At 39.0% G+C, this 144,179-nt stretch overlaps 1 protein-coding gene across 1 annotated transcript; it reads left to right on the top strand.

The window, feature by feature from the left end:
- Positions 1-54,170: 54,170 nt before the first annotated feature.
- CHST9 (carbohydrate sulfotransferase 9) lies at positions 54,171-140,835 on the top strand. Its single transcript, XM_066562646.1, has 6 exons — positions 54,171-54,221; positions 54,322-54,422; positions 58,551-58,609; positions 60,629-60,841; positions 123,260-123,297; positions 139,408-140,835. The coding sequence occupies exons 4-6, from the start codon at positions 60,742-60,744 to the stop codon at positions 140,494-140,496; spliced, it is 1,227 nt and encodes a 408-aa protein (XP_066418743.1). The 5' UTR covers positions 54,171-54,221; positions 54,322-54,422; positions 58,551-58,609; positions 60,629-60,741; the 3' UTR covers positions 140,497-140,835.
- The last annotated feature ends 3,344 nt before the right edge of the window (positions 140,836-144,179 follow it).

Genomic DNA, 144,179 nt, shown 5'->3' with positions numbered 1-144,179 from the left:
AAACAAAAAAAGAACTACAAAATATGAATTTAAAAAGCTGCTCCTTCTTGATATCTATACTAGTAAAATAATCCTCAATAAAAGGAAAAAATCTCACAGAAAATCTACCTATTTCTAAGCAATTATTTTTCAAATCTTTAAAGACCCAGAGCCTCAGGTGAAGTGAATGGACTCTTCCAAAGTAAATTAGGCAGAATAAATGTATACCAACCAAAGAACTGGCCCTACGTAGCATTCCAGTTTCTTTCTGCTATGATTTGCCATTGTAATAATATGTGAAGTTGTCATCTACCTCTGCTTTTTTCTGCTCCCACACAAAAAATGGGGAGTTTCTCCCAGTTCTTAGAAGGTATTAGTCGTCAGGCATGGCTTTCTGATAAAGCAGCAGGAGCAGGTAGCAGCAGTGCTCCCACCCACACAAGCTCCCTTCAGTGACTGGAGAGCAAAAGTAATTACACCATAGCTAGGACAGGAGTAGCATGTACAGGAGTAAGGCTGGATGCAGGAGTGAATTGCAAGTGTTCCTTTAATCACTGTATCATAAATGGTGAACCCTGGTTATGCTTTGCAAACAAACAGCAGTGAGGTAACCAGAATAGCTGCACCTCAGAATGGTTTACTGAGATCAATAGATGAGACCATGCACTTTACAGAAGAGGTTTTAATTGCTTGAAGTCCTGGCATTAGGTTCATATTTAGAAAAAGGTTTCTCTCCTAATAATTGTGAGCTGTTTTTTTTTAATAGAGCTTAAAGTAATCAGGCCAACAGAAAGACTAATTCAATGCACTATCAAGCACTGGCTTAATCCTGCCCTGGCACACACGTTGATCCTCAAAGATTTTTCTGATTTAACTGCAGAAAATGTTGAAATATTTCTGTGAATATGAGGTAAGCAGTCACTGAACTTTGTAGCATATGAAAACTCCAGATAAAGGTATGGGGACTTAGCTGACAGCACTGAAACAAGCTTATCTTCTTTTTAACAGTGATTTTAAATACTGCCATTTGAGTGTCAGGGAACATAGAACCATATTTTAAAACCTGGATAAGAAATTCAGTAGGCAAACATGCTTGCAGAAGAGAGCTTTTTAAATTTGTCATGTGTCCTGAATGACTTTCAAATATTGTATTTTTTCATATGCATGTTTATATACCCATGACAAAGAAAAATGAAAGCCAAAATTTCTCAAGCATTTAAAAGTATGTATGAAAATATAAACCCCGTCTGGAAAAAAATACATGGTATTTTTTTGCCTCCTAGTTGCTTGTTTATAATGTTTGTCCTACATTTCCTATTCTAAACTGCAGGACAGATAATGTACATCCAGGATTTGGCACATTTCACCTTACAAGTACTTACCTTTATTCACGTGGCATTATTCCTTTAAATCACGTATGGATCAAGGTGAGGAATTAAACTTGCAGCTTATTTTAAGTCTGCTCCTCCTTCATGTTGGTCATCCAATCAAAGGGAAGTGCTGGCAGAAAAAAAGGGTGGCCATGACTGATTTGTGTGTTTCCTTCAGGGTAAGATGGTTAGAAGACAACTGACCACTGGCTGGAGGATTTAATTCAGCTAGTAGGGATTTGGAGCTGAAGAGGGAGGATTTCATCCTGACAAAGACTGAGGTGTATCACTCTTTTAACCACCATTTTGTGAAGAGAGAGGAATCTTAAACAAAGGAATCCTTTTACTTTCTCTGCAACAGAGAACACATTTGGTTTCTGTGAAGAAACAAAGGCACTCTTACACTTGCTTAAATGTATTTATAATTATCTTGATATTTTTAAATTTGTTACCAGTATTGTTTGAAGTAGAAAAAATGTTTTATATACCTCTCTTCAAAATCCATGCTAGTTTTACCATAAATACACAGATATTTTGAGTCAGAGTGAAAGATGATCTAGCCCAACATCCTGCTTTGACAGATGACAATACTGGATGCCCAGGAAAAAGTTTTAGAGCACACAGTAACACTTACTTTGCCAATATCCAGTGGTCTGCAACTCAGTGATTTCACCTAATGTCTTCTACTTGTTTTTAACATGTGTTGGAGGGACTGGCTATTCTTTGGGGTTTGAGGGGACTTTATTGATAGGCATTGCAGTTCTGTTTGGTATCCAGGCCACACCATGGCAAGAATTTCCACATTTTTACTCATTTTGTTTCTTTTGAACCTGATGTGGATTTGTTTCATGTGATGCCTCTGTTATGCTTCCACACTCACCCCTTCCTGGGCACCCCAAAGAGTCATATATTTGGGAGGGATGGTGAATGAACTCACAAAAAATCACAAAAAAAAAAAAAAGCAGAAAATTTGAGTACTGAATCAAGGGGGTGTCATAGGGTAGGGTATTTCCACAAAATAAGGTTTGAGGTTGAAGACCAAGGAGCCTGTGCAGAATAAAGGGCAGCCAAAACACAAATTCAGAGTCTGCACCAAAAATTTAAGTGTAAAGAATGCTGGGGAGGGAGGAGTTTGAAAATGGTGACAGCAATTTGGAAGAGAGACAAAGGAAATGCAAGTTCAGGATTAATATATACTTATATAAGACATACTCCCAGGTCAGGTTTTGGGTAAAACTCTTTTTGCTGCAGGTGCACAGCTAGTGATCAGAAAGTTAATGCAGCAAAGCACCTCTTATTAGTGCTGGCTCTCTTATTCTAACTGGCTGTCATTCAGAGAATAGGAAGCTCAACACTGCGTGGTAAATTGTCCTCTCCACCTGTCAGTGATTAATTTCACACATTCAGCCATCAGGGACTCTGTAGCAGATTCTGGCTATATTTCTTTCTTGTCTCAAAGCAGAATTTACTGTCTGTACTTTGTATTCAGTTCTAAATGAATTTTCATAATCTGGGGGAGAAAAGGTCTCATAATTCTTTTGATTGCTTTGGAATTAAAAATTGCATTTGTTGCATTTGAACCAAACTATTTATGGACTGAATTTTTCAAACCTGTTATTAAGCATATTAACAAATAATTTTCAAGCATGATAAGGAGTTGGGTTTTTTTCTCTAAATGAAAAATAACAAACAGATTTTTTTTCTCCTCTCTCCTCCGTGCTGCAAATGTGGATTCCTTATTATTTTGACTGGTCAAGCAAACCCAGGCCTAAGGCTGAAATTGATGATGTTTCTCTTTCTGCTTACAGTACAAGATGCCCAGAAAAATCTCAGATAGGCAAGGCACTGAGGAGAAAAGCTGCTGACTTTGATGCAACCCCTAACACACACAAATTCTAAGAAACCATAAGGCCTCCAAACCACTTTTTGTTGCAGGCAAGCAAATCTTTCAGCTACTTCAGCCCCTTCAAAGTTGCTGTTGTTGGCCAGAAGCTTTAGCTAAATTCATTTTCTGAGAGATTGTGCTTCTAACAGGATTAATAAAAGATTAAGTTGTAGGGGAATAACAGAAAGGGGTAATAAGGCAAAAGTGGCTAACAACCAGATGAAAAGGACAATGTTGCTGGTGAGAAAGCAGCTGAAGGGGCAGGGCAGGATATAACTCATTCTAAATGAGAGCTTGAGCAGGAGGAGGGGAGAATAGGAATTTGGATGAGGAAATTGATGAGAAAACTGGCATCTAAACAGTGTTTCTGTCCAGCTTGGGGGATGTCCATATTAAGTTTCATCTTGAAACACAAACAGGAATAGATTGTTGGACCAAGTTCTGTGTTAACTGCATAGTAAAGTGATCTGTAACTAGTTAACATTTGTTATGGACGAACAGAATAAAACTCATGCTGGTAATAAATAAAAGCTTTTAATAAAAGATAAAATTTAAATTGAAACTCACAAAACATTCAGAAAAAACACCTGTGATTATTCTCTGGGAACATTTGAGTTCATTCTACCACTTATAGAAAACACATGGACCTGTTAACATGGAAGTCAAATATGATGTTTAGAGGGAAGACAAGAAAGTAAAACAATACAACATTGTTCAATTTCCATTTATGTAGTATTATGGACACATCAGAAAAGGGGTATTGAGGAAAACAGGTCAAGTCCAATGGCAAAATCATAGCAATGGAATGAAGAGGAAATTCCTCTGTGTAATTCTTCAGAATCTTTGTGACAATGGCATGATTTCTTTACTAGAAGAATTTGATAAAATTTGAACAGTGTGGAAAAGACTAAAAATAATTACATTTTTCCTCATTTGGGAAACCATTCTAATGAAATGGCCATGCAAGAAATTTGATTTGACCCATGAGACTGGTAAAGAAGTAATTGTCTGGCTGGAAAGTAGTTTTGATTAGCTGATGGTTTGTCAATGGGACCTCCACTGGTTCCAGTGGTCGCTTCCACTAATCCAGAGTTTGGAATTCCTTATGAACCAGCAAAAAAATCATGCACATCTCAAAGGAGAGCCTAGATTTGTGACATGTTAACCAATGCTTTCAGAACTATTCAGGTGAGGAGGAAATTAAGTAAGGAAATAATTTCAAGGGCTTTGTGAATTTCTGCATTCCAAGGGAGAAATTATGTAGAAATTTATTAGAAACCCCATTTTGAAACGTGTTTTTTTGCTTCTGTCCACAGGAACAGGGCTCTTGGAAAGTTTATCTTTCTAATACTTGAAGGCCTTGGGATCCTGGTACTTATATTGAAGTACAAGTGATGCGGATAAAGTGAATGGGAAAAGTTTTGTTATTTGACACAGCACAACCTACGGTAGAAAATTGTATCGGTGTCCAACCAATTGAGCTTTCCACTACTGAAGAATGTAGAAGGCTCTGAGGGCTATTGAAGCCCACAAAAACATGACTCATACCTTAGGGTTCTCAGCTGATTTATTCTAAGGAAAGAGGAACACAGGAAGTGTTCCACTTGAAGGACAGAAGGCTCTTTGCTCTCCAGCAAAAAGAAAAACAAGGTCAAATGGATGAAAGCTGGAAGTGAAACTCTCTCCAAGTTGCAGTGAACCAGTTTACCAGTGTTTGTGGATTCTGTATCAATAGAAAGAATAAAAAAGTTAACTTGGAGCTTTTTCTAAAGGATCTGCTCTGAAATAGAAGCATATTTCATTTTTCTCTGATGTAACAGAGGTCACCTTAGTTTTCTGTGGTGGTCCCTTTATTCTTGCATTTGGTGAAATCAGTTGCTCAGTAATGGGGGTGCTGTGACTGAAGAAGCAGAAGAGGGAGACATCACCCCTCATTTTCAGAGAATGAATTTTACTCAGCCAAAGGGGTTGGTTGGAAGAATGGAAAAGAGTGGGTTTTTCAGTCTAAAGAAGAAGAAACATGATTTGAAGATGGCAGACAAGAATAGGAGGTAAGTGCAGGGAGAAGTAACACTAACTTTTGGGGCTCACATGTTTGGTAGCAGTGTGAAGTGTTTAACCGAACACAGAAAAGGAAATCTTGGTAAATCAAATTCTTGTTATTGAACCCTAAAACCCAAGTAGTAGATGTGACATTCTGACTGCTCAGAACAGGATGCCAAGCAGTGATCTATGGGCTGAAAGGTAAGGCAAAAGTTTGGCAGTTTCCATGTTGGAAGTCCAGGATAGTTTTTATATGGTTGTGAGTAGAGCTGACCACCTGGAAGAAGCAGGAGAAGAACTCACTGTCCTGTGAGGTCAAGGAGAGCCAGCAGAGCTGACCCTTTTGTGGAGCCCTGGGACCACCTCTAGAGCAGGGAAGCCCCAGAGAAGAGGAATTTTGGACACAATGTTACTCTCTCTGCACCGGATTAAAGGTTCTAAAATGCCAGAGAGGAAGGCGAGAGGAAAGATGGATTTATTTACAGTTTGAAAAGATTGTTATTTTTAGAGCAAGTAATGTGAAACCTTGTCTGAGGCTGAGTGGAAACTGGTGGATCACAAAGAGGAGTTGAGAACAAGTGAAAGTGAGGAAATATGACAAAAAGCAGGGAATCTCAGCTCTCTGAAGGAACATGGGTCATGAATGTATTTCTCCTAGGTGGAAGGTAATGATGAAATGATGACTTTGAGTTAGAGTTTAAAACTATTACAACAAGTGACTAAGAAACAACCAAGTTAAGACTTTGAGAGAAATTTGTGTCTCAGGCAGGCAAGTTGCTAGCACATTTTACAAATGACATCTGCTCTGAGCAGGAATGTTCCAGGGAGGGTTACATTTCAGCTCAATCAATTTTTTTATACATAATTTATTTCTATAAAGGGGACACATTGATCTGATTTAATTAGGCTAATTAGAGGTCTGTGTCAAATACAGGAGTGAAGTATATGGAGGTGGGTAGAAGGCGTAGGAGTGGAAAGATAGGGGGAAAAGTCCTTGTAGGGAGAATTAGTTTTCACTTAGAAGAAAGTGACAGGAATCCAGGCAGTATAAAATCTGGAAATCTGGATGCTACAGAAATCCTGCATGGCTGAGTGCTATGGTGCTCCATATTGAAGCCTGAGGTAGATTGAACAATGGAAAAGAAATGGTTTGGTTTTTTTTGCTGAGCTGCAATAACTGCAGGTATACATGGGAAAGAATAGATTTTCAAACAGGTGGATTTGAATAAAGGAAGTGTAGGAATAAAGACCAAAAGACTGAAAGCCATCTGGATATGTTAAAGCAGAAATTACTGATTTATCTGTTGAGTCTAAAGGATCAGACCAGTGCTAGGAAGAAGAAGACTGATGGAAGGAGAGCTGTCAGGAAGGCAGCAAAGCAGAGTTTCTTAGTCTCAGTGGCCCCATGCAGGAACACTGCCCTTCATTTCAGAAGGAGCAGGATATAGTGGAACAAGCTGAGTGTCTCAAGTACATGACAGACGTGATTTAAGCCAAGTTTCTACCACAACTGAAAATAACAATTGAACTAAATCCAAGATACTGACCTCTGCAAAGGTATTTACTGCATCCTGATGAAGACTGATAATGTAGCCATAAATATAGCAAGTAGCTGGAAATTCACAGTTGTGAAATACCAAGAGCCCTTGAGGCTTTTTTCCCCTTCACAGCAAGTAATGTATTTCAGTGAAATGTGAGAACAAAAAGATGATATCCCAGAAAGATTTATCTCCTTGCTCTGCATTGAATATTGAGCCTGGATTCACTTCAGCCAACATTTTTGTGATCTAGTGTTGCTTTACCAAGGAGCTTCAAATAGAAAGGAGCTGTACCAAGGAGACTCAAATAGAAAATTATGCAATCAATAGATCTGACTTTAAAAAGCAATAAAATAGTTAACTTGCTTGTAACAAATGTTAATTTGTGGCTGTCCTGGAGCATGAAGGGACAGAAAAATCTTTACCATTTGCATTACATAATTTCCAAACTAAAGCAGCAGACGCTGATAGCCAACATGAGCACTTTACTGTTCTGAGAAAGAAACATTTTGTCACATTTAATAAATAGGGAAGCTCAGTTACCAAGTCCTGAGAGGCACTGAAAATGGAAAGGGAGTTTGAAGTACAAGACATTTCATGCGAAGAAAATACTGTTTGTGTTGCAGATATTGAAGCTGGGATACAGTAGAACTGGGGAAAGGTGTGAGTCCCTCCCTTTTGTTTCTTTGAAGAATAAACAGTTTAAGAAATGTGCCCCAGATTCTATTGCACCAAAACCTCTTTTTCACTTGCTTGTCAAGAGCCTTTAAGCACTTGGAATTTCCTTGAGAAAACAGTCATCTGAAACAGATTCTTAGCATTAAAAAAAAAAAAATTAAATCTTAGCAAAAGTATATTTGAATTATATTCTTGCGCTGAAAGGTGTTAATGACCACAGTCAAGTGGGACTTTGATCTGCGGATTATCAACAGATTTGAAGCAGATGGGTGTGTTAATCACACAGGCTGGTGAATCTGACAGATGGGTCTGCTAATAACCCAGGCTTGTAAGGGAGGATGAAAAAAGTTTTGCAGTTTGAAAATAAAAGGCTGTGTCTAATAGCTTACGTGGTACGTGGCTAAATCATCTAAGATCTTTATAAATGCCAAGGCTACAGGATTCACTGTGCAGAAGGTGATGGGAAGGACAAAAGAAGCTGCAGCATATTCCAGAGAAGCAGCATAGCCCTAAGCGTGGAAGCAAACAGGCACTGCAGGAGTTGGGGCACACGGGGCCAGGAGGGTAGGAGCACAACGGGGAGAAGAAGGTGGCACCCCACCTTTTGCATCCCCATCAGAGCTGCAGCACTCTGCAGATGGTGCTGAGTGATTGATTGTCACAAACACACTACAGATTGCTCTCTGAATTCCTCAGAGCATTCTGAATAGCTGGTATTGGTATTGGATACAGGGTTGGAGCTGTCCAGTGCCAAAAGAGCAAGTATTTATTTGCCTGTTAGGTCTGTAGATTAGTTACTTTGTGAATAACATGTTTGGGGTAGGCTTCTCTCTCGAAGAAATCAATGAAAAAGATTGATTACTGAAATTTATTAAAAGAGTAACATCGTCCTCAGTCCACAGAGAGACAGAGACAAAATGATGGCTTTGTTCAAATTAATTGTAGAGTTCCTAGTGATTTCAGTGTCATCAACGTTTCATGGATAATGTTGAAATACATCAAACAAAGGAAAGGTTGGTTGTTTTTCATAATCTGTCATGTTAACTTTCTGAGCAAGTAGATTAAGTTTATATGCAACAGCACTTCAGCAGAGATTTAAAAGTTGAAGAATTTGGGAAAAAAAAATAAGTCTGTGTTTACTGGAGTTAATACAATTACAATGATAATAGCTTTTTTATGATTTTGCTATTAGTGAAACTGAACACTTGAAAGTTGTTGAAATAAATATAGCACAATGTGGAGAGATGGATTAGGAAGGATACTCACACTTTGAAAATTCTTTGCCATTAGGGTTTTAGTGAAAATTTTCTTGAGTAAGACAGGAGGACATCAATGTCCCTTTGTGTGGCACTGTGCCATGAGGATCAGATATGCTCTTCAAGACAGGTAAACAAGTGATCTTCTGAAGTATGTGCACATGAACATTAACATCCTTGAAAGCTGAATTAGATTTTCAAATGTGTGACTTTTTACCTATATCAGCATTTGAGAGTCAAAAAAGTCATTAATGAGAATCTCCACATTAGGAAGGGGGAACAAAAAGATTGGAAAAATTTTGAATATTTGTGTATTCCCTTTTTGATCAGAATAACAGGTTAGTTTTGGAAAAAAATCAAAGCTCTGTTTGCTTTCTAAATGTAACATATTTAAAGATTTATTGAATTTGTAAAAGAAAATTCTATACTAATCTACTATATAAATTTGTAATGTATTTTAAATATGCATTTTTACTTGGTTGATTTCCACGTAAATCATGCTTTTTGTATGGAATCTTTGCACAATGAATGGGTAAAGGAAGAGTGAACAATTCAGAAATAAAGGTGTATTACAGATTTCATCCCTCAGTGGCTTTTTCTTAAAGAGCATCATTTGTTTTCTACTCATTTTCATTTCTTGCCTAGCCAGAATAAGAGAGCTTGGGCTCTGCCTTTTTTGCTTTTACTTCAACATAAAGAGACCTCTATAGGAATAACCATTGTTTATTGGTGCCAGAGGTGATGGCTCTTTAAAGCACAGTAAAAAACCAATCCCTTATCCAACATTTGAAGTGTGGGAAAGGAAGTGGAGCTGAAGGAAACAGGGTGTTTGGGTCTATTTTCATTTTTGGAAGGGAACAATTCCTGAGTTTGTAATGGTTGCAATTCTGCTCCATGTGGCTGATATCTGATGAGACTCTATATTTGCTCCTTAAGATAAGGGAATTGATGTAATATAAAATTATTTCTTTCCTGCCTTGCCTCAGGTGCCCCAAATTATCCTGCATGATGAGGACCACTCCAATGACCAACTTGTGTCAGAATGGAGAGAAGCTTCAGGACCTCCTTTCTGGGTCGATGGAACTTTCAGAGATGGACACAGGATGTGTCCTGAATAAAAGCTGGGTGTGATCACCTCTGTATAGGCACAAAGAGCACCTCAGCTCTAACCCTAGAATTTATAATTGTTTTCAGACTCTCTGAGGTCATTAAACAATTTCATTCTTAGCACAGCATATGATACCTAGCTCACAGTTGGTCAGCTGCCTGAGCTCAGATGTTTCCATACCTGTTTTTACGCTTTGAAAAACTGGGGACAATTCTCCACCTCTCTGGGGGAGAAAAAAAGGAAAAACAAACCCACAAAACCCCCAAACAAAATAGGCAGGGAAAGTCTTCTGCCAGTTCTTAGATACATGCCAGATCACTTTCAGATCTCCTTGACTTTTGCACCGAGGGACAGCTGCTGTCCTGCCTGTTGCCAGCCTGCACTTCAGTCTGCACATTTCCCAGTGTCTGGCAGTAGGTCCTGAGAAGAGGATGCCTCAGTTCTTTCCAAAGGCTATCATACAAGCTGAAATGTACCTTCTAGTTTGCCACTGGGCACTGCTTTTGTTTACCTCGGCCGTGCCAGGGTTCCAGGCTGCTGTGACCAGTCGCAGACTTACTGGAGAGAGAGGAAAAGCCTGCACAGGGTTTGAACCTGCATCATGACTCAGGAGTGTGTTGCATAAGCCCTGTTACAAAGAAGTTGTTAAAATGTGCCCAAAGGATAGAAAAATAACCAAGATGATTTATTCAGATCTTATTTCATGATCAAGGTAATTTTCTAAAACAAAGCCTCTGGCAATATTTGAATTTGATTACACTGGAGTTAAAGTGCTGCTCTTGTTTATAGCTTTTCTAAAGAAAATCTGCTTTTTTGCTATTCACAGCATGGGTAAACAGGTATGACCTTATTGCTGTGCTGGACAACCATTCTCCTTCAGAGAAGGGACAGAACCCTGTGGATTAGTTTTTTTCCTTAATGGCAGGATAACAGGGTAATAAATTCTGTTCTTTCTGGGTAACTTGTACTTTTTTCCTGTACTAACGTGTTTGTCTGAGACCAATGAGAATACACAAATGCAGCAAAACCCACTGTTCTGAAAACACTTACACTTGCTGCTTCCCAAGCAAGCACGTTGTTTGGGCAGTGAGGGCACTGAAAACACCTCCACACCTGACCTGAGGAGGATTTTGGGGGGGGGGGGGGGAGTGTCTCTGCCAGTGAGGCATAGGCACCAAAAAAGCTTCTGCATTTGGGTGAGGGGCTGAGCAAGCACTGTACAGTCAATTCCAACAAACTGTGTTAAGAGTATGCCAGTGACATCTAGTGTTTAATATAAAATTCCTATAAAACCCGCTAGGTTTGCGTTGTAAAACCTTTGCTGCAGCTGGAGTGGTGGGTGCTGTCAGGGTGCCTGATGCAAGGGACAAGGCAGAGCAGCCATGGCACCCTTGGCAGGGGTCAAGGAGACCTGGGCTGTCATCCTGCAGCCAGGTGATCTCACAGCAAGCAGCATGTTTGAGAGTTAATCACCCTCAGCAGAAAGCAAGTAGCATTGCAGAGGTGTTCACAGGGTGATGGAAACACTGTGGTCTGCCCTTTGTGTCCTCCACACTTTTCTGTGTAATGCACACCTTCTTATGTAATAAACTGGCAGAATAGTCTGTCTTGGTACTGTTTTATAAGTGTTGGAATGAAGTCTGGCCACCGATAAGCTGTCCATGTACATAAACATACAAAAATTGCAGTGGGTGCAGTATGGGAGGTAGTATACCATAGTCTAATTTTAACAAGAAAAGACAGTCTCTCAGAACTCAGAGCAGGATTGCAATTAATTCTGAAATAAAATTCCAGCACAGTAGGGAGCTCAAAACTCTGGGTGACACATCACCCAGATTCAAGGCAAAAGAGAAGAATATTCCAAGGACAATTTATTTCACATTCATCACATATAGGTTTATCAATTCAATGTTCCTACAATTAATACTGATGGTCAAGCAGCTCTTGCAGCTTTTTTTTTTTGTTAAAACTCCTGGTTCTAAAAATAAGGATAAAATGGACTGTGTGATCATAAACTGTATAAAAATAAATGTATGCCTAATGTTGTGAAACACAGTTAAAGAAGTTAGCATATGAATGACTAATCATCATTGCAAGTATCTCAAGACATCATTAATGCAAAAATACTATAACATTGTCAGTAGAAATAGAATATCAGCTTGAACTATATACAGATTTATGACATTTTTATCCCTTTTGATATTTACTGAATCATAGAATAGTTTGTGTTGAAAGGGACCTTTAAAGGTCATCTAGTCCAGCATCCCCCACAAGGAGCAGGGACATCTTCTATCTCAGCAAGCCCTAATAAAAAGTCTATCCCCATCTTTCTTATATGCTCCCTTTAAATATTTAAAGGCCACAATAACATCTCACTGCAGCTTTCTCTCCTCCAGGCTTGAAAACCCCAAGTCTCTCAGCCTTTCCTCACAGGAGAGGTGCTCCATCCCTCTGATCAGCTTTGTGACCTTCCTCTGGATCCACTCCAGGATCCACATCTTTCCTGTACTGTGGACCCTGAACTGAGCACAGCACTTCAGGTGGGATCTCACCAGTGCAGAGTAGAGGGGCAGAATCACCTCCCTCTCTCTGCTGGCCACACTGCTTTAGATGCAGCTCAGGACATGGCTGGCTTTCTCTACTGCAAGTGCACATTACTGGCTCATAAAAAAAAAAATTACTGTAAAAGTAAAGAAATGGACAAACTCACAGGCTGATTCTCTATGAAGAATCCAGACCAAAGTTAAAGATTGTTTTGGCTGCTGCAGACTTGCACACACCCATACATCCGTACATGATTAGATTACTTCAAGGCTTCAAAGATGCAAAGTACATCTGAATCAGAGGCAAGCTGTAGGTCTGGTGTCTTACATTAGATGAAGCTAATATGTTTAGTGCTTTGAAAGCCATGCAAAGTCACTAGAGACGTCTCAAATTACCTTTTGAAATAAATTCAGCATCTGTGTTGTTTGATAAAAAAGTGACACAGATGTCTGAAGCTTCTGAAGGCAGGGAGTATCAGTGGAGGTCATTTGGAGAAGATTGTGGGACACAACAGGAAAGGACAAAAGTGATCCTAAAAATTATCCTGGGACCAGAGGAGAACTTTGTTGCAGGGCCATAACTTTCACTGTTCTGTTCCTGAAGTAGATTAATGCTGCTGTGTAAGTGTGATATTTTAGTTTAGACTGCTGCTGAGAGAGTTAAAAAAGAATTCACGTATATGGAGACAGCAGTAAGCCAACATTGTCTGTACTGAATGGGTGAAGGCACTTGGTGGGACTGAGTGCTACACATTGAACTTCAGCCTTAGCACAAGCAAAACTAAAATATATCTTTAAATATAGGTCATAAACCCAAGTAATAATTAAAAAAACCCTTATTTTTAATGACTCTTTTTTCTGTGGATAAGGTTAGGTACTCCCAGGTGAGTAGAACAAGTGAAAGCCTCACACAGACTGCACTGTGCTTGATAGTTGTAGTGAATTCTTATTCAGTACTCCCTTCTTGGGGTTCAACCAGAGCAGGAGGAAAAAAATGTTGACAGCTCTATACTCATTTTATCTCAGTAGGGTTCATTCATTTTGATTACTGCTGTTACCATGATGATTTTCTTGGTATCAGAAACAAAACTGCAGTTCTCTACAGTTCAGCTCCCTTTAAGACACCATCAAATTGGTATGACTCTCACAAGCTTTTGTTAAAGTCATGGTGACAGATATTGAGCTTTAACTAGCACTGTTGTTATGCTTGCTATAAATAATTACTTTCATCAGCCCTTTTTCTTGACCGTAGATCACTGGAGAATGATGAAGCACATTCCAGGTCTCCACACATATTAGCACTGACTTATAGCCTCACCTTCTTCATCTGAATGTAAGAATAGTAGAGGGAGAGTCATCCATCCAGGCTTTGATCTCCTTTTATTTTCTGTCTAGTTTTAGAGTTTGACTCTAGTGACTTTGGGGATGGCTTTTGTGTTGTCTTCACGTGAGCAACATTTTAGCAAGGGTCTGTTGGATAGATTCCCTTGTGCAGCACAGCTTTTTGCACTGCTAAGGCAGCAATAAGAAGCTCTAACACAGACACAAAGTGCTAGCAGAGTCCCCCAGGACAGGAAAATCTGCACAGCTTGACTCTACCATTGCATATCTGCCTGCCTCCACATGAGTAGGGGGCAGAATAGACTTCAATGGCAAGAGAGGACATGCTGGAAATGTGGCAGAGGAGGCTGCTATTCTTGAGGAACTTCACTGGGGCTGATGAAGTGGAACAATTTTCCAGTCAAAGAAATACTATAGTTTTTAAGAGTTAGATGAGTGAGAAGGCTTACACTACATCATGTTGGAGGCCTCCTTGTCCTTGCAGTTACATTGTGGATCCAAATCCTTAGCTGAGGTTGCAATTCTAGGTATAGATACTGTCTTCATTTTCTATACAGTAGGATTGATGGTCATCTGACCAGACTCAGGAAAAGAGAAAAATCCAGTAAGTATAGTTTCTTCACGTTACAGGAAGATCAAATACATACTTAGGCCAGTGTAACAAAAATGTGGGACAAAGCTGAAGCTGGGATGGGAAGAGAGAGAAAGACAAGGAAAGCAGAGTACCTCCACTGCTGCTGGGAAACTGCCCCATTGAAGAAGCAGCTTTATCCTGATTATTTGAGACAGAGTGTAGAGCCAGTATGGGACAGGGTCCCCTTATGTACCAATGTGCCATAATGGCACCATTATGCCTTTTTGTGCCATATAAAAAATAGGCATACAGAACTAGGCCAAGTTGCCTGCTCTTGTGGGAGGACTGGAAAACAACCAAAGCAAAGTATAATGAACGAATTTTATTAAATTCACTTGCAAATTCAGTTGTGATTTATTGTATACAGATGGGTTTTTTTGTTTGGTGTTTTTTTTGGTTTCTGAATTTATGAAATAGCTTCTGTCTTTACTTTTTTCTGCAAAACATGAATGTAAATAGGATTATTGCAAATTAAAAATAGTTGGGGGATTTATTTTTTGTGAAGCAGGTAAGAAATTAATTTCTAACATATGCTTTTCTTGACAGTGTCACTTTAATTTTCTCTTAATCAGTTGGTGGAATGGCTGTTTCCATGACAGCACAGCAAATATACAGTAGGGGCACTGATAAACAGTGATGAATAACAGATCATTAGACTTCAGGGAGAATTCTTCACAATTCTGTTGCTGCTTTTTACATTTGTCAGATAGAGACAACACATTTCACCACAGTCCATGACACCAAGATAAAAGTTGTGCAACTTCCAAAGGCCCTGTGTGCTAAAAGACAACAGTTACTGCCTTTGAAGGTAGGTCAAATGCTGGCTTTAAACTATGTTAAAGTACCTCTTCTAAGAGTTAACTTGCTAACTACAGTGATGTACAATACTGAATGTCTGATCTAGCCTTGTCAAACTAGTCACAAGCCCCTACCAAGCAACAGAGCTTTAAAGATGGAAGCAGCTTCTCCTGACCCACTGTCTCAGTCACGCTCTCCAACAAAAGCAAACTCTTACAGAAAGCAAATTTACCCTCTGGTTCACTGCTCTGGGGTTCGCTGTGCAATCTGTGTGAAAAGGTGTTGGGATAAGTCATTCTACTGAAGGCATCAAAGGGGCTGCTCTCAGGGGGAGATGAAAGCAGAGGTGAGGGCTGTCACACGCAAGGTAACCCCACTGCCACAAATGGTGTTTAACCAAGCCTCACTCTAGCTCAGCCTTGAAACATTCACACAGATGTCAGAGGCAAATCTGTAATTGCCTTTGTATGGAGAAATAGCAGCTGAGACATTGCTGTTTGAAAGAGGCTTGGCAGTTCTAGATGTATCCTAGCACAAAATTTAAATAAACTTATGTTTTGCAAGGATGTAGATAAGCACCGGGGGGAAAAAACACATCTCCTTCCTCTTTAAATCAATGATAATTTTGTGAAGAACTTCAGGGGAATCAGAGTTTTATCCTTGTTCTCTTGCTTTTTATGATAATTCCCTGTTCTGATGAAACCAGAAAAGGCACTATTGAATTAAACATTAAAATAATAACAATTATCTGCTTGTTTAGAAAATCTGAAATGCAGAATAAAACAGGAAGGTCATCTGCATGCTTACAAATTTTGTGAAAAGTTTTTCTGAAGTCCCTCATATTCTAACTATACATGACACATTTAAATTTGCTAAGGAGTCAGTTCTCACTGTCAAGACAAATTAGTAACCAACCTGAGGCAGCTGAAGCTTTGCTATTCTCATAACAAAACAACTGGTCTTAAATGGGTCCTCTGGTTTACCTAGATTGCTATCTATCAGATTTTAAGGGTATAATTTGCCAAACATTTATTCTGGTAACAGTCCAGCCTTCACAGCTTTGCACCAGCGACCAACCCCCACTCCTCTTTCTTCTACCTATTCCCCAAAGCACATATTCTGCTAATTCATAAGACTACACAATTGACCAAATCAGAGATTTAAACAGAGTGATTTTTGGCCTCACTTCCATTTAAATACATATAAGTTCTCCTCTCATTAATTGCTAGCATGTGCAATATTTCAGAAAATGTCCAGCTATTTTTTTAAAATTCTTGCATCCTTCAAAGATAAACAAAGTTGGGCTAAAGGTTACAGAAAGCACTCAAATACTATTCCCTTTTTAAGCTTAGACTACTGCCCAGCCCATCAGCTTTAGAGCTCATTGTCAATTTCCCCCCCACCCCAGAAAGAAATATTTTATTAGCAGTAATGATCCATAGGAACTTCTGTTTTGTTTCATATGGCTTCAGGCCACAGTGTGACTCTCAGAGAATAAAGATTGTTTCTGTTGTTCTAAGACACTCAGCAGTTGTTATAAATCACAAGGCTTTTCCTCTGCACTTGAAACAAAAGTGATAACTTTCATGCTTTGGCATAAGAACTTCTGCAATGGAACACTGTGCAGGCACCCAGGATAATACAGTGTAATAGAAATGTGTGGCATTTCTCAACCATTCCCATTATACCCACAGACAGAGTGAAGAACCAGCATGGTGAGCCATCTGTGCTAATGCCAATGATGTCATTAAATCATTCATTAAATTTCACCATTTCATATTAGATAATTTAAATTCTTATTTTGGCATAGTGCATAGAATTCTTTCTCTAGAAATATTAAATCAGTATGCAAATGTGTTTTCTCTGCTTTCTAATAAATTTATGTCTGTATTGAACATCCTTACAAGTGCTGTGGCTCATGTAATTATGCCTTCAGATCTTGATAGTAGAAATAGAGTCTTCCTTTATGCCCGACAAATTGATCAGTTTTTAGCACAATTACATTTGTGTTAAATGATGCATCCACTTCTGCCAGCTTCTTCTGCCTACAAAACACGTTGCCATCCAGAGGTCTACCCTAACCCCATTCCTGCCTCTCTTTGCCAGCAAGGAAAGGTGTTTTCCTCTCACATTTTAAATCGCTTAAGAGCAGGAATATTTCCCTAGGATGGTATTATAGCAGCAAAGTAACACTGTCATTTCACTGGTCACCATCCTGGTATGCACCTATCATACTGGTTGACCTATTTCTTCTAAGTGAGAGCTGAAGATATTGGAAAGTGGACATCCCTCTAGGCACTATGCACACACACAGCCTGCCCTGGAGACCTCACAGCTCAGGTGAGATGGCAGCTTAACAGGCAGGGCTGTTAAACAGGAAAGGAAAATCACAAACTCAGAAAATTATTTCACTGAAAATTTTCGTTGACTACCTGTTTACACATTTGAGAATTGCCATGGAGACACCAGTGACCTCTGTATAGCTGTGTTATGATTTTCATTTAAAGAAGAACAAAAAATCCTTTTCCATGTAATTTAGTGATAGTACAGTAAATCACCACAGGATAATCACAATTTTCTTGTTTATTTTTCAAGATGGAATAACCTTGCAAATGAGACAGAAAAGCATGCATGTGTCTGTAACTCCCTTATGAATGTATAAAATATTTAACATGAGGTTGTCATGAGGGAGCTAATGAAGAAAAGTACCTCATTTCACTGTCACAGACAATTCACCAGAAGAAATCCTAACTGTAGGTGCTTTACACAACTGCACATTTCATGAAACAACTGTATATGAGCTGCAAGTGCAAAAGCCCTTATTCTGTTTGGCTGTTGTGCAATCCCCTTCAGCCTTTTGACTGAAATAAATAACAAATACAGCCATGAAGTGGGAGACAATCATCACAGGGTAGATTTTATACTTGCTTTCCAAAACATGTATATGTTTAAGGACAACAGCCTGTAAGATGTCTTAAGTCCTTGGTAATGTTTCACAAATGTTTGCCCATGGTCCAGGCTCAGGGAAACAATTGCCTTCCCCAGCAGAGTGGCTTTAAGACACTTTTTGTGCATCTCTAGTGGCACAAAGGAATTTCTGTAGGGTCCAAGGTCTGTGTATGGCTCTAGCCTAAGTTTCTGAAGCATATATAGTACTAGAAGAACAGCTCACAAGCACTGTGTTTTTTGTACTTGAAAGGGCTGCAGGATGCAGTGAAATCCTAAGAGAATAATGTTTTCTTCCTCAGTAGGCTGCACTTCAAAACCCGAGTGTGCAGCGTCTTCTCCCTCTGCAGAGGCTCCCTGGCATGGCAGGGGCTGGTTTGTGAATGAAGCCTTTCAGAACTGGCTGAGAACATAGTGCAGCACAAAAGGCACGATGGGTCATGGCTTAAAGTTGCTGCAGTTATTCCAGAAACTCAAGGTAAGCATGAAAATAAAGCAGAGGATAAAAACATATTCTTATTTAAGCTGAGTCTCTGGTAGCTTCCTGATGGATAATAGGTGACAGTCACATTGGAGCAAATATTCAGACATTTTTATATCCGTCCAGAGGACATTTTTTTTCCAACTAGTCCATCTTTACATTTTTTACTCTTATTTTATAAATGATTGCCTTATGTGTCAGAACTGCAGCCGTCTCACAGAAGGTCCAGTTTCAGGCTGAGTGCTTTCTGCTGGGGAAAAGGGGAAGAAAGACAGAATGGATGCCAGAAAGGCAGAACAAGACCATCGCTGAGATTTGACACAGTGAATTTGTATGTGGTTGTTCTCCAAGTCATGAACTAAACAATGCCAGCTCATGGGGTTTGCCTCTCACTCCTCAGTGAGAGCAGTAGCACAGCTCTGGCTGACTTCACTTGCTGAGATGAATTCAGCTCTTACATGGTAGCATTTTCTGTGCTAGGATATCCTCATGAATCTTCTGGGGTTCTCTTCTCTTTTAAACACCTCCATTCTGAGAGGATCCTGCTGTGCATGCTTGGAGATACAGAAAAGATAGAGAACCATCTGTGAGCATACAATACAGCTAAGGCAATGCTGTATGAAAAGCCTTGTTCTTTTGACCCATTTTCATCCCTATTTTACCAAGTTCAGAAAATTCTTCATTCTTGCTTTGTCCACTATCATTAACAATGCTTCATGATGTTAATTAATACTGCAAGTTGCTAAACCTCAGGCTGTCTCACGTGTGGGTATTAGTTCTGTGGATTTGTAGAGCAACATCTGCCTGTGAATAGATTTTTTTAAATAATAATTAAATTAAACAAAAGAGAAGCTCTAAGCTGAATTTGTGGCTAAATGATTAATATCAATCCATGTTTAAAAATTTTTTCCAGCCTATTTTGTTTAATGATTTTTAAGTATGAATATTACATGTCATTCTGCAGTTAATTATTTATGCTGATGAAACATGGTATTCTCTGTACCCTTTTTGGATTATAAATGGAAAGGAACATATTTTCTAGACAGTTCCTTCTGAATAGTGATGGCTCACAAAGGCTTCTTTCATCAGAGACTGAATCATCCTCAAGTCAGTTTAAGAAGGATTGGAGTTCACTGGGAAAAACTGGTGAGAATAGTTCATTCACTGCTGGCCACCAGTGGTGCATGTCAGGCTGCCAGCTCTGGGTGGGCTTCAAAGAGCCTGACCTCAGAAATCCTGTCCTTCCTGGTGGCAAAACCTTTCACATGAAAGATTAATTAATCATCAAGGTCTGTATTTCAGAATTTTTGGGGCTTTAGGAACAGTTTTCATCTGCTCAGATGGATTTTTAACTGGTCTTGGAATCCGACTAAGCAGAACTTTGACATTTTGAGCTTTCCTTTTAAATCTACACAAAAGCAATCATTAAATATTGAGATACTCCAAGAGTTGGTATTAACTTTTTCCACCCAGCTCCAATGATTACTGTTTATGGATCTCTTTGCAGCCAGATATCCCTTATTCTGTGAATTCTTCAAGGCAGGCATTTTGGCTGAAAAAAATCTGCAGATATTATCTCTCTTATTGTGTCGTTTCAGTCACAGAAAGGTATGGCTCTCCTGCACCATAAATCCCAATTAATCACCAAATCCCTGGAATCAGGTCTTGAGAATTAGACTTCATAGTAATATGATGGCACTTAAAGAGCCTGAACCATGAGAAATTGAATGAGATACAGGTCCCAGAAAAAAATAAGATTGTTTTAACTGGGAAGACTACAGAGTCTTGTGGCAACCAGTCCCATTCATAAACTCAATGTACCTCACCATTCAAGCAAGCAGAGCAAAGTGTTACAAGCTGCTAACTACACATGTACTGCTATTAAGTTAAGGAGGCTTCTTCTCTGGGGACAACAAAGCACTAATACAAGGAATTAAAGAACACATCTTTTACTGAAATAAGCAGTGGGATATAAAAACAACAGTTGGTGAGACTTCTCTAATTTAGTATGGCAGGTGCATCACCTGAGATTAGTCCTTTCTGGAGATGAATTTGGAGATACTCTTGAGCAGCCACAGACACCAGGTCATGCAAAAACTGTGCTGCTGCTGCAGCTGCTGTGGCTGCTGCTGCTGCTGTTAGGCAAAGACAAAGACAGAAGCAGACCTGGAAGAGATCCAGGCTTGGAAGCAGACCTGAATTAGCACCTGGATCTCAAATACGCCCCTGCCCCCCAGACACAGAGGCACTAGAGATGGTTCAGTCATGGCAGGGCTCTATCCCAATGGTGACCCAAGGCTCTTCCACTGCTGTCCTGGGAAGGACCTCACTGCCATGCCTGGCTCTCTATCTCCTTGCTTTACTCATCCCACCCATCTCTCATCAAGAGAATAATGACATTGGGCTAATATTTTTTCTGGGAAGTACAGGCTCTCAGCGCTTATGCCCATTGCTGTAAGGTAGGGAATAGTCTTGGCTGCCAGGGCAGGGTGAAGGTATTCCCAGCTCTGTTTATGTGGCAACTGGGTTTTCAGGTGCTTGCTCCCCAAACCACTAATTCAGCTCTAAATGGTGTAAGCACAGCCTGTTGGCAAGAGGATCTCAGATTTCCATATGGGCTGGGCAGAGAACAGCAAGAGACCGGGATATTTCTCAGGGCCTGGCACTCTACCTGTAGTTCCTTGCATGTATTCAGTCTTGGACTCCCTGGAAGTCAGTCCAAATTATGCCTATAAAACAAACTCCAAAACCTGCGCTGCCTGTATGAGCTATTCATACGGAAGTCTGCTGATGTTCCCGATGACGTTCTGAGATTTTTTTTTATTCCATACAAAAATTTTCATTATTAAATAATTGAAAAGAACAAAGCAATAAAAAATCACAATGGTGTATCCTTTCATCCTCAGATGAGACTTTCAAAGGAAAAAAAAAAGAGAGAGATTTGAAAGAGTATTTTCAGATACTTTTTAACTCCCCATATTTTAACAGGACTGCTTAGGCTCTGTGAAAGTCAGTGCTAACACAAACTGTACCATTGCCAGTACACCAAGCTAGGCCATCCTCAGCTAACTCCAGCAGCTGCTGGTGCCATGTAAACATATTGTCAGCTGTTTTCTGAATTTCCCTGAAGTCCCTTTTGCCTTGAAACCTTCCTCTTCTCAGGATCGTCTATGTTTAAACAAAAATATGTTTTCTGACTCCTAACAATGACATCTTAAATAAAATAACTTCCCGTTATTCTGATAGCAGCTACCACCCTTATTTCCATAGCTTTCATCATTCACCTTTAATCCTTTCTTTCTTGCTTGTCATTTTTTGTCTTTGCCTTTATTCTTTCTGATCACTATTGTTATCCAATTTCCTTTCTTCTTTCATCTTTCCCTAGCTCCCACTGCATTTATGTCCTGTCATTCAATGATTTTGTTTTTACTCCCCACGTAGCTTTCTATCAAATATAGAACTTTGTAACTGACTTTACCTTCATCCTCCTACCTTTTCCCCCTTTTTTTTAAGTCATGCTCTGAGGATCAGACAAAGACCAGCAGTGCAGGCAGTTGCAGATTTTTCTCACACAAAATCCACAGGGCACAACTGCTCAGTCTCTTTTTCCGATGAATGGAATAACAGCCTTTGGCTTTGTTTGTTATTCATATTAGGCTGTTATCCTTGGGGGAGAACAAATTTCTCTTACACTGGAGCAGGCTCCCCTGGGAAGTGGCCACAGCACCAAGCCTGCCAGAGTTCAAGAAATATTTGGGTAATGCTCTCAGGCACTCTTGATGTGATTCGTGGAGTGTCCTGTGCAGGGCCAGGAGCTGGACTTTGGTGATCCTTGTGGATCCCTTCCAACTGAGATTACTCTATGATTCTGTGATTATCTGCAGTGTGCAGTGCCTGGAATGTAGGAGCTCTGTTTGTAAATGGAGTAGATGCCATTGTAGTAATAATAACCAGAATTGGGTTCTGGCCTCACTGTCAGGCTTTGGCTCACTTGAGTGATATGGGAAGAGCTCAGAGGAGGCATCTGTGCTACATGGGCTTATCAAGCATTTAATTTATTCTTTTACTTAGGCTATTAAAAGTAAGGGGGAAAGTGAGGTAAGAAAATATCCATAACTCTTAAAAATCTTTGCCATGCATTTGAATAGCAGCAAAGTAATGATCAGAAGTGAAAACTTCCACCACCAGACTAATAAAAACAGAACCAAGGAAACCCAAAATCTCTTCAGAGATTACTCCATTCCAAGAATCGTTTAGATCTCTAACATGAGGTCCATCACACGACCTCATGATATGTAAGAAAGAAGATGTCAGAGGTGAATAAGGGGTTTTTTTCAGTTTCTCCCACAAAATTTCTGTATCTGGGATGTATCTGTCTTATTTCATTGAATTTGGTATTTTAGACCACTTGGCAGTATATGACATGCAGCTATTTCTGAGGGGAAGGATTGCTCCCATGCCAGCAATTACACAAAACAGAATAAATCTTCTTCTGAATAAATGAGGGAGTTCCCCTTTCTCCTTTTTCTGTTCCCTAAGGGGAATGGCCTTCCAAGTTGAGAGGTACACTCTGAAACAGATCTGAAATGAATATTTAATACACCTTATTTGGGATTCAAGATAATGGAAAATGGGTCATCAGCTTTAACTGAAATTCTAAAAATTTCCATGATACCAAGTTACTTAGCTGAAGTTCTGGAATACAGCTGTATTTCTCTTAGTTGTCAAACATAGCCATACTGAATGATGTCTTATGCAGTTCCAAGAAAAAGAGATCGTGTCCTTCTCTTGAGAGAAACTTGTCCTGACAGAGGTGTCAGGGACAATCTAGTTCACTCAATTCAGGATTCAGCTCTTTGTCCCTGAAGCCATTTGCTCAGTGGAGACAGACAACTCCAAGATGTTTCTCGAGAAAATTGAGCTCACAGACTGTGAGATTGGAAACAGACCTGTCCTAAAATACTCACATTTGGCATGAAATCCCACTCGCCTGTACATTAATCATTCTTTGGACTTAAATGGCTAATGTCAGCAAGGCTCAGACCTAGAAGGTATTGCCCAAACAAAGGGGCTGTGCACCCACTGACTAAGTTTGCTATCCAAACACACAGGACCACAGGCTCCCCGGTACTTGCAATCCTCACTCACTCTTCTCTGCCATTTTTGTTCTTGTTCTTGCTAAACTCTCTTTCCTCTGTGCCACTGTCTCAAACAAGGAGTGTTTGATTACAGACAGGTGAGGTTTCAGGGCCTCAGGTTGCAGAATTGTTCACAGACTGAAGAAACTCCCTCTTTGTGCTAGTAAGCAGCAACTCTGTAACCCTCACTGATGTATTTTCAGGAGCTGTAGAAGAACAGAATGACTGTATGGTTCTGCACATATGGTTGTTTGGGTGTAGAAATCCACCACCCAAATACAGGAATTTATGTACCTCCTGGCTGAGCAGGCAAGCTCTTAAAACTTACGGTTTGATTCTGATCCAATAGCTGTCCTAAAATATTTGTAAGAGTTTTAGGGTACCAACTTCAAGCACATGAATTAATCAACTGAGTTAGCCAGGCGGTCTCCCTTTGCAGCCAATGAAAATGAGAAGGTAGCCCCTTGAGAGACCATCCCAGACCTAAAAGCACTGTTTGCAATAGTTGGTGAGAGCTGTCCTTAGAATGCAGTCATGGAGATCAGCTCTGCGGACTTGTGTTGAAGCACTGCAGTGATTAACCAACCCCTGCAGTGGGGAGAAGCAGCCAGTGCAACACACCCAAGGGCTAAGAACAAGCACACCATGGTCCCCAGAGTCTGTGGGTCAGAGATGGTGAGCTCTTGTCGTGGAAGAGGGCAGGTTGCAGGCATGGTGGGGATGGGTAGAATGTGAAGTTAATCAGATGCTCGCCTGTCTTTTGACCTGGAGAGCACAGTTCACTTTAGAGTGCTCATTAGGAGGAACAACAATATCCTCCCTCAGCTTGGTAAATCTGCTTTCACTCAGACTGCATGCTCGATAAAATTATTTGTCCTGTAATGAATACCAATTTAAACTTCTCGTGCAAAATTTTGTAGTGTAAAGTCGTCCTACTGCATGGGGTGTAAGCATGGAAAGCGTCTCTTTGCATTTGTGTTTGTGCAGCACCAAGTGCCAGTGTTTTCAGGCTGGAAGTAGGGTTCTTGGCCCTGCAATAATGAAAACAAAATTGACATTATTTGTTTTGTGGTACTGCCTCTAGGCCTCAATCAAAAATGACACAAGACAACAGATGGAGGCAAGTACACGGGGGAAACACAAGACAAAACATTTATTCATTTAGTAAGCATCGGCCGCAGTGCACCAGCTGCTTAGGTATTGAATATTTTGTAGGCATCATTGTATAGATATAAAAATCATAATAATTGTTGTTATAACCCAGCCTATATGAAATACAGAAAGGTTTTTTTTAGACTATTGTATCATGGGAATGGAAAATGTGGCCATTAAAAGCAAACATTTCTGTAAGTGTAAGCATTCAGTCATTCTTCAGCTGTAAACATTACATTATCCTAGACTGTGTTGAAGCTGATAGTCATGTTCTCATTTAAAAGCTGATAAATGTCATATCAGAATTTTTTTACAAGTTTGTCTGCAGTACACAACTGGTTATACTGTCAATGTTGGCTAATTTTACATCTGTTCAGATATTTAAACTGTTTTGAAAAGAAAACTTACCCCTTCCAAAAACACCCCAAAGTATATTAAAGTGTCACTGGTATATGAAACACATAAGAGGGAAAAGTGGATAACAAATTTCATTGAAGACATTAGAACAATATTTTAAAGATGAACTTATGAAAATGTAGAGCATGTGATTTTAGATTTTATGATTTCAATCAGTATTTTATTGGCTGTTTTTGAAGCCTGGCTCAAACAGAAAAATATTAGGTCCCAAACCTATTGCTCATCAACCCCTTGAATGGCGTGGCTGTTTTGCTGAGTCCATGGAACCACAGGGAAATTTCCAATGAATCTTCTTTTTTCACTTGGAAAAATCAAAAGTGCCATTTTTCAGGCCAATGTTCCAAGATTGATTAAATTCTGTACAGGGTTATTTTCTCAGACATTTAATTTTATTTCTGTTGCAATAACAGGAGAAGAGTTAGAAGTGTCTGATTTCCACATTTCTTTTCATGTCAGAGGTCCATGCTCATGCTGTGGGTGGCCCATCAGATATGACTATCGTGTACTATTCCCATTTCCAAAAGTTAAGCTGAAAGATGCTTCCCTAATATGGAAAGACAAGGATATTTAGCTTAAGCCCAACTCATTTATGTCTAAAGCAAATATATTTTCCCAGGTGATTTTGCTGCCCACTTACTTTGTTTGAAGCTTAAAAGCTCCATTTACTTGCTCTCAGATTTTATAACTAACAGTTTTCATCTAAGGTGGTTTTTGTCACCTTCTTTTTCTTTTTTAAGGGACAGAAAACATTAAGGGAAATTATTCCCCCTACCTTTTCATGGACAACCTAAGGCAATTTTACAGGAGGCACATGAAGCAAGTGAAAACATGTGGAGTGAGGAGTTTACGTATATAGTACATGGTATGCTTCACCAACATACATAACATTTATTCATTGTTCCAGCTACTTCCTAATTTTTTTTTATTATTTTTTCCTTAAGAAGGGGAAGAATGACAGCAATACTGAATTCATTGAATTGGTTCCATGTGTGTCAAATAGTCTTGAACATATTTCCAACTAATACAACAAACCACCAACTCCAGAGAAGGCCTGTCACATAAGGTAGCAGACTTTTAATCTTTGCAAACACTAGGGAAACATGACATGAAATTTGGAACTGCTTATAGTTACTTTCTCTCATCAATAAACAATAACAATCTTTCAAGTGCTAATAATGTGTTATGGCAGCTGACAAAATCTGTAAAGCACAATTCCCAGGTATATGGATCATGTGAGATTCAGATGTACTTTTTCTATATAAAAATCAAACTGTAAAATTTGCTACTCCCTCCTTAATATTTTCCTTAGATATGTTTTTCCTCTGAAAGTGATTCTCTTTTTAGGACAAATGGAAGTAGCAAGAACCTTGGCTTGTTCCCAAGTGATAGAATGTTTGCATATTGAGTATGCAAGTATAAAGCATTTACATGTTCTTGAAAGTGAACATACATTACAGTAATTTTAATATTTTTTTTCCAAATAGATATTTTTAAAATTGTTATCTTTCATCGAATTTAATATGTACTTTGGAAAGGCTGAATGTTGGAATATCTCTAACCATCCCTCTTACAGCTTGTCCCATCTCTTATTCTGGCTGACATCTAGACTAAATTACCCAACAGAGGGGAAATTCCCATCTTTGAATAAATTCTCATCTTAGTGTTGAATTTAGGCTTTGGAAAGACATTTATATAGACAATGGCATTCCCCAGTAGTGCAAAATAAAAGTTGCATACATTTGCCTCTAATTAAGTGCTGGGATTTTGGTGGATGGAGTTGATTACTTAAATTTCAGTCTCATGTTTACATTGTCAGTACCTGTCCTTTGGAATTGCAGCCTTGTTACACACACCAAGCAGTCCAAAAGCTTCCCCTCATTGACTAAGAAAATTTTTTTAATTTTGGCCATCTGGATCCTTGACAACCTAAGAGTTTTTTGCTCTTAAGAGACCATTGAGATGGTCAGAATCAGCTCCTAAGACTCTTCCTGCCCATGGTAAACGCTTCCTACCGTGAGGAACCCAAAGTCTCGTTCATCAGGATACGATAAGCAGTTTAGGTTACCACAAGGGGTCAGTAGAAATCAGTGAGAAATATTCCCTCCTTCTCCACCCCAGAAACTATGAAACGCTCACAGCCACTATGTCATTCCCTGTTAATTTCAGGAATCCAGTGAGGGAAAACCAGACGTGATTGTTTTTTCCTTTATAACCAGACAGCCTTTCCCACTAAAATATATGAGTGGTTTTCTAACATTATATAGAAGTTTGCTTTTGATCAAAGCTAGCTGGGGTTCAAAAGCTGGGCTTCAACAATTTTTCCAGGACAATGTTTCTCTGTATTTGTTCATTACATTTGTTAAAATGAGTGCTTCAAACATAGCACAGATTCGTGATCAGGGAGCAAAATTTTTGTTTCTTCCAAACTAGGTTTTGAAGAATTATTCTTTCTTTCTAAGAAAGTTAATAAGATTGAATTTAAAATAAATTTAAAATTAAATTAAATCACATGTTCTAAACAAGTAGTTGAGAGCAGTTGCATATATTTTCTCTCCAAATGTTTATGCAACTCTTCTCTATTTCATTCATGACTGCCCCATGAAAAGTATTCATCAGACTTGCACTCTTCTCTCTGTATCACACTTCTTTCATTCCAAAGGATGCTGGGGGAAAGTGGGGGAAAAAAAGATCACCAATTTGAAGTTTGATTCTCTGTCATTTCTGTGACAAAGCTGTACGCCTAGGGAGCATTACAGTCATAAATGACAGCAAATTAAAGACCTGCCTACCCCACAGTGGGAACCTGCATTTACCAAGTACCATCAGACCATTTTCCTTCAGGCAAGTAGCAGGTCAAGCTGATGTCAGTTAATCTTATACTGCAGTGATACACTAAGCAATGTTCATGGAGCCCTTGAAATTCTTCTCACCTTTTCTTGCTGTAGCCATTCATCCTGAACAATCCAGACATAATGCAGGGAAATAGATTTGGAAATATTCAGATTTTAATTTATTGCAGACATGTACAAAAAGGCTCAAAATACTGTTTAAAAATAAGTCCAGTGGTTGAAGCTGTCAGGGAATTATGGGTTTGTGGAGTCATTTGCTGGAAGTATTATTGTATTTCATTTATATGATACAGACAGAGACAGAGACTGCTTCTAACTAATAGAAAATTAAGCTAGATGGGGAATTTTGCCTCCAACAAATCAGAGTTTGGCCAGTCCAGTTGATGCTTCAGAAAAAAATTTCCATTGGTATCGCTGTGCTTTCTGCAGAGCTGGTGTATAATGAATGTTCAGTGTGTTGTGCAGAAAGTGTATGCAGAGTGAAAAAGGTTGATTTTTTATGCATATTGCAAAACCAAAGCAACATTACTCTTTTAACCCAGGCAGTGACGTTCCCTAAGCCTCTTATGGCTAATATGTGCAGCAAGCAGAGGCTCTGAAACACCATTTTTCTTTTGCAACACTTGCAATTCATTATGACTATAAAATGCATGCTCATCAAAAACAGTTAAAAAAACCTAATTGCAGTTGAAGACAAAAGAAGCAGTAGATTTAGAGTTGCATTCTGTTTTGTGCATTGAATGTTGTAGCAAATCCTGCTGAAAATGTTGAAGAAACTGGTCCCAATCTACATTGGAGGGCAAAAAGTGCAAGTTCCTGCCACATGCACTGTGAGAGGCTCATCAGCCCATGGCAGATGGAAGGTGGGATTGTGCCATTGGGATGCTGGTTGCACACACTGTGTTCAGCAGAAGCCCGTAAGAAATTGCTTCCTTCCCTGCTCCCAAGAGGACCTGGAGAGTCACCTCTATGGATGGTAGTAAAGAAAAAGTGAAAATAAAATCAGGAGGCCCAGAGCTGTTGGTGGGGAAGAAGTGCTGTGTCTGCTCCTTGTCATCAGGAGAGGTGTACAGACAAAGGAAATTGTGTCTTGGATTCAGAAGGTAATAAAATAGTTTTTATTTATAAAAGAAAATATGATTTCTTCTTTTTTTTTTTTAGTATGATATCCTGGAAAAAGATTTTTTGGGCATTAGAACTCATTTCCTCCATTGTGCAAAATGTCGTTCTTACTTGTGAAGATCTGTTCAGAGTCATAGGGTTCAAAAAGCTTTTTGAGGAACGGTTGTGTCTGGAGGCCCAAAATGAGACTGGACCCTTGATGTGCTGCCTGGTGTAAGTGAATATTGCAAGTGATAGCTCATCCACTGCAGACTGAGCAACCATGGTGGAGGTAAACTACAACTATTACTATGCAGACTTGGAGAGCTGAGATACAGGTAATGACTACATGACTTGCCTCAAATCACATCAGAGCTCAAAACTGAACTTCAACATCCTGAACCTCCTTTCTGCCTCTTAAACATCCTGTCTTTCTCTACTGACTCCTGCAGTCATGATCCCAAGTGACACATGTGGCCTGACAGATGCACCTGACTGAGGACAGACATTGTGCCAGTGTCCTCAGGAGGGAACGTGGAAGGGACCTCTGGGTGGGAGCTCCAGTGTGCCAGGTGCTCAGAAAAGAGCTCAGGTTGAAAGCTTCAGAGGAGCTGTGAGGTGAGGGAAAAAAAGGAGAAGTTTATACTCAGTAGGGGGGGAAAAGGAAACTTGCTTGATAAATACAAACTCAAGACATATTTAGAAGCTGGGTATGCAAGCTGAACTTTCCCTGGGGCTAATTGCTGTAATGGCATGTTAAATAAATCCTTTCTAAACTTGGCTGTACCACATGAACTGTTGAAGCTGTTTAAATAATGAAGTGCTCATGGACAAATTATCAAAAGTATTAAGCAGAAACAGGTTTTAATTTAACTGGAATTGAAATACATGGTGGCTTTTTTTCCATCTAGTTATTGTGACCATTACAAATCAGTTTGGTTTGGGTTTTTTTTCTGTTAATCTTGGGGCTTCCTCTCCTTTTGCTGTCCTGGTTAACCACAAACACAACTCATGCTTTTCTTCTTTGCTGTTTTGTACTGTTCCATGGCAGACAGAGGAATGTTCTTCCTCCTTTATTGAGTAGGTGGTAACTCCTGGGCCTTTCCTTCTCCATTGTGCACGTTCAAGACAAGGCAAAGCTGCTGGGAAATGGAAGATATTTATGAAATGGTAGTGCCCATGGCCAAGCTTCTTGAAGAAGGGTACTTCAGCTAATGAGTTAGAGCAGCCTATGCCCCAATTAAATCTGAATGATGGTGGTCCATTCTGAGGAAAATATAAAAGAAAAATACAGAGGAGTAGAGGATATTCTTGCAATCTAAAATTCTTAAATCTGGAAAGTTTCTCTCATTCTGAGTATATGGAAATAACTATATTTCTATATACAAATCTATATGTATAAATTTATAAATAAGCATTAGCTCATAATTTTAGATATAATACATAAGCAATACATAAATTTATATTATTTCATCTATTACATATGCATGCATATTTATATATTTTATAAAAATATAGATTATAAGTCACAGATTTCCTGTCATGCTTATTGTAGTGGACAAATGACTCTAAAAAAACAGCGTAGAGGCTCAAATGGCTGACTGCTCCTTCATACTAACAGACTGCTAGTGGAATTCTATATCTTTTTAAAGGTTTCCCTAGTCAATGAAATTATAGGAATGACCACCCTACTTGGAGAACCCTAAGTGTCAGTTGCAAAACCACCTAGTAAAAGGAGGTGCTTTGTACTGGTTCACCCCTATTTCTTACCTGTTTGGTGGTCACTTATGTTGCTATAAAACAGTGGAATCACCATTTAAAACATGCACAGGAGGGTTCTTTGCAAGTGGTAAGAACGAGAATCTCTTCTGATATTCACCCTCATGATCAGACATGGTGTAATCACAGAATATCTCAAGTTGGAAGTGACCCATAAGGATCATCAAGTCCAAATCCCTACTCCTCATAGGACTACCTCACACTAAAACATGAGACTGTCTCCTCCAGAAAGCCTTGGTGCTACTTCACACAGAAGAAATCTTGCAGATTCATGTCTTTTAGTGTTCAGAGATGCCTTTCATTTAAGTAAAGATAAGGTAAAATTAGGAATGTATACATACACAATGTGAAAATGTAAGTTATATTTTTGGTGGGTTTTTTTTGTCTGGGAACATACAGAACACCTTTAATTCTTTTGATAAAATATTTCCTTCAAGTATTTTCAGAAGACAGGAGAAATAAAAGCATATGATTCCTCTAAGCCTTAGAATAATGTGTTTACATATCAAGGAATATCTTTCACAGAAATCAATATCTTTTCATTTCATCTGGGGAAAAATAATATTAGACACTTGTTGGTTCTTGGCATTCGTAACACTCATTTGCAAAGAGAAACAAAAAATTTTACAGCAGCTTCCAAGAAAGCATATTATTAGACCTTAATACTTAACAGCATTTCCTCACAAACATTGATTTACTGTTGTTATTGTTGTGACTGCATCCAGGTGGTCATTTGGTTTGGAAGGAAATATGCAATTAAATTGATATCACTAAATTGTACTTGGTAAATTTGCACCTGGCTAGGTCTCAGAGTGAAAAGCAAATCATTTGATTTTTCTTCAGAAATGGGAAACTCAATTCCCTCTTATGAACTTCTTGGCAGTTAACCATCAGGAGTGATAGAGAGGGAGACTGCTTCTAACTAATTGGCTGCTGAGAGGTACCGTGGGGCCAGCACAATGGTAGACATCCTCATTTAGATTCCCAGGCACATTCCAGAAAACGGTCATTATCCCAGGCATGGTTTGGGCTGGATTGGGGGCAAGAAGGCAGTGTGAGGCAGAGGAGCTGGGCAAGACATTGTACAACTCTGAATGTGCCCCTCACAGCGCTTCCCACTTCCCACTTCCACCAGGAGTCTGGGAACTCTGAACCGGAGGGCCAGGCCCCTTGACAAAATGAGCTATAGAAATTACTTTCTATTCCTTCTCCCCAGAGGCAGCTGCAGTCAGTGGATAATTGGTTGTACATGTACTTTCACCAGGAATTCTTTCCACACAGAAACTGTATATAAAGTATTGATGAAAGCTTTCCTTCACAAACCATTTTTTTCTGTCGGAAAAATTACTTCCTCTAAACATGCCCAGCCAACTCCATTGTGTATTTGATAAGATGTGAATGCATATGCATTTTTGTTTTATTATTATTAGACTTTTCTCTCTGTTGACCTTTTTTCTGTGTCTGTTCTAATATCAGACTTGCAAAGACCATGTGATGTGAATATTTAAGTACCCTACCTAGAATGCATTAAAAGAGCCCGAATTTCAGAAATCTGGGGCTATGGTTTCCCAACATGAGCCTCATTTAGAAGTTTGGCAGTCCATTTGAGCTTTCGGGCAACGAGTCGCTCCATCCATTTTTACACAGGTTGCAGCAAGGACATGAATTTTAATTTTCTCTAAACATCCTCGTGGATTTTAATTGCAGGGTAATATGATGTGATATTCTTTCTTCTAAAAGATATTCTTTCTTCTTACACATCAACACTGATCACAGTCATCAGAAGCCCTGTCCAAGAAACAATCATTTAAGCCAGGCCTTAGCTCTGTAGTCTCTGGATGAAAACCTGCTCAGGTGCACGGTTATGGCACCTTGTCTTTCATCCACTGCTGCAGGGAATCTCTGCCCACACCGAAGGGCAGTGGGAGAGGATCAGCTTTGGCAGAACAAAGCTCATTGAAAATTCATGTATTTGTTCTTCTTGTGGGACCCTGACCCTGCTGATAGGACACGTTCAGCGGGGCCGCAGCCGGACACTGAGCAGTCCGAGGGCAGGGATGGGTTACACCGCACAGCTGCCCTGGTACTACCCTCAGCCATCCACCCTGGCTGCAGCTGCACTTTGCCACCTGGGCCATGCACAGAAATGAGGCTCCTAGCGCAGGGGCAGGCGGCATGGGATGAGGTGTCACTGGGCAGAAAGGTCAGTCGCTCCTGCCCGTGGGTCCAGGCACACAGAGCCCACGTGTGCAGCGAGCCGGAGCATGTCGCGCTTCCTGGCAGGGCTTCAGCTCACAGAGTTAACTTTACTTTTTTAAGAGAATGCTATGCCAGATTCTGGCCTTTGAAGATTTCGGTAAGCTCCTTTTTCAGGGAAAAAGGGCTGCCAAGCAGGATTTTTCATGAGTTGACTGCTTTTCAAAGATCTTTGTGAAGGGGCTTGGTTAAGGGCATTGCTGGGGGAAACCAATTATAATTTTTAAATATGTTAGACTTAAATAAACATTTAATTAAAATAAGACCAGCTTTTTCAGCCATTGCCTGTCTTTTCCAGTTTGTAGAGTTGGGGATTTCTGGGGAATTCCTGATACTACATATTTTTTGAGAGTATCAGCAAACTTCTCAAACTAACCTTCAATACTTCCCTCCCTTTCTCTTCCCTCCCTCCCAACCTTTTTCTTTAGACACTTTAACCTACTTTTTAGTCTTTCATTTTTCTATTTTCCCCTATTTCTTGCAATATCAAATTTTCTTCTAACCTTTTCCTTCTTGACCATTTCTCCCTGGTCCCTTTTCCATGCATTTTGTCCTCCAGTTCAACCGAACCTCACCACAACCCATGTTGTCTCCATAATAGCCCCTTCCTAATGATGGAGGGAAATACCCTGGAATATCTGCTTTCAGCAGCTGGGAACCATTAGGGTATATGTGACATGACTTTTCATTTCCACCTCAACCCATAAAATACTTCTTCTAAAGTCTGCCTACCTTTGGTGGCACCAAGAGATGTAGCTGGGCTAGCAAGGGGAAGAATGAAAAAAGATGATTTCATCACTTGAGCAGCTCCAAACCACTGTATTTATTTATGGCATTATCAGCATTGTTACCACAACAGAGAATGCTGCATTAGATGCTGAATGTGAGTCTTTGCACTTATTAAAACCTATAAATATCTTTGACAAAAGCAAAGAGAAAATATTTGCCACAGGAGGATTTTCTTTCCAAATCATTCAATTGATATTAGTTTGATCCAGGTTGAAAGTTCCCTCACCTGCCAAAAGGATTAATTCCAAATTGTCCCACTTTTTTTTTTTCCTTTTTTCCCCCACTCTTCTTCAGTGATTTCCAGTGCTTGCATGGCTGCTTGATAGGACACTATTAATGAGCACCATACCGCATTGAGATAGACTCTAAACAGTATTTTCACCCCTGTTTTGCTGAGAGACAAACATGGTTTTGTGCAGCAGTTTTACCCTGGACTGTCCTGGTTTTGTCTGGAATAGAGTTAGCTTTCCTCCTAGCGATGTGTTTTGGATTCAGTATGAGAATAACATTGACCAAACACCGGTGGTTTAGTTGTTGCTAAGCAGTGCTTACCCTAAGTCAAGGACATAGGGTAGTTTCCCAACCTCTGCCAGTGAGCAGGTGTGCAAGACGATGGGAGGAGCATGGGCAGAACAGGTGACCTCAACTGGCCAAGGGAATATTTCACACTGCAGGATATTTTGCTCGGTACCTAAATGGGAGTAGGGGGTGGCAGTGGGGCTATTGCTGCTGGGGACATCAGTCAGTGGGTGGGGAGCAACTGTAGTGTGGGTCACTTGTTTCTCTCTCCTCACTACAATTGCTGGTTTTGTCCTATTTTAATTTATATCAAACTGCTCTTTCTAAGCCTGTGGGTTTTACCTTTTTCTGAATCTCCTCCTCACCTCACCAGGGTAGGGGGGAGTAAATGAGTGGCTGCATGATGTTTCACTGTCAAGGGAATTAAACCACAACAAAGACAGGCACAAATTAACACAATGAGCCATTCTAATTTTTTACATGGCTTCAACAACACACAAAAATACAGCTTAGCAAACATGGGAAGCAAATACATATGATTACCGACTGCAAACAAATAATCAAAGCATAGCTTTAGCCTTTCCCACAATATAGAGTTATGGTATTATTTGCAAATAAAAATTAATATCTAAAACAGCCCAATGAAAAGTTCCAATTCTATTGAAAAGAATGAGACTGAATTCTTATACACAACTGCCATGCACATTTCTACTCAAATTTGCCTTTCTTTTCTCCACGCTAAGCATAAAACATGCTATTTCCCCCCCCATTTTGCAGTATGCAAAGCATACCGAAAAATCCTGTGTACTTTGCCTGTTGACCTTAACTTCTAGACTTTCCAACTTTTAAATGTTTGCTCTTATAAATGTAGATTACCACCAATCTCAGCATTCTTATCTTTGTACTGTAATTAAGGTTTTGGAGACATTTTGCTTTACATCTGTGAGTATTCTGTGAACTATCACTTTTTAACTTGTCAATTCATTCTTAAAAGCAGAAGTTCTTTTTAAATTTTCCTAATGTACAAAAGTTACTCCAGGGAGATTCAGCAGACTGAGGATTCAGTGGCAGTCTAAATTAATCTGGATCAGGTGAGAAAGTGTCACACCATGAATGCCAGCCTGCTTACAAATTCTGTTTCAGCTGTGAGCAGACTGCTCAGACTAGAGGCATTTCAAAAGTGAAGAAAACATTTAGGCCCTACTAAAGATAAACAATTTCTAGGCATCAAGAAAAAATGTAAAATCACATTCAAAGTGACAGGTTCCTCTGCCAGTTAAAATTCTTGAATAGAGCCGGCAAGATAAGCCTGGGTGGAGATCACATACAATGTTGTTTGTGAAATGGATTTGATAATGGTGCTCTGAATTTTGGAAAGCTAATAGATCCTAGATTGGAGATCTGGCTGCAAGCATTGTTTTCTTCATTTTCACACCAACAGAAAAATTCTGTAAAAAACCCAATTTGATGATAATTTTTTAGGAGACCTATATTTACCTGTAATAAAAAGCCCAAAATATTATACTTACAATTAATCTCCTCCATACCATGAGACAAACATTACCAGTTTCTACATAAATCCTGTCCCTCTGATAAGGATTAAATTGTACCATCTGTTAAAATACAAAATGTAGCATAATTTAAAAACTCATGTAGAAAAAGACATGAAGCATAACTCCTGTTTTCCAGTTTCAAAGGTAAATTGATCTGTAATCAATGTGGGAATTTTTAGTCCCATTCAGTCTTTCAATCACTTCAATTTTCTCTGCTTTTCAGACACCATTAAAATACAGATTCATTGTTCTATAAATGGAATGAAATTATTCATTATACCTATTAATATGCATATGCACTACCTTGAATTGCACACATTGGTTATTACATAGTACAGACAAATCACTAAATACTTAGTATATTGTATTACTTTTTTTCACCTATGAAAAATAATCCAATGCATGGCATTTACCAAACTACAGAAATTTGGTACACTAAGCATGTCTGAAAGAGTCTGCCCTGTCTGATCAAATCATCAAACTAATGATGCAGCCATGTAAAATGTCTTCTTCTAGTTAAAATTTTCAGCATATCTTAATAGGAATTTTATATGTCATGTCCATCATTTAGAGGAGATAATTTCCATACAGGCTATGAAAAAAAAAAATACCCCAAACCATTTCTTTTGTACTTAGTTATACAGGTCTTCATCTCCTATCTACTTCTCGCTACAAAGAATTCATGCATGTGAATAAAGAATAGCATCCTTATGCTATTTGTAAGACTCTAAACATTTTCCCCAATGTAAGGAATTAATAGCCAGTGGGATTTGATATATCTTAAAATATGAATAAAGACACAGAGTTTTATATGAGAAATTAGACCTTATATGCCATATGTTTTTCAGATTTTTTTATATCTTTTCATTTTGTTATAAAAGTTTAGAGAATATAATACCCATCTCTGAGGACGTGTTTTATTTAGCTCTAAAGTGTCTGCATTCATATTTCACTTACAACACTTTCCAAAAATACTGCCTTCAGCAACCTGAGAGCCAAAGCAGAGGGGTGGCTTCAAAAATGGGAGCTATGGGAGTTTTCTTTTACTACCAAATAACTGCATTTCAGCTTTCAGCAGTCAGGGGATACCCCTCTACCCCACCCCCAAAAATTTAGATGTGTCTTGCAAAGTTGTAAGTGACAGTACTGTTTGTGAAACCAGGCTTTAAGATGGTGAACTATGTGTTGTGAACTACAGAACTGCCCTTATCTATTAGAAGGTCCACTTGGTTACCACTAAATTTCTGCTAAATTCTGACTACTGGCAGAAATGCATGTCAGTCAATGCTCATGCGACTCTAAGATTTTGTCCTTAAAAGAAAAGGTGATGTTGGCTAAGTTTTGTCTTAGGCATATGCAGTAGTGGCAGATGTTCTTGGCAATTGTTAAATGAGCACCAGATGGTAGCTTAGAAGCTTGACCTTAAACATTTTCTCTCCTTCAACCATAATTTTTAAATGAAGAGATGTGTAGAGCTTGTTAAGTTTTCTCCAGGATTCAGACTGAAGATAAAATGATGAGGCTCATCAAGAAGATGGATGATGATATTATCTTGTCTTGAATTCATCGCAAGTGAAGTTTGACAGAATCATCTGTTCACCATTATCTATAAAAAGATTTTAAGGGAAAAGAAGTAGCCCGGTAATTTTGTTCTTTTTACACCTCTTAGAAACAAAAGAAAATAAATTTTCTGTCTGAATCTCTTATTCATTGTTTGATAAAATTTCATCTATTTATGCAGATTATTTTCTGCTAGGCTGCTCAGGGTAAACCCTAACATGATGTGTTTATCCTAACAGAGAACAAACAGCTCTGCTGTGAGATTTAAAGAACTCCTGTAAAACTTCCTTTTTGCTTCAAAAGACAATGTACATATTTTTAGATCATTTACTACTCTTATCACAGTAATCACCAGATAGTTTGTCAGAGATTGTAAGAAAATTCAACTCCACAGGAAGCTTTATAATTTAGAAAATAACGCCTTAAATCATCAAACTCTCCTGCCCGCTGGACTTATTTTCTACATGCAAGGTTAAAGGAGGATAACTCATTGTTCATTTCCTCATTAGGAAAGAAAACAGCATGTCATTGCAGTAAAACTTCTGTATGCTACTCCTAGAATGGGTACATGTAGTGAAGTGGGTGATTTTTGAATGCACAATGGATGTGTGCTGTAAAATCATCATCTGATTTTATTTTCTCCATTAATTTCTTTTTGCTCTAATGCACCCACAATTCTACCATTTACACTGAAAATTGTACTCCAGAGTCACATTTCTTCCAGCAGAGAGCAGGTAAGACTCCATCTCAGAAGGGCAGCAGGCTCAGGGCAGGAGTTGAATCCTTTTGGGACACAGGCACAAGATCAGAGCTGTGGGGGCACAACTTGGCTGGGCTCTGCATACCCTGCTTCCCTCCCATGGGTATGATGGTGGTGCAAGCAGACAGGGCCATATCCAAGTGAGCTTGGAAGCATAGTGGAAATGCATGCATGGACAGGACTCGACATTAATAGTGCATCTAGTAGTTTATATATCAAAATAAAAGCATCAGATATAGTCTGAACTTGCAGACTATGGCTAACTTTGTCCCCTTGTAGGACAGTGTGACCCACTTAGTGGACAAGAGGAACACTGCAGATGTTGTCTATCTACAACTTTGGTGAAGACTCGACACCATTCTCCACAGTATTCTTCTGGAAAAACTGGTTGTTCATGGCTTGGATGAGGAATGCTTCAGTGAGTAAAAAAGGCACCTGGATGGCCAGGCCAGAGTGATGATGAACAGAGTTAAATCCAGTTGGTGGCCATTCACAAGTGGTGATCCCCAGGGCTCAGTATTGGAGCCAGGGGTGTTTAATAACCATCAGTGAGCTCACAGAAAGCACCAAGCTGGGCAGGAGTGCTGGTGTGCTGCAGGGCAGGAAGGCTCTACAGAGGGATCTGAACAGGCTGGATTGATGGGCTGAGGCCAATTGTATGAGATATTGAAAAGGCAAAATATTGGGTCCTGCACTTGGGTCACAACAACCCCATGCAGAGCTGTAGGCTGGGGGAAGAGTGGCTGGAAAATTATCTGAAGTAAAAAGCCATGGGGGTGCTGATTGACGTCCAGCTGAACATGAGCCAGTGTTGTTTTGGCCATGAAATGCACTGGCTTCTATCAGAAATAATGTGTCCAGCAGGACCAAGACAGTGATTGTCCCCCTGTATTCAGCACTGGTGAGACCACATGTTGAATTTTGTTCAATCCTCTTTACAAGAAAGACATTGAGAGACATTTCCCTTGACCCAGAAAAGGTCAAGGGAACTGGTAAAGGCTCTGGAGCCCCAGCCTTACAAGGCATGGCTGAAGGAGCTGGGTTGTATAGCCTGGAGAAAAAGAGGATGGGGAAGATCTTACTGTTCTCTACAACAACCAGAAAGAAGGTTGTAGTTAAGTGGGGGTAGGCTCTTCTCCCAAGTAACAGGAAGTAGGACAAGAGGAAATGGCCTCCAGTCACATCAAGGAAGTTTTAGATTGTATATTAGGAAAATTTTTTCAATGGAAGATTTACCAAGCACTGGAACAGGTTGCTAAGGGACTGAGATCTCTGAAGGTATTTAGAAGTCTTATAAATAAGGTGCTTAGGATAGGATTTAATGGTGGACTTGGCAGTGGTGGGTTAAGTGTTTGACTTGATGATTTTTCTAACTTAAATGATTCTATTATTCTATATCCTACTGCTTCAACCATTTTTGGCACCACAACTTCAGGACCCAAATTAATGAACTTTAGAAGAAAGAAAGTGAAGGCTAAATAAAGCTGGTGAGTAGAATCTGAACCTTCAATTGTAAAACACTTCTAGGCCCTTCTGAATGAATAAATCTCTGGAAATATTGACTTGGAAATATTTAAAGGCTGCCATTGATCATATATTTGATCTATAGATAATTCAAGATCTAATAACATGTCCTATTACAGCTGATTAATGTAATCAGTAGCTTTCAACCTGACTGAATATTGAATATTCCTTTATATAGCAATAACTCAAAAGAGTAGGGAGTCATTGCCCAAGGTAAGTGGAAATAAAACCATGAGGCCAAAAAGGATTCCTTAAACTTAATTACAAAACAGTCAGGCTGGAGTATCAATTTATGCAAATGCCCATTCCTGTATGTGCATCAGCCAGGCAGGGGTACATTTCACTGAGGGAGGGACCCTGGGAGCAGGGAGAGAAGTCTGGGACAATCCCACGTGGCTGAAATAAACACCTTGGTGCCCATCATCCATGCCTCATGACTTCAGGGAGTAAAGGTGGGCCCACAACACCCAAGTAGAATCTGGATGTAATCTGCAGGTAGAAGATTTTCTGGTCTTTGATGAAATATATGAAAAGTACAGTTAATTTAATCACCATTCACTATAGACATACTCATCATTGGGTTCAGACAAACAAAATTAACTGTTCTTTTCTGCCTTTTCACCCCAGAGTTGTCATGAGATACAGGCTGAGGCGAGCTGACTGCTACAGTATAAGTGAGTGTGACACAAGTTTGGCCTGTGCAGAAGGGAGAAAAAGCAGTTTGTTTCTTTTTCAAGTTGCTGGAGAAGGGAAGTTTGTATATCAATAGTCATGACGAATTCATCTTGTGTAATTTGAAACCAACCTGGTCCAAAATTGTCCAGAAGACTGTTAAAATCAATGTAACTATGGAGTGAATAATTAGAATTCAATCAACAGGGAAAGGTGCTGATTCTTAAGATAGAGAAATCAATATATAGTATGGCAGAAATCATAAATTGTAATGGCTACACTCAGAAGGCAACCTGCTCTGTACTTTTAAGATTACCAAATAAATACATCTTTTGCTCCCTCTGTGGGTATCTACCCAGTACACACAAAGCTCTCTCTAGCTGCACTTAATTTTTATTTCTTTAATCGCAGAAATTTGGCTCATGATAAGCAATTTTAATGTTCTGGTCAACTTTGGGAAAATTTTAATTTAAAACAAAAAAACAAATAGACACAAAGACAACTTTCTTCGTGCAAATGAAAAATTCACTCATGCAGATCACAGATAAAATTATCATGTGATAATTTTATTAACCATTAAGGTAAATACAAAGATTTAGTCTGAACGTGTCATGCCAGAAAAGTTGTTCTATTGGTATTTCAGGGATTTAGGGCCCTGCCTAGAGGTTCAAACAGATCTATATCTAATGGGCCTAGAGGTGTGGAGATGGTAACTAAAATGGTTACCACCTCACGGTAGCAACTTGAGTGTACAAAGTCATTTGAATTTAAATACAAAGTGTGCAATAGCTGAAACTGTTAAAATACCCTTCTTAGATTTCAGGAAGAACGTATTGAGAAGCAGATGTTTGCATCAAAGCTTCACAGTAAAGCTTTGACACAGGCCTCTGTGGTTTATTTTTAGGTTTTTGATACAAATCCCTCTTACAATAAAAGCACAGGAAAACCATGTGAAATTATAAGCAAATATATTGTACTATCTCTCTTAAGCTGTCTCATTAAAGATGAGCAATAGTAAATTTGGGAGGCTTTCTGAGCAAGCCCCACCAACTCCAGTTGCTAAAATTAAGTTCTGGAGTGCAGCAGAAAAGCAAGCAAACAAGTTACTGGAATAAAATAAGCAGAAAAGAGATGAGAGAACAGAGTGACATGTAGTATGTTGACCTAAAAAATTGCTAAGTAATAGATTTTATTTCTGTGATCTGTAGGTGATCCTCAGTTCATCTGCACATGGTTTTGCTCATAAAAGAAAAAATCCATTTCTCAATCCTGCAAGCTAAGCTTAGCAGCTCCTCCATCTGCTGAGCTACAGTAGCAGGCAAGGCTGTATTGTGTTGCTGGGTGTTATTTGTATCCAGGGTACAGTGTAAGGTTGCAGTTGCAAGCAGTGACCTCCTTTTTAGCTCTCTGCATGGGAATTTGTACCAAGGACCTCCAGACAGAGGCAACATTTTGTAGGTGCACACTGCCATAATTCCTTTTTTTCCCCTGGAGACAAGGAAAAAAAGATCAGTGGGTTGAAAGTGGGTGCTGAATTTCTGTCCTGGGTTGGTCAAGCGATGCTTTTCTTTAGTCCAGGGTACAAAGCCTTGCTTCTCTGCAACTCATCAGACTCCAATTCAGGTCATGACTATAGGCTGTTCTGAGCAATCATGGGAAGTTATTGCCAATCCCAGGACACCCTGGTTTGGCATTAAGAGTAACCATTTTAGTAATCTAATATAAATCTCAGTTTTATGCGTGTGTTCAGCTCTGTCCTGCAGAGAAGCATTTAAACTCTTTAAGAGTCTCTGCCATTTAATATTATACTATATAGGATCAGCTTGCAAAAAGGAAAGTACATTGGCAACAAGTTTCTTTTGTATCACTGCTAAATATCGCACTGACAAGACAGATAATCTTCCCTGATTACTTCCTTCATGTTTTATTAGAACATGCTCCTGCATTCATTCAGATATTTAATTTCACTATTGATGGCTGCTTCCGAAAACATAAACAATTCTGTCTTTGTTTGAAAAAAGGTTTATATGATATCCAATAATTGCCTAAAGTGGCAGCAACCACTAGCTCAATGCATTCTCCAAGGTTACTGGACTCAAGAACATTTTCAACTACTAATTGTTTTTCTTCATGCTTCTTCATTTTTCCTTTAGTCTGGTAATTAATTTCATCATTCCTTCCTCAGGTTTTCATGTTCACACACTAATTTTCTTCCTCAAGCTCCTGAAATCTTTTTGTATACCTTAACCTTTAGATAGAGACACCATCCTCCTGAGCATGCACCCCATTTCTTATGTGGGGCTCTGCTAAATGAGGTAATTCTAGGGCTGTCCTGTCAGACTCAGAAGGGATCCTGGAGATTTACACAGGGATGATTAAATGTGGGGTTAGTTATTCACGGTTAAAATATTTTTTCCCTTGCAATTCCATTAAACACTTAGCATTTGATAGTTAGGTGTAATGGTAAACTCTTAAACTTTTTATACTGGCTTCCTGGCTGGCTGCTATCTCATGGGAGAGAGCCTGAGGATCTCTTCCTTCACTGCTTGAGAAAGGGATTGACAACAGCTAAAGGGAAATTCTGAATAGTCATAGCATCAGCTGGGCTTACACTCCCTCTGAGAAACAGATAAAGATCTAGGTGCTCTCAAAGAGGATGCAGCAAGGAATTGCAGTGGCTGCCAGTCTCTGTGGAAATAGTGACTTGGTCTCTATGAATGTGGAGGAGGGCACTGGGCTGGGTGACGGCAGTGAGACACAGCCACCTCTGGCCTCAGGACTCTTATCCCAAAGGTTTTGGCAGCATTAACCTGACAGCTACTCATGCTCATGCAGGAGAGCACAGACATGTCAGAACAAAATGCCCTACCTGTAACCATTAGAAGCTCTTAGTTGGCAACAGGTTCTCATTCTCCTAGCACCATAAACTGCTACTTTTGCCATGACATGTGTTCCCCATAGCTTTTGCAATAGCTGTGTGTAAACATTTAAAAATACTTGTGCTGATTTACAAGATTACTGTATGCAGTAAAAAATCAGAAATGTGAAATTCGTTGACATGCTCTGATCAGGGCTTTATATAACCTCAAATGCAAAAGTGTGTATTTTTGGAATACAAGATATTTCATTATCACATTTAGAGGGAAAACATTTGTTATAAAGCATCAGTCTTTGTGGTCCTGGTGACTAGAAGAAAGCCATTTGGTCTGAATATTGAACCTATCCATACACTGTATACTACCATACAGGATGGAGAATACACTTTATCTGTTCACTTCAGGATACTAAATTGCATGTACTTGATACAGCAGCTTTTGCTGTCAAATTATCCCATCTTGTGGTGGTGGTGGTGGTGGTGGTGACAAAGGTAATGGTGGCAGTTCTGGCTTTCTAACACTAAGCTAGGGGAAGAATAGACCTTAGTGAAGCAGAAAGTGTGAACATAACAATGCAGAAATGAAAAAGGATGTTCAGGGGCAAGTATAATACCTGAAAGGTGTTGTAATTCAGCTATTGAAAATGACCAGGTTTCGTGCTCTCATCATCTTCTTAAAGGATTGAATTCAGTCCTCTTTGATGGCTTAGAAGTCTCTTTTTCTATACAATGTAATCTTTACAGGCAGCTGCTACAGAATGCACCATAATGAAGGCAGGCGCTGAATACAAGAAACACTTATGTTATAAGGTGAATTTCCCACATTTTATTTGAAGTTGATCTATAAATTGCAAACCATGATCTAATGTAGATAAATGAGAGGCCTCATTTTGCTGGAAGGGTGGCAGAATGGAAATTGTAACTTCAGACTGCAGACCCAGAATAGTATTACAGCATTATGCATACACTTACTGGGGACAAGGAGGCCTGAGCAAACTCTGTCAACTCATTTATTCTGACTGCCTATAGAGGATAAATTACCCCTATATTAAAAACATACTCTAAAAGCATGTATGCAGATACTTTGAAAGGAAAGATTATCTGAAGGAAAAAAACTTCCCCCTATCTCATTTGCTAAATATAATTTATTTCCTTTACTAAACCCTCTCTTCTCTCCCCTGTCCCAATGTAAATTGGCAGCTGGTGATAGTAAGACTGGTCATTCAGTGAGAGCCTGAATTTTTCCATCGTCTTTGTTCCTTTTGATGCTTTGGGGGCTGTCCACTGTATAAAACTGGTTGTTTCACAGCTGGCTACCAGCAGCTGGCAAGTTAGTCCACCTGGAAAAAGGGAGGTGGCAGTAATTTTGTGTTGGTTCTGGACTGGGAGAAGAGGAATCACAGGTGAAAAATCTGGCTGCAGACACAACAGGAATTTCATGTTGTGGAGCTCTGAACTTCTAGGTTAATAAATCCAAACTGTAGTGATAGAATGTATTTGGTTCTGTGCCATGTATGGACCACTGACAGCAGGGTGTCTGTGGGATTTGCTAATAATGGCTTCCCTGTAAACTACCTAACATATGGAGTTTTTTTAACTGTAGATTAGCCTGAAAATCCTGACTACTTCAATCTATTTGCTTTTGAAAACATAACTTTGCAGTCAGTGTTATTACACTGACACAAGCAGCAACGGTGCACCTCACACCAATTTGAGATTAAGGAAAACAAACAAAAATTCCTGCTATTTTAATTCACTGCTGGAATTTTCAATTGTTTTTATAAGCTAAGCTCTTTGTAGATGACTTGCAAATCTTGACAAACAAAGGAACACATAGATGCAAAAAGACTTGGATATAAATGCATCATGTATACATATAGACTTGCACATGTGTTGACTTTAATATATACAATCAAAAAATAGTTTGATGGCAACGAACAAATGTTTGGTCAAGGATGCTCCTATGTGTGTACAGGGCCCACATTTCTTGCTCCTGTCGAATATTAAAATAAAAAGACTTCCAGCTCTACTGATCAAAACTTCACCGTTTATAAACAAAATAAATAGTGGTATCTGTGCTTTAGTTCTACAAGTACTGTCAAATATTTGCAACCATGACTGTAAAGTTTTCCTAAGCAATATATTTTGTACCTAAGCATTTAGCTTTAAAGGAGTAATTACAAAGCAGAGCATTTATTTGTAAAGCAAACAAGAGAATAACAGGCTGCCTTGTTTATTCTTTCGCTGTTTTCCTATAGTAATTAGATAATCCCAAAAATTACAAAACAGAAACATTAATGCCTTTCTATTTCCAAAATCAGATTAAATTCCCAAGCACACATTTTTTAAAAAAATACTTACAACAAGTATAAACAACCCCTCCATTTGTGCAGCCCAGATCAGGTGTGTGCTGGGAAAGGCACCTGAGAATATGTCCCTCAGGGTCACAAGTCCTGCCAGCAAACCTGCTCCAGTGTGGGCTTCTCTCCATGTTTCCACAGGTCCTGCCAGGAGGCTGCTCCAGCACAGGCTTCCCATGGGGTCACAGTCTCCTCCAGGCATCCACCTGCTCTGGTGACCCCATGGGAAGCCTGTGCTGGAGACTGTGTCCCCATGGGGGTCCTGCACAGGCTCTGGGTGGGTTTCTGCTCCACCATGGGTCTCCATGGGCTGCAGGGACACAGCTGCCTCACCATGATCTGCACCACGGGCTGCAGGGGAACCTCAGCTCTGGTGCCTGGAGCACCTCCCGCTTCTTCTGCACTGACCTGGAAGTCTGAAGAGTTGTTCCTCTCACATATTCTCCCTTCTCTGTTTTCCAGCTACAACCTACTTCTGTGAAGTAACTTTTTTTTCCCCTTCTTAACTCTGTTACCCCAGAAGTGCTGCCACTGTCACTGATGGTCTCAGCCTTGGGCAGTGGTGGGTCTGTCCTGGAGTCAGCAAGCATCAGCCCTGTCAGACATAGGGGAAGCTTCTAGCAGCTTCTCACAGAAGCCATCCCTGTAGCCTGCCTGCCCCTGCCTCCAAATATTGTCATGCAAGCCCCTCACATTCCCCTCTCCAGATGTGGAGTAGCAGTCTCTAGCAATGAAAGCACTGCATGGATGTATTTGTGGAAGTTCATGATCTGTCCCAAGTTACTTATTAAGTGTTCTTACATTCATTCCAAAGATGGAAGGGTAGGAAATTATGATACCATCCGGAAAAGATGAGTTTAGTAGTGTAAAGCCTAAAGAAAATCCTGGAGAATGAGTTATTTAAAACATCCTTGAGAAAGTCACCTTTGTTCAGCAGGTTACAATGAGACAGAGACAGAAACAAGGTGGCTTGCACTGGATTAATGAGTGAGATAAATTCATTGCAGAATTCAAACATAGGATGAAGGATGATTGCTTCCTATTAAAGGAACAATGTGCTGTGAGCAGTAGTTTCCTTGGTAGGAATTTACCATGTAACATTCTCACAAAAAAGGTAGTGAACTATCCTGTGTCCTTTGGGAAAAGAGAAAGAAGAAAAGCACATGAAATAAACTATATTGGTTATGAGGAAAAGTTTCCCAAAAATAAAGAAAAACTTTCCTGTGAAACCTAATTACTGAGAGAAAGTAAGCCAAATCCTGGAGAGCATGGTTTATATACAGTTGAGCTGAGCCGAGCCAAGGGAAATTAGCAGGAATCCTGTGAGATGTGTTAGGATTTTATGATCCTGAGGCTCCATCATGGCATTCACTTGCTTTTTTTTTTACAGCATTTTGCAGCAGTGGGGCCTGAGGGCAGGAGAAATGGCTGTGGGTATGCAACAGGAGGGAAATGCCGCTGGCTAGAGAATTTTCTGCCATTACCCACGTTTCCAGAATTGCTCCAAGCCTAGTTCCCAGCCTGAGGTGACACAGCTTTTCCAGATCTCTTTCTCTTTGAACAGTCCAACATTAGAGGCATGTTAGTTTTCCCAGGCTACTTTTCCATTTACTGTGTGAAGTTATACACTTTAGTGTTTGGAAAGCTTGATCATGCTGTAATGAAGATGCAGAGTTTTATTGCCCATGCATGCTGCTGACTCCCAAATCCATCTCAAATCCCAATCTTAATGAAGAGTTTCAAATTCATGAAGACATTCCCGGAATGAGGAGCACAATTCTAAACAATGACATGGCTAGGAAAAGGGTTAAGAGAACAAGATGTGCAGCTTTATCTACCCTGCTAGATCTTATGTTTAACAGCACCACTTGATGGTCAATTCCATCAAATACTGCCAGCAGATTTACCTACATTAGCACAGTTAGACAAAAATTTTGTATCTAAAAGAAGACGACCCACCAGAGCAATCACCGCTGTGTCAGTAAAATATCTTCATCTAAAAACCCAGCTGTGAGAATATTTTTTTGTATAAAATAGGCAATAATAGGTTAAGCATCTCAGTTGTGCCCCCAAAAACTGTCTTTTTTTTATATGTACCTCAGCTTCTAGCTAAAGGGAGGTGTGTGATAAGCAGTGAAATTTCTTGCAAATCTTAGGCTGGCCAGCATGTGTCCTATATCCAGTATAGAATATTTGACCTCATTTTCCTTCGACTGACACTGTAATAATACCTTGTGGAGGTGCAAAAGCATGGGACAGTACTAAGCCATATGTGAACAATTACACAACAACCAAACACTTGGAACTAATGTTCACATTAGATTTTGGATAATGTTTTAATCTCTAGTTCTTTTTCTGTCTCTTAAATACTATGTTTGTCAGTCTGCCTAGTATTTATTCTGCTTTCCATCTTCACTTGTCCCAGAATTTCTGAGGAACTTTTTTTTTTCCTGGCACATATGAATATCATAATGTCATAATTTGCTCAGTGTTTGATTCCAAGCTGTCAGAATGGGTTCAAGATATGTCCATTGGTCTTAATAAGCATTGCAAACATTCAACACAATGCTGATACTGGTGAAGAAAAAAACCATCCTGTTTTATTTCATTCAGTCCTCCTTTAGCTTCAGGACAGCTGCCAGACTGTCATGTCACTATATTTCTACTTTTTATTCCAGATATTTTAGGGTGCAAGGGGAACCAGAACATTGGAATTACATATTTACTGGTATGGTGTCTTATTTAAACAGATTGTGAATTTCTTTGGAGGTACCCCCAGTTTCATTAATCAGTTTGTTTCTCTGTCGATTTATATAGACAGCTTGTCAACAGATGTTGAATTAGTGCAGAACTCTGTACTGTCAAGCGTGGTGTTGGGAATAAGGGAATTTTGTTTGTCTCACATTCAGGGGATGTGTAGAGACCAAAGGGCAACATGTAGAATCTACTTCTCTGACATTTAGTAGTCATGTGAAAGATGGTAAAATTGGTCTAAAAGAGGTTTTTGTAAGGTTTGTTTTTCAGTCTTTGTAATATCTAAGAGCAGCCAGTTGTAGCTGAGAAATCTAGATGCCACAGTGAGGATGGAGAAGATCAGCAGTAACCCTTAGTGAAAATTGGAAGACAAGAACATCACCTTCAAGATCTTTATTGATGCTTTTAAAGCATTTAAACCACACAGTTAAGGGTTTTTTTCAACTCATTTTGTGTGACCACTTTGATACCAAGAACTGATAGACCAAAGAAACTGTCTCCCAGCTTAGCACTCTGGTACAATAGGCTATTCTCTTCCAGGAGGCACCATAATCAAGTATTATTTGGTGGAACAAAGATGAACGTTTCCTCTTCTCTAGAATAAGACAAACTAGAAATTACAATGTTACACAGCTTTTACAAACATATTGCAAAAGGCCTGGAAGAACAGGCTTCCTTTTTTTTTCAGAGGAACTTCCTCCTTTACAAACCACATTTCAACAGAGTTAAGGACCTCATTAATGCATTTGCACTCTGTGATTCTGTAGAAGGCATTCAAACCCTGTTTCTGTAGTGAGATGAGACCACTTTGGGGAAAGTGTGACCTCCTGATTTTTAGATGGGCTATCCAGGAAGACAGCACAGGAGAACTCACACAGGACAGGATCACAGGAAACCTGCGGTCCCACCTGCAGCACATGAGTGAGTCAGCCATGGGGTCAGGCCAGGATGCTCAGGGGTCTGTCCAGTCTTGTCTTGAAAAGGCTCTATGCATGGAGCCTGTAAAACTGGATACCTCCTCTAAGATATAAATGCATCATATAACAGCATGAATACTCACATAAACCTGTTCACCCAGAGCTAGGGCAGAGGGGGTAAGAGAAGGGGAGCTAATCTCCACCTTTCCATTCACACCTGTTAATGGAATTCCTCACCAGTCACTCAAATACAGAATTAATTCACTTTTCTTTCAGAAATAAATTTTTCAGGATATCCTAAGGCATCTTGTAGCCCTGCAGCACTTGACAGAGAAGCATCTGCTATTTGAAGAACATTTTGGAATTGGAGTAAGATAATGTATCGACCTTTGGAAAAAAAAAATTTGCTGCTACTGTTTACTTTTGGCTGTCTTCTGAGAACAGGAGCCCATTAGGATAAAATAGCTTCACAGTCAACTCATTGAAGTGTTTAAGTCAAGTTTTTGGAGACTACTTAAAAACAAAACTTTGTAACAGCTGAAGAACCACAGACATTTTGAATTGCCTAATATTTTTGAATGAGCACACAGCTTGGCTAGAAAGGCTTTGATAATTACTCCGGCACACCAGTTACTGAGCAAATGAATTTTATACCAAGTTGCTAGTAGTTTTTTTAAAGAACAAAGCAAATGCCCTATAGCAATGCTTGGTAGAGGCAAATTTCAGCCTCCTAACTGAGGAAAGGGGAATATTTTAGGTGGTGTATTTCTAGCTAATTAGCTGAAAATGAAAAAAGCTCAAGGAAATAAAATGAAACTACTTGCTGAATAGTTTTTACCCTGGAGCAAAAGACACCTTCATAATGATAAAACGTTTTTAATCACCAAAGGCTTGTTTAATGGGCTCTATATTTATATATAACACGCTGAAACTATGCCAGTGTGGCCCGTCCTAAAAGTCAGTGCAGCAAATGATAACAACACTTGGAATGAATTTGGCTAATCTAAAAATGTCTCTGAAGGTCTATTCCTTCCCCTTTGGAAAAAGATCAGGCCAAACAGGCCCTGCTACGTGAGCCAGGGCCTTTATATTACATTTTTCTTTAAACATAAGAATCTCAAATTCTGACGCCTTGAAATGTGTGTATCTGTGCAGATGGCTGCTCTAGCTTTGCAGAAAATTTTGAAAAATGAAAAATGGAAACCCAGGCTGGGTGGAAAGCTCAGCAAGTGAGAGGGGTTTCTTGACAAATTACAGCAATGATATATATGGTTTCTGCCCCATGGTTTGAGCACCCACAAATTTAGGGACCATACACAGTGCACAGTCCATGGAGAAGCAGCTCTGAGTGTGGGTTACTGTGACCTACCTACCCTCCACACCATACTTTCCTCAATGGCTGTTCTTGAAAATCTACACAGGAAGTGTGTAAAGAGCCTAAGTTGGTCTTATTGCGGAGTAAAGGCGGTTTTATTTCAGCAAATTGACCTCTAATTTTTGGCAGGTTGCAGTTTGGATTCACAACCTGTTACCTTTCTTCTCTAAGTGCACTGACCGCTCCTGTTCCTGTGAGAAGGCATCACCACCTGGCTGCTGTCTCACTGCTTTCAGAGGATGATGCTGCTTCTTTAACTCTTGAGCTACTTGTCTACCAGAATTCATGGGAAACATGCAGAAACCTGCCAAGAACAGAGTTTCTGATGTAGGCGCTGGCTCCACACCAGCCCTGCTGCCACAGACAGAGTGCCGCCACCCTTTTGTAATTTGCTTCTTTTTTGCTACGTGTCAGGCTTCAGAAGGTGCTGATTACAATTACGTAGTTGATGAGCTTCCTAATCCAGTGTCTAATTTCACCTGCATGTTGAATTTTTAATCTTTAATCCGGTAAAGATTCTTATATCAATAGCTGGACTATACCCTCTGCACCAGGACAATCTGTATGGAACAAGTATTATCAAAACTAAGTGCACTAGTCTGGAGTTCTTTGTGGTTTGGGGGTTTTCTTGTTTGGTTGTTTTTTTTTAACTAAGTTGTAAAACAAGACTTGGCTTTATCCCAAAGCAATTAATTTATTCCACTAACTGAAGAAAAATAAAAATAAAGACATCTGATCTATTCAGTGTTATATATAAGTTTATTTAGTTGATGGATACAGCCTGAGTAGATCAATCTGAAGAAATATGTTTGCTGCATGCACTTACTGAGTGAAATTAAATCTACAACACCTGGAAGGTTAATCTGTATATCCTTACTAGAAGCTTCAGTGACCTTCATTACAATCTTCTGAGTGTATTACATCAGGAAACTAAAATTCAGTTGGCATGTTGTTTTTCTCTAAAATCTCACTGGCCATCAGGGACTAATAGATCTGTAATTTAAATATGAGGTTGCATTTTTTGTTGTTAAGGCATATGGTTAACATGGGATCACATCCCTGCCAGGTCATCTAAAAGGGGAAATATGCTCAACTCTCCTGAAATAGCAAAAAAATGTCATATTTTACTTCACACTCTCCCTCCTCCCCTTTTAAATCTTACTAGGCAGCCAGACAAGCTACGGGTGTGAGGGATGGTCATTACTCACTAGAACTTTAAAATGGATCCATGATTGGGTTTAAGGGAAAAATCTTCTCTCCCTAGGATTTCTCTGAGCTGCTAGCTCCTATAATGAACTGTGTGGCTAGGGAAACCCTTAAGTGAGATAAACTAGAGAAAATGTATAGCACCACGGTGAGGTTATATGTATTCACACAACCCAAACTAAGCAGGGACAGGACAGTTTAGCACCTGGATTGAAAATCCAAGGGAATGCTCCTGCACGCAGGTCTTGGCTGCCTATGCCTGTTACAGATCCTGGAGCACTTTTCAACGAACATCTAAGCTTTGGACAGGGTAATTACGCTCTCTGCCTAGTTAACCCTCCTTGGAAATCTGAGCAGCACCCCGCTCTCTACCCTTTGCTCTGAAGCACTAGATTTCGGCTGGTGGGCGTTGCTCAGCTTCCTGCCGAAGGCGGTGCTGCTGGCTGGGGAAGAGATCCCTGCGTGTGTCTCAACAGTGCGTGAGAAGATTTGAAACCTGTTGGAGTAAAAGATGTTGCAAAAACATGAATGGTTACATTACTGTTACTCCGGGAGAGGCCTCGATGCCGTAAGTGAGCAATGGGGCAGTGAATCAGGAAGCCTTTTAGAAGTATCCGTCTGCTGGGGTAGTTCTAGGAACACAGCCCTGCAGCGAAATGCCCAAAGGAAGACGGACAGAAGTCGTTTGAGCGCGGCTTTGGGAAGTCAGAACTCCTCCGTGCTTACCTCACCGTAGTAACGGCTAAGGGCTATTTCTTCAAGGACTCCCCTGAAGAAATGTAAGCCAAGCGATATTCCCGTTAAAGAGAGATAATGCCATTTATCTACATGGTTGGTCTATTGTCACAATAAGCACATAAGGTTTGCAAGGCACACGTGAAGCTCCAATAAGCACTAATTAAACATTTTTCTCTGTCATCCTGTTTCCCATAGACGACAATAAAGTTTCTACACTACCTGTTTTAGTAGCTAATTAAAGCTATGAGCTGCCTCTCCCTGGCAGCTTAGACATATTTATTCGCTAGCACGGGGAGAGCTACCCCTGGATATGTAACAGCAAACAAAACCTTTGAGCAAAGCTCTTCCTCTGCGGGCGGCGGGGAGGGAGCGCGATGCCACGGGCGGAGCGGGCGCACACGGGGGTGGCCGGGGGGACTCACCTGCCCCGCGGGGACCCGCCCGCTGCGCCCGGGGGTGTCCCTGCCCGCGGGGCCCCTCCCCAGCCCGCCCGGCCCCAAAGTTTGGCCAGGAAAGTTTGTGTGTAGGCGCCGCGGCGGCAGCGCCTCCCGGGAGCGGCGGGAGCGGCGGGCAGGTGAGGGGCTGCCGCCGGGCACCCACCTGGGACGGGCGGGAGGGTGGGCGAGCTTGCGGCCGACCTCTCTCTCCCGCGGCCCCGGCAGCAGCCGCTCCCCCCGGCACCGCCCAGCCTCGCGGCGCCGGGACGCGGAGCGGCGGAGCCGGAGGCGGCGGCGCGGCCGTCCCGGTGCCTTCAGCGCGGACCGGCCCTGCGGGATGAGGGTCAGCCCCGGCGTGTCCCTGGAGAGGGGATTAGCGCCGGGAGCTGCCCCCAGGGGCTGCGGGGTCCTCAGAAGTTGAGGGGATCGCAGAGCCCTCGCTGCGGCGCACCGAGCAACTTTTCTGCTGACTCCCTACAGCCACACACACCCCCCTCCTTCGTCACACACCAGGAATCGGGAATTCGTGGCACGTCTCCAAAATAAAAAAAAATGGACTGGTATTTTGCCTGTGCGTTTTCTAGCAGTAGAGTGAATGACTGGGGCAGGCTGCGGGTCTTGTAGGCATGCTGATAGCCCCTCGGTTCACTGCAGCCCGTAAACAAGACCATGTCGTTTCAACAGTTCAAAAAAGGGAAGATCTGGCTTTGACACTGTGCTTTTGCTGATGTTCCTTATCCTGACAGTGGGAAGAAATCCCACCTATAATCCTGTTAGAAGACTGAGAGCCATCAAGTTGCTGTCTTGTGAGCAGTGTTTTTGTTTAACTTCCCAAAATCCAGGTGACTTCCATGGGACTGCTCGCTGACTCCCAGGAGTGCTACAGACAGGTAAGAGCTAAGCATGCCATACTTGCCTTTTTCTGCTGAGGTCCCTCAGTCCTGACTGGCAAATGTTACTGAGAATAATAATGATTTTTCCTTTTTGAAGCAAGATGTCCAGCAGCTGTAGGATGAAACCCTTGAAACTGAATATCCTGGTGAACTGGTGAAGTTCCAGACCTGATGCATTCAGTGTCTTCTCTGCTGCCTGTAAGTAGCCAAAACTTTCCATGATGCTGATGTGTCAGCCTGCATACACATGGGATTTATCTGTTCTTAACACAAGCATAACTTTTGTTTGTCTAAAACTGCAGCTTTAAATCAATCTGCAGGTGTCTGAGGCAAGTTGCTATGTGCATTAAACCAACTCGTCTGAAGTTTAGCAGGATTTATGGTGGAGGGGTAGGACCAGGTAAATGGTGTGCGTGTTCTCAGAAGCAGAGTCTAACTTATGCCCATTGTTTCATTTAAATGGATTTTTTCCTTTGGAAATATATCAAAAGGATAATGAGGAACTAGTGATGTTAATGGATTAAAATGGCAAAATCAAATGCAAACCATATTTTCTTTGCCGTGTTATTAATTTTGTATAGTATGTTGTGTGCTATGAAGTACATTTAAAACAAAATGTAATTGCTATAACAACATTGTGGTCTGCTATATAATGAGGGAGAGTGAGGTTGAAAAATGTTAAATATGTACAAGTTGACTGGGTGGGAAGTTACTTTGGTGATGTTGATGTTTGGAATTTCCTGACTGCAATTAAAATTTCAAAATTTTAAGCTCTATTTTTTAAAGGGGCTTTATTGTTTAATAATTGGTGGTGGGTGAGTAAGAATACTCACTTTGATGAAAACAGGTCTCTCCTTTGAAGAGAAATCCCTATATATTTCATAAAAAAATATTTCATTATTTGTGTCTTATGGACTCTCTCAACTTGATTTGCAGTGTTGGTAGGTAGTAATCTTCTGTTATTGCCAGTAATAAAAGTTGTGCAGGCCAGATGGTGTCTTCAATTATACTTTTACACAGCCTTCTTATAAGCAACTCTTCAGATGAAGAAGTTGCTGAGGTGTCAGCAGGACTGATGTAACAGTGGGCCCGTATGCTGTCTATATACCCCTATTAAATTTCTATGGACAGGAAAAACTCCCTTATGGGAATTTTGGTTTGGTTTGGGCTTTGCTGTTTGTTTTTGTTTTGTTTATCTGGGGGGTGTTTGGTGAGGGGTTGGTTGTCTCAGTGTTTTTTTAATTTTTACAAAAGACAGCCAAGACAGTCAAACAGTTTCTCAGCACCACTGTTTGACTGTCTTGATCTGCTTACTCAGTTAATTCAAATTTCTGTAAGGCCTTTGACTTCACCCAGCCATAACACTCAGCTTAATTTGCTTGGAGATAGGAAAAGGCAAATACTGTATGTTTGTTTCTAGCAACCTCTGTAATAAACCAGAACAAAAAGTAGTACTGCCTGATATGAGGAACTGTGCAAGCATTGTTTGGAGCTGGAGCTCTGCCTTGTGCCAGTCGTTGTGAAGCCAGAAAGTTGAGATGTGGGCAGTGGAAAGGTGATCCTGGAGGATCATCTGTGTGTGAAGTAGGACATGAGCTAACAGATGAGAAATGAGGGAGGAGGGGGAGCATTGAAGTGAGAAGATATCCTTTCTTCCTTCTACTGACTGAGCTGAAAGTAAGCTGGGCCAGTGTCCAGCAGAACATTCCTCACTGCAAAATTTTCTTGCCATGATCACTCCACTGGAGGTATCCGAAAATGTAGTGCTTCTTGAGGTAAGGATGGAGGGAAGAAAATGAAAAACACCAAAAAAAAACCAAAATTGTGCAGTTGCAGTAGCTTTCTGTGTTTTTTTTTTTTCATTTTGTTTTCATTAATTCAGTTGTGTCTAAGGAGATACTGAGTGGGTGGGAATTTGTAGTATCCCACAGTAATATGAATGTTTTGACCATTATAAACATTGTCTGGGTTTTTTCATCTGAATTTTGCTGGTTAACCCTGCATCTTGATATTCTTTACTTCCAAGTGAAGGAAAAAAAGCTGAAATTAAAAGGAAAGGTTTCTAAATAGGCAGCAACCTAATGTTTTGCATTTGTATGTCCTTGATTTTGAAACTAGATGATGGTGAGGGTAACAGTGGCAAGGAAATCTAAAGTTAGCCAAACATACTGACCAGATGCCATTGGTTTTGTGTGGTCTAGAATAGGAAGGAGCTAGGAATGGTACCTGAGTGCTGAGGTGCCTCTCCTCAGCTGCAGGTATATTTGATTGAAAGGAAGACAAATTGGATGATGTACTGAAAGGAGGAATCATGCCAAAAGCAGGAGGTACACTCTTCCCCATTTTTGGGTGACTGTGTTATTTCAATTGTTCTTGTTGGCTCTCTACAGGAATGAACCTATTTGATCCCAAAATACAATGGGGAAAATGCAAGGCTTTTATATCAGTAAAATGAGGATTCTTGAAATTCTTAATATTTAACAAATGTTAAACAATTTGGACTCAGAAGTGAATGACTATAGACCTGTAAAATTTCTAAATTTTTGCTGTGTTTGTCATCTAAGGCACATAGTGCTATTGTCTGCCAGATTTAGCTGCTTCCCCATGATGGATAAGGATATGCAGTAGTCTCTCTCCAGTACTCAAAAGAACTTGAAATTTTGGGGTGCATAGCTTGAGTTCAAACAGGTGGGGACGTTGGGGTCCATAAATCCCAAAGAGATGGGGATGATGTTGGCCAAAAGCAAGAATCTAGTTCAGCATAGGTGGAAGGCACAGAGCAGTTTCTCAGGCTACATTAGTTCCCTCATAGCAAGAACCATCCAGCAAGGATGGTCAAGGTAAAACCCAGGAAAGCCATGTCCCCCAGAACTAGAAGCAAAAAAAAAAGGATTCACAGCTTAAGTAGGGATGCTGAACCTATGTCTGGATATGGCTGATCTCTTTTGAAAATACTTGGGTTGAAAGTAACAGCTTCTTGGCTTTTCACAGCTACGAGAAAGCATTTATCTTGATTAAAGAATATTTGCAGGTATTTCCTCTTGCCCAGGTTGCCTGAGAGTGTAATCCACGACCATTGCTTTTTAATACGAAAGAAGAAAATTTGTCAGTGTTGTGCAGCCATTTTTCAAGTTCTTCTAGAAGACTCATAGATGCAGACTTTTTTAAATGTCACTGTAATTTTTTCATATGAGGTTTACAAATCACTGTGTTAAATAAATTAAACTACTCATTCAAGCTGAAAAGTCTTTAAAATCTTATAAGGTAGCAGAATAGTTGGATCTTATGTATTTAGTTTCTAACCTGAGCTAAAATCAGTCTTCTTAATTTAAAGTAATGTTACTCTTGTTTAAAACTAATCTTAAAACTTAGTGAACATATAAATGAAGAACACAGTTTCATATAAATTAAATTTAAATAAATTAAACTAATTGCAAGCAGCGTGTAAACTCTTGATACAAAGATAATTACAGTGACTGTGATGGTGGAGTGAATCTGCCTTAGGGTGTGTTTGGTGGTTCAAAACAAAAAAAAAGAAAAACACCTTGAACTGCTGTTTCCTTTTACAAACTTCTTTCCACTCAAAACCAAAACTAACCTAGTAGAAAAACATCTGTTTTCTTATTAACAGATTAAATTGCTTTTAAAAAAGGAGCTTGAAAGTGCTCCTTATTTTACTGTGCATTTTCATCATCATGTTTCAGGGCTTGTAGGTGGTACTGCATGCAACCACGATGGTGTTTGGGCAAGATCAGCTTTATATCCTATGCTGTCATGGGTCACAGATGTATGTGATAACAGCTACTGCTAAGGGAAAAACCACTGGCACCATTCCTTGGGTAAATTCTTTGTGGGCTGTAATTTGGTTAAACTTGGTCAGAAAGTGCTCCTGGTCGTGGCAAGAGCTGGGCAAACCAGGAGAATGAGAGCAAGTGGCTGGAGAGAGCAGCAGTGCCAGCCTATAAGTGTCAGAAATGTTCATGGAGATGTGGTGTGAGATACTTTCCTTTCAGCATCGTCCATGTGGCCTGAGAAGGTTTTCCTTGCCCACTCAAGAATGCTGTTTTTCAGAAAGAAGGGCTGAATATATGGGAGCTTTGTGTAGTCAGAGATAGAAGAAAGCAACATTACAGAAGTGGGCTTATTTGGGAGCATGCACTGTCATTGTGTGTGTCTGGATTCCTCACTTTTTATTATGAGAGAAAATTGCAAATCCCAAACAGCAAGAATCTGATTCCTGCTTTCTAGTACCCCTAATTTATTTCAAAAATATATTCAGACCCTCATATCTTTTTATTTGCTGCTTTTTTTTTCCTCCTAATCCAGATGCTGTCAATGTCCTGTTACATGAACAACACAGCTTTTGTTTGTGGGAAACAGAAGAGGTTTGTATTCGTCGATTCTATGACTGGTGGTTCTTGAAGCATTGCTTAGGCTGGGAAGCTTCTGTCTCATCAGCAGAGTGACTTCTAAAGACATGCAAACAGTGCATTTGCTGCAGCACTGAAGTTAGGTGGAAAGCCCTAAGTAACTTTGTAGCATAGATAAAGAGCACTGCAAGTCTGAGAGTGCTGAGAGCACTCTAAGAAAAAAAAGGTGCCAGTGATAACAGCTAATGAAGATCTGGGTGAAAGGAGGCTCCACTACCCACACCTATACAAAAAGCATTTCACAGCATTCCCCAAGCATTTTCTTGGTTTTTGTCCAATTTTCACTGCTTCCTTCCAATCCTACGCATCATCACATTAGCTGCAAACAGGTATTTGTATATAACATATAAGAAATTCCCTCTCTGTAGAATCAAAGTAGAAAGAGCAAGGTTAAGAATAAAGCCTCTGTCACCTTCCTTTCATGTGCATGGTTTGAACCAGTTGCTTCATGACCCTTAGAAAAAAACTTGAGACAGAACATTTACATTCTGTTAATGTCTAGCTATCTGTCTTCTACAGAACAATTACACATAAAATGATTAATATTTAAACCGTGGCTTACATTTTCTGCAGGCAAGTTGGCGCTTAAGAGAAGTGTATAGTTTAATGGCACAGAATTGGAAAAACATATGAAAAGTCCTGAACGGTTTTGTTGTTCTTGAAATCTTTTGCATCTCTCTAACATAATTACTTCGTTCATTCAACTGCTGTTTCTAATGGGAGTTCCTGCTAAGTTTTATGTGTACTGTATTTTTAGAAACTCAGCAATTATAGATGTAACAGTGCTGAGTTATTAAAAAATACAAACTTGGGGAACATGGAGTACTTGTCTGATTCAGAAAAACTGTTAAGGGGATGCATTTTCTTTTCTGTGTATTTAACAGATTTATCCTTCAAATATTGTCCAGTTGGCTGTATTCCTTTAAAAGCTTGAGTCTTTCCTAGAATTCTATGTGTTAGTTAATCATACACTTCTGTCATATGTACTGAGAACAGTGTCCATTGTGTTGAATTTTAAGGCATTTTCTTTTGCTGTGCAGGCCAGTTTCAACAACAGCTCTTCAGCTTCTAATAATGCACTTTCAAAGTAAGCACATTCTTATTCAGGTTAAGGAGCTGTCCTCTAGTGATCCATGTTCTGATTTTATAAAATGAATTTTATGACCCCTTTGTGGCACATGCAGGGTATCAGGTAAATCACTTTCTCTGGGCCCACTGCTGTTCAATAAAGAAATCTTTTTGGTAAGCTTTTACAGTTGAGCTCATTTCCATTAAACTTTGTGGCAAGAATTGAGTTCCTGACAAGTCCCTCTCCATATTGCAAATCAGAGCTGAATAAAAAGATGAGCCATTAATTAATTTTTTTGCTCTTTTACTGATACCATCTTATGCTGACATTTCCTAATCCTGCAAAACTCAACTTGGGCTCATATTATCGGGTGGGCATCATTGTATGACTCCTCGATGCACAGGTTGAACCGATGCCAGGGCTCTGTGAGCCGAGTGGTTGTGTTGTGGGGTGACCCATCCTTAAGGACACATGATTATACAGTCCAGAAGCAGAGATGCTGAGTTGCCCGTCACAGGGGGCTGGCAGCCTCTTGGAGTGTGACCCAGCCACCTGGAAGGCTCCAGCTGCTTGCTGTAGCTTCCCAGCTGTGGTGGTCGGTAGGCAGAGTGGGGCATTGGTCTGACACCCAGTGACCTCATTTGGGTCATCACTTCCCTCTGTTATGACAGCAGGTGATGTTTGCACTGCTGGAGGTGGAAGGGTCTTTTCAGCCACTTTGAGAAACACATCTGCTTGGAACTCATCTGGGGGTAGAAAGAACATTGAGACTGTGAGCAGAAATATAAGCATTGAAAGCAATAGCTTGTAAGAGTTCCAGCTTGTATATAGTGTGCTGTTAACACGGTCTCTGGTGAAGAATAAAAGTGTGACACGAGAACAACCTCCCTCTCTTGTTATTCCAGGTTGGTGTCTCTGGGGAAGATGTCTCAGCAAGAAGATGCAGGCATGCTGAAGACTTCAGAAAAGTGAGCAATGAGTCCTTCTGAAAGCTGAAGAGAAGCCCCCTTGTAGGGTCATGAACCTAAGACAAGTCTTCGTGTCTGTACTGCTGTTTGGAGTAGCTGGTCTACTCCTCTTCATGTATCTGCAAGCTTGGATTGAAGAACAACATACAGGTACACTAGGCTTTCTCTCTTGTTTTTTTTTAATATAGTTGCATCTGTTATTTTAAGATGACCATAAAACCTATTGAGGACAGTTGCGGGTTGAGTCCCCATTCCCCCACCCTCACTTTGGAAGTAAAATTGCATTGAAAATAGACTTGTTTTAATTGCTACACTTCATTAAGAAATTTCTTCAGTCACATGGAAAGATGCCCCCAGCTACCTAATTGTATTGTATCAGCTCCATTTGCAAAAGCAAGTGTTGCAAAAGCATTCTGCATGTCCAGTTTAGAAATTATTCACAATGATGATTTGTTGTGGGATTTGTACAATACATTTTTTGTAGTAAAGTAATTTTTGGAGAAAAACTGCTGTGTTTTGTCGACAAAAGTGGTCTTCTAAGCAGCAGTGCTCATGGAATTATCCTTTCCCTTTCTTTTTTGTTGTTGTTTTTTTGAGACTGGGCTTAAAAATCTTTTTATATATAGCATCAGATTCATCTAGCAACTTCAGGTAAATCTGTGTTTGCACTGGCTCAGTGTTACACTTCTGAATTTTATTTCTGTTGTTTCCCATTTGTGATGTTTTGGGTTGAACTCCAGCTTAATCTGGATTCTCTTATGGACTAAACTAAACTAGGTTATTTACCTCAACCCCTACTGGAAGCTCAGTCACCTTCCACAAAATATCAGTAAGGTCCTCCATGGATTTGCTCTGTAGGTCCACTTTTTATTGAGGGCATATCTTTGATTTTACCTGTATACTTGTATTGGGGGTTTAGGCTTTTGTTTTCAAGCTTGGGTTTGGTTGGTGGTTTTGGGGGGTTTTCTGGATTGTTTGGTATATATGCTTGGGGTTTTTTTTGTCAGTGGTTTTTTGTTTGTTTCTAGCTTGTTGAGTCTTGACTTTCAGATCCTCTTGTCTCACTCAGCTTCCATTTCCTCTGTAAAACTCCTATTTTATAGTATGTTGATACCATTGTGAAGAAATATATCTGTAAAACCACATTAGTCTCTGGCTTTATTGATTTGGACTGTTATTCCATGAGCTGCTAGGCTCCAGTATGTTTTAGAGAGCAGTGTTGAGGGGGAAATATAGTGCATCATTTCTGCAGTTGTTTGACAATGACCTTGAGGTTTTTTTCAACTAAATGCAATGATCACAGCATTAATTGTGGCTTGTTAATTTTTCTGGGTTGTCCCAAAGTATTCACAAGCTTGTATTAATAAAACTGTTGTAAGAGGTAATACAGGCTCCCTTTGGAAAGGTTCCCTTGTAATCAGTTGTTGACAGAAAGGTGTTGGCAGAAACTGAGCATGAAGCAGAGGGGGGGTCTTCCTTGAAAATCTCTACTGTTGTCAGGAATTTTTAGGGTAGATATCCTTGCTTTCAAGGTAGTTCAGGAATGTAGATGATGACTGTAGATTATTGATTTATTTACTTGCTGACATTCTTCACATTCCTTGCATCTTTTCTTGTGCTGTAATTAACCTTTCTTTCCTTGCAGTGCTCCTTGTTGCGGTTTCTCACTGCAGTTTTTTTAACGCCTTTCTTTTGCACGTATCTCTCCACTATTAAAAAGAAACAGGAAAAATAAAATAAAGGTTGAACTAGGACAGACTCTGTTCTTTTGGCCAACTAGTTGCTTTCTTTGGAGTTTTCTTTGATATATTGCTATAATCTTCTTGAGGAGAGAGGCTTCTCCTTGCACACATAAGTCATTTCCATGTGGAAACATTTCTCTAATAAAATGGAAGCTATCAGAGAATAACAGAATGGTTAGTGAGCTTGAAGTGTGACTGCAGTTTTGAGTGCCCTTCTATCTCACTGGACTGCTGGTGTGACAGCACTTCATCAAGATCCAAAAAAAAAAAAAGAATTTTGGCATTCTCTACAGTAGCAGTAGAGAATGTACATGGTCATGCACATTGGCAAGAGCATGGAAAAACTCATTCTTTGGTGTCTGCTCTTGCTTCTTCTTCCAATTTAACATTTAGAGAGCCATTCTTTTTTATTTCAAACACCTGTATCTCCCCTAAACCTTCTGTGGCACAATTCTCTAATGCTCCGCTCCTGTATGCTGCTTTAGAGTTGATATGAAATAGAACATATTTGCATATTCACAATATACATTAGTTTAGTTATGGGCATTTTGCAAATTTTTTTCCCTCTTCTGCTCTGTTTTTCATATTGCCACATGTTGTTCACTGTGGCTTTTTTGGGGATGAGCTGTATCTGGAGAATCCTAAACTGACAAGTATCTTTGCACGGATTTTATGTTTTCCTTTAATCCTCTCACTAGCTGCACAGCTGTAAGACAGCTAGTTTTAATCTGCAAGTGGCTGAGCATGTGAGGTGAAGTTCTGTTAGGAAATGGAAAGTGCGCCTCGTGCTTCTCAATTGCCATGCTCAGAGCCTGTAGAGACAAGTGTTTGTTGTAGGCAGAACTATTTTTATCTTCCACAGCGCCCTGCTCAAGGCCTACAGCATTCATGTTTGCATTTGGTTGCTGAAGGGATGGAAAGTTGGATGTGTTTGAGTTAAGGGAAGTATCTGTTTTGCACCTGTGAAATGCTGCTCCTTACCGCCCCATTCTTCTGAATATCCAGAGCCTTTATAAATCACAATCTGTGGAAAAGATAGTGAGTTTTACTCTTTTGTGGTTTGTAGTGTTCATGTTTATTTCTCAGGCTCTCCTAACTGTGGTGTGAATTATTCCCAGATGTAGATTTTTTTTGGGGGGGACTGGAAAATTATATGGTAGTTTTCAATTCCCTTATTAAGCTTTGGCCTACTGTTTTAAAGTTGGACTGTTTTCTTTCACACTTGCCATTCTTATTGCCACTTCTTCTAGCTGTTCATAATTTTTCCCACTAGATCCAATGCCAGATTTTATTCATTGTTTGCTTTCTCTCTTTTTGGGTCTCTTATTTCTACTTCCTGTTCACATCACTGAGATCTCAACTGTGATTTCATTCCCCTGTTTGTCTTATTTTGCTCTAGACTGATCTTATTCAAGCATGTTTTTCTCTGATTTATTTTTACAAACTTCCCTCATTACTCAAATGTATCCAGCCCAGGAACATCTCTAATTTTTCATCCTGTCCATCTACTCCAGATGCACCTGCAGGCTCAGCAGCTGGATGCAGTTCTCAGCACAGCCATGTCTTCTGCTCCCTCCCACTGTGCTTGGACTCTTCAGAATATTTCTAGTCATGTTTATCATCCCTATACCTTAAAAAAGGGAAAATCTTTCATTTTAAGATGTCTAAGAAACAGCTGCTAGCTAGGTGGTGGTCCTCTCTGATGGCTTTTCAGAGACATTAGCAGACAGAGAGAACAGGGGAGTTTCTTGGTTTGGCTCTGGGCATGGAGTGTATAAAGACAGGAAGATATATCTTTACTTCTGTTGGGTAGCTTCAGTTCAGCTCAGTGGAGTAATTGGGAACTGACTTGTCAGTAGTCCAGTGGGAGCATAAATATATACAGACTACATCTGGACGAAAATTTAATTGATAACATTGATAATGTGGTATATATGGAGCACTTCTTGTTCTCCATATATAAATATATTCATTGTATATAAATTCACATACATGAATGAAGCTTAATGTGAATTGAGCTGGATCCCAGAGCTTTACTTGACAGTTCTCCACACGGTCTTGCATTAAGCAGTGCAAACATCAAATATTGTGGCATTGATTAAGAAGCAAACACTATTTGTTACATGCTTAGAAATTTCCAGCACTGTTGATCTTATTCAGGTGAAGCAAACTGCTGGGTGTCATGGCTGATGTTGAGTTCTGTACCATGAATTACCTGAACTAGAGGGTTGTGGGGTATAAAGGACACTTACAATTTAATCCTGAAATACTAAAGACATGAATTGGAGTTTTAAGATAGGGGTTCTCATTCTTTTCTTTAAAACTCTTCCTTTTTATGTGGACTGATGTGATTTAGTGTGACTGATTACTTCAAAATAATCTGAGAATATCTTTGAGGTTAGAACTGTATGCTGGGTTTGTTGTTTGGGGTTTTGCCATGTCTTGTTTTTTTCCCTTCTCTCAAAGTTTATGTAATTATTTTTTTTGTGTTGTGTGACTAATAAATCCATGAATATTAAGGACTACTTTAGAATAGAGTAGTCTTACCACTAATTAAAACGCTGCACCGCCCTCCCATAGATTTCTGGCTCCCGAGGGTGAAAAAGTCTGCATCTCCTTTTCAAGAAGTTCTGTATCTCACCTTAAGGATAACGAGATTTTTCCATGTGCTTTCCCTTCCCTTTGCAGAGTATCAGTTCTGTAGCATCAGTGGTTGCCCAGGCATCCTTCTGCAGTCAGTGTGCTTTCCTGCAATTTGTGTCCTGAAAAGCTTCACAACACAGACTTTGTACCCATTCCTCAGGCCACAGGTGTTCCTCTTGTAAAGAAACAAAAATTCAGATAAAAATCACATTTTAAAAAAAGTTTGGGCTTTCATGCAATTCTTTGCATGAGCTTTCACAATTTAATCTGCTGTTGTTGTAGTCATCTGGGTTGCATCCATTATAAATATTCCTTGGCATACACAGGTGGGCTTTTTTCCCCACCTTGCCAGATTTGGTAATCTAAGGGGGTCTTTTGGGTCCTTTAGTAATCTGGTGAGATATTTTGAGTCCATGGAGTGCCTTTCTTCCTTATCTTAGAACTCTAAGTAGCAATTGAATATGTGTGTACACATGATAATATTTACTCTTTATTGCTTTGCTGGGTTGATTTTTATTTAAACTTTGTCTAAGTGAAGAAACATTGATGGTGGCTTAAAGAACCATTTATATGTGATGATTTGCAAAGGCACCTGTTTCATGGAAGTCATAGTTTTCTAGACAATCATCATAAAATTCATTAAAGTGATATATTTGTAGAAAGGACGTTTGTAGATAAAGGTGAAAAGAACACTGCTCAGCAATGGTTATTAATTATCAATAATTTAATTCTTCTAGTAAGATTGAAATATTTCTGCTGTCAAAGTCCTGGGTACTTATGGGAGTCTTCCTAAGTCTGCTGGAGAACATCACTGGTACGGCAAACAAATCTTCAGGTTTATAATGCCCAGTCCCTAATGAGGCTGCTCTAATGAGTCTGGGTGTACTTAGGTTTTATCCTTCTGGTTGGAATATGCTATGTTTTGTGTGTGAAATGTTTCTGTTTCTTTGTTTTGTTTTATTTTTTAAATCTGCCACATTATGGGATTGAAGCACAAAAGAAAGAAGATTCAGTAGGATCAGTAAATGCTGCTTGGTGAACAATTACACAGGTATTGAAATCCCAGAAATGCTACAAAGTTTTATTAGGTGAATTTCTCCATTGTAACATAGAATGGATTTCCTTTCTCCACACCCAGCTTTCAGTAGATGAAAACTGTAGGGGGAGAACAATTTCTTTTTCAGGAGAAAAGCTAATAAGAAACAGCTGGAAATTGATATTTACTTAAACCATAATAGTTTAAAAACACAAGTAAAAGTTGAATATAAGACAAGATGGTTTCCTGAGCTACTGATTGTAGAGTCTCATCCTGTCTTCTGCAGTTTCAAATCCCAGAAGCTTTAAGAAAAAAAATGCTAAAGTTTCAAATTTTTATAACACTTAAGGCTCTATTTATCTATTTCTGAGGATATTCTTCCCAGGTCTGGCTGTTTAGCAACGATTTCATTCATTTTTTCATTCAGTCATTTTCATCTTGCATTTCGTTCATTTTACTTTTATCATTCCTATAGCTAAATCCCATTTAATTTTATAAATCCTTCTACTTTAGAAGAAATTCCAGCTTCCCCCTTCTCAAAGCAAACTAAATGGGATGAGGTTTTGGAGCTCCTCATAGCTATATATTCATTTTCATGTTTGAGTGGTAGCTGATGACATTTCATGTATTATTGTGTGTAAGCTTTGAACATCCCACACAACCTTGTTCATACCTAGACCACAGAGATCTACTTCTAGAAAGGTGCAGCACATACCTTAATTATACTAAGGACATCTGAATATACTCTTTCTTGCCTGTTTTCAAACACAACTTTAAGAAGAGGATTCTGTACCTTTCTTGTATCTATGGGCATGTAACCAAATTCACTTCAAAATCTGAATTGTAGTTACCCCTGTAGGGCTTTTTGGCTTGATTAGTGAAACACTTATGAATTGGGGTATCCTCCTTCCTGGAAAGGCTGAGTAACAGTAATGCTGTTTTGAAAATGCTCTTTTGAATTGGACAGAAAATATGTAACTGGTGCTCTTCATGCTGTTTTCCAGTTAGTCAGACCCTCAGAGCGGAATATCTGGCTGATGTTTGGAAATGTGATTTCACAGAGTCCTTAGTAGTCATTCTTTCTTTTTAAGTAGCTATGCTTTTTCTTTTTTTTAACATGATATATGAGTTTTGGTTTGTCTTCCAACTTTTTAAAAATTTTCTTACAGATGTGCTGTGATTGATTGAAGTGGTTAGTTTTCAGTTATTGTCCACCATTGTTACTGCTTTTAGTAACATTTGGTTCATGACAATTCTTCAGTTCCTTTTCTTAAAAAAGCTTGTCATTTGGGCATTACAGCCCTGCAGTCTTGTCTCTTCTGGGCATGTATGATGCATTAAGTACCATTTGAGACAAACATACAGTCTTACAGAGCAAGAAGGGTGGAGAGGTATTTTTCACCTTGCAAATCATCATTTTGATGTAACAGTAGAAAAAAATTAGGATCATAGAATCATTAAGTTTGGGAAAGACTTATAAGATCATGTTTGATCTTTGACTAATAACCACATTATCAGCTAAACCACAGCATTTAGTGCAATGTCCAGTCTTTCTTGAACACCTCCAAGATGACTTCACCACCTCCCTGGGCAGTCAGTTCCAATTCTAAAATACCCTTCATGAATAAATTCTTCCTGATGTCCAGCCTGAATGCCCCTGGTACAGCTTGTGGCCATGTTCTCTAATTCTATCACTGGTTGCATGGGAGAAGAAATGTGCTACACCCTCCTTTCAGGGAGTTGTAGAGAGTGATAAGGTCTCCCCTGAGCCTCCTTTTCTCCAGGATAAACAAACCCAACTCCCTCAGCTGCTCCTCATATGACTATCTAGGAATTATGATGAAAAGATGAATGTTTTTCTTTTCCTGGCTTGTTCCATTTTCCTTATGTGCAGTGCACATTTTCAGAGGAGCAAGTGGTTGCTGCTGGAGTATATTTAAGGCTGCTTACCTCTGTGTCTGATGCTGAACTGCTTTGATATGTCACTTGATTGCAAACAGACCTGTTAAAACATGTGATGTGGTCTCTGCAAAATTCCGAGGAAAAGCTTTGGTTTCTTACTGGAATTAAATTAGAAGTTCTAATGTTTGTTTTAAGGGTGAGTATATACATATAGGTATGCATAGACATATATTTATTTAAAGTACCCCCTTTATTTTCTTTTTTTTTTTTTTTGTGGGCATAGAGACTCCCGGTAGGAGAAATATTTTAGATGGAAACCTATATTCTAACCACAGTCAGCTACTGGGGTACATGGAGATGAGTTTATATGGAAGAATTTTTTTTGTATTCACACTCTAGAGCCTTCGTTTCTGTCTCTTTCATTTTACTCATTTGGTATTACTGTAAACAGGTTATTGCTATTAATTTGGGATACTTCTGGATCATCTTGCAATGTGTGAAGCAAGCATTTAAAGATCAGGAGGCTGAGAGGTTTCAAGTAAAGGGAGCCATTTTAGTGTACAAGGGGTTGATGTCTGACAGGTGATGTGTATGATTTAGCTAGAAAAAAACATGATTTGTGTCAAGGAGCAAAAGGTTCAAGGAAGAAGAGAAGTACCTTTAACGTCTTTTTTTTTAATGTGGAAGAAAATGGTTTTATTTTTGGTTCTTTTTTATTTTTAAAGGTAATCATTATTTCACATCAGCATGAATATTGGCTGCGCTTTTAAGTTTGGGTCCCTACTTCTTCAGACAAGTGTCTTACTTCTTGTATTTTTTTAAAATTTATATTAATAGCATATTCAAAGAAAAAGAATGTTTCTACATTCTACAGTATTCAGGTGCAAGACATTTCCTATCTGTCAGTTTGAAACTGGGAAGATGCATGACACATCAGCATACAGTGTTTTTCTTCTCAGCTCCTTCAACCTTGAGCCTTGTGGCTATATGTGTGGGAGGGAATGTTGCTGTCTGCAGCCACAAAGAAGGGAGGGCTAGCTGGGTGCTATCAAATGTTTAAAAAACAACAAAATCTAAAATAAACAAACAGGCAAGCCCTTTCCAAAACTCCCAAATTTGCTCATTTCTGTTGAAAGTCAGGGTCAATCATCAAATCAGCTTGAAGATTCTGTTTTTTGTAAAACAGTAAATATTCATTACTCAGGAAAACTGAAAAATATGCTGTATTTTAAGCACTGCCCTGTATATAGATGAAACCGTTCCCAGGCAAGTATGAGCCTCACTTGATGTAAAGTGATAGGGAATGGAATATCACACACATCCATTGGCTTTGGATTTTGTTTGGTTTAATCTTATTTTAGTGAAGAGGTGCAGCAGCAGCATCCTATACTGGAAAGTCTGAAAAGCCATACTTGGCAGCAAGTGCAGCCTAGAAAATACTATTGCCCACAGTAGCTCTTTAGGAACTCTCACTCCCCTCCCAGTTCCACTCAAATCACCAAAAACAATTGTTTCCTTATCACTTCAGAGCCTCCCCATGGTAACAACATCCAAGACTATCGTTGACCTCTATTAAACCTCTGTGAAACCTGTGTGCTAAAAGTGGAATTTGTCCCTCAGAGCTTTGTTGTTTCAAATAGTTTTGTTTATATTGACCACTCAGCTTTCTATCACACAATACTGCCAGGAATTCACAGCACATAGCTCTAGCAAAATCAGGCTGAGAAGGCACAGATTTGGTCTCTTGGCACCATCTACAAGGGAAAATGACATGAGCTATCAAAATATTTGGGGAATGATAGACTTTTTTTTTCTCGACAATGGTAATAATAATTTTCATGTTTACAGTTCCATAATATTCTAATTAAAAACAAGCATATAAGACTGGTCAATGTCAGGCTTTTCTAAATGAGCAATATTTCCTTTTTGCTTGGTTGAGTTTTTTGATTGGTTTGTGGGTTGGCTGGGGTATTTTTGTTGTTGTTCAGGGATGCTGAAGCACAGAAAGTCCTCAAATGGCAGGGATGGGATACAGTGTTGAGTCAATGGTTGCAAGAAGTTCATTTACCATGGACAAAAAATCTTATGAGCCAAGCAGACAATGAAGGGGGAAGGAGGGGAGGACCTCTTAAGAAAGTCATTGGCTTTGAAAATTTGACTTTCTTAAGTAACAGTGATAGTGAGGCAAAACTTGTCTCTTAGCGAAGAAATTCATTGGCTTAGAACGTAACAGATTGGTTAAAATTTGTGGCTAAAAGCCACAAATTTTGACAGTCACATCAGGGGGTGTCTTCTGGATGCCATAGACACTGGGTAACATCCAGAAAATAACTGAAGATCAACAGCCAAAGGTTGAGAATAATCAGAGCCAATATTAAATTTCACTGTGGGTGTATGCCAGTGTTAGACAAGGTGTTAACTGATTTTATATTTAATGTGATTGGAATGGAGCAGGTAATTTCAGTACTAATTATGGTCCAACAATAGAAGAACTTGCACAGCTTTGTGTACATGTGTGAGGGCAGAGATGGAGGAAGAAGCTGTTAAAGGTTTGCAATACTTTCTGTGACAGATGTGTTATAATCTAGGCCTAATACAAGCATGCACTTAGGATCAGCTCAAGTGAACTTGGGGTTGTTTATTCGTGTTGTTGGGCCCTGGGTGTGGGCATATTGCCTCTCAGTAAATTATATGCAGGAGAAATGAGGGTTTGGAGGTGTTTGGTTTTGATTATGGTCAGCTAGGGAGATGTGGTGCGTGAGTTCTGCTAGCTGCAGCTGGAAACATTCTGTTGTGTTAAACAGGAAAATATCAGTGCCTGATGCTTTGCCATTCATCCACAAAATATCTCTGCTAACAAAAGACAATATGTCCAACAGGAAATAATAATTATAGCAAATGTTGTTTGCCAAGATAGTTTTGATTATACTTTATATTCTTGCTTAATTTTTTTAAAAGAGCTGGCTCTTCCTGGGAAGAGTGGAAAACAGTCGTTCCAGAATTGTTTCCATACCCCCATAATGTTTCTGTTTTTCAGAAGTGTATGTCATGAGAGGTTACTTTGACTTTGGCCTTACAACAATGGCAGAGGAGAAGGATCTTTAGTTAGCAAGAGCTTAATAGAACTGGGTAAATAGAATTTCACTTTCTGGTCCACTTGTCTGTGTAAAATCATTTTTTATTCCTGGAAGAACACTTAGTGGCCAAATAATGCAGTGGAATCTGTTGCAATGGTGTTTTTGCATTAAAAAAAAAGCCTACAGTATATTCACACTACACTTTTTGAATTAATTCTAGCAATAAAAATTAGGAAAATACATAGATGCATTAATTTCTTTTTCTTTGTTTCTGTCTCCTTCTTGCTCTCATTAAATAGCCATTAATGCACAGTATGCCTTGTCCACTACTGAGAACTAACAGGGAACCATCTGTTAACACAGGTCATGGTATTTGAATTGTGTGGAAAATACAGCCTGTTACTTCAAACATTATGCATATAATTCATTAAATGTCATTGCTTTAAGATGATTCTGTACCTGCAGTCAAGAATTATGGAGCATTTTCCAGGAAGCACTTCTGTTCTTGATGTTGGGCCAATGAATCAAGACTCCTTATGAACTTCAGCTTGATTTATAAACTATTTGGAAATGCTCAAGCCAAGTAGCTCTACAGGACAGTTGTTAATAGAGGTGACAGATATTTGTTCTCCTTAGAAACTGAAATTTCTGTGGGAATATAAGATTCTCAAGTTCTCTAACCTTTTCTACCTACCAGCAGTTCTCAAAGAGGTCATCAAATATGTAAAATTCTGACACTGGTGAATAACCAAATCTGTAATGTTCTGTGATGGGAAGGAAAGAAGCAGCTCAGGCAGGCTGGTACAGAGATGGGAATTTATTTGGATATGTTTTTATCTTTTTTACTCTTTTGCTGTGGGAGCTGCTGAATTATTAATGCACTAATAAAGTCTATTGGATATGAATAGACTCTTAATCACTAAAGAAGTTACTTGTAGGATCAGAATCATCAGAGTGAGAGTTGGCTGACTGGCCCCTGATTAAATTATATCCAATGAAGCAACAAACTGTAGGAAAAACCACATTTTTTTTCCAGTGAGTATTTGATGAGTTTTCTTCTTCCTCTGTGCAATTTTATGTTAAGGATTTGCTATTGCAGTCTGATGGCAGGTAGAAGACAATGAAAAACATCTCAGAAAAACCCCTGGCTTTGCTCCTGGATTTCGAATTACTTTCATGGGATGGGGGCCAGCACAAAGTATATGTGAAAAACAACAAATAATGCAGACTTTGGGGATTTTTTTTTATTTGCTTTATCCTCTTACAGATGGCAAAATTAATTTCACCCTGCTTCTTTTCTGTTGCAATCTTTCCACTTCAGTGTGCCTATTTTGAAGATGAACAGGCGGATGAGACTGGGCTTATGCAGGCTGAGGTAGTTGCAGTGAGGTATAAATACTTCATGATTTATTTAACCTTTAAGCAGAAATTTCTTTCTGGTGGAATTAATCTGCAAATAGCTGAGGTGTGCTGCCACTTGAGTTATGATTGATCATGCAATATAAAAAAACTCTATTGGCATCAGGTTTAGGACTGATGTACATATAAATATAATGCAGATAAAGCTGCCAGATGCTGTGACTGACAGGTGGGTTCAAGGTATTCTTGGAAAGAAGACTCAGCCTTGACTCTCCAGCTAATAAAATGTGCATATTGGACAGCTTGTATTAATATTCTGTAAATAAAATACAGTTGAATGACAGTTGGGAAGCAGTTTAAGAAAAGTCTAGTCTGTAATGACCAATGCACACACAAATTACTAAATGATTTTCTGGAAAATTGGAAGTTAATCTTGGTATTTTAAAAGATCGAATCCATGTGGACCACTATCCACTTAAGGCAATCATATTAATTACTTGGGGGAGGTCAGATGTTTATTTGCAAAACTTTGCTGCCCTTTCAGTTTTCATTTGGGGCTGAGGACCATGTATTTTACCTGGGTCAGAGGGCTGCCAGAATGTCTACCTCTAGAGCTGGTAGAACAACATATTTTTGGTTTTGTCTCTCCATAAGGGCCAAAGACCACATAAATGATCAAAACCATTTGTTCATTCTGTTCGATGTGTTTCTTGAAGCTGACACATTCACTAACAAATGTGCTTTGTTACTGTGTATCCCCTGAGCTAAGCCATAGAAAAACAAGAGCAACTGATAAAAAATGGCAGAGTAAAGCAAATGGTTTCTGGAACCTTGATGATAGGAAAGGAGAGCATGCCATCGATGTTTAATTCTAACTTCTGTTATGATTTCTGTTATGACTTCTGTTACAAGAAATACGCTAACGTTACTTTTTATTATTACATATTTGTTGTATATGTTTATATTTTTATGATTATGTTTTACTTTTCTCAGACTACTGCTTGGCAGTTCCTATTACTAAAATATTTTTGTCCTTTAAGTATGTTGTTTCTCACATATCAATCATTTGTTAAACTCTCTATCATAAAATCATTCTCTGGTGACACCATCTAAAGAAAGCTGGCATCACACAGTCAGCCATTCATTATGAGTAACCTGGCCACAAATGTGCTTTTGCCTTGAAAAAACTTCTGACATTTCAGGTTTTTCCAGAACTCTGGTTCTCACTGATATTTCTTTTCTTGCCCTCCAAATATCTGGAAGCAGCTAACGTGGGTGCAATCTGTAGAGGTTTTAAATGGCTGGATTTGTAGGAATAGTATCTCCTTTTATAGTGCAATTTAAATCTTCCTCAAGATAATCCTTAGCGAAAAAGATCTGTGCTTCAGAGAATCAGTAGAATTAATAAAGATTTTTTGTGTGTGTGAGGAATATTGAAGTTTGACCAATTGAAAGTACCCAAGTGTCTGTTCCCGCTTTTTTTTTTTCCCTAAATAGTCTTTGTCTTTTGATGCTCTCCTCTGATGTGATATTGCACTTGCACAACAGTGTTTGTGCCATAGAGGTAATGTTTCAGGTAGTTCCATTGCTACAGACAATCACTTTTTTTTTTCAATAAACAGCCATAAAACTGAGCAAATAATTATGTTTGCATTTGATGCAATGCCAAATACTGTATCATCAAAAATGTTCACTTGAAACTGTACCTGTCTAGGAGTGTTTTCAGTTACTAATAAAACAAAATATTTGTTGTGGGGGAGTGAGGTCTAATCTTATGTCTAAACATCCAAAGTGACAGCAAACATTTGTATGTGGAGGCCTTGTGATGGTGAGATGCTGTGAGGTGGGGAATGAGGGATGGTGGAGAGGAGGGAAGGCAGAGCCTGAAGAGGAGTCAAAATACTTTCGGTGGTGTGACATTCAACAAGTTGAGTTCAAGAAAAAAGCCCAAACCACACTGCTCTGAGTTTTCTTTTCTGAATAGGAAGACAGTGTAATCAAGTGGATCATAAATACTTTTTTAAAATGAGGAATGTTTATAGGATGTAATGACTTAGCCTTAGACTGCTGTGAATACCAATGAGGCGAGGCATTCAGACTGACAGAGACCTGAAAGTTGTAAGTTTCCAAGAGAAATGCTACTTGAGCCAAACAGGTATGGTAGGAAGGTGATCACCCTCTGTCACATAGGACATATCAGGTCACTTCTACCTTTAGGTAGCTCAAGCAGAGGCTTAGGAATCCAGTTTTCTGTGGCAGACAAAAAGAAGCGATAAATCAGGTCAGGTTCAAAGGTCTCTCCAGCTTTGTATATTGGCTCTGCAAACAGTGTTTGGAGTAGACTATAAACTAGAGAAGTTTATAATAGTAATTTAGAGAATTTTCTTTGTCTTTTGTGTTTTATAATTTAGAGGCCTCCTAGATTGGAGGTGTTTTCAGTAGCCCTGAATTATTCCTTCTTCCATCAGTTTGTACAGCGTTGTCTTAACTGATGCCTTTCCTTTGAGATTCCTCTGATGAGAAATCCAGCTTGAATACTGGATACTACTGGAAGCATTTTCCCCATGATGCTCTTCAATTCTATGGAAATATTTTCTAGAGTGTGTTATCATTGAATCACTAAAAAAAAGTTTTCCACTTTCTGTCCCTGTAAGAATGTTATTTACTGATCATAAAATTAAAAAGTGACTAATGGATGAATGGCTCAGCAGAACATCCTGGCTACTTTTTTATGTTTTTGGCACTTTTCTGTGCTTCTCTTTATCAAAAACTAATCAGAAATGATTGATTGTATCATTTCAGCTTTGTACCTCTCAACGTGTTGATAGTAAATTGAAGAATGTTGTTTTCCAATATTTTTTTTGTAAGAGGGAAAGAGACATCTATTTAACTGTACTCATGAATGTTCTGGGATTGACTTTGCACATGTGTAAATAAACTGTCTTTCAAGAAGAGAAATTTTGATTAAAGCAGATCAGAGCTCTGATAGATGTTTGAGGGGAGAGAGGCTTTGGTATTAAGGACTTTCTTCATAAGACAAAGTTTAGCATTCTTTTAAAATGAGTAACAAGCAAACTCCTCTGCCAGTCAGGTCAGTAACATGACTAAAATTATTTGTTTTTTATTAGATGTATATTTTCTCCATACATTTGACAAAATATGCATCTCTTAGTGCCTAAGATTGAGAGGAAGTGAAGAATAAGTGAAGATTTCTGCTTTTTTTGTATAAAGCATCAAGTGTTCCAAATGCCACATTTACTTAATGTTACTTTTACAGTGATTAGAAATGGACCTGACAGTCTGAGCTGGGCAAAATGTTTGCTGGGTAAGGATAGCAAATAGAATTTTGTGATAGCTTGGGGTTTTTCTCACTATCTAGAATGAAATTTGAGCGCATCAATCAGCTGCAACACCTTTGGGAGCAGAATAACAATTAGGCAGTGTTTGTGAAGCCATGGCCATTGCCCTGTGGATTGCTTGGAGGAGCTAACCTGCTGCCATTCCGTCTCAGAAGAGCTGTCTGTCATCAGCAGGTAGAGGTATGCCAGTGCAGTTCTGCAGCTTAGAGAAACTGAGCAGCTGACAGCAGCTGAGGCTGTTCTACCCATGAAACCACTGCCTCAACTTCAGCAGACAAAAATTCAATTTTCTTGTCTTAGTCGACAATTAATGGGGAAAGTGGCTGTGCTGTCAAGTGCTCACTGTTGAATGATTTTTCTCAGCTGAGACAGATGCATGAATGGGAAAAATAACTTTACTAACTTCAAGCAATTTAGCTCTAATGACTTTTTAAAAGCCCCACAAGCTAGGTGGTCCAAAGAAAGGCTCTAGGAGAAATTACGTAAACACTAAATAGATGCAATCACCTACATTTGCTTTCTTTAAAAAATTCACTTATTTTCCTGGCAAGAGTTTATGGTTGAGAAAAAAAAGAAAAATGTAGTAAAGACATTTTAAATAATTTTGTAAGGATATGTTTGGGGGTTTTACCCCAGAAGAATAATGATGAAATAGCTTAAAGTTGAGTTAATTTGAAAACCTTCAGAATGATTTTCAGTGGAAAGTATAATTTTATCAAAGTAGAAACTAAATGCAAATAAAAAATAAGGCTATTTCTTGTTTATTTCAGAGAAAAAAATTAATAAAATAAAAATTATTTTGTTTAATATCTGACATTGCTTTTGAAGTAACTTTTTGATTCAAAGAACTATATGATATATAGCTGAAGTATAGAGTCCTGTTAAGAATGGATAAAAAATAGAATGTCAGATTCTTCTTTAGAAGAGTAATTGAGGTTTTTACTAGCTGTAACAAAGGCCCCTTTAACTCAAGCTGATATATTGGAGATGCATTATAGATTACTGAGAAAGCAAATGATAATGTATCACTTAATTTATTTGACAAATGTACTTTCTTTAATTAGCTACAGTACTTCATAGACTATTAGCAAATATTTTGCAGTCTGTCCTTTAAAGAATGATTTCTCACAAAGAGACCTTGCAACATCAATTGATTAAGTCTTGATTTGAGATGAAACGTCCTCAGAATTTTGTGAGCAAAGTCTGCCTGTGCAGTTTCTTGAAGCATGAGTTGGAGAGTTTGATGTAGAAATCAAGTTTTTTCCATCCTTTATTAAACCTGTGAGGCTTTTATTTTAATTCTAATTATTTATATTTTCTGATAGAAACTGTGCTGTCTTTTGTTGGAATTGTTAGATAGAGGTCACATTTCATTATAATTCAATTCCTGAAAGTAGAAAAAGACAGCATTCTGTCAGAGATTGAATAATCTCCAAAGCAGTTCTAATCAAATATTTTAAAGCTTTCCAAAAGCAATATAAGCCATCTCATTCTGTTATTGCTTTATTTTATCCATTTGTTGTTTGGAGGAACCTCATGGTTGTAGCAAAATAGATCCTCCTTCAAGAGTAAACTTTCTAGGAGGAAGAGTTCACCAAGAAGTCTATTTTTGGTCACCATCCGGTTAGGAGATGCAGTAATGCATATGTCAAGCTGCTGAATAGCTCTGCCAAAAAAGTTCAGATATTTTGTTTGTTTAATAACACAAGTGTGGCTGCTGCCTGAACACATGTCAACTGTTTTGAGAGAGATTTCTAGCCTGATGGTTTCCATCAAACAGCCTGTCCTAGTGGGCACTGTTCTGAAACAGTAAAGGCTCACTCTTGAATATAAAACATGATTTGAAAAGATACAGAGCATCATGCCTTCTCTATGTGCAATGCAAAGGGATAGGAGGAGAGACATTATGCACTTGCTTCTCAGGGGTACTTTGACAAGCATAGATGGGACTGCAGGTTTATGCACGCTTCACACTTTTTTGCCTGACAGTAGAAATGCCAGTATGAATTTGACTCCTCTCTTGCTTAACTTGCAAAATGTCAGTCAGTAGCTGCAGTGGTTTATGGAAATGAGGGTAATGTCAACTTACTTCAGTGTTATGCTTTTCATGCTTTAAGCAAATAAGACCACTTCCATAGCTCACTTTTAGTCTGAAAAGTTTGAGGTATTTTGGATTTGAGCAATAACTCATTGTAACGTGTTCCCACATGATACTGGACATGATATGGCTGTTGCCAGCAAGATACTTCTGATGAATGCTTTTAGCCCTGGATTACAGATTTACAAAGTAAGTGACTCTGGATGATCAAATAAATATTGTGTAGTGGGTGGCGCTCCTCTTCCTGCTCAGGTATGTGCTGCTAGTCTTACAGGTCCTACAGATTTATTTATTTTTTCTTTTTAATGGACCTTTGCTGTATTATTTTAGCCTCAAACATTAGTAGATTATGGTTGTGGAGTCCTTTAACCACGAATTTAATTGCAGAAGATCAAGATCTTCCATGCCCTGTTAAACCATGATGGTGATACATGAATAAGGGAGAAGATTTGTGTTGGTCTAAGAGAATTTATGTAAGGCTTTATACATTATGTATGGACATTCATCAAAGAAGATGTAAAAATATTTCCATTCACCATTTGCATCTTAAGCCTAGGGATGTGAATCATGAAATACAGGAGAAGAAAGAAGACAAGATGTGTAGGAGGGAGTTGAAAAGAAATGTTGGAGTTGGTAGACTGATCTTCCTGACCAGAGTGGTTAGTGGAGAGTGGTTATCTTCCTTTTTGTCCTGCAAGATAACATCAGTTCTCAGTCTTTACTGTGGTGCAGTATCAGTGGGGCTGGAGACTCACACACTGGTTTAGATTAAGGCTGGGGAAGAGAGCTCGTAATATTTGTTGTTTGGGGTGTGGACAGACTGGGAGGAACAAGAACACTTGTCTGGATGAAGCTAAAAATGAGTGGTGAGCAGGCAGGTACAGGTGCAGTTGTGTGACTGGTTTCAACAGGGCTTTTGCTCTTTCCTTTTTTTTCATGTTTATAATTACAAATCCACTTTAAATATCCATTTCTGACCATCTTCTATGGAGTCACAGTCTTTCTACAGGGTTAAGAGAAAGTCTAGAAAGAGGCTGGTTTCCACTGCCTAAAATTAGCTTTGAGAACACCCCTTCAAGGTACTACAGTTTGTGTTCTCTCTCTATAAACTTTTTTAAGAGGGTGTATGAAGGAAATCTAGCCAAGAATAGAAAGAGGTTTCATATTACTAAGCTATATAAAATTGCAAAGGTTTGCCAGGTTCTTCTGTGGTTCTTGAGCTTAGTTAACCCTCTGTATGTTGTGTAGTTCTGTCCTGGTATAACCCCAGACAGAAACCAAACACCACACAGCCCATTCCACCCCACGGCAGGATGAGGGAGAGAATCAGAGAAGCAGAGGTGGGAAAACTTGAGGGTTGAGATAAAGACAGTGTAATGGGCCAGAAAAGGAAGAAAATAATAATATTGATGAACAAAACAGAATATGCAGAAGTGATGCGCAATGTGATTGCTCACCCCCTGCTCACCAATGCCCAGACAGGTCCCATGTAGTGATCCCCAGCCAGCTTTCCCCTTGGTTTATGTACTGGGCAGGACACCACGTGGTATGGAATATCCCTTTGGCCCAGTGTCCTGGCTGTGTCTTCTATGAACTTCTGCCCCTGCAGCCCTCTTGCTGTCATAGCATGAGGAGCTGAAAAGTCCTTGCCTTAGTGTAAACATTCCTTAGCAACAACTGAAAACACCAGTGTTTATACAACATCATTCTCATACTAAATCCAAAACACAGCACTGTACCAGTCTCCAGGAAGAAAGTTAACTCAATCCCACCAGAAACCAAGGCAAGTTCTAGTTAACATTTTAAGATCCTTTTGAAAGACCAGTTCAGGTGCTGATCAACAAAGTGCAGATACTGTTCTGTGAATATAAAAGAAAAATAATGGAAAAAAGACCTGCTGCATAAAATGCTGCAAGTAGAAGTGTTATATGTTGTGTTGCACCCTCTTTCAGCCATAATACATTGAGGAAGTTTCTTTCTGTTTCATGGAGGTGGATGGCTTTTCCTTTACATGTAATACGCTTACCTGGTAAACAGGAAAATCAGAGGTTCATGGCATCAAACACTTTTGCTTCTCCTTCCTGGGGGAGAAGGAGCAATCTCTTATTCAAGGTCCTAGATATGATGGAAGATAACATGTTCTGTCTGAGTTTGCCAATGATTTCTTAAGAAAATAATAAAGAAAACTTATGCCCTAGTTCCCTGTCTTCAAAGCAGAGGTGGTGCTAGGTCCTACTTTGAAGGCTTCTTCTGGTATTAGAATCCTGTGCTGACAGAGACGCAGCACTTCAGGTTCAATGAAAGCTTGTGCCATGTCTGTTGTGCTTTGAGACCCTTCCTTACAAAGGCAAGAGAACATTCCTTACACAGGGATGAAGTTCTCTTTATTCCATTCATTCTTAGTAACTCTAAAAGTCCTTGTAATTAAGAATTTAGTCCTTAGATAGAATTTTGTCACTCCTCAAGATTTATGCTCTTGTTTCATTGCTTACAAAATTCTTTTAGCCAATTCATTTGTATTATCAAAATGTATTGTCAGGTCAGATAAAATGATTTCTTGTAAATGGCAGTGGTCACTGCATTCAGGTTCAGAAGCTCTGGTTGCAAAGCAGACAGGTGTTGTGTAAAATCGAAACTATAAGAATACTTCCTGATTTATCTTAGTTTAAGATTTATAACTTATCAGTCGGTCAGTATGAATATTTAGTTTACTGCATTTAGAAGCCAAGTCCCTTCACTGTCTTAAATTTTCTGGGTCTCTATGTTCTTTTATATTTGGCTTTATAAAGCAAAATTAAAAAAATAAAAAAACACCCTCAATAAGTATTGATTTAAAATATTAAGTAATATTGAATATGTAATTAAAATAATAAATTAAACATTGAACTAAAAAACTTACATCTAATAAATTCACAATTTATAAATTTTCAATAAGTATTATGTCAATATCTGCAAGGCAGTTGTATATAACTTGAGTATTTACATATTTAAGAGCCAAATGAAGTGGGAAAATACAATTTATAGTTCACTAACCATTTAAGCTAGGAATGTATACAAAGGTTACAGTCTTCTATTTCAGCATCCATTCCCACAAAGATGTGGTTGGAGATGTTTCAGTGTTGTTTATATTAAAGGTACTAATGCCGATCACAGTGGTCTAACCAAAAGCTGTGTTATTACCTTGATATCTTCTCCTTTACCTATCATAGATATGTATTTTATGTTTACTTCTCAGGTTTAATATTAATATTTAAACATTTTGCATCTGGTATATTAAGAGTCTTCATAGAGTCTGAACCTTTCTGCATATAAGTTTTTGCCATGTTCTATTTCCCTTTTTGTTGCCTTTCATTCTCAAAAGCAAAGTAGATACATTTTTGATGGGAGTTTTTTGAGTCTCTTATAAAGATTTATGGATTTGTTCATGTTTTCTACATACTTGAGCTATAAAGTGCTCAATTGTAAGAAAGATTGTTCTAAAGACTGGAGTAAAGACAGTGGGAAAAGCAGTGTGAGAGATGATAATTTGTGTTAACACATCAATTTGACATGACTACAGATACTTCTTATTATCAAGGAAATACCATCCCAAAAAAAAAAAAGTTAAATTTTCTGTGCAATATCCAACTACCACCCATAATTCTTTGAGTATTCTTTTTATCTGAGCTTGACAGATTCATTGTTTCTTTTTGTTCTCACATTTCTCTTGCAATCCCTCAGGCAGAATGTTCTTTTCTTATAATTTTAATTCCAGAAGCTATATATAATAAGGAGAAGGAAAATATTGAGAACCAATAGGCATGAATAAATAAAGGAGAGCAAGTTAGCTGAAATGCATTAACTTCCTTTGCTTTTCTTATCTGCACCCAAGAGCCTCAAACTATCTCCTTTTTGGAGGTAATGTTGTTTTGATTTATTGCTAAGATGTTCTTTTGTACCAAAAAAGACTTAAAAAACAAATGTTTACAATATAAGCTGCAGTAAAAAAGGAGCCCATTTATACCATTAATCAGAGTGGGAATAAAAATTATGCTCTTATTAGTGGTCAAAGATACAAAGCATGGCTCTTGTATGTAACCTTGAGTGCTGTCCAAAGTAATGTCATCATAAAGCCCTGGTTTGTCGCACAGGACAATTAATTCTGATAGTAAATCTAAGATAATACACACAAACACACATATACACACTATGCACACTGTTGTATTTTACACTCTTTCTTGTCCCTTTGACCTGGATATCCAGTAGGATGCCGGGGTGCTGTGAAGAGAGTTTCTTTTTGGTTGTAGGTGAGAGATGGAAAACTTTTTTCCAACTTTTTGGCTTTCTTTTCCAGATCAGCTTGGGTTTAGCACAAATTGTTCATGGTTTATTTTCTCTGCTCTGGTGCATCCATAACTTAAAACTGCTCCGTGATTTGTTTATTTTTACTATTTTTGTGTACAAGTGGTTATAGTTCATTATCTTGTCATGCTTACTGAAGGAAAGTGTTTATTCCTTATAAAGCATTAGATAGCTTCAGCCTTGTTTTTAACTTTTTATATACAAAAAAAATCGTTTTAGTGATGTATAATAGCATTGCAAGTGATGCAAGAGTTAGAGGCTGGCAGACAGAAGTATGCCTTGTTCCTTCTGGCTAATAATTGCAGGTTTTGTTCTCCCACACCCTTGCTTTATGTATGGAGCCTGCAGAACTGAAAAGATATTGTAAGATATTAAAAGATTTAACTTCTGGTAGTTTAACGGTTGGTTGGCTGACATAACAAAACAGAATACACTTTGCTCATAGGTGCTATAGAAATAATGAAGTGTAAAGTATTTTTGTGACTCCTTATAAAACCAAAGAGCAGAAAACTGAGATGGAGTTATCTGCAGATGCTTTGCTATATTGTACTGCCTTCTCCATGTGTTACTGAGCTCCTCTGCAACTTCATTGGAGCATAAATGTGAGGGTACATAGAAACAAAGCAATTGCTCTTTATTCTTGCTCTTTTTGGGTCTCCAAACATAAATAATTTCTCCATTCATTACTACAGCATCTTAAAAATACGTAATTTGGGTAAAACTTCTTAGTAGTGAGTCAGGTTCTCCAAGACATTTGAGATCTAAATCATCTAAAAAATCACACCCATGTTTAAAAGAGACCTAAGAAGCAAAAGACAACAAAGTTCATACTTGTCTATATGTGGACATAAAGTTTTTAGGTTGCTAAATTCCTAACTGGATGTTGAAACCTCAGAATACAAGTCTTCTCCTTTCTTTCCTTCATAAGATGGCAGAACAGCCCTTCCCCTCTTTGGGGAACAGTTAAGCTGTAGTATAAAAAGTGGATTTCTTAATGCTCTGTTAGTTGTTTTTCTTATTTTATTGTTCTTTTCCTACATGCTTGTTAGAATGTCTTCAACAGTCTATAGGGGATTAACTGTGTTGGAAAGTTTGCAAGTTTGCTTCTAATTTATATATACTGCTTTTAGAGTTTTATTTCTGCAGTACCTTATTTTTAAGAGTTGTATTTTTCAAATGTCTGTGGGTTTTGCTGTAAGAGCAGTGGAAACTCTCAGCTTGGAAAATTCTGTAGAACACCATAGAAGTTGTTGAGAGCACTGATTTACATACTTGATTTTCAGCAGAGTTTCAAACATTACCCGAAGGCAGGTATCAGCAACATAGATGCTGGTTCTTAAAATTTGCTTTAAAAAGTACTTTTAATCAGACAGAGTCCTACTTTTGGGTTTTTTTCACTTGTTTCGTGCACAGATTGCTGGATGCTATTATGGAAAATTCTTAGAAAATTTGAAAACCTTTGTTCTTTATGCATTTTTGTTACTATTGATGAATATAGAAATAATACAGAGGAATATTGAAAAAATGACTCTGAATCTGAAAATATATAGAGAGAAGAAAATAATCAGGAGAAAAATAGCTTCAGCTACGGCTAATTAAGTTAGTAATCAGTGCTACTTTAATAAACATTTTGAAGATGTATAGTCCATGCTATGACCTTCATATTTTCCAGTTAACAATAATTGAAACTAAAGTGTGTTTCAAAGCATATCTTAAAACCTGTATACTTCTAGAGTACTGCAGAGATAAAAATCTTTTTTTCAATTATTTTGCCATGTGGAAGAGTTCTCATATAGCCCTCCACCTGTTAATAACAAATATTTATGGGTTGGAATATAATCATCAGCTCAGACTGCAATTATTCTGCTATGAACAGTTGTACATGGACATCAGAGCTCAAATGCTATATCTCAAGGCCAGATCTCTTGAGCTAGTGGAACAGAGGTTTTTTGGATGGGAAATACACAGGGATGCTGTCAGATGGAACCAGAGTGGAATTCAAGTGGAAGGAGTTTTCCAGATGAGAAGACATATTTCATGAGGGATGAAGATAACAAAGGTTAAGAAGGACAAACTGTATGTTAGATAACTCGTTTTCAATTAGAGGTAGAAGAAAAGAAACACTTCTCAAACTTGGAGCACGCCAAGATATCTGGGTGTTGCTGTAAGATGGGCATGGACTGTAGCTCTGGAAAATACACTGGCGGTATTAGCTAAAATCTTACTTCTGTTACAGAAAACTGGGACTTGTTGAGGTGCTGAGCTGCATGCACAGAGCTAGCAAGACAGGAGGTGTTGAGGCTCCTGTATATCCAAGGAAAGAGCAAAGGGAATAGATCAGAAATGTACTCTAGGAGAAAGGAGAATGTGTTAAACAAAGCCTACCCGCAAGGAAAGGGCTTGTGTGTGAAGACTGAATGCATTGTTACAGGAAGCAGAATTATGTTTGATTGGTTAAAGGAGGAGCATAAAGAGCATCAAAGGTGGAAAGATGTCTCTATGATGCCTGTGAAACAAAAACTGTTCTTAGCACTTAGGGAAAAGGAAGATGTCATTTTTAGCTGAACAGCAAAAAGTTGAATGTCAATTGTAAGGTGAGAAGGGTGTCATGAAAATAAGGCATCCTTACTTGTGTGGAGAACCTCAATCCAGTAGGTATTAGCACAGAACTGAGTCCTTGCAGGTAGGATGTTAAATTGTAGCAGTGATCACTAAAACTGCATGCTCAGCATAGTGTTGTAAGCAGCTGAGTGTGGGAGTTAAAAGGTCTGGTTGTTAAAAATATGAGCAGTAGGAAGATTACTCATTAATCCCTTAATAATTCATCTCATTAGGTGAAACAGCAGGTGTGGTGTGTTTAGGGTCTCAAAGAACTACCTGCTCATTAGGAAATTAATTTCAGTTAGTTTTAAATCACTCTCACATACACTTGATTGAGGGATACATTTTGAGAAGCTCCTGGCCATAAATTGGGCAGTTCTGAAGGGATACAGAAGTTACTACAATGTTCATGGGCTACAGAAGACTCCATGTGACACTGCCTACACAGCACTTCACTGGCATGGTCCCCATGGAGGGCATTGAAGGTTGAGAAGTTACCTTCTGGTGGGGAGGAAACTCTCCACTGCTTTCTCTCTGTTGTATTTGGGGATGCTGAGCTGCAGCAAAGGTACCCTCAACTGCATCTGCCCTGCATGCTTTAATTAGGGTGCCTAACATCAGGATGCTACCCTGTTGACATTGCTGCTTCTTGATGAACTGATGGTTCTTGGTTTCACAGCACCTGCTCTTTGAAGTGCTCGTGTCATCTAAGTCTCTGCCACCCTAACATATTACTGATCAAACAGCTCCCACAGCTGTAAGATGGCATGGTAGCAAAAAACCCCTAAATTTAGGGAACAAGATAAAAAAAATCTGCATACAAAATCCTAGGGTTCCATTCTCCAAACTAGTAAATACTTTCTAATAAATGCTATGTTTAACTTTTCCCACACAGGAAGCAGGGTTGTGGTATTTTCTTGGTCCCCTGTGGCAGGAAGGAATGAATCTGACTCCATGTTCTTAGAAGGCTAATTTATTATTTTATGACATGAGAATATTATGCTAAAACTATACTAAAGAATAGAGAAAGGATTCTTACCGAAGGCTACAAAGAATGATAATGAATCTCGTGACTCTCTCTCCAGAGTCTGACACAGCCTGACCGTGATTGGTCATTAAGTTAAAACAATTCACATGAAACCAATCAAACAACCACCTGTTGGATAAACAATCTCCAAACCACATTCCAAAGCAGCAAAACACAGGAGAAGCAAATGAGATAATATTGTTTTCCTTTTTCTCTGAGGCCTCTCAGCTTCCCAGGAGAAGAATCCTGGGATTTTTCAGAAAATATGATGGTGACACAGGGTGCTACTGAAGTGGGGGCGGAGCAGCCTCTAATGTAACATTGTAAAACTTCAAAAAGTTTTACCCTGGATCCAGGCTGGTTGCCCTCTATATCAGCAAGAATCATTCATTGGCTTTTGAAACACCAGCTGACCTGGCCTGTATATCTGGTGGGAAAAACAGAGGTGTCAATTCAGAAGAAGGCCAAGCCAAAAAATAAGGCTAACGTATCAAGTAGTTTTCTCAAAGTGTGAGTGGAAACTCAGGAAAAGAGTATGAAATTAAATGTTAGGTCTGTTATCTATGCTGTAAGGATCTCCCTCTGCAGTACAGTAGCGTAGAATTTGTTCCTATTACAAGAGTTGAGGGATCAGGACATGTGGACAGGTATGTTTCACACCATAAGTGTGGCAGTAGTGGTTATCAGAACACCAGGCACAGCACAATTTTAAAATTATTTATTTCTTTAATTTTTTTTCCTTCTGGTGAGATGTAATTGCCATATTACATTTGTTGCCAACTTCAAAACACATTCACAGCTATCCTTTTTAACTCCTACAAGTGGGATATTTTGTTACACTTGTTCTTTATAAAGTAGTAAGCTAAAAATGAGGCCTTTTTTATAATTGTAGCTCATTTCAAGAAAGGATGTTTTGGTTTGGTTTTGTTTTGTTTTTTTTTAATTCCCCTACTCAGCTGAAATCTGAAATAAAAGGGAAAAATAACTTGGGTAGCAATCTGGAGTTAGTACTGCTACAAAGCATTACTAAAGCAGAACTACCAAACCAAAACACATAGTTTTGTAAAATTAGAGTGGTACCACATTTGTCATGGATGTTTTTCTCTCTCTGAAGAAGTACTTGGTCTTCTATATGAAGCTGAACCTTATCTTCCTGGAATTATTTTTTTTTTAATTGCCACAGTGTCAGAACAATTTATTTGTAAGATTTTAAGCAAAATAGATTTTCATTGCAGAAATAGCTGTTTGGTACAACACTTACGATAAAACACAGTGACAGAGGTACATGTCCAGGATCTTACGATAATAACAGCAGCACTAGCTTTGTCCTCAGCATTGCCTGTTTGGCTTCATCTCAGCCTTCTAACAGGAAAACATGACTGCATTTAGGAATCTTAGACCAGAATTCGTGTTGGAAATGTACCTGCTGGTCTTTAGGTTTGTTTTGGGCAGCATTTTGTTGTCTTTTTCCATAAATTGAATATTGATTGAAACAAATTCTTCTTAAGCTAACCAGTACATACTTCAAACCCCAATGCCACAGATGCCACTTTGAAAAAATCTCTTCCTATGGACTTTAAAATCCCATGCTTAGTACTTCTGAAAATCCTGAATGCAAACTTTTCTGTGCCTATAATGTTAGTGCAGAAATGAAAGTTAATTGGAAATAATGTCTCTACGAAAGGAAACTCTGAAAAATCACTTACTCTTCTATACTACAGCCATTTTTGTAATCTTTTTTGCTGACATATCAATGCACTGCAATAATGCCTTCCAGAGGTATTTTGCATCTATTTTTCACATGAAAAATCAGGAAGAGCTCTATTTGCAGTTGTTACTTGGAAAGCACCAATGTAGCAGGAGTTAGAAAAGGAATCCAGTGAATTTCACTGCTGGTCTGTGAAAGTAATTTTTTGTTTTCCTAACTCTGTAAAGGGTGAAGACTACTTTCATTATTGCACCCATGTGTGTTTCTGGTGATAACCATAATCCAAGCCAGGAATCTGTATTGAAAACTCTATAACACTGCTTACTGTCATTTTGTCAAAGTGCTATGTTGGCTTGCAGGTCCAACTTCAGAAAAAGGCTTACTTTCCCCAGAAACAGAGAGGATTTGCCAGTCCATTATGGTATTCAGAATTTTTGCATTTCAACAGAATGGATGGATTAGGAAGTTAGGGGGGCCACCATGCTGAGTAGGTGCTGCTGCTCATATGTTTTTAAGGGCTACAACCCAAATTTCCAAATGAGTGTGTGCACCAGATATTGATACTCTCAAAGTGGATGCTTTCTGTCTTCAGTAATGGAAAGGGATCCTACAGAGAATTAAAATGAGTATCAGTATTCCAAAATACTTGGAAAGTCATTCAAGTACATGCAGGTTTTTTTTAGACAAGCTGGAGCAGAGTGAAAGGGAAACAATTTTGACTGTTTTGCTATAGTTCCCTAACATGATTAAAGCTGTAACATAGACAAGGGCTTTTGCAGATTTTTAAATGACATAGCTGGTTGTATAGAGACGTTGAGAGAGCCAGAGAAGGTCATCCAGCTGTCTTGGAGAAAAATTTTACATGGCCTTGTCTTTGCAAGGATTTTGCTTCTGTTTTCCAATTCCACTGAGCAACTGCTGTTCACTGGGTTAAAAGAGCCATTTAAGTCACATATCACTCTTATGCTGCTCTGTCTCTTATTACACAGAACTTTGTAACATGTAACTTAAGCCTGTGTCAAGAGCTTGGTAACTCTTCCTAGATGTGGCAGATATGAATGGATATGAATCTTTATGCAGAAGTGTGAATCTTCACATAAGCTAGAACCAAAAACCTTACAAATAATATGCTAATTTACATGGGCATATATTGTATTTTTCTTTAAATTGTGTGTAATTCATACATTTCTGTTTATTTTACTGAATATTAGATAATGCTCTCATTACAGAATTATTTCTATTTAAGACATTGTAGTGTCTTTAAAGCTCTTCCAATAGCTATGAGGCTGAACACTAAACCTCAGTTTTAATTCTTATTGTGCATCAGTTATCTAAAACGTTCATGTGCATCAATCTCAAAGTTTCATGTTAAAATGAAGCTCTACTATGCAAACTGTAGACTATACTGTTTTTTTTTTAATTATTTTTCTTATTAATGCATATTCTGTTATGAGAGCCTTGATTTTATTTTATTTTTTAGGCAGCTTCTGCAAGGTAGTTTTCTTGTCTCACATCTGTGTGTTCCTCATGGCGCTTTATAACAAAGAGAAACATTAAGCTTAAATGAACATCTTCAGGTAGCCTAGCAACAGGATGTGATTAATAATACCTTTCACCTAACTGTATGCAGATAAATGTCTGAAAGTGAAAGCAAATTCAGAATTGGCTGCCCAGAGCCTGGCAGTGCAGTGAGAGAGAAAAGGCAATATGATAATATCTTGTGATCTCTGTTGAAAAAGGAGAGAAAGTAAAAGTTATATTTAGTGGGTTATATCTGCCTTATGTAGTAAAATACATAGCATAATGGATTTTGTTAATAATAATTGAATGGTGTACAAAGAAAAAATATAAATGCCCTTGCTTCTCATTATTGGTTATCATCACTTATTCACCAGCCATACTTTTTTATATGTGAGAGATCAGAAACAATCAGTAGTAATTACTGGGCCATCACAGCTAAAATGAAATGTAGTATAAATGAAATGTAGTATAATTTAATATAGAGTTAATGGCTTTATAGTACCATACCAAGATTTTTAGGCCTGAAATGGACTTTTGTATTGAGTGCTTAAAAAATATACAAAACACTGGATATGGCATTAAGCTTGTAATTACACTTTTCTAGCAGAGAAAAGAAGGAGAAGCTGCAATGGATGTTTTGTCTTAAATGGCACTGCATTTTTTAGCTTTTCCTTAAAACTTCATGTATGTATATATACAAAAATAAGAGAACTGAATTTTCTCTATGCATATTTGAATGTTATGTAATTATAAAATGTTGGAGACATTTACTTTTCAAGCACTCAAAAGGTGTTAGAATATGACTTGGCCACACAAGCTTAATTCTTTCACATTTTGTATTCATTTGGTATAAAGAAGAGGCACTGTGGGAGTAGAGCGAATGTGAGATTCATTGTATGCTCATTTTATAATAGTGGGAAATTGCTGTTTGTATAGGAATAAAATGGAGTAATGTATTTGTGTGCTGAATGTAGAAGAACTAGTTATCTTGAGACAATCCCATGGACTGGCATAATGTCATAAACATTTGCCTTTGGAAATGAAACAGCCTATTACAATGCAGAAGCACAGATTTCTGTCCTGTGCTTTAAAACCTGCCGAACCTGCCTTTTCTCAGTTTTCAAATTACTTTATTATACCGGTCATGCTCTGTCTTCTGTGTGAAATCCATCGAGATCTTTATTCCCATTCATCAGAAGGTATGTATTTATATTTGCTGCTCAGTTACAATGTGAACCTTTCAGTGGGCTGCAGAAGTTGTAGAGGAGGGCCTGTGAAAGGTTAGCTGCTGATTGTGCTCCTTGTAGCTGTCCTGATGCATTTTCATGGGCTAACATCCATCAGCAATCATTTTGGTTTTCACTTATTTTTTCCTTCACACAGTCTAATGCTTTAGTGTCTGGTAGTATTCCAGGTTTTGTTGCCAAAACAGGGAGGGCAGATTTTTGCATTTAATAGGCAATTCCTCGGTTTGCTCACAGTTGGTAGCCTCCTGTTAAAGTGTGGTGGGTGTTTTGATTTAGCAAGGATGTCTATTTAAGTCCAGAATCCTTTCAAAAGAAAATTGCTGCTTTTTTCTCTAACCACTGCCACCTGAACTTACTACACAAAGATCTTGGTGTAGGTGTGTTATGGCATTTTATGGTGTAGCAGGGGTTCTCTGACTCATCCTTCTGAAGCTTGTCCCTCATTAGCTGAAATTCCCTCCTGCAACATATCAGGCCTCAGTATTTGGCTTTGGCTAGAGCTGAGATTATTCTCCATTGGAAAACTGCTTCTGTAAGATTCCCCCTGCCTCCTTTCTCCTCAGTCATCACCTGGATCGGTACCACCTGCTACATCTCCTCTTAACCCCTTGTGAATATGTCACTTAGTGTGATGGCACAAGCATTAATACATGCCTTTAGTTTTCTTTTTTTTTTTTTTTTTGTTTAGATAAGCACCAAACCCATAATTTTTGAGAGATTCCTCTAACATCTCTGTTTAGTATTAGTAAAAAGAATTTCTGTTTAGGAAACAAATGCCATCCTTACTCTTGAGATCCAAGACTCCTCTTTTTCAAATCACCCTAAGTTGTACCATTGATTTACCTGAGGGCACCTGATGGTGCCCTTTATTTATATATATATAAAATATATTTATATACTGGTATATAAAAATATATTTATATATATTTATAAATATATATAATATATATTTATATACTGGTTTTGCTGAATGAAATCTCTGAACTCTCTGCTTGCAACCTATCCTAACTAACTGGTTATGCAAACAGCTTTTGGTGCTTTTACTTCTTTAAAAGTGCATTCAGCAGAGATGGTTCACAGAACTAGTTTGACTGGTATCTGGGGTAATTATTTATTTTCTGAGAATTACAGCTTCTAATCAGTATAAGATATTCATGCAGCTGTTTCTCAGATTCACTGACCTTCTAGCTTGAGTCAGCTGTGTTTGCTTAGGTCTTTTGCCCTTAAATACATTTTTTAGGTTTTTGGTTCAAAACGACCCAGCATGAAAAGAGTGAAAATAAAATGCCCCTTTCTTGCTGCACTGCAGTTTTAGTGTATCATTTATTTAGCCAGTGAATCACATATTTAGCTCAAATAAAAGGGACTTTCATAGGAGTTCTGTAAACTTAAATGAGTTCAGAAGTGATTGTTTTCAGACAAACTTCATTTTCCAACCAGTCAATTTTAAAATGGAGTATAAGTAACAAAACAGCTGTGCACTGCAATTTTGCAAATGCATAAGATTTTTTCGTATAATGCAGCTCTGAAACATAGTACATCTAAACAAGCAGAAGAGTTCTGCAACTAAAAATTACTATTGTTTAAAAAAAGATATATAGCTGCACAAAAGCCAGACTAAAGCCAGATTTGAAATTTGTTATGCATGGTTCTTCTCCAGAAGCAGTTGTATTTATAAAGGTGGGTGCAATAATGATAAATGGAAGAGAGTGTAATTAAATTCTGTGCCCTCTGAATAATTAGTAATTGAATAGTGCTCACATGTTCATTACACGTTACCTAGTTGAAATCTTCAGAAGTCTTGTATGACCTGGAATGTCTGTGTCTCTTTTGTAACTCATCTGAGAAAGTGCTGTAAACCTTACTTGAATTTTGAGGCACAGTGATGTGTGTGAAGCTGCATCCTTTACCTCTTTTTATATGAATCATTTGTATTAGTCTTTTTCTCTTACAGAACTGAAAAGAGTAAGGAGGCCTATTTGGCTGAGAAGTGCTGAGGGAATTATGAGTGGGATTTCTTGCATTATCAGTGCATGTATGTGTGTTTGGCCCTCTCTGCCCTCTACCTCAGCTGCCAAAACACATTACAGTGTGTATCTCTGACTAAGCACTGAAGTGCTCTGTACTTACATGAGTGAAAGAGGTATCCCTATGTTTCAATTAGCAGCTGCTGTGCTGCAAAATGCCCTCAAGATCCCCAGGCTGTTGAAGGAATTGCACCAGCACTTCCTAAATTGCTTGTTACCTGTTAGCATGACTCCACAACCCATGTATCTTAAATAGCAGGAAACAGAATTAGAGCTGCTTCTCTCTTTAAAATCTGTTCAAGGATCTCCTGATCTATTTGGTGCTGTAACACTCATGATGCAATCATTAATCTTACTATTTTCATTCTTATGGAGGTCAATGACATTCACAGAAGTCTGAGCAAATCCATTTTGTTCACTGAACCCTGTTCTACATATCCACAGTGTTCCTGTATGGCCTCACAGAGTCTTCAGTTTCACAGATGTCTGAAAGGTTGAATGTTTTTTTCTTTTCCCTTGGAAAAGGCAGAAGTGGCTTATTTAAAAAACAAAAGGAAAGGAAAAAAAGGAGAGTAAACACAGTGATTCAAATTGCTTCTGCATCCAATTCAGGTTGAATATTGCTGTTCCTCTTTTGTCACTGCTGGTTCATCAGCATTTGCTTTAATATTCCCCAATTTCAACTGTGTCTACACTGTATTCTCTTTTATTTGGGTGCATTTTCTCCTGTCTGTATCATGATTATTTTTAACATGAAATTTTTACTGTCTTATTATTAAGAATCACATCACTTTTGACTTCTCCTCTTCACTTTTCTTTCTCCTTTTACCTCCCCTACTGTGTTCATGCTTTTCTTTTGCTGAACACTTTCAGATATTTGCTGTTGTTGCTGAAAATCCAGCTTTAGGTCAGGGACCCTACCTGACCTATGACAGTATCTATCATCTTTCCACTACCAAGAGGAGAAGCTACTTTTTCATGTGAAACTGAATTGGCAGATGTTGTTACCCTTTCAGCTGCTAACTATATATTTATTTTATTTTTCCTTGACCTCTCATGAAGCAGCATCATGGCATTATAGTTCAGTAATGATGGGTTGGCTTTGTCTTGGACTATTGGAATGGGTTTGGGAATTTGAGCAAGGTTGGTTTGTGGGTGTTTTTTCTGAGGTGGCTTGTGTTTTGCTGGCTTGAGGAAAACATACCTAAGGAAAAATGTAGGGACACTCAGTAAGTCTCAGTGTGTAATGGGACTTGAAAAATGAACATATAAAAAAATACATATTAAAGAAAAGCATATAAAAATGCAGTTCCTAACTATCATACCCAAAGTTTCTGTGGACAACATTGACTTGCCTATTTAAAACAGAGGTTCCAGCTCCTTTACTTTTGATTTTTTGGTGACTAAAGAACCTCTGCTTGATCTGCAGTGTACTGAGTAAGGTCTCAAATCATTTTTACAATTTGCTGGTGCAGAGGGCAAGTCTGTGCATCTCAACTTAGTAGTAGCAAGGGGAGAGTGTAACCTCTTACAAAAGATCCTCCTGGGAATGGAAAAAACGAAACTCAGGAACGAAATAGCAAATAATAAAGAGAATGAAGAATAGAAATGAATGCTTATCAAGAGGCATAACAGAAAAAAGCACAAACCTTGTGCAAAGCCAGGTTTGGAACTCGGAGCCCCTCAGTGGCACCATATATTCCATACCTTATATTCTTGCTTCCTCGATCTGCAGGATGTAGGCCCTCAGAGCTAAAAAATGAGGCTTGTGATTTACTGTGGCTGATTTTTTTTTTCCTTCTGTGAAGCTTGTGCTTAGCTTGTGACACTTGAGTAGACCTTGAAGTCAAGAGAGACTTTTCATGCAGTTAAAGCTAGGGGAGTGCTGAAGTGCTCTGGCTGGCTGATTTGTAGGCTGAGTGCTGGCTGCAGAACTGAATTTTAGCACACACACTTTATTGTGGTCAGAAGAGGCAGACTTAGGATCAAAATTTTTTATACCTTGTGTTCTATTTCTGTTCCTAATTCATTTGTGTTTCTACCTCTTTCCACAAACCTTATCCTTACTGTGCCCATGTTTCTTTTTCCATGTCAGGGTCCATTTTTGAGAGTGTTTTGTGACTATAACTGGAAGAGCCAGTGAAATTAGACCCATAAAAAGCGGGCAAATGATGAGTGCATTGCAGGGTTGAGTAAAGAAGATTATTTTCCTCAGCTTTAATAATGGAACCATAAGCAATAAGACAAATAGGCTTAGAGAGGATATATCTAGCCAGATTGCTTTTTTGCCTTTCTGATAAGATTACAAAATAAGCAGATGAAAGGGAAGTGGTATAATACATGCATTTTAGTAAACCTTTTGATATCATCTTGCCAAAGCACACACAAATAACTAATACATGTTGGCTTGGATAGAAACATGATCATACAGACTGTAGATGAGTTGAAGGACTATAACTAATGAGCAGTAATGACTGGTGATGAATTGAGACATTGTGAATTGTACTAACGAGGCTCTGCAGAGGTCAGGATTTAAGCTCAAGTTTTTATTCTTAACATCTTTATTACAGCATCTTTTCAGCCTGCTGTTGATTTCCCCCCTTGCTAAAAATGACAGTGAGGCAGATAAGTAAAATATTGATACCTACTAGGATTGACTTCAGACAGAAGACAAAAAACTTAATATTTATTAGAAATGCTTAGACCTTAGAAGTAATGAAGTTAAATAACAATTTCTTTCAAAATTATTACTATTTCAAGAGAAAAGACTGAATTTGCCCTAGTGCTGATAACCACAGAAAGGTGAAGTGAAACTGGGTGACTGAGGAGTAGCAGCAGTGTTCAGCTGGATTTCAGGAATCCTTAACTTAAAGGGAGTTTAGTTTTCTGTCAAAGATGTGTTTCAAGCTGTGGAATGATTTCCTAAAGAAGGCTCCTCAAAGCTCTGCTGCTTGAAGCATCACATTGTGTACTGGGGAAAAGAAGCAACATAATGTGCCATTTAAAGAAAGATAGTGTGAGAAATTTCTATCTCTGTAGTCTTTTCCACAGGTCTAAACCCCAGATAGCTGCCCAACAGTGTCTTATATGCAGCAAATTGTACCCCCAGCTCCCACCCCAAGTGGTCCTGCCCTTCCAATGGGCTCTGAGGGCTCTGGGTGTGACACCCAATAGCAGAGCCAGGTATTTGGGGGTCATTCCCTGGTGTTTACACCTTCTTTCTTGAAGACCTGGGATGAAACAGAAAATGGCAGCGTGCAGTCAGTATTTCATACATGCTCTCTGCAGCATGGCAGAAGTGCTCAGCTTGGATGACCAGGAAGTAGTGCAGGCTGAGTAACCAGGTTTGGAGTGTTGTTGCTCAAAGATGTTGACAACAGTAATAAAGCAGAACGTCTAAGAAGTGAGCCTGTACTAAATGCTATCAAAGCAGCCAGGAACGGATTAGGCCTGCTCCAAATTCTTTTGTCAAGGTATTTTCAGTGAAATATGCATTTCTTGTAAAAGTCAGAATTGCTGGAAAAAGTTTTGGGTTTTTTTTGACAGATTGCACCAAGTGTTGAAATAATGGTTTCAGCTTTTCTGGAACTTGTTTCTATCTCCAAACTATTGTAATGCATGCTTAAGATGAACACATAATGGTGTGTTGCAAGTGGTCTAGATAAAAGTCTGTGTGAATGAGTCAATGGTACAATAATCTGTATTAGCATTTTTCACCTAAATCTATGCAATGAAAGGTCATCACTTGCATCTAAATAACTGTATGAAACTGCAGCTAATGTATCATGAAATAATGAAAATTAAAATTTACAATAAAAATTTTCATAAAGTTGTTGTATGGGATACTGTGGAAATACACTTTTAAAAATTTCTTCTCATTTTCTGTGCCCAGACACCAACTTGTTTTAAGTTGCCTCTGTGGATGAAATAGTGTATTTCAACTAGTTCTGAAATGACTGTTTTACTTACATGGGCCTATAGACTATCTCCTCTATGGATTTGGAATTGAATAAGGATATCAAAGGATATAACAATAGCAATATTTTATCCTGAATTTACAAGTAGAAAAAAAGGCAAACCAGTTGCCGCAGAAATCAGAACTCATAAATGCAGGCTTTCAATACCCTAAGCTTCTTGTGGAAATGCTATGTTTATTATTACAAAATTCATCAAACTAATTCAGTTATCCATTTCTTGTGGCAGTTGTGATATGTATATCAGCCTGAATAACAAATGCAAATTCTGTGTGCTGGCAGTAAGCAATTAATAGCACTTCTGTACTAAAAGTTTGGGAAACATGGTTGATAACTTTTCTCTAATGATGAAATGTTGCAGGTTCTTTCTGCCACTTCTTGTAATTAAGCCTGTGTGAGATGTAATTAAGCCCTATTATATGTGTCTCGTGCTGCTGCTGCTACTTGTCTTCTTAAATCTAAATCCAAGCTAAAAGAAAAACAAAACTGTTTTCCTCCACATTTTTTAGGTTCAGTTGGAGCAGACTTAGCATAAATGATAATGAAATTAATCAGATGTGAAAATATATCTTTAGTCTTGTGTGTAGCTTGAATTTAGAAAAAGGAAAAAATACCATTAGTAAGTGATGTGAATTGCATACAGATTGTGCATCACTGTAATGCCACAAGGAAACTAAATTATTAGTTTGCAGGACTCGCAGGCGGTGGCAACTGGGTTGTATTTGAAGTGTATCTGGTAGTACCATGCACTTCTACAATTTTGGCTGTGAAATAAATGATTTGTTTTGTGATAATTTACATTGGCATCATCAGAAGCAGTTGTTCCTTGACTTTGTAATGCAAACAACTTGATGCCTAATCCAGTAAATTAGCATGAACATTTTACTTTATTTTTAATGAATTTTAAACCCATTATCATCCACTGTCATACCAACGGTGGGCAGTAACTGATGCAGTCCTGTTGTACACCTTACCCTTGCATCCTTTGAAATTCAGGAGAAAATGACTACCATTGCTACAAATTGGTTTCTGATGTTGCTGTTCAGCAAAGGTAGTCCTGTATTTATAGTTTCTGAAGAAACTGAAGTGTACAATAATGCACAGACTAGTTCTTTACCTCTTTTAGGCTAGAGGGGCTTGTGAATGAAATGCCATTTGAGGGCAGATGGAGTTGTGGAGTTGCACAATGGCTAGTGGGCAGTGTGCCTGTTTCCTTGAGCAAGCTTTGGAAAAAGTCTTCCCAGTTTGGTGTTACGTAAAAGGAGCTCCCTGTGTTCATTTTGGTCTTGGCTCCAACAGCAGGAAAAGCACATTTCTTAAACTTCTTTCTCATATTTCTATGGGAGCAAATGGAATATCTTCTTATGTTAGTGGAGAGCCAAGTCTAGCTTTGGGCCACAGCCCGAAGGAGTGTCACAGTTCCAGTATACACCTTTCATCAGGAAGGTGCCTTATTTCCTGGAAATCATTGAAGTATCTTCTTTGCAGAACACACTGCAGAGCCCTGGCCAGATGGGGCATGTCTTATTCAGCACCACAAGCTGTGTTTTCCCAGCTAAATCTGAATGTCTCGTGACCTGGATTGTGTGGCAGCCATCAGCCCATTGGCCCGCACTACATCATCTTCCCTAATATTGAACCAGGTTTGGAAGTGACAAGTTTATGAGGCAAGAAGCAGGCTTTCCTAAAGCAAAGAAGAGTTTGTTCAGAAAAGAGGAAACATGTTATCTATAAACAAGCTACATGTATGCTCAGTTAAGAGAGTAGGTCACCTGTCTTCTGCAGCAGGAGAATTAATAAATGCATAATAAATAATACTCCTTGTTGTAGACCACTGTGCGTATGACATAGAACCTGCCTTTTCAGTATCCCCAACTCTGATCACTTGCTTCTGGGGTAACTCACCTCCCGAACACGTAGGCTGTAATACAATCACTGACAAGCCCATGTGGTATGTATAACACTTCTTCTAAAATTAAAATAGTAATATTCAAATGTTCCATGATTCCATAGCATCTGTCACGTAGTGCCCCTAGCCACACTGTCTGGTAAGTGCTTAAAAATAGTATTGGAAATGTGTTTTATCAGGAAGCCACTAGATGTACAGATTTACCATGATTCATTCCAAGCTATGAGATGAGGCTATAGGATAAACAATGCAGTGAAATGGGAATAATCAGGTAGGTTTAGACCACTGACAGATAGAAGCATGCAGCTCAAAAATAAAATATTCTACAGAAAGATTATTTGAGGATAATACTAAATACTGTTTTATTCATTCATATATAGTAAATATCTACTTTAGCAATGGAACTAAGTTAAAATTACACAGATTAATATTTGAGATGATAAGTCAGTTTAGTTGTCTGTTTGGTGCTTTTTCTTTTTGAATACTCATTTGTTCCAGAAATTAGAGAACAGAAAGAAAGAGGTAAGATGCTGTATTTTTCTTCCAGTTCCCTAAGTAGTTTATACTTTCCTCATGTTGGTGTTTTTCTCTTGAATCCTGCAGCAGCAGCAGCCATCCTCAGCTCAATAACTGCATCTCTGCCTGCACCTCTCCCATCCTTTCTTGCATGGCTCTAGCCCACTTTCTCACACCCCTGCCTCACAAATTTCCAGTTTTCTCAGAAATCTGAGCCAAGGTAGCACAGCTGTGCTGTACCAGCCCTTGGCTTGGGATCACATGCAGCTGGACCTCAAGGAGGAAGGGTACAGTACTTACTGCAGAAAAACATCTTTTCAGGCCTTGATTGTCCTGTTACTAAAATACAAGTAAGCACAGAGCCCTACACCAAGTCAGGGATCTTTGTGACAAAACATCCTCCTTCAGAAGGAAGTGCTGATCCAGTGCAACTGCAAAACAGTGTGTGGGAAAGAAAATTTCAAATGAATTTTCTATTTAAACTCATTTCTTTGGAGAACTCTGCTGACATTATTGTTTTGACATCTTCTGAATAAAAGAATCCTTTCTTAGTTATTCTGAATCTGTCAGAGTTTGCAGCCTAAGTAAAAGGACAACATGTTTTGAAATTATTTTGAAGATTCAGCTAGTCAAAAGAGTAAAAAGTACTCTTTGGTTATAAAGTCATTCTATTCATACATGCTTCTTCCTGATTTCAAGTAGAGAAGTAGAGTTTTTGAGAAACCCCAAATATTTTCCCAAGGTAGAAGTCTTTCATAGCTCTCAAAGTAACTGATAATTAGCAACATTCTTGATAATAATGCTATTTTTCAAAAATAAACAAAGACATTGAATCTGTATTTTTGTCTAGCAGATGACAAGGGGATTAGAGATAAAAATTTCTGCTACTTAAAAGAGAAAGGAGGAGGATAAGGCACACATATGCAAACCAGGAGGTTCAGAAAAAGAATCTTTCTTAGGATGATGATGAAAAGATGAAAGGCCAGCCATGGCTGTGTTCATTTTCTTATTATAGCTTCATCCCAGAGCATTTCTCTCCAGCATCCTGTTTTTCTTTATGGTCTTGAGTATTTTTTCTCTTTTTGCAAATTAAATTATCCTTTCAGACTTCAATACATAAGGAAGAAGACAACTAACACAGGGAAAACTGGGTTACCTGTGCCTGTTTGTGATACAGAGACTGAAAACTGGGAAGATGGAAATGGCTAAAAGAAAGATCAGCAGATTATTGTCTAATCATGCCTGGTGTTCCTACCCAAGGGTAGTAGAGACTTGACTAGGCTGGACTAACCCAGCTATAACTTAACACAATGTCTAAAGCTGCCATCCTTTGTCCAAAGCAAAGCAAACCTTTTGTGGTCACATGAACATTATGTGATCTGTGTTAGATTCTGAAGAAAGTCTATACAGAATGCATATGAGATCTTAGACAAGGCTGTGGTGTATATCGTGCCTGCCTAGAGAAATTTGTGTTTACACATGTTGGTTTCTTGAAAATATATCCTGTTTCTACTACCTTTTTCAAATAAACAAAAATGGCTTATTTTCCCACATGTCTTCAAAATCAATAAAATATATTTTTAGTCACCAAAAGCTGCAAAGGCATACACCTTCAGTGGAAAAATACATCTATTTTATGACTTTAGGAGAGTTACCAATCCAGCTGCATTCTAGGGAAGTTTAGAGGCTGGTTGTTAAAGCCATCCTCCTGTTTTTGCAGTCTATGTACATTGAAAGCTACCTATCAAAGAATCTGCCTCTTGAGATGGAGATGTGTTTATGCTAATGCAATTTACTTGTATTTAAAGTAAACCCCAAGGAATTTTTATTGTGATTTGATAAGAGCATTTCCTTGGAAAGGTGTGCCTTAAAGGTTAAGTGCAAGAGCATGTTTTGGAAGAAACTAGAATCATTTGCATTAGCATCAAGATAATTTCTTACCATAGCCTCTGTGCCCTCTGTACCCTTTTTGAACTTAGTTACCTGTAAAGCACTTATTCCTAATATTATCTCATGTTCTTTCAACTTCTGGTCCAAAAATTCTGTCCCAAGGAAAGATACCCTCAGGATTGTGTCAGAGAGCACAGATTAGCTGCTCAGACCAATGCAGTGGGCCATGCATGGTGGAAGGCACTTCATGCTCTGGTTTCCTTCTCCTCTGTGTCACAAAATTCCTGAGGTTGGACTCCTGCTTATGTTTCTCTGCAGGCTTTCTTCCAGGTAAAGAGATTAGATGTAATTGTTTTGGGTTGGTGCTAATGAAGGGAAAGGTACAAAAGGAGGGCAAAGTCAACATTTGAGTACTGCTGTAGGAGGCCTGTGGCTCTCCTTCATGGCTGGTAGCCTGTTAACAAAGTTCAGGGGAGCACAGGCTGACCTTATGGGGTGGGCAGACCTTCAGAATCCACTATCCACACACCCTTCATCTGTGTCTGCGTTTGAAAGGCTCTGTGTAGGCCACGTAGCCTCACCCATGTCAAAAGCAGTGTATCCAGGACAGATGTCCTGCATCCCATATCTTGTCCCTTGGAAGAAAAGTAGAAATTGTCCAAACCAGGTCTGGATTTATCCCCATCAACATCCACTTACAAACTCAAAATTAGAAAATCTGCTGAGCCCATTGTCCAGAAATGTCATGAAATTATTAGGAAATTATTGAGACCATCCTGGATTTTTTATTTAATATTTCCATTCCTTCTTATCAGAAGGGGGAAAACTTTTATGTTGTTTATATTTTTACATCTGTACTCTGGGATTGTAACATACAGGTCTCTATCTGCCTCCAATGGCTGAAGCTGCAGTTAATAAATGTCCTTTAAGGTAACAGAGGTGGATTTCTTTTGTTAAAATCTGTCTCTGGAACACTATTTTTTCTATTACATGTTCCTTTGATGATGACTTGTCCCCATGGCATCACACTGGAGTAGCAACATCCTAAAATTCTTACACTGGGTGAAGGATTTCTCTCTCAGACTAGTAAAAATGACAGCATTTTTTCCCCCTCATCAAATTGACCTCTTTCTCCTGTATCCAAATATAACTCCTCTTGCCTTTTTGAGTTAAATTATGCACAATTACAGCAAAACACTATTCTGAATTTTGTCATGCATAGTAATTTCATGATTAGTACTTAGGTTGCCTTCACACTTGGGCATTTACAAGTTGATTAAATGCCTTGGTTACCTACTTGGGTAGCAGTTGTTAAAAACTTGCAGCATTTTGAAGGGAGAGGGATTATTGTTTCTTTCTAAAAAACTCACAGTGCTGTAGAAAAGGTATGAATGCAGGAACCTTGGCTGTAGCAAAGAACCTGGTGCAGATAGCAATTTTTCTTCTCACCTTTTGATCTTTTTTACAGCATTTCCCTGTCTGGGACCTCTGGTATTCTGCTCTGTGGTTGGGCTGTAGTTGTGTTGGGCAGTGCCACTGTTCAGAGGTACCTTTGGTAGGACAGGATTGAAAAGGAAGAGTGGGAATGATGAAGGGAAGAGGCACTGTCAGTGCTCCCTCTTTTTTTCACTCTGTGGTGGGAACCGTGGTGGGATGTCCAGTTCTGCCTTTAGTACCAGCATGGGCAAGTCTGTGTCAGTGCTGCAGGCACAAGCATTTAAAAGGTCAGCCTGCCAGGAGTTATAAAATGTACTCCTCTATGAAAGTGCTGGCTCAGTTATCTGTCCCTAAGAAATCCAGGTGTAAAAGCCTGCTTTGAGGAATTCCACCTTCTACTTTCCTTATCAAGGGCTGCAACTGAGGCTTGAGAATGCTTCATCTCTCCTACCTACCACCCCAGCAGTGCCATCTGTTTATTTTCTTAGGATGCTAGAAAGTGTCTCTCCTTCCCATAGAAATAAATATGTAGCCATTACTGTTTAAAAGGAGAAAACACAGAAAACAACTTATGTATATGTATGTGTATATATATAAAAATACATGAAATGAAAATAACAGTCTCAGATTAGAGAGGGCTTTATTTTAGCTTGCTGCCTTGGGTTGTTTGGTGAGTGGCATATGGGGCTGATCTGAGATCCTTTATGTGTGCTTCCACCTTCTAGCACTGCAAGTGTCTGTGTGGGGTTTGGGTTGTTCTTTTAAATTTCTCAGCCTTTCAGTGGAATTAATATCCCTTCCACTGTCTATACAGCCTGGCATCAATATTCTATACCTTACTGCATTTATGTGAAGTTGACTGTCACTGGAGACTGAAGTTCTCAAAGTGTTACTACTCCCCTTGCTGGTGTGTTGTAGCCATGGCACTCAGATACTTTGCTTTCCAGTGGCAAGCTGTTTTTTCCTATTTGAATTCTTGAGGATGATTTTATGAAGAGACAGAGACAAATTTAAGAGTATAGGCTTTTTTTCTCCTTTCTTATGCCGTGTGACTATTAAATGAATAGAATGACTTTCACGTGTCTCTTTGATTTATGCAGACGTGGACCTCAGACATTTATAGACTCATCAGCATAGTTTTATTTGTGGTGGAAGCTATTTAAACAGCACCATGATAACTATTTTAGCTGGTTTGTTTTTCAGAACAGTTTATTCTCTTGAATGAAAAATTCTTAAAAAGCCTTACAGACATCTGAGTAAAGATTCGCTGATATTTCTGCATTAAGGAATAATAATTAATTTTCCAAAAGTTAAAAGCTGGAACTGTTCAGCATGGTAAAAGTGTGTTCTTTTCTGGCCCCATGTAACTGATGAGGTCAACTGTTACCACTTTCAGGTAAAATCAATTTTTCAATATGCAAATACAAAAGTCTGTATGGCCATTTTTTCTCACTGTACAACTCATTAAAACATTAATTTGCAGAAAAGAGATTATAAATAAGGTAGACCGGGCTTTTAGGAAAAATTGGATCTTCAGAAGGAACTTGCTGGGGGTTTTGCTTCCTTTTTTTAATACATTGACAAAAAAATTACAGAAGCAACACAGATCTGTATTTCAGGAATTCACCAGCTGCAACCCAGAATAATGATTTCCTCCTGCATCTGGTGTTGCACTGAAACAGCTTTCATATGAAAAGCTGTTTTTTATGTTTTCTGTTTTTATATAAGGAGGTTTCTTTTCTGCCCAGTTCCAATGGGCCATGTGGTGCCAGACCAAAGTTCTGCTGACTACAGTTATCTGGTCTGCAGCAGGTAACCAAAAGCAGATTGCAAGTGAAGAATGCAAGAAAAAAACCAGTAATTCATGGTCCCTTCCCCCAGGGCTCCACCAGTTCCACTTAGGTAATGCTCTAATGATGTTACAGTATAAATTTTCAGGGAAAAAATTATCCTTCTTTGGAGGGCCCAAAGTGGAGAAAAGCTGGTGATGTTTGTTGGAATGGCCCTAAAATGTAACAAGGCTTTAAGGAAAGGTGCAGGCAGCTGACATTCTTTTATTTTTAAATTGAGAGGGTGAATCTTTGTCTGAGGATAGCAGCATGGAGACCTAGTGAACCATTAAAACAGAACTAGAGTAGGAAAATACACTTTGTGCTCATTTCTGTGAACAAGATAAAGCCAAATGCTGAGTAACAGTGGATTGGGGTCAGAGCTTGACATCACACCTCTGGCTTATGAACACTGAATCTAAGATGAAGAATCTAATTCTTAACCATTTATTTTCATTGCAGCAAGCCAATCCATTTCATTCAGGGTGCTTTGCCTCTTTTTGTATAGGCACTCCAGATGAGGGGTCCTAACCATGTAGGTGCTTGGCAGAGAGCTTTTATGGTTAAAACAGGTGAAAAATAGGGGGATACTGTCACCCCCCTTCTATTATCTGTCACCTCAGTACTATATCCTGCAGGATACACTGCTCTTATTCTACTTTTTGCAGCCCATCTGTTCCTTTTGCTTATTTAAGAGCATTTGTATTTAAGGAATGACATTTTCATTTTATAATTAAAATATAGGTTGGCACTTTTCATTGTTTTCCTGTCTGGATTTGTATGGCATACTGGAAAAAAATATTGAAGAGATCTATGTTTGCAAAGATTTCTGTTTGAGTGGGCAGCATTACTTCTTTATAAAAAATTAAAAAAAAAAAAAAAACAGCCACAAAACCCCTCAAACATTTTAAAATTAACCACCCTAAGCCTTAATGTGGCTAGTTGAAGGCACTGTGGGATTGTAATCCTGAAACACAGAACTAATTTTCTTGTTTTACTTTTAAATTAGAGGAATTTCTTTTTCGTTAACTAGAATTGAAATGTTTCAATTATGAATAATGCCAGGAAGAACCAGCACACTTGAGTGGGTTTAATGAATTGCATGTGTTTTTGCTGCTCTGTGAACGTGTATGTGGTTGTGGAGTTTCTGAGACCTGTCACTTAATATATACAGAAATGCGTGTTTTATTTATGATGTAGTAATTTTAACTATCCTAGCTTTTTTGTTTTATGAGCAGGGTTTCTGCAGAGCCCTAAGATCATTTTATTATGTTCAGAAGAAATTTCCACAGACACTGAACTGCAGAGCTTTATGTCTCATGAAAGTGTAAGAGTAACATGTTTCTTGTCTACATTTATTAGCCTTAAGAAAGCACTGGATGTTTCTGTCATGACTGAGAAAATACTTAAGGGTAGTTTATTCCTTCCATTGGGTAGATAGGTCATTTGCATTTACAATCCTTGATATTTTATGTCGATTCTAAGCAATATTAGGCAGTGTTGAATATGGACAAAGAGGCAGAAATGTAACTACTGTGATAAAACTTGAGAACAGGTGCTAAAAATAAAACTGTACCCTTTTTTGAGAGTAATTTGAATGGTCAAATTGCAATTCAGAGCATCTTAGTATTGGTATTTGTTGTTTTTAAGGAAGCAACATTTCCTTAGGAGATTTGAATTTACTTCAGTGCATTTTATGCTGTGTACGTTAGAAAAATTTGTCTCTTTTGCCACATCCTTTTTTGGTTTATGAGCTGTTTTTTATCTTCTCTAAGGAACTGCTTACTGAAAGGCTGTATTTTAAGCCTTCAATTTAATGTTCCAGAGGAAAATAGGAGTACTTCTGACTAAATCCCCAGTTTTACAGGAACTTGAGAGCACACTGGCCAACTGCTTTTCTAGCTAACATCATTGATTATCTTACTGCAAAGACAGTGAGTACAGCAAAGAAAGTTAATGTGATAAGGTTATGACTTCATTAGAAAAACCAGAAAATCTAATTCATGCTCATTAAGTGTAAAGACAAAAAAAAGCATGTTTTCATTGAAGTCTTTTCATTTTCAAAAAAACGCATACAAGAGAATAGTATTACTTAAATTATTCATTGTTGGTCTTTTAAAAAATGACCAAGAGCTGTTTTACAGACTGAAGTGTAATTGTCAGTGTGAGATTCTTCACATGAGAAAGCAAAAGACAATGTTTGAAAAAATAGGAAAACTGCTTTTTACAGCGGTGAATAATTTTGAAAAATCTGATCATGGAAATGCTATGGATGTGTGCATATATATATATGTGTGTGTGTGTATGTGTGTGTGTGCTACATTATTTATAATATGTAATGTATTAATTTATATATTATAACATAGTATAGAAAATCTATATCGTGTATTTTATATATATATATATATATATTATATTAATACAGTTTTCTTCTCTGTTAAGAAGAGATTGTAAATCTTCAGCTTTCACCTAAAGGAGTGGCACTACAAAGTAAAGACATTGGTATCCTTTCTACAATTTCTCCAATTTCACAAATTTAAAAAGATTGAGGAACAAAAAAAAAAAAAGGATTTTTTTCATTTGGAGGATTTCTTTGCATTCTAAGAGCTCATTTAAAAGCCAGGCTTCCCTACTTACATGTTTGGAGAAGATAGTGGAGCAGGTGAAGCTCCATGCCTGCCTTTTAGACATGTTTGCTCCAACATGTGGGTGGGCTGTTCTGGGGAAGGAATGACTGATTTGAGGTGGATTTCAGGGTGGAGTGAGGGATTTGTAACAAAGGGCAAGGGTTGTAGGGCTGGCCCAGAGTTAATGCTCTCTTCTACTTTGCAGCATCACCACTCAGTGGCAGACAGCTCTCAGAAGCAACAGCACTTCAAGGACTGTTGAGTAATTTAAACAAACTGCCACAAAACTAACTATGCATCTCCCTTGAGTTACAGAAATAACAGGAAAATTGATTCAGGAAAATACTCATCATGTTTCAGTAAATAAAGTGTATTTTAGACTAACACAGTGATTGGTGGTTGTTTATTATTATTATTGTTGTTGTTTTATTATTATTATTATCATTACTGATATATTTTGCCTGTCACTTTTGCTTTATTTTCTTTAAAATAACAACAAAAAAAAACAAAAAAAAAAACCAAACCAAACAAAAAACCCCACAATGTTTCAGATACTGAGAACCAAAACTGTGTAACACATGGAAGTGACTGTGAAAGATATTTGGAGTAGGACTTTGTCACTAGAGGGCACTTAGTCACATAAAATTACCCATCTTTGGGTTGGGTTGGTTTTGGGTTTGGTTTTGTTGTTTGTGGTTTTTTTGGTAACAGTTTCTTTCTCTAAAATATCTTCCAAAATATTTGTTGACTTTTCTAGATTTTACTATTGATTTAGGAGTATGCAAATATAGCCATAAATATCTATAAACCCAAGAGTATCAGGGCAGTGATCTGCAGTGAAACATTTAAACATTTCCTCTGGGACAGGGGATAAACAGGGAAGCTAAAGAGAGGCTACAGTGTACAGGATTTAGTGCAAAAAACAGGCTAAAATTATACCAAAAGGTCGCTCAATTAGTATTAATTTAATTAATAAAACCTGAAGTGGAACAAATTATCATATTTAGCAGCAGGGGTGTGTAATCACAAACAGAGACAGTTCTCAAGTATCAAAATCTCTGCTGTAAATTGACAAATGAAAAATTTTCTGTTACTGAAAACAAACAAAGCCAAAGCCCTCATTTACACACACCACTCATGAAGTACTTTAGGTAGTAGAGTGCACTTTTATAAATGGGTTTAAAATATTTGACGCTTCACTGTAGGCCATCTAGCTTATTATGGTGGTTTGCTTTGCTGGACACTGAACCCCAGTCATTTCTGATGGGGTGCTTAAGGCTCACTGGCAGCCTGGCCACACGAGGACATACTGGCAGCTCATGGCACACCTTTAAATCTGCCTTTGTGCTGAGAAGTTGTGCACTTTACCTCCTGGCTCCATGGCTGTGGTAATTTGCCATGGGACCTTTTTCCCCTGATGGATAAGCAATTCCAGTGGGCTGGAGAGCTGACTCCCCAGGGGGTGTCCCAAGAGGGTGGGGTTTGCTTTATTTTTTTGCTGGCTGTTACTGCCAATCACAGAGAGAAAGAAGGTACTCAGGGGCTGCATCTGCCAGGCCAGCTTAATGCTGAGGTATGCAGAATGCCCAGTATTAATTTACACATGCTTTCAGCAAGCGTGGCATGCAGTCATGGTATGTCTGTTTGTCAGCTCTGTCCTCGGCTTCTGACCAAAGCCTCCCATAGAAGGCCTTGGTCCAATATTACTTGGGGTTTTTTAGCTGTCTGGGCAGTCTGACAGGTTAATTATGAAAATAATCAGCTGTTGTGAGTGGGTGGAACCAGGGGTGAGTATTCCAGGTGTGAATGAGTCTGTGAATGGGAAGGGATGGTAACTGCCAGACCATTGTTGATAGAGCTTGTGAAGAAGCAGAAGCAGTGACAAGGACCAAATACACTGGAAGCACATGGTTTGTTTTATTTCTAAGCCAAACTGCATCAGGTTAAGCCTTTGCTGGAAATTTAAACTTGGAAATTTAAAGAGTTTTGAAAACATGTTCAAGTAGCTACATATATAAATTGCCTTTTATATTTTCCTATATTGCTTGCCTTAGATGGAGGGAATGCTACTGTGGTGCATTTTGGAAGACATGCAGGTGGGATAATAGAATTGTAACAGCTTGCCAGGATTTCCTGTGTCCCTTCTGTTCAGAACTGTAGCTCATGATTAATGGACATGTATACCCAGGGCTGCAGCACTGCCCTTGCATCCATGGACTTGAGGCCAGGTCTGACTCTCTGAATGCCATTTGCACGGCTTCTGTCCCTCCACAAATGGACATGGAAATATTTTCTATTCTTTAGGTCAGAGGAAAATTTTAAAAGTCCAGAGGTTAGTGTGCCCTCTAGAAAAACCCAAGGGAGTAGATTTCCTGTTGATTTTCTATATCTAAAGAATTTCAAGCAATCCTCTTTGGGCAGAACTGAGAATTTAAAGTGCAAGTCAGAGTCGATAACTGTGGATTATCGCTTAAGCTAAATACAAGGTCAAAGCCATTGAGACAGACTTTTTCTGGGTCCTCATTCATGGTGCTGGCTGTCTGCTATGGCTTATAGAACTTTGTCCTTGATGGTGCAGTCTTATCTGTGTAGGCATCAAGGTCTGTCCCTCTGTAGTGTGTGCCAGGTGCTCAGATGGCCTGTATAAGTGTTTCACTACATGGATCATATTGCAGGGCAAGGATTTACAATCTGCACTTCTTTTTTCTCTGTCTGTCATGATGAACTTCACAGCAGTACACCTCCCACCACATTTCCTGGAAAGATATGGTGAACATCTGAATTTTGATCCCACTGAATGCTAAGAGAAGTTTAATTATGTTTTATGAAAACAGGATAAAATTATGCAAGCAGTATTTATCTGCACATTTTGTAATGGCAATCCCTATCGAGACTGCAAGGCAGAGGAGAATAACAATTCCTACTCTTGTAATCAAAAGAAATAGATTAAAAACCAGTTCCGATCAGAGTGGTAAGACCAAGTATTTTAAAAATTGGAAAAGGAAGTTTTTCTAGGTTTGCTGCCTAAGCTTTTTACATGGAGCAGGCAGAGGGCAGTAGGTGCTAACATTCAGGATCTCTTCTCCATAGCCCCAATGCTGGGCAAACCATGAGGCTTCTCCTCAGCCCAGATTGTAGATAACCTGATTTTACATGGAAATAGACTGGGAGCACTCACACAATCTGTTAACATAACTCAATGAGTGCAGGTGTAGCAGCTTAGAATGCTAAAAGTGACCCTCTTGGTAGGACTTAAAAACCAGCAATGAGAAGAGTGCAGGCATTGACTGGGGTTCTCCATGCCGGTGAACTTTGAAGCAGACAGCTGATTTTGTCTAAGACAGCCAAGACAATTCGTGTCTTGCACAGATTTTGTTTTCTGCTTTTAAAATAAATGAGGTGATAAGCATTATTTGCCATGAAAATGAATCTCTAGAAAAAGAGATTAATTTCCTCCTCTGGACAGAGAAAAAACATGGTATGAACAAAGCTTAATTAAAATATAATTGTATTTAATCAATGCAGTATAATTAGAAATAGTGCTTAAGAGTTCATTTTAATGGCTGTTGGGCTATTTGTGTTCTTTAAATTAATATCTGCCTTATGAACAAAACTCAGCTCACTTCTCAAAAAGGCTCCTTTGTTTTTCTCTAGTGATTTTTGTGTAGTTCCAAGGAAGCAGAACCAGTAAACCAGAAAATTGATAGGTGGTAAAAATTTCCTGTAATGCCTTCTAAACCCTTTGTGTTTCCAGCCTGTGGCATAACAGAATGGTCTGATGTTAGCATCTACCTTAGGATACTGCAGGTCAATCCCTTGCTCACAGTAAACTTTTCAGGTGACATTGAAAAGCACTGAAATCATTGTGTTTGTGTCTTTTTCCTTACACACAGTGTAGTGCTTTTAATATTCAGTGAGTCTGTTCCTCGTATTTCTTGGAAATTTATTTAAGTGCTGGTCAGTCTCCTGTGGTTGGAGACTCAATGGGAACGGTCAACAGCACTTGCAGGTGGTGCATGTTGTTTTTGAGGGTGTCCAGACTCTGAAGTATTTTAAATCAGTGATTTTTTTTTTAACTTTCTTGTGTTGTTAGACATGCACACAGCAGCAACACTGCCTGAGACCAGAGTTCTGTCTTGCTCAATATCCTAGCAGCAAAGTGAAACCTTCTCACGTTACTTTCTCAAACTCCAGCAGTTTGTGTTTCAGAAACTTCCTGTGCCAGAGGTGGTTTTTGTTTGCTTATCAGCCCCAAAAGGATTTCCCGTCTCTCAGCTTGTTCAGTTGTCCCCTGAATCCATGTAAAATTTTAGCATCTGTAACATCCCCTGGCAAAGAGTTCCTGAGTTTCCTTTCTCAGTTGCATGGAGAGCTGCTTCCTCATGTTTGTTTTCCACCTGCCATCTGCCTGCTTCATCTGATGCCCCCAGCCTTGTGTTACAATGGGCAGCGAACAGTCAGTTCTGATTCACCCCTTCCATGTCACTCATGATTTTACAGATCCCTATCATATCTCCTCTGGATCATTGCTTTGCCAGGTTTCGTAGTTGTTGTTCCTTGTAAGCCGGTTTATACTTTCAGTCCACCCTCTTTACTTCTTCTTCAGCTCTGTTACATGAGTGGAAGGATCAGAATTGCAAATAATATTTAAGATTCAAGTGTGTGAATATGCAGAAACACAGTAGTTGCCTTTTAGGTTTTCTCTGGTGTTCAGTTTGCTTTCTCTACTGGTGAGCAGGAAGATGACATTTACACAGAAGTTTTACCACCCCAAGATCTCATTCCTGGGTAGCAGTGTGCTTGTAACTCAGTTCAGAGTCCACTACTTTTGAGTCTAAATTAAGATTTCCCCCAAAAGATTTCTAGCAGCATTTTGTATAAATTTCACTTCAAATGTCATTTTATTATGGACCTACTCTCATAGTAAGTTCTTTAGCCTCCATCATTTCTAACCCAAATAGCTTATTGTCATCAGCAAACATTGTGTCTTTCCTGTTTGTTCCCTTTCTCAGGTGATTCAGAATGGGCTGATCAATATCATCATGAGGATATCCTACATTGATATCCTCAACACGAGGCAGCAGGACTCCACTGGAGATTTTCTTCCACAGTGAAACTGACTGTCCTCTCTCATATTCCTATGTCCTGTTTCCTTTCTTTTCAACAGTTGCTTTTCCAAATCTGTGCAAAGGTGGTCACTCTAGTTCTGTGCCTGCTAGGTTTCCTTAAGAAATCTTGTGAGAGATATTCTCAAATACCTTTTGGAAAGCCAAATAGATGATGTATCTGAGTATAAAAAAAAAGAAAAGAAAAAAAAAGAAAAGAGTCCCATATAATGCATGCCCTAAAAGAAAATAGCTGGTTGTCAAGTGAGTTGTTAGTATTGTGCATCTGAACTATTCAGATATTTGTTACAAACCTGGGTGTTCTGATGCTGAGGGATCTGAAGCAGCTGGGCAGATAAGGACTCTGAGGATACAGAATTATAGGACATTTATGCTGATCTACACATGAGCTTTCCAGATGGGGACTTCTCATTGTCCCCACTGTTGTTTCCAGCTAGGTGTCTTGATCTGCACAGCTGATGTGGCTGCTCTGATCTCATATGGTTGAGGCAATATGAGAATTTTTAGCTGAGTAAGGACTGTGATGTGTCTTGACCCCGCAGTGCAGTTGCACTGGTGACCAGCACGTGGGAGGAGGAAGAGCATATCCCTTCAGCTGCAGCAAGGGCTGGGCATTGGGAAGCTCAAACCAATCATAAAAGCAAACCCTAAGAAATGTTGTTTGTCTGTAACTTCTATAAAGGGGTATTTTTAGCTAAGATTAATTGGGTCTTTAGTGTGTTTAGGTGGCTGCATGATGGCATAAGTTTCCCAGCAAAAAAATAGTGGTCCACACTGGATTTGTAGAATTGGTCTAGTCTCTTCTCAGAAACGAGAATTAAATATGAAGGGATTTCTTCATAACTTTTTTTTCTGTCTTGCTTTCTCCTATGATTGATGAGCCTAGCTTCCACTACTACAGTAAGTTTGTTACTATGTTTAACCTAAGCTTGGTTCTACACAGTTGCAACCAGCAGTGTTTCTGTTTTAATGTGATTCTGAGAGCTAGTTATCTGTAATCCATGGGACAAAAAGTATTGAAAGTAGGAACATACTGATATGCTTGTATGAAGAGAGGAAATATGAAGCTCCGAGCCATTTGCATCTCTGTTCTTCCAGAGTCTCTGACTGTATATCTAATTAACCAGCCATTTAAAAATATTAAGTGCTTCTTTCACCCCCTGTTAGCCATATCAATACGTAAAACTAATTTCGCTGAAGATTTGCATCTCACATGCTTGCAACATTTGGACCTAGCCTTTAAATTATAAACAAACCAGAGTATACAAATTACTTTAATTACAGTAGGGTCAGTATGTTAGTGACGCCCAAAAGTATTGTGGGGGGTGGATGCTCAATTATCACATTTTCTTTTTAGATCCCTTGGAAGGAAGGAAATTCAGTCCTCTCAAACTGCTTTTTACCTTCACTAAATATTTAAGCAAGCACAATTGGTGTGGCTTTAGTCCAAAATAACTTCTAATCTGAAGGTAACTTTCCCACATTTCGTTTGTGTTTCTTTTCACATTCTTTAATCAAATTTCATATAAAGTATTATGTCCATTATGTCCATAAATACTAATAATAAGCTAAATAGAAATATGCCTTTTTCCCTTAGTCTATGGACTTAATATGTGAACACCTTGTCCCTGCAGTTAGCAAGAAGACATTGCCAAGTTGGTAATCACATACAATATTGAGTGTGATCTCCTGACAGAAGAAAAGAGAAATGTCTCATTCAGAGTGCTCACTTCATTAGAAAGCAGTAATGTACATGTGAATAAAGTCACCATATTATGGGACTGTGTCTGTTAGTACTTGCTGAAGCTTACTTGTTCAGTAATTCTCATGCTGATTCATGTCAGGCTTGCAGAATTAATTTTAATGCCTGGAAAAGAATGCAGTTCACTAGGGAAGAATGAACAAGGTGGGTTCTTTCAGTCATAGAAAATCATGTTGAATCACTTGGTGCAAGGGACTCTCTCAGAAATTTTTCCACCTTTGTAGCTGACATATTAATCTTGCCCTCAGTCTGGGGTATCATCAGAGCTGCCAGTATGAGTACACACCCATGGTTTGCAAATCAGGACTGGGTAGGCTTGTTTCTTAAATCAGTCTGCCAGTCATGAACACAGCTGCAATTTCAGCTGTGAATTCTGCCTCTCCTTGCAATGCCTGGCATGGCACATCCTATGGAAAGATTGTTGTCTGAAGGCTGCTGTGTAAGTAGCAGTTGTTGGCTGTGTGGTCATGTTCTTCTCATAGGTCTCCACAGAACTGCACCTGCACATTTATGGATGCAAATTGTACCTCAGCACCAGCTTTTGGTATGTACCTGTGGTCCTTTGCAAGCAGCAGCAGTATGTTTTGTGGGCAGAAATTGCTGGCATGTACAAAACCTGCAGGTGTGGTTTTAAAAACTATTTTATCCTCTGTGCATGAAAAGGATGCGCTGTACCTGAGAGCATCTACTTAGACCCTGCTCAAGTGATCAAACTGATGCAGTGCAGCATTCATGCTTCTGGTGTTGGGGTACTTTGCATTTTTTGGGTACTGAAAACCTTACCATACACCACCTTACTGCTGTTGAGTCTCTGCTTAATTAAAAAGAATCATTTAGCAATGTTTTCAGTGGCACATGTTGAGCTCAGTTCTCACGAAGATTTCTCCAGCTGAACTTGCTTCATCACCCCTGCTGCTTTCCACTGTCAGTATCCTCACTGGTGTAGCAAGGATGGCACACAAAGGGAGGCATAACAGGCCTTCCTAAAGTGAGCAAAAGGCTCCTCCTAAGCAGAGCATGGTGCTGTTTGTGAGGCTTGGAGCATCAGGGTGTTTCACCTGCGGGCAAGGAGGCAGCTGCAATTATCCATAGTGGGTGCAATATATAGCCAGTTGCTACGCTTTGGGCAGCCAATAGCTGCCCAAAGCTAGTGGTAGGGCAGATTGCAAGCCTGAGCTACAGGTTTGGCTTTAAAGACAACAAGCATAAAAGAGTATTTTTTTGGCATAGTTTTAAATGTACTCTCATATAGTGGTGGTGAATCCTTTACAGACTGGCCTTCTGAATTGATTTTAGGTTTCTGGGAAAGTGTTGTCATGTGATCATGGTTAAATAATTGCTGACAGTTCTCTCTAAGAGGAATTTTCTTTTACTTCCATGCATAAAGTATTGTATAATTTTTCTTTTCCCTTATCAACTACCCTGAATGATAGTTTGAATTTTCTGATGTTCAGAGAACAACCTTACATGTTTTTATATATCATTGCACTTTTCTTGTTGAGGATTGCTTGTGCATCATTATCAGCTATTCTTATAAGGAGCTCCTTAAAATATCATAGATTTTGTGAAAAAAACAAGCAAAAAAGTAAAAAAAAAAAAAAAAAACCAAAAAAACCAACCAAAAAAATGGTGCTAAGGTTGTGTAAGGTCATATGAATAAAGTCAGATAAATATGTTATTTAGGGCTACAAACTATCTTTGCCTAAGAACCTTATTTCTTTATGACAATAAGAACTGAGGGTTCAAAATCTTTTCTTGTAGTGGAGAATCTGTGGGAAGAAGAGGTTCTACTATGCTCTAGACAACAAAAATTGACTCAAGTTACATTACTAAATAAGTAGACTTGTTTGATAATATAATCTCCTTTGGTAATATTTAAGTAATGTAGTCATAAATTACAAGCATAAAAACTTTGTATCCTCTTGTAATTTGCATTCACATATTGAAAATTGATTATTTAGATTAATTGCTATTACCAAATTATAAATCCATTTGAGAACTGCATCTGTAGCAGTGGGTGAGCTTCCTTCCCTCTTTCTCCTTCCCCAAGTTCTTTTGAGTAGCACAAACCTGAATCCTTGTGCATCTTGGATTCAAATTATGTTCTCAGTCATGGATGACCTTTTACAAATGACTTCCAATAGCTGCAGCTGAAGTCAACCACAAGATTTGGTCGTAAAAGGTCATATTCCAGTTATACAAAATGTAGATAAATTTGCACTCCCTGCAGCAACTGATTGCTGTAGGTTTTTGGTTTGTATCTGACCAATTTTAATTCAAAACCATGCATTAGAAAAGGTTATGTTCTAGCTTTTGTTTCTCTTTGCCTTTCTTCACCTAATTTTCTTTCACTATAAAATTATTTGGTTTACAGAATTTTTTTTACTTTTCCAGTTGTTTAAGTTCTATTTCATAAGGCTTCTATTTCACCTTTTCCTTTTTCCTCTCTCTTCTTTACTAGTGGATTAATTACAGATTATTCCTCATAAATGTGAGTAGTGTCTTTCTGTTACTCTCAGGTTCTCACTGGGGAATATTCCACTTCTTACTGGAATGATTTCAGAGAAGTTGTTTGAGGCCATTCTGCTAAGAGCATGCCTTAGAGTGTCACATTTAGACCTTAAACAAAGAAACAGGGAAGATTTAAGCAACTAAAGTTTGTTTATGTAGGCATAATTCAATATGAGTAGTAAATTAAAAGAATATTTGCTCTCATCACCACTGGTCACTTCCTGGCCTTATGCTGTACAGACAATTCATCTCCATTTTATTTCTGAAATGCAGAAACTGTAGACTAAGGCTTCCCATGGTGACTTTGCTGTGGGACTTTACTTTGTAATTAGTGCCAAGAAGCTGGATTTTTCTATCCCTGTTTGGGCTTGCTGTGTACTTAACTTGCTTACACTACTGATTCACACTAGAGAAGCTTTGTAGCTCAGCTGTTTGTGGTGCAGTTATCCTGGCAGGTGAGTCAAAATAAGTTTCTCTGGGCTTGTGTGCTGCTTCCCATTGGTACTGGTACCTTCATATGCCATTTCCAGGGTGTTCTAATTAAGATTATATCAGAATAGTGTGCTCCAAAGGTGGAGATCAACTTATCTTTGCTACCAGTGAAAAACCAACAGCTGACCATGATGACAACCAGGATGATGATGACTCCATGAGGCTTTCCTTGAGGTGGTTAATTGGACTGCAAATTTCAACTGTACTCATATTCCTCATATTCCTTTTCTATCATGACAGTTCTTAATGTGATGTTCTTAGAGTAAAAAACCCAGACAGTTTTCTCCTTCGTTGGAAAAAAAATCAGTCAACCATCCAAGGCCATGTTGGTTGGAGCTCTGAGCAACCTGGTCAAGTGAAAGGTGTCCCTGCCCATGGCAGCAGGGTTAGAACTAGAATATCTTTAAGATCTTTAAGGTCACTTCCAACCCAAGCCATTGTATGATTTTATGATCCCTCACAGAATGATGTACTAAGAACCTTGACACAGGAAACTGCAACAGATGGGCAGAAACCACTTCCTTTGTGTCAAAGCCTAGAAACCTTTTTTATTTTGGAATACAACTGCATAAGCAATTGAGCTTGGCATGGGAGCACAGTCAAAAAGGTATTTTAACAGATTATGTGACCTACCCTCCAGATTATCATAACATAAAGCAGCGTAAAGCTCCATACATAACTAGCAACATGAAAGGGGAGTCTTGTGGTTTGTATGAGTTCAGATGAAAAAGCAATGGCCCTTGAAGTGTGGGAACTGAGAATTTTTACCATTGGATTTGGATCACATTGTGGATTTCAAAAAATGCACCTACTAAGACATAATTAACTGGTCTTTGCTTCCCTATTACAGATGAATAGAAATGTGTGATTCACTCCATTCCGTTCCTTTAAGAGCGCAGGAATGTGAAAAAAAGTAGTGAAGCAGTTGGATAAAAAGAAAAAAACTTTTCAAAGCAATTGCATAGTGAGCTGTAAAACAAATTTGAAACAAACTACTCTTGTTGTTAGACACAAGATGAATGCCAAATAGGCATTGAAAAAATGCACCATGTTCCGCTGGAAACCATCCAAATTGTGATATCAATATTGTGTTGATGTTACAACCAAAACACTGTCTGACATGTTTCCACTATCTCAAATCTTCCATCCTTAAAGGAAAAATAGGACAAATTTTTGCTTTCCCTTTTCCCAGTTGCAGAAAGCACAGCCTTCTAGAAGAAAACTGGCAAACAAGGCTGCTTACTAATTCCATTAGTGGGCATCCTGGCAATTCTGTCTCATTTGAAAATTTTTATCACTGCTGATGAGGCAGAGAGCAGGTAAAACTTCAAATTTTCAATTAATTTATGTTGTAACATCTCGTCACCCTAAGTACAGTTACACAATGTTAGTCAATGCAGGATTTGGTCCAGGAATGGATTTGAGTTATACCCCCACCTCCTTTTTACACTCAACAGAATTAATGAATGAGAGTCCTCAGTCTTATTAAGACTAATGTTCCTTTGTCAGTCCAATTTTTTTTTTTTCCTTTGGGGTTCCTTCTTGTTATGACTTCGTTAGGTGGAAACTGAATGGTCTATGTTAATCAGCACAAGACATTTGGCTACTCACGCTTTGGTAAATGTTTAGTTTCCCAGGGTCCTTTGAACCTCCCAGGGAACAGTTCTGCATCCTTATTAGAGACTGACAATTAAAGGTCTGTTTTCATATCAAAAGTAATCACGAAAAATTAGCTAGGGAGACCTTGGAATGCTGTGAGAGTTTCGGTATTTTGAGATGGCCAACTTTCCTTCATTTGCTTCAATCAGTATCAACTTGGGTTTCTTTTTATGTTTCCTTCTGCCAGGGCAACTTATGAGTTGGCATTGTGACAACTGAGAAGGATTATGCAATACCATGAAGATGTGATTAATATATTTTAGGCTACTGTAATCATATTCAGTTGCATAATTATCATAGAGGTGCAACAGTAAGCTAAACTAGGTTTTGAAGGCAATAGTTTAAATGAGCACTTTTAGTTTATTTCATTCCTTGTTAGAAGGAGGAGGAAATGATGTGCAGGTTTGCACGAGCTGTGTTGCTTGCAGACTGCAGAGATTCTGCTGATAAAACATAGGAAATGTATGGTTCTGCCCTAAATATTTTAATCTTTGTGTGCCTAGTTACAGGCTTTCACAGAAGATAATCTGTTAGTGTCACACCTTGTCTGTTATAAGCCTGAAAAACAAATCTGAGTGTTTCTTCCCCAGGCTGTGGTGCCATGGGAATTTGCTGCAGAAGTTTATCAAAAATGAGTGCTTTGATTTATTTACACTTCTCAGAATCTGTGCTGGGAGATCAGGACTGCAGTAATCAAAGTGGGGTGGGTCACAATTTAATAGGTTGCATATGTGTTTAAGTCTAAAAACATAAAGTAAAAGATGAAGTTGATAGGGTATATTTCACAAACTGGAAAAATAAAACTAAATTGGTATTAGAGCATCAAATTCCCTCTTCACAAATGATTATTTAGAAGTACCATTCCCACTTGAAGTTGAGTGAATATGGCTGTTACAGATTATGCATATGGAATTTTCAGAGCAAGGCTGAGGGTGCCCTCTGCCCCCTGAGATCTCCACAGTATTCTCAGTCTTTCTGAAAACCCTCAGATACCTGGGAACAGAGAAACAGACTCAGCATTTCTGTTCAACCCTTGCCTTTCTGCCATGACACAAATATTTGTAGAATTATCTGAAGACTTAAGGAAGCAAACGTTTTATTCCAAAGCTTTTATTTTGACATTGATTATGGTTACTTGAAGTAGATATAAATTTGGATTTGATTTTTGAAAGAAAAAAAATCCTTTGTTGCTAGGTCTTATAGCGGTCATGTCACATAAATAGGCAGATCTGTATACTTAAGGGATTTTTCTCTCTAATTAAATGCAGTAGTAATGTCTTGCCTTTTGAAATGAAACCTTTATTTTTTTCATCTACATACTTACAGAACAAACATGCTGTCAAAATCCTTAATGTATCCAACTATTTGAACATAAAAAACAGCATCAAGCTGTTATTTGTTCTGTTGAAGTGTTACTCATATTTCCAATCTGAATCTTTTGTACCTGGTGATCTTAATTATATTTGAGCTGGAAGTAGTTTAACATTAAAGGGAATTAAAGCAGATTAATCTGTAAACCTGCACAAATATGCCATTCCTTTGTAGGGAGGTAAGCAGGGCATAGAGTGCATAATTACGTTTTGTTCTCTGTGTAGGCTGTGTGCATGAGGCTGAGGAGTTGGTGCTGCCATTCCTCATGACAGCAGCAGTTACGGCACGCTCTCATGTCTTGCAGCTGTCAGTTACATTAGAAAACATGCATTATTCCTCCCAGTAAGGTAATCTTTTAATCATGGACAACCAACCAAAACAAACAAAAAAAAAATTTAAAAAACCAACTTGCCCTGGAAACAGGAATTAGTATACTAATTAGTGTATGAACATACAGAGAATTCTTTTAAACAATGTGGTTGTAATTTTTTTTTTCTAAAGTGATATAGCTTGAGGTCAACCCAAGAAGGCCATTTATCTCAACCAGTCATGATGAGCCATTACAATTTTTGCAACTGGAGAGACAAAAGAAAATCACTAAAACTTAATTGGGAGAGATATGTTTCTCCAGTCCTAATGCAAAATCGTCACTGGAATCCAGTTGCAGCATTTTGGCCTCAGCATGGTAGGAAAGCACAGTGTCAGCAAACAAGAATCATGGTCCATACTGGTAAATACTTTTGAATCACAAAGTATCAGCTATTTGTCTGTGATTAAGGCCTTTGGATTTGCTTTTGATTTTTAGCTCGGGTGGCACCGTTGAGCCCATTTAGGAACGTTTGCAAGATGACAGGTAGAAAAATGAAGTTTCAGAAAAATACAGGAGAAGAGCAAGCTGCTCACAAGCAATCTGAGTTGCAGAAGGAATGCTCTGGGACTGCCCTGGCTACCTACTGGGCAGCTTCCATGAGAGTTTTCAGATGGCAGAAAATTTCCTAGTTAGTTTGATGTTGTTGCATAAGCTGCTGCCACATTGCAGGGGCTTGGGAAAACCTGTCAAAAATTTTAAATTCAGCATGTATTTATCGACCAGAAATGAAACTTCTTGTTAAGTGTCAAATATTACCTGCATTTCATGAGACTGATGCAGTTGCTGCCTGTAGTACTGGCTGATGTGTTCTGACAGTTCTGGCTTTGTCAGTGTCCCATTGCTTCATGTCCTTTCAGTAAGAAGCACCCTCTCCAGTGGTGTTTTTTGAATCCTGCTGGTGAATGTTGATGGGTTGATGGTCACCACAAATGATCCTCCTCAAAAGTGAGCACGCCAAAAGTAAAACACAGATTCACAACTTGTCATTATAAGATAATTGTAGGAATTTAAGGGAAAAAAAGGGCAAAAAAGGGCAAAAAAAAAAAAACCCAAACAAAAAACAAACAAACAAAAAAAAACCCCCTGAAACAGGACAAAGAAAATTCTGCCCACTTTCAATGGCTTTGTCCTGCCCTACAATCAGCCTCTGGCAGCTGGAAACTGAACCCCCTTTCAACATTGTAGGTGTCATGTTTTTTCGCTTCTTTTTGTGAAGTTTTCATAAAACAATAGTACAATACACACCAGGACTTTGCAGGTTTCCCCATGTAATGGTGCCAATATATTTCCATCCTGATTTGTAGTCTGTCTGTTATTACAGACCTTGGTCCCTTCTGAGCACAAGTGCTGACTCTGCCAAATGCACATAGTTGTTCTGTGATGAGGACAAGGATCATCTAGCGAATAAATGGAGAACTCAGTATTCAATTTAGTGGTGACCTTGAATTTGATCTCTCTTCTATCCTTAACAGCCCAACAGTCAATCTCTGTCCTGTTTAACCCATGTCATCATTGCTGTTGTATCATACAGCCACTTCTGCAACTGCCTTTTCCTTTACACCAAAAGAAGAACAAGGAAAGAATTACCATCAGTTCTTCTTCACCTTTTCCTTAGTAGCATCAGGAATGGCTGCACAGGTCTTTCCCAGTCTTTCTGTTCTTTTTTCTATATTTGTCTGAGGTAGAAACCGCAAGTTTGATTGATAATGCAATTTGCATCTTGAGGCATCCCTGGAAATACAATGGCATGAAAGGCTACTCTGGCAGAGCACACTTTTCCCTCAGGGCTGACTTTAGAAACTCATTGATGTCACTTCCTTCCTCAGTCAGCAAGTGAATTTTCACTAATTCTCAAGACCAGCTGTCCATGCTGTCAACAGAAAGTTATTAAAATTCCTTTAAAGTGAATCAAAATAGCCTAAAAACAAATGTACTGGGAAACAGGAAAGCATCAGTATTCAAAGTCCACAAACCTTTGAGCAAAATAGTGTTGATCTAACCAGAGATTTCAAACACTCTGCTTTCCTAGCAACTTGTATATCATTAGAGAATGCTAAAAACACACACCCCTTTAATCTTCTATTACCAACAATCTATTTGGCTAAAATATTTGTTACAAGAATAAATCTTATTTCTCCTAAAGATGAACTGAGTGAGCAAGGGAATACATTTTAAGAAATCTCCCCTAAATGATAGTTCTGTGGAGTTTTTTAAAAGCATAGTTTTTATATTTAGCAAATAAAAACACAACACAAGCATGCAGGAAGTAATTATCATAAGAGACAATCTTATAATATAGCCTAAAGTAATCATCTTCATCTGAATAATCTATAATGCTTTTATTGAAAAGAGTAGTCATCTCAGGGATGGGAAGGGAGGAACATTTTCCTTTAAGTAGAGTCTTTATACTGTATTTTAACACTTTAAATATTTTCACCTCATTTTAAAAATTCTGCTTGTGCCACACTTATCAATATGGAAAAGTTTTGTTGAAATGGAGTATCCTTTCCAGGGCTGGAGGTGGCAGCTACCCAAGCTAGGCAGGCTCCCCTGAGAGTTAATAGTGATACTGACAGGTTGTAAGTCCTGTCCTATCATTATTATTTTTAAAAACCCTCAGGGAGCACGTAGCCTAGCTGGATAGGCAAGTGTGAAATTCCTGACTTTCCCCAATATGTGTGGGCAGTCTCCAGTAGCAAACTGATACCAGCTGCCCTTTTGACAACTAGTGCATGGGAGCAGTAAATGGAACAAATTACTGCCCCTTTTGGTCAAAAAGCAAAGAACAGATTTGAGGTGTCCTTGCTGCAAGAGTCCCAGACAGTGTAGAAAAGCAGTGTTCTGTCTAGGTTTTGATTTTATCTCCATGAGCACACTGAAGGACACTGCAGAAGAAGGCCAGAATAAGGAAACAAGACTATAATTTAACTTGCCACTTTGTGGATAATATCAGGATAGAATTTCTCCTTAGACCAGCTGGTGCTGAGCCTCAGTCTTGACACAGGCATTTAATTTTATTTTAAGGTAATGGCAGAAGTTGCTTTTCTCCTCCAGTGGTCACATTGTGAGCTGGATGCTACCAGTCTCTTGGTCACGTAGTACATCTTGCAACATTAAGAGGCTTTATACTACATGTTAGAATTTTTTTTCCTCCCCTTTGAATGTTTAAATATCTTGTGGGGTTCCAGGTTAGCAAGACTGGCTACCTATCTCAATCTTCTTTTATAAGAGAGGCTTGTGTTTCTTTTATTTTATGTTTATTTCCACATGTAATTTCTACATGTTAAATTCTGTTTCTTAATTATAGGTTTTGATTATTTTTTTACTAATTTACTGTTTGTTGCTCTGCATGTCCCCTATCATATTGATTAGAATATATGCAAACTATTTTTTTCTTTCCCTTTCAGAGTCTGGGAAAAAACTGCAACAAGAGACAATTAATCAGGTATTTGGAAACTTTCATACTTTTTGTTAACTTAATTTTCAGACAGTAGAGAGTTGTGGCAAGTAGAAAGGAGAACTTCATGAGATACACTAATATTAGCAATACAGGTGTGCTAAGGAGCACGTGTCTGACAACTTGCTGACTCTGCAGATGTGTTGAATTCACAGGAGTAGCCATCATTTTGATCTAAGATTTTCCATTTAAGCAATTCAGTTCATCTACTTCCCGTGCTGGTGCTGAGGACAAAGCCCAGAGGTAATTTGTTCATTGGTATCAAATTTTGTAGCACAACATTATGCCTTTTTTTCCCTTCTGTTTGCTAGTATTCCTTTTAAAAGGCAGAAAGCTATTGATATAAATACCCGAACAACACATGTAAGCAGTGTATTTCGGTGTTTCTTGGGTTATTTCTGCCATGAATTTTCATTGAGGCTGCACTAAACTGTGACATTGCTTGCAGAGGTGTTTTTCATCCTGTCTTTATTACTGTATCAAGAGCAATTACTTATGAAAAAACCTTTATATATTGTAATTTGTCATTTCAACATCAGGAAAAGCATATAGAAACTAAACTGAAAAAATTTCTAACCAGTAAGAGAGGACGAAGCCCAGAGTTTGCTTTCCTCAGTGACATGCCCTTGTGGAGTGAAAGGACCCAACTCCACAGAAGCAGTGTGCTTGCTTGTCATTCTCTGGCTTCTTGTCCTCTTGCTGAATGCTGTTGTCCAGATGGCATATAAATGGGCATCTGGATTGTTTGTGAGATTTATTTTGAAATGCCACTTAAAAAGCAGTCATTAAAATATTTGCAGTCCAGCAATTACTCTCCCTCCAACCATCTTCCTTCTAAGCTATATATGGAGGCATTGGAGTAATTACATCACAGTTAGCTGTGAACTGATCACCAAAGTGAAGGACTAACCTGGCAGGGGACTGACCACCTAAAGCAGCCTGGTTTGGGTCTTACAGCAAGTCCCCTGCCATGGCTGAGCATGGCACAGATGCCAGTGTGTCACTTTCAGTGGCCTGAGCTGGCACCATTCTTCACCAAGTAAACCCTAGCATGTCTGGGAAGCCACTTATGGGAAGCCTGGTCCTGTGGCACAATGCAATATTCAGAGTTTTTACAACATTGTCATTATTGAGAAACTGATGGATAGATATCTAGTCCAGAACATGGCATTGCATAAGCAAAGGAAATCTTTCACTTTTTAAAATAACTGTAGAAATGTTTTGGAATTTAATGGGAGTTATTTGCTTTGACTGAGAGTTTATATCCTAGAACAAGTCTAATTAGCTTTTATAACCGAAACTGCATTTTAAAATTAGCCGGAAATCTCTTGCAAAGCCACTTTTGGGAGTCTCTGTTGGCCAGAAGGGGGGGCACTTGTATTTTTAAACCACAACTTGAGGCAACACTGGCAGTGTGTGAATGGTTGATTGGAGACCTAATTCTGCACATTTTCTGTGTTACAAAATCAGCTCGGTGCATGCCATTGCCCTTTTCTGAGGAAGAATGTATTGTGATTTTAAAAAAAAAACTTGCCACGTTTTCAAAGGGTGGATAATCTGCTGTACTTTGTGTGACCAGTCTTGGTCTTTTCCTGCATGCCACTGTCTTGCCTTTATTGAATGGTTCACCTGCTCTGTCTCTCTGCAATTAACTTAAGAGTATCTAACTTTGGAAGAATATTATGTTGTCTTGATATGCTGAATGTATCTAAATAAAGCTGTAAAAAGTTGATTTGTGGACATGCCCATTTAAATGGGTACTACTTCAGCTGGTGATGTCCCATTCCAGTTCAATATCCTTCGGATTTCCAAGAATTGGAAGAGTATTTCAGAGCAGAAATCAATTTAATTTTCAAGATTGTCATTTAGGGCACAACTACATAAGCACTTCAAATTTGATTTGTACTTGTATTGATTCAACAAAAATATTTAAACGAGTGTTGATCATGATGGAATATCTGTAATGGAAGGATTCTTTTTATTTTCAATCCTGAAGTTAAAATTTTATATGCAGGGTAAGATCCTTTAGTCCCCTTTAAGTTCAGTTCAGCAACAGTGATTTAAACTGGCTGCCAGTAATTTAAGTGAGGGAGAAGGTCTCTGCAGAAGATGGATGATGTTACGACTTGACAGGAGCAGAAGTGCAAAGGGGCAAATAGCAGGAAATATCTTGTTGAGAGGTGAGTGAAACAGAGAGGGGATGGAGAAATGATAAAGCTGCTGTCCCAGTGACCTCCTGCTGGGTAAACCCCTGACTGTCTGTGTGCATCTGGGACCTCTCTAATCTTGAAGACCACTGTGGTTTCTGTGTGGTTCTTAGCTCTTCTAAAGCCTAAGCAAAGTTTAGTGAAACATGACATAGACAAAACACTCAGGGAGTATCTGCTTCCAGAAACCTTTCACTACAGTTGGCATCTTCACTAGCTTTTTTTCCCTTTAATCATAAGTCATCTGCTGGTGTTCCTCGAACACCATTTTTGTCATTTATGTATATAAATATGTATGTTCATTTAACAGTAGTGGTCATCTACCACCAGCAGTCAACCAGATGAAGCACACACACTGCTTTTCAATACCTGTTTTTAACTACCTTTGCAACTTCAAGGGTAAGTCCTGGCACCAATGTACAGCCTGTTTACTGTAGCAGGTTAATGACTGCTGAGGAAAATGGAAGGAAACAAGAAAAAACCTTGTTTCTATATAACAGTATTGGCAAAACAACACATTACAGACCACCAATCAAAATTTGCCTGGGGAAATCCTTTATGTTTCATCCTTAACCCTCATATTTGCTTGTGTTGTGGTCTTAATATACAGTCCTACATACAATTTTGTCCAGTGCCTCTGAATCTCTGAAGGACTGACAAGAATATGTGTAATTGCATTTGGAAGTTGAAGTTGCTTGCAGAGTCAGACTTTTGGTTTAAAATCTCAGTTGTGTTTGAGCTCAGACTTGGGCCTGTCCCTTCTGCAGTGAAGCTGCAGGTCAAGTTGGGAGACTCCCCAGGATCCATCCCCCTATTTTGTCACTGTGGAGTTTTTGGTCAAGGCAGACTCTCTTGAAGTGGCACATCCATCCCTCAGTCAGTGCTCTGTCAGGGAATATTCCCCTTTCTGCATGTGGGGCTACAAAGCAGGAACACAGAAAGGATAGTGATGAGGCAATATACTTGCTAGAGCTGGGGTTGGACCATGGATTACTGCAGCTCTGACATACTGTCAGTATGTGCACAGCTTGTGCCAAAGAAAAGAAGTCAAAGATAACTCAAACCTCTGTTAAATGACAATATAAGTTTGTTGCACAGACCATGATGAGGAATATGAATATGACCTGAAGGTTGCTTCGGGCACATGGTGTAATAAATCTATATTAACATGATTGAAAACTTCACAGTTCAGACCAAACTCCTTGGTTGCCCTTGTGCACTGCTATAGTTTACTCCAGTTTTCTCCTCTATCCCCTTCATCATCTCAAATGACCTAGCTAAAAAAAAACTTCAGTCCATTTATGCCAGCTTCCAAGTCCTGCCACTCTGAGGTTATCTGATAGGTATGGTCCTTCCTTCTGTTTTCCCAGTTTGGGATCATATTCCTCAGTGTTACATACTTTATTGCCCCAAAATTAAGAGTTTGAAAATCTATGAGAGAGCTAATGCATTTAGCCCACTAAACAAACTGATCTATTGTTTCACCCTCATGTGCTTTATAGAATCACCTAATGCTTGAGGTTGGAAGGCATCTCTGGAGATCATCTTGTCTAACCCCCTTACTCATAGAGCAGGTTGTCCAGGGTCACATCTGGTTGGATTTTGAGTACCTTCAAGAATAGTGGTTCCTCTGCTCATGGATATTCCTGGATTCCTTGATATTCACACAGTAGAAATGTATTTTGTTGTATTTATATGGAATTCCTTGTATCACACTTTGTGCCCACTTCCTCCTGTCCTGTCACTGAACACCTCTGAGAGGAGTCTGGCACCATCATTTTTACTCCCCCCACTTCTTCCCTCCCAGGTTATATACATTGATAAGCTGTCTCCAAGCCTCCTCTTCTGCAAGCTAAACATCACCAGCTCTCTTGGCCACTGCCTGTATGTCACATGCTCCTAACCTTTAAATACCTTGTTGCCTCTTCACTGAACTCACTCCAGCATGTCTACCTCCATGTCCATTTATACACTGGATGCATTCCAGTATGCCCACGTCTCCTGCACTGGGTAGCCCAGAACTGCACACAGCACTCCCAGTGTGTCTGTGTCTCACCAGGGCTGAGCAAATGTGAAGGATCACCTCTCCTGATCTGCTGGAATTGCTCTGCCTAATGCAGCCCAGGAGGCTGTTGGCCTTTTTTGCTTTGAGAGCACATTGCTGGCCCACAGGCAGCTTGTTCTCCAGTACCCTCAGGTCCATTCCTGCAAAGCTGCTTTCCCCCTCTGCAACCCCCAGCCTGTCCCAGCTGCAGGACTTCGCATTCCATTTTGTCAAATCTCATGAAATTCCTGTTTAGCCATTTCTCAAGTCCATTGAGGTCCTTGTGATTGGCAGCACAGCCCTCTGGTGTATCAGCCACTCCTCCTAATTTTGTATTGCCTGCAGACTTGGTGAGGGTATGTTCTGTCTCATCATCCAGGTCAGTAATAAAGATGTGGGACACTTTTGGACCCACCATCGACCTTGGGGCAGTAGTGAATGGCCTCCAGCTGCATTTTGTGCACAACTGTTTGAGCTTACCATCGACCTTGGGGCAGTAGTGAATGGCCTCCAGCTGCATTTTGTGCACAACTGTTTGAGCTTAAGTTTTCAGTCCAGCTCACTGAGCACTTACCTAACCTGTACTTCGTGAAGGTGTTATGGGAATGCCAAAAGCCTTAGTAAATTTGAGATAAACAAGATCCAGTACTTGCCACTGATTCACTCATCTGCTTGTACAGGACTATTAGACTGGTCAGGATCAATTTCCCCTTCATAAATCCATACAACATGAGATTTAGCTGGAGGACAGTCACCAGTGGAGTACCCCAGAGGTCACAGCTGAATAAATACCATTTAACTTCTTCATTATATACCAAGATGATGGGATGGAGTGAACCCTCAGGGAGTTGTCACAGGATGTAAAATGGGCTGAGGAATTGCTGATACAACAGAGAGTTGTGCTGCCATTCAGAGGGGCTTCAACCGTGTGGAGAAATGGACCACCAGTAACCTCATGAAGTTCATCAAGGTGAAATGCACCTGGGGAGGAATAGTCCCTTGCTCTGTCATGCTCCTGGGTAATGAGGCGAAGCTGATCAGCCTGTCATTTCCTTGCTATCCAGCCTTAAAGATAGGAGTGATGTTTGCTTTCTTCCAGTCCTCAGGAAACCTTCCCCAGTCACCATGATCTTCCAAAGATAATAAAGAATAGGCTCACAGTGACATCCTCCAGCTCCTTCAACACTCATGAGTTCATTCCATAAGCTCCCTCTTCCTGTTCCATAAGGACTTGTTTCTGTCTAGTTTGTTTAAATATTCCCTAAGCTGATCCTTCTCCACCAAGGGAAACCTTCCTTGCTCCAGGCTTGAAGTGGGGCCTCACCAGTGCTGAGTACAAAGGGACAAACCTTTTCCTAGTCCTGTTTGGCCATATTTTTGATTCAAACCTAGATTCCTTGATTTTTATCAAAAATACAAATTATTTTGATACAAACCAAGCCCTTGGCCACCTGGGCACACACAGTGGCTCAGCTCCAGCTGCTGTTAACCAGCATCCCCAGGTCCTTTTCCACTGGATAACTTTCCAGACACTCCACTTTTCCCTAATCCACTTGGTGGGTCACCTGATAATCTCCTATAGGTTCTCATTTGTTCACTTGTTTGAGGTAGACAGCTCCAAGCCCTGTCTGGTTGAATATGAGATCCTTCCTGCTCCCCCTGCACATTTTGTATCAGTAAGCAGAAGCTGCATTTTTTTTAATTAATTTTTAATTTTTTTATCTGATATTTTATCAGATAAAATCAGTTGGGGAAAAATGTTCCATTTTTCCCTACACATAACATTTTCTTTCTTCCAAGCTGATAAAAGTTGCTTCTGATAGCATTCTCTGCCCCCTTTGAGTTCAGATAATGTAACAGTCCTTCACTGATTAGTTCATAATATATAGTACCAAGATGGTGACTCTCAGAAAAAAAAATGCAGGAGGAAAAATTATTTAAATAAGTACAGAGGATATTTTTATGTGAGAACCTTCTCAGTCCCTCGTGGAGGAAACTGCTTCTCAGGTTGTACAGACAGGAACATAAGTGCAGTGTCTGAAGATAAAACTATCTTAAATTTTATGAAGAATTATTCTTTTGGGGAAAAAACCAAACAAACAAACATAACAATATGCAACAGATTGAATGCTCAACAGAAGTATTGAAAGACATGGTGAGAGGTTTAAGCAATGAAGGGCAGCATGGACTGGGAAGTTGTGTGGCAGTCCCAGTTATCAGTTTTCTGTCTCTTTTTGCTCTGTAAAATGGCAAGTTTTTCTACCAGTGTTAATCAGAAAGTAGGAATCACAATATTCACATGGGCTAGGCAATTATTATCTTTCCTGTGGTTTACAGACACAGAAAAATGAAGTGTGAAGGTCAAGGGACTTGCACAAAACCAAACACTGTGGCTCTAGTGGGTGCAGCTACCCTTAAACACAGTGCTGCTCTTATGACTCCTGTGCTTCAGGGAGGGATGGTGCTTGAAATAGTTAGTGTTTGGGTGGCACACTGGTCAGCTGTGGCACTGCTTGCATATCAATGCATATTCGGGGAAGAGCCTCACAAAAATCTGCTACAGAATAAGCCAGTGTATTTTCTTTTACCTGTGATAGACATGACAGCCCCATTCAGTGAAACAGGGTCAGTCAGTGTGAGGATGGACTGTACAGTGAATAATGCCCTTTGTCAATTCACAGTCTGTTTTTTCCCACTGTAATTTATGAATGCAATCATTTCTCAAGTATTCTTTTTTTTCTGCCTGGAAATTAACACACAAATTTGTTTAAAAGTGTACAAATGTAGGCAAACACATATTTGATATATTTGCCTACCTAGAGCGCATTTATATTTCTACTTCTTTTTTATTTACCAATAAAGTCATCTAATTTGAATTAAATGCTAATTTTGATTGAAGGGAAAATGCTTTGAGATCTCTAGAGATCTTAGTGTCTCTTCCAAAGCAATTTGGGAGAAATTGAATTCTTCATGCCTGAATATACATTAATATTCTTCATCTGAACTTAGTTTCATTGGAAACTTTTCTTATTATTTCTAAAACAGCAAGATGTCTTGTTTATGCTGGAAGATAAGTGTGTTTACCTGCAAACAAGATAGAGATGGATTCTGTTTACCAGAAACAAAAAAAACCCTGTGAATCTTGCCACAGCCGCTAATGTGAGGAACTCTGCTTTGTGTGCAGAAGCACAGCATTAGATTTCAGGCCTCTATTCTCAAAGCATTTGCTGGGAAATTGGAGCCAGTGTTTCAGTCCAAACGTGCAGGATTAACCTCCAGGATTAACACCCAGCAGTTTGGTCAGCTTCCTGCCAAATATGTCTACTCATGCACACAAGGAAATGGGTACAGGGTCTCTCCTGTGCAGGCTGGGTGTTGATCAGCAAGGGCTGAGACATGGCCCCTCCTTGGATAAAAAAATGTTGGTGTCCCTTTTCTTAAGAGAGGAAAATAGATGTTGTCTGAAATATGAAATGCGCTCGAAAATTCCTGCCTGGCTTGAGTTGTGAACATGCAAGAGACGCTATTTGTTTTCAAAGATGTGTTTCAAATATGCTTGAAAATAGCAATTTTGGGAATTGTATTTGTCAACAGCAGGAACTGTTTAGGTTATTTGATTTACTTCTGTGCTTTAAGTTATGAAAAATAGGCACATTAGCATTACTTAATGAGTTCAAATAAGAGATCAATATGTAATATACAGAGATTGCCTGAAAGTGTCATCTTCAGACTTAAGCTCCCTCTATACATAAGGTAAACCTACTTGTTACAAAGCACTATGCTTCATAAAATGGATATTGCATGCTTAGTTTAGTGAATTTTGAATTTCGGGTTGTTTAAAATGATTTGCTGTTCCGTACAGAAATGTGAGTGAATGTTGGTGAAGATTTCTGGCCACTGACCACAGTGTTTGACCTAGGTTTTACTGATACAGAGGAGAACTAAGCTCAGAATCAAACAATTTGAACACATCAGTTTACCTGTACCTAAAACCAGTGTTGCTGGGTAAGAAGGAGGCTGGGCTAAATATGGCCAAGTGTTAAGAGGTCCATGGCCTGAAAATTGCTTTTTATTAGCAGTGCATCTTAGCTGCACATCTAGGCTGGCATGCACTCCATGCAAATTGGCTGCAGACTCTGCCCAAACACTAGCTGTCAGGTCTGCAGTGGCTCTGTGCTTATTTTCAAGTCTGTAAGTTATAGTGCAAAGAACCAGCACCATAAAACTGTTATCAGGAGGCAAGACAAGCAGCATCAGCATTGCACTATCCTGAAACCAATTTATTATTGCTATCAAGTGACCTTCCCTATTATTTATTTCTTAGTAATAAGGGAGCAGAGTGCTTTTTTTATTTGCTATACTTGGTCGCAGTTGTATTGGTGAATCTTTAATCTGTCATACAAAACTTAATTTCTGATAATGATAGCATCTTTATTGCTACTCTTTCTATTATTTATGCCTTGATCTTTCTTATTCCTCCCATTCAAAGCATGCTTTGGACAATCCAAATGCTTTGACTGTGAAGGTGGAAACAGGAGGTAGCTAATTCCAGATTTGATCAAGAATTGGCAAGTAAATTAGAGTTTAATTTCCTTCATCCAAGATGCTGACTATGTGAATCAGCTTGTGGAAGTGGCTCGTGCAGACTGTCTTGCCTCATTAGCATGACTTTGTGCTTTCTGTAGATCAAGACAGGGCAGGGAGAGGAAGGGAGGCTGGTGCAAAGCCAGGAGTTGGGTATCTAAGAGGTCTCAGCCAAAGACAAATGGATTTCTCCTATCTCCTTATTAAGTACACTACTATACTTGTGATAATGTTACTGTTTAGCTTACACCATTGGGCCTCTCCACTTTCCCCACTGCCTGTAGGCCTGGGTTGTTCTCCTCCAAAACCATCTCTGGGCTGGGGCTCTCCCTTCAAATTTTTCCACACCAATCACTGACAGTTGGCCACACCATATAAAAAGAAAAAAACCTCTCTTTCCCTCTGCCCTTTCCTTCTTCACTATCTTGGTCTGTATCCTTGCCATAACTCCAAGTCACTGCGCAATGAGATGCTGGATTTTCTGCTAACAGATTCTAGGGGCAATAGTCACTGATTTACAAAGCTGTGTTTTGAAAAGCAGTATTTAAAATTACTGGTATCTATTTAAAGTTACTGTTAATTAAAATTTACCTGCAGTATTTTTTTTCTTACTATGATCAGTTATTCTATTTTGTGTCTGGCTCAGAGTTCACAAGGATCTCCTTTGAACCTAATTGTAATTCAGCTACAAACTATGAGGTTTGCCTCTTAGTCTCTGAAGGAAGTTCTGAGTATTTTGTATTCTCTCTTTTCTTATTTTTTTCCCCTCAACCTGTTTAGTAATCTTAGAGATGCTTGGTACAAGTACATGTGTTTTAGGGATACATATCTCATAGGAAAATGTGGTGTCTGTGGCAGTAAGGTCTTGCCTCTGGCTTTTGAGGAATGTAGCATCAGTGATATGCCCTGAATAAATTAGATAAGCCAAAAATTCATGGCTCCACTGGGAGGTGAGGGGTTAGTGCTGCCTATTATCTTTGGAGTAGCTGATACAAGCACAAGTGATGAATCAAGAGGTTTATCTCCACTGCACAGAAGGTGAAGCACCTCATCAGCAAATATTTTCTGTCACTTGTGGGTAGCCTGAATAGTCTCTCCATTGGGAGATCCTGTGAATCTCTGTTTAGCTCACCAACATTACACTAAACAACTGCTATGATATGGGAGAGTTCTGAGCATATTTACATGTTAGCTCAGGTAGCATAGTGGTAGTAGAGGAGTCTGATCATTCTGTATTACATTTTCCAAATAGTCTTCTAGCACAAAAGAAGTTAGGATAATCTCTCCTTTTGGCAGGATTAAGAAAATTCACACATACAAGTACAGCTCTTCATGTTTGTACAGCTGAAGTGAGGTAGTAACAGATCCAGGCTTCACTGGCTTGCTGAAAATAGGAATCATGCAAACTTTTCCTCACATTTAAACTGCATACCAAGTCTGAGCTATCTGCCACAATCTTGGTCCTCTGATTAAGAGATTCTTCTAAGTGTGCCCAAAAATTATCACAGAATCACAGAACAGTTTGAGTTGGAAGGGACCTTTCAAAGGTCACTTAGACCAATCCTCCTGCAATGAGCAGGGACAACTTGAACTAAATCATTTTGCTCAGAGCCCCCTCCAACATTATGTGAAAAACTTGAGGTTTTAGGCTGAAACTACTGGTTCCAAAGTTTTCAAAGACTCACAGACACCTACCATCCAAGTAGGAGGATGTTTGTTTTATAGTCCTCCAGTACTCAAGCTGCCTTCCACTAAAAACTTAATTTAAGAGACTCATCTCTGTGTGCTCCTTGATCATTTTAAAGTCTGAGTGTGAACTGGAAAATGAACCTTGTCTTAAATTACTTCTTGTCAATTTTCTGTAGAGAGATCCTAGGTAAACAGGTAAGTTGGCATCAGAGAAAAGCACAAGAAAACAGAATATTTCTTTCCTTTGCTATTCTTCATGCTATATTATCTGTTGGGCTTATTTAATTTTATTATTCTTGTTAGTAAAACTGAATATCCAGCACTAAGGCATTTAGGAAACAGCACTGTTTGCACTGCAGGCCATTAAATCTTTGTAAATCAGCCCTGGAATATCAGCCTTTCCAATACATCATTATCTTTTTGCATGGTGAGTTGCTCTAATTGCAAATGCCTAGATGAGATCCCATCCGTGCATTGTAAAATCACCACAAAGCATAATTGGATGAGTCTTAACCATGCTTGGCAGTAGTCAATCTCTTCTACCTCAGTGGCTTGTGAAGGTATTAAAGGAAAAGACAGCTTCAATGTGTGTAAAAGAAAGTATTGGCTACTTATTTTTACAGTGAGGAGAAATCCTTTTTTGAATGGAGAGGAGCAGGGAATCTGCAGCAATAAAAATGGGACCAAAAAAAAACCATTAACTCATTAATGACTCTAAAATGCCTTTTATTTCAACAGCTTCACTGAGTTGCCTGCCAGTAGCCACACATCACAGAAAAACTCTGTTAAATTCCATTTTTTCCTCAAATTTAAACTCATTTTTAAATCTGTCTTCAGTTCCAGCCTAGCTAAAGTGAGACAGTGCCTTCTACTCTTCTAAATGGCCACTTCTAGTGGCTCATGGCCACTTCTTAAGTGTCCTTCCTTTCAAATGTGTTTATGCAAACAGAGGGCAGTTCGCACAATTACTGGCAAAGGTACAACAATTCCCTGGCTTTAATTCTCAGACTAAATGTATGCAGCCCGCTGCACAGGTTGTCAGCATGTCTTAAGGACAGCGTTGCATCTTTCCAAGGTAACCACAGAGTTCATCTCCCATGTCAGGCAGCTGGTTCCCAAACTTAGCAGCTCTTTGGAAAGCCATAAATGGATGTTCCTGTCCTTGGACACTTGGCTCAAAGAGTTTGGTAAGGGCTGTCTGCATGGGAAGATCTGGGTCCAGAGTCAGTGTCTGACACATGCTGTCTGCATGCTGCCTGTTGTTGGTGTACGTTCAGGTGTTTTTCAGAACAACGGTGCTCAGCAGCTTGTGGGATGGACTTTTAGGAATGCAGATATATGGACATGGATATTTTTCAAAAGTCTTTATCAGTTTTGCAAGTTTTTGTTTACCTGTTATTGCTGTGGGGAAAAAAAAAAAGATATAACATGGAGATGTTCAGATCTTTAAAGTGTCATAAAATGCACAACAAAGCATCACTGACACCAAGAGCAAGCCAAAGAAGGCAGCTCTCTTTATGTAAGACTGGTGTCATAAAATATTTAAATCCTTTCAGAGTGTGTGGCTTTCAGCTCTTTCATGCAGATAAGTGTCAGACTGTCAGGCAGCTTTGCTTAAGGAACATGGCACTATCTATTAAACAATTTCTCTTAGTTTCCCAAGAAAACTGTCTAGTTAAATATTTCTCATCAAAAATAAAGCTTAATTAATCTTTTCATTCATCTCACCTTTATTACATACTTATCTAGTTACTCAGGCAAGTGTATAGAAAGCTTTTATCTCTTTCTTTCTTCTTTTATTTTAATTTTTTTTTGAGTTAGAAAACTTCCATGGCAATGTACCAGCCATTTATGCCTTTGGAAAATATCTGTTCCAATTCTTAGAGCAAGTTACTGTTCCAATTCTTAGAGCAAGTTCCAATTCTTAGAGCAAGCCAGCATTTACTGCAAGGACACTATCCCTCATGGAGACCATAAAAACATATATTAGCCAACATAAGTGGGATAAGTAAAGTCTCAGAGAGAAGGGGAAGAGGAAAGCAGCTAATAACATTTTACAAATTGAGATAACTTCTTGGTCCTCAGATCTTCCTGTATCATTGCTTTGGCCCTAGAGTTTTGGGGTTTTTCTTGGGGATTTTTATTTGGCTTAGGGAGAGAGGGGTAGGCCTGTGGGGTTTGGGTTGGTTTGGTTTTGGTTTTCTTTTGGGGATTATTTTTTTTTTATTTTGTTTTCTGTTGGGCCCTTTTTTGCTAAGTTATTCTTTCTCCTTTTGCCTCATCTCACTAGGAAGGAGCCCCTTTCAATTGCCTCCAACTATGCACATGATGTTCCTTTACAGTGGTACTGAGATTTCTCTGAATAGTTGTCCATCCTCCTCTGAAGTTTTTAATCCCACAAAAATGTTTTAGTAAGGACTCCTACAGCTGCATTCACCATTTCTGTAACTAAAATACAATCCTCCTCTGGTACCATGTTGGGTTACCCTCAAGGCTTGTCCTGGATCCCAGGCAGACTCTTTGAAATGGAACAAAATCAAGACCACACACACCTTTCAATCTGTCCTTTTTCCCTCCTGTTCTAGTGGAACTAGGGCATCTTCCACTAGTTCAGGAAGACAGGATGGCTCGAGAATGCTGAACTTTCCTCTGAAGTATAGGACTCATTTTAGTGGCTTTGGTTTGAAATTCAGATGGTTTAAGTTTCTTTGCACAGAAATGAGCTGCTAAATTCAGGTGACATACCATAGGAAGTCATGAGGTACTGCCCTCTCTGAGTTTTCTCTGCATTGGGGAACACCAGTACAGCCATGTATCATTGGAGACTGTCTTCTAAATTTTCAAAATCACCAGAGTTGCACTGATGAACTTACAACCTTTAGTTACTTTAGCACCATCACAATTTTATCCCTAATTCTGTTGAGCCTTGTATCGTGTAGTTGGTTTCTGAGTATCCCATATTTTTCATCTCACCTTTTTAAGTTCCAGGTTTCCCTTTTAAGGTAAAAACATTTAAATTATTTGTAAGTCTGTGGTTCTGCAGTTGCAAGAATGGCACTTTGCCACTCACTATGATGCTGAAACTCCCATTGGGCTCATAGTCATACCCTGATTTACTACTAGCACTGCTTTCTGTTGTTACACACTGACTTAGCTCCTGAATTATTTCCATCCTAGGGCAGAAGGGATAAATCTCTAGACACATATGTTTCATTTGTTTTAAAGAATAAAATATTAGACAGAATACATTTTTTTAAAAATATTAGAAAAGTGGACCACATCAAATCCAATGAATTCAAGTATCCTTTTGCATCTCTAAAAACACCAACTTACCTTCTCTCTCACAGACATAGAAGTCCTGCACAACTCTCTTCTTTTATTTGTTTTCATCAATACAAACATTAGTTCAGTTGCAAAAGACCTGCTTGTCAGTGGCTTGAAGCAGTAGAGAAAAGCCTGATCCCCTGGGTTTGTTTTTGTTAAAGGAAATTATTACACTGCAACATATGCTAACTTTTCTTGGAACTGCTTGTTTTTTCATAGGCTTTTTTCAAACTGGAATTCAAATTGTGTTTCTTTCATTACCATTTCTTACATTATTCCTCTGAATTTTTAACAGCTTTATTTGAATTGGCCTATGAACTTTATCATCCCCCCAAATCCACACGTATGATCTGGCAGTTGACAAAACAACTTTCCAGTAAATGTTTAATCAGTTTATTCCAGAAAAGCCTTTTTATGTAGCTTTCCAAAAAAAGTTAGGCTCATGGAAGCAGTCAGGTGGTCTGTTTTTGTCTGGCCATCTAACCATTTTTCTGTTACATGCAACAAGATGTTTGAAAAAACCTGTTGACCAGCATCCTTCCTCTCCAGATGTGTAATGAAAATAAGCAGCTGTAGAGGTGTCCCAATGCAGTAGGCTTGCCTGCTAACAGGAGAAAAAAAATCTAAAAGGCTTAGCAGACACATGAGAATCCACTCAGGAATAAGCAAGCAGAAATACCCATATTGCAAGAAATTCTTCAGTCAACTTGCATGATACAAGACCCTGAAGAATCTGACATCAAAACACAGATGTAAGCTTTGCTGCTCCTGCAGTTTGTGGATTGCACAATGGCTGGGGACATACAGAGAGATGTTTAGGAGGAAAGTCTCATCTTTTCACATTCTTTGCAGGGTCACTAGTTAATGTTTAGTTAGTTGGTGTCATTAATGTTGATGTTTAAATAAGTCAGATGGAATAGGCTCCAAAGGCATCTATTTTTCCTTATCATCTGTGAAAGCAGCTCAGGTGCAGGCACCTGTGTCACAGTCACACCTGTATGTACATTCAGTCCAGTGCATCCACTTCCATCATCTCTCTGTGTGCAGGTCAGAGTAGGACTATTTTGGAGGGATGATTTTGTCTGTCACTACATCCTGCTCAAACCAGCTGATGTCAACTGTTTAGGAGCCCTGGTTTTGTCCCCTGCCACCACTGGGGGACAAGAGCTGCTCCAAGTCTCAGTGGTGGGAGTAGATCCAATAGTGTCAGAACTCAGTACATCCCTCTGGGTGTCCAGAGTTGCCGGGAACCCTGCCAGGGGGCTTGGAGACCCTGGCATGCAGCCTAGAACACCTGTGGGTTTGATTATGACCCGTGGAGCAAATTACCAACTTTGTCTGAAGACCTGAAAGCCACAGAAGTTTAAGTAGTGTAATAATAAAATTATCACTCGGTGAAAAAGTAGATTTTGGGGTTTTTAAAATAGGGGTTTTGGGGACAAGACGGAGGGACTTGGGTGTGTCCAGCCTTCCTTCTCCTTCTTCTCTACCTCCATCTTCTGCTGTGGTGTTGGCACTTTTGGATCGGTTTAGAATAGAAGCTCACTGTCTAACATAGGTGATAGGTATTGGAAAGTAATTGTAAACATGTTATACGTAGATTGTAGTATAAAGAGATAACACCACCCCAAGGGCGGTCAGAGTGCCTCTGTCTGTCCTGCTGAGTGGACCTCGGCTGGACAGGAGAAAAATTTTTATAGGTAAGATACAATAAACAACTCTGAGACTGAGAACTGAAGAACTCCGATTCATTCTTTGAACGTGAGGGCCGAAACAGAGACTTTTCACGTGTCTCAGGGCTGCAATAAACTGCAAACTCCCGAGACAATACCTGTTACTGTGATTGTGCCAGTGCACTCCAGAGAATGACCGTGCCACTCCACCAGTGCCAGTGCTGGCACAGGGGAAAATGTGCTCAGTTGAGAAAAGTGTCTGGCAACCCCTAGCAGGACTATCAGCCCCCCTGTGTGAACCATTTTTGATTTCTTAAGAGGTGTGACTTGAGCTATTTATTTTTGTAGGAAGACCTACTGTGTGCTAAGAGGTAATCTTCAGAAGCATGTATGTCTGTAATTAGCCCAGTTGGTTCCTAAATTAGGTGTATTGATCAAGCAATTCAAAGGGGACTTTTTAGTACCAGGTGTGGCTTGGTTATGTGCACACCCCACCATCCTTGCTGCTGCTGCAACATGAGCAGGCAGGGCTGGACTGTCACTGTGCTCTAAGCTCTGATCCTTTCCACGTTTGCAGGACTTCACGCTCCAGCCTCTGGGGATGCCAAGGAAAGCAGCGTGGAGGAGAAGTGCTCCTGTGAGCCTCAGTAACCATGTCTCAAGCAGCAAGCACTGGCAGGGCAGGACTGACCCTTTCGGTGTGGTGGCTGCCTCCTCGGAGAACCGGCTCCCTGAGCAGCAGAAGGTGAGTGAGTCCCCTCTGAACTGGTTCAGAGGGGTGTATTTACCTCCTGCTCTGCACCCATTAAACAAGACATTTGTCAAGGGTGGTGAGTGGCAGGACATAGACAGCGCCCAGGAAAAGCGCAGGGCCTTCCTGCAGGACTTCTGTAGGAAATACAACAGCAGAAAGAAGCTGCAAACCCACCTGGTGCACCTAGTGTCAAGAATTTATGTAGAGGACAGGCACAAGGTTCTGTACTGTGAAGTGCCAAAAGCAGGCTGCTCCAACTGGAAAAGGGTCCTCATGGTGCTCAGTGGACTCGCTGCTTCAGCAAACAACATCTCCCATGATGATGTGCACTATGGAAAGCACCTGAGAAAATTGGACAGTTATGATCTAAAAGGGATCTACACACGCTTGAACATGTACACCAAGTTCATATTTGTACGTGATCCTATGGAAAGACTGGTATCTGCCTTCAGGGATAAGTTTGAACATCCAAACAGCTATTACCATCCGGTATTTGGGAAGGCAATAATTAAAAAGTATAGACATCATGCAGATGAAGAAGCACTGAAAACAGGATCGGGAGTTAAGTTCAAGGAGTTTATCCAATATTTATTGGATTCCCACCGACCAATAGGAATGGACATTCACTGGGAGCAAGTCAGTAAGCTCTGCTATCCCTGCCTCATCAACTACGATTTTATAGGAAAGTTTGAAACCCTGGAAGAAGATGCCAATTACTTTCTGCAGCTGGTAGGTGCTCCAGCCAATCTGAAGTTCCCTAAATTCAAAGACAGACATTCCTCTGACGAGAGAACAAGTACAGAGGTAGTGAGGCAATATTTAAAGGAATTGTCTAAGGAGGAGAGACAGCTGACCTATGACTTCTATTACTTGGATTACTTAATGTTCAATTATACATCACCACTTGTATAGCACTAGAATAGCTTCAGGCTTCTACTAGATACTTATCATGTTGGTTTTCAAAACAACTACTTTGATATTAGCCCTGAAAGGAAATGAAGTTACTGCTAAGTAGAGTTTTCTTGAATTAGTGGGGATTTTATAAGCTAGAGTGATATCATTTGATACTAAATTATGGAGAATGCAAAGAAAAAAAGACCTGTAAACAGCATAAATTGCACTAAAATGCCTGAAAAAGCTTTTTTTACCATTATGGATTATTCTATGGAAGCAGTAGCTCAGACAGCTGTTGCATTAGCTTACCTAATGTTCTTTTAATGGTTTAAGAAAAAAAAAATCAGAGTGGCATGATTCTTTTTTTGGTGTGTTTGTTTTAGAAATGGGTTTTGAAAAAACTTTTGATTGTATTTTTACTTTCTGTCACTTATTAATAAAGAATCATTGGCTAATTTTCTAAAATGTTTACAGTGTTCTCAGTTGCAAGTCTTGTTTTTTGATTACTATTAGACTGTAGCCAGTTTTAGACCTTTTTTATTGAAGGACGCTCTTGAATACAAATGCATCAAACTAAAAATAGCACAGCAGCTCAGTTGATGAGCAGAGTAGATTTGGGTAAGCCTGTGAAGGATCAGTCCACTGCCTCATTTTGATTGATGCACTGGAGTTGACAAGTATGACCCTCCTTTCAGAGAGCTGCTGTATTCAACAAAATTAAGGTTTTAATGCACAGTGGATGCATCATTACATGTGATACCTGCATACTGTGGTCCCAATATTCATGGTAGTTCTTCATTTTTGGTGAAATGGACTAAGTTTCAGCCTGGCAGCTCTGGGATATTCTGAGGTCTGTACTGAGAAGCAACTTCATTGCAACTGACCATTCTCAGTCTGCTGGGGTCTGGTTATCAGCCCAGCTCCCAGCAATCTGTTACAGACACGGTGGGTGTGCCCATTGCCTCCCAAACCTACAAACTGGCTCTGCCCACAGAGCTCCCTGAAGTCACCAGTGTTTTGCCTGCCTTGCCAGTGGTCACCAAGCCCAAGGAATGGGGGTGCATGGTGCAGTTTTATGTGGTGTAATGTGTGTTGGTGATTTGTCCTAGAGGAAGATGTGTCCAGAATCCCACAGTCCTGGTTTGAAAAGATACCTTCTACCCTTCTCTTCTCTCTCCTCCCACAAGTGCTGCCTGACCAAAACATGCAGTTGTTCCTGCAACCTGTCTTGCCCAGTGGGTGGGCCAGGGTGTCCCAGGAGGAGGAGAAACCTCTGGAAAATCATAGGATCATGGAACCATTGAAAAAGGCCTCTAGGATCATCGAGCCCAACAATTAACCTAACACTACCAAGTCCATCAGTAGACCAAATCTCTAAAATGGACAGGGAAAAATCTCTATGCCCTTCCACAATAAAGATGTCCCCTATGCCTTTCTTTCTGAAATGGTTTGGTGCATCTTGCTCCAGTGCCTTGATATGTATGGCAAGTTGTAGGGTGAGGAAACAGCCTGATGGGAAAGTACTGCAAAAAAAATATCCTTTTTCTCTGTTCCCAACCACTGGTTACAGCTACTGCTGTTATTGTTGTCTTTTCCTTCATCTCACGCAAAGCATGATGTACAGATTCAGTCCTTCCACAGGAGTAATTGTGGGTCCCAACTGAAAGGCCAGGCCATTTCCTAGGTACCCTCACTGCTTGATTTTCCCTCAGTTTTCTCCTCAGAAGAGGAAAAAAAGCCACCTCCAGTCTCCATGGTGCCAGAGTGTAATCAAACAGGCTCTGCACATCTCTCCTTGTGGCAGGACAAGCCACTCCAAAGGGAAAAGGTAAAAGCACACTGGGCAGCCCAAACCAGGGGTTGTGCTGTCTGTGGCTAGCAGCACCCATAGCTTAAACCATCCTGTTCCAAAGGAACATGAAGCAAAGAGGAGAAGCAAAAACCCGTCTATCAGCATGAGGTGTGGGGAGATGCATTTGCTGAGCACCAGTGAGAAGTTGCAAGGATGTCTTGGACAGGTGAGCACAGACATTGTTGCCTGTGTGAGCTGTGCATGGGTGGACCCACAGGTGTTAACACCCAGAAGTGTTTAGGAGGGGATATCTGGCAATTTAACCTCTCCCACACATGCTTCTCCTCAGGTGAACAAAAATCTCCCCCTTTTAACACAGGATGGTGTTCAACTCCCACCTTCCCTGTCAGAAATCCCTCCTGGTTTTCCTGTGGGCTCCACCCCACATCTTGCAAGCTAAGACAATTAAAGAAGACCTCCTGAAAGTTTGGATTTTGTACCATGCAACCTTCTAAGTCATGTGAAAACTGCCTTAAACTGCCTTGGATTTGACCTTGGTTTGACCTCTAGATTCTCTGCTGTTGTAAGTATCGGATTCAACCTCAAATCCTGAGTGGTCTTACTTTATTCATTGGTTTTGCCTTACAGGAAGACCAATGAATACAGTAAATTTAAATAAAAAATAAATGTCCACCAACCTTTGGGTGTCTATATATTTGTCTTGTCTGTTGTGGATGTGTGTTAATTAACTGATAATTTACAGACAAAAAATGTCACACTAATGGTACTAATGGTACTAGTACCATTTTCAAAAAAGCACATGAGGAAAAAAGTGCAACATGCTAATAAAGAATGGAGGCCAATTTATAGATGAGTTTGGTATGAATAGTTTAATTCAGAGAAATTAATTAATATTAGTAAATTACAGTCTCTGAAGAACTTGAGCTTCACACTGAGTTCATTTTAGTGGCAAACTTTCTGCCTATCAGATCAGAGAATGATGGAGATTTCGGGGGGCAGCTTTAATTGCATTGAAAGAGCTGCACATTCTCATAACATTTCATCTACTAGTGGGTCTTAGATAAAGCTATTGTTTGAGTAAAGGAGAGGGTTGAAAGAAATTATCAGCAAATATTTGGTTTCTGCAAATGATAGGGAAAATGACATTGATTTGCATACATCCATGGACATGGACATCAGGTCCCCAGACTATCATCTTGAAAATCTGATATGATTTGCATTTGTGATTTAACAGGGGAGGACACTAGGTAAGGTCTTTAAAGCATGTATGTGCACAGAAGTGTAATTGTTTTAGCTGCACTGTTGTTCTATGGCTCTAGTGAAAGTAATTTAACTTCTTTGTACGCTCAACTTCAAATTTCATAGCCCCTAACTGCACTTAAAAATTCATTTTTTGAAAATCTAACCGAGACTTTTGTAAAGAAGAGCCTCTCCACAGTCATGTTCAGTGACCTAAGGGATTCAGATGATCTCAGTAGCAGAATCTAGATTGTACTTTGCTTCATTAACCACATTTTGAAAATCACCAGCCTGCTTTGCCAGGAATTAAGTTACATGATTTAAAATTAACATAAGAGTTTAGCATAATTGAAGTGGGACTGTGATATCTGACTTATGGGATTATAAAAGATAAAGGCATAATTTGCAGCATAAAAGATAACCTCTATTTTTAAAAGTAAAATTTAAAAGGTCAAAGTGGGAGGCTGCATTGTAACTTTGTTTATATTTTGAAAGAATCCTGGGCAAAAACAAAAACTGAAGGTCATCCACCATAACTAGCATAAAAATCTCATCTCCACAACTGTGCACAGATGTTTGTTTTACTCAAAAAATTATATATAATGTATGCAGAAGAGGAATGACAATACACTCCACAACATTCAGTGAG

Source organism: Molothrus aeneus, chromosome 1 (assembly GCF_037042795.1).
Source record: "Molothrus aeneus isolate 106 chromosome 1, BPBGC_Maene_1.0, whole genome shotgun sequence".
In the NCBI taxonomy this organism is placed as follows: Eukaryota; Metazoa; Chordata; class Aves; order Passeriformes; family Icteridae; genus Molothrus; species Molothrus aeneus.
The sequence above is the reverse complement of the archived record's forward strand: the minus strand, read 5'-3'. Positions and strand labels throughout refer to the sequence as shown.

Coding starts and splice junctions, on each gene's coding strand:
- CHST9 (XM_066562646.1), top strand. CDS start 60,742: ATGAACCTAAGACAAGTCTTCGTGTCTGTACTGCTGTTTGGAGTAGCT. Junction 60,842..123,259: donor GATTGAAGAACAACATACAG/GTACACTAGGCT, acceptor TTTCCCTTTCAG/AGTCTGGGAAAAAACTGCAA. Junction 123,298..139,407: donor AACAAGAGACAATTAATCAG/GTATTTGGAAAC, acceptor CCACGTTTGCAG/GACTTCACGCTCCAGCCTCT.